The 114,771-nt window shown below is 34.6% G+C and overlaps 5 protein-coding genes and 1 long non-coding RNA gene across 11 annotated transcripts; 3 read left to right on the top strand and 3 right to left on the bottom strand.

Moving 5' to 3' along the window:
* Window positions 1-5,520: 5,520 nt before the first annotated feature.
* Window positions 5,521-29,829, bottom strand: LOC147071781 (uncharacterized). The gene is made up of 17 exons (XM_085947109.1): window positions 29,462-29,829; window positions 27,180-27,273; window positions 26,880-27,005; window positions 24,768-24,886; window positions 23,141-23,299; window positions 22,336-22,524; window positions 19,601-19,841; window positions 19,122-19,317; window positions 17,798-17,941; window positions 14,622-14,973; window positions 13,007-13,173; window positions 12,557-12,694; window positions 12,283-12,437; window positions 11,255-11,440; window positions 9,283-11,154; window positions 8,337-8,456; window positions 5,521-7,912 (listed from the first exon to the last, which is right to left on the bottom strand). Exons 1-17 carry the CDS (start codon window positions 29,491-29,493, stop codon window positions 7,829-7,831), a joined length of 4,374 nt encoding a protein of 1,457 aa, XP_085803235.1. The 5' UTR covers window positions 29,494-29,829; the 3' UTR covers window positions 5,521-7,828.
* A 6,029-nt stretch (window positions 29,830-35,858) lies between these two features.
* Window positions 35,859-37,646, top strand: LOC147071780 (uncharacterized). Its single transcript, XR_015070634.1, has 3 exons — window positions 35,859-36,029; window positions 36,267-36,492; window positions 36,797-37,646. It is a non-coding gene; the product is annotated as an uncharacterized LOC147071780 (long non-coding RNA).
* Window positions 37,647-37,947: 301 nt separating this feature from the next.
* Window positions 37,948-49,488, top strand: LOC147071779 (uncharacterized). Its single transcript, XM_085947117.1, has 8 exons — window positions 37,948-38,167; window positions 39,678-40,082; window positions 41,816-41,977; window positions 42,772-42,860; window positions 43,778-43,897; window positions 44,508-44,609; window positions 47,679-47,748; window positions 48,482-49,488. Exons 1-8 carry the CDS (start codon window positions 38,045-38,047, stop codon window positions 48,665-48,667), a joined length of 1,257 nt encoding a protein of 418 aa, XP_085803243.1. The 5' UTR covers window positions 37,948-38,044; the 3' UTR covers window positions 48,668-49,488.
* Window positions 49,489-49,851: 363 nt separating this feature from the next.
* On the bottom strand, window positions 49,852-60,268 carry LOC147071778 (uncharacterized). Its single transcript, XM_085947122.1, has 7 exons — window positions 60,198-60,268; window positions 56,880-57,226; window positions 55,704-55,791; window positions 54,097-54,280; window positions 53,354-53,469; window positions 51,959-52,225; window positions 49,852-50,741 (listed from the first exon to the last, which is right to left on the bottom strand). The coding sequence occupies exons 2-7, from the start codon at window positions 57,176-57,178 to the stop codon at window positions 50,652-50,654; spliced, it is 1,044 nt and encodes a 347-aa protein (XP_085803248.1). The 5' UTR covers window positions 57,179-57,226; window positions 60,198-60,268; the 3' UTR covers window positions 49,852-50,651.
* Window positions 60,269-67,041: 6,773 nt separating this feature from the next.
* On the bottom strand, window positions 67,042-99,738 carry alpha-Spec (alpha spectrin). Of its 6 annotated transcripts, none has more exons than XM_085947623.1 (47): window positions 99,621-99,738; window positions 92,984-93,149; window positions 92,509-92,682; window positions 91,842-91,977; window positions 90,932-91,062; window positions 90,592-90,780; window positions 90,093-90,281; window positions 89,802-89,972; window positions 89,455-89,622; window positions 88,310-88,549; window positions 87,979-88,167; window positions 87,445-87,553; window positions 87,074-87,253; window positions 86,092-86,276; window positions 85,847-85,999; window positions 85,510-85,669; window positions 85,216-85,421; window positions 84,991-85,095; window positions 84,769-84,891; window positions 84,204-84,338; window positions 81,347-81,481; window positions 80,504-80,629; window positions 80,223-80,414; window positions 79,711-79,947; window positions 79,254-79,417; window positions 78,883-79,000; window positions 78,559-78,603; window positions 76,562-76,710; window positions 76,226-76,424; window positions 75,988-76,133; window positions 75,706-75,808; window positions 75,435-75,584; window positions 75,189-75,326; window positions 74,944-75,061; window positions 74,435-74,639; window positions 72,914-73,043; window positions 72,557-72,744; window positions 72,089-72,293; window positions 71,641-71,966; window positions 71,287-71,506; window positions 70,864-71,011; window positions 70,618-70,732; window positions 70,321-70,344; window positions 68,990-69,252; window positions 68,527-68,697; window positions 68,160-68,326; window positions 67,042-67,685 (listed from the first exon to the last, which is right to left on the bottom strand). In XM_085947623.1, the coding sequence occupies exons 2-47, from the start codon at window positions 93,056-93,058 to the stop codon at window positions 67,557-67,559; spliced, it is 7,329 nt and encodes a 2,442-aa protein (XP_085803749.1). In that variant the 5' UTR covers window positions 93,059-93,149; window positions 99,621-99,738; the 3' UTR covers window positions 67,042-67,556. The 6 variants fall into 6 exon arrangements, with proteins under 6 accessions (XP_085803749.1, XP_085803750.1, XP_085803751.1 ...); XM_085947624.1 differs by having other exon boundaries at window positions 84,204-84,335; XM_085947625.1 differs by lacking the exon at window positions 70,321-70,344.
* Window positions 99,739-99,819: 81 nt separating this feature from the next.
* On the top strand, window positions 99,820-109,516 carry LOC147071776 (uncharacterized). The gene is made up of 6 exons (XM_085947114.1): window positions 99,820-100,397; window positions 101,200-101,365; window positions 103,620-103,794; window positions 105,637-105,879; window positions 107,899-108,001; window positions 108,242-109,516. Exons 1-6 carry the CDS (start codon window positions 100,030-100,032, stop codon window positions 109,143-109,145), a joined length of 1,959 nt encoding a protein of 652 aa, XP_085803240.1. The 5' UTR covers window positions 99,820-100,029; the 3' UTR covers window positions 109,146-109,516.
* Window positions 109,517-114,771: the final 5,255 nt, after the last annotated feature.

Raw genomic sequence — 114,771 nt, 5'->3', positions numbered from 1 at the left:
TCGAAATCATGTTATGGATTAATAATTGCAATTTGAAAGTTTGACGGCATAATTTTTTTGTGCTTTATAATGGTCATGTTCTACGTATCGAATGACCTTGAATTTTTTTTTCTAGCACACATTTATATATTGATACATAATCCGTTGTTAACTCTAAACACCTAAATTATCGTCTTACCAACTTTTGTTAGCAACCCCACGATTCCTTATAAACATTTATTTGATAACTAAATATTGCCATGATATCTAAACCTAAAGCAATCCAGTTGTACGCACTGTTCTGAGTTTACAATTTAACTTTGAAATTGAAGTAGTTATCCAGTTGTAGTGGTGAATGACGATTAGATTCTTGAATCTATGATTATCTCAAAAATTTGATCTGTACTGTATCTCATTTTTTTTTCATGATATAGACTGTGCTTTAGATCGATAAAATTGCATGAATGTCAATGATTAGTAGACTAGACTTGAACCTTAATGTGGAGTGGTGCTGGTGGTGTGGAAAAGCCACTCCAATATTTAATGACTCCTATATTATGAAAGTTGTTTTTTATACCATCTCTATATCCTAATATTGTCATTTACTGATTAAAAGAATTGTTTATTTTAGGAAATGCTACCATAGTATTATTTATGTCTGTGAATCTTTATATAAACACTCCTGATGATCTATAATCTCAATTATGATAAACTAAAACTTATCCAAAGTCACCCTCTCGCTTTCTTTTAACTATATTGAATTTGGTATATTACATTATTATTGAAGTGAGACTGTATTTCTTACTTCACCCAGGGCTCGAAATGGACCGGAGTGTACCGGAGCGCCGTTCCGGTTCGTGAAATCGGTAAAATTATCGCTGTCTTGTTGAAAATATAATTTGACTGTCTGACTTAGATATATCATATAACAAAAAAATCTAACTCACTATTTTTATAAAATACACATAAAATTTGATAACTAACTTAATACCTAAGAAAATTGTCGAGCGCTCCGGTTCGTTAATTTTTCCATTTCAAGCGCTGACTTCACCCCTTAAATTGCTAGCGATTAATAATATATTTAGGACTTATATGTCTTGCTAAATTATCTTCATTTCTTTTATGTAATTTAATTAAGTATTTAAAAAATATGTAATATGAACATTGTTTCGGAGCTGATCAATAACAATTGTTATTAATTTTAAACCTACACTGTGTACCTTTTTAAAACAATACATAATTGTACAAATTAATTTGAGAAATAATTTCCAAATGAGGCCATTTTGTGTTTATGCATTACTAGCTACTCCGTTTGTTTATTATTTCTCAAATGTTTGAAGAACAATAGTGCCAAGAATTTTTCGTGCCAAAGTCAGTGTTGCCACGCACTCGATTTTCCCTTCGTACAACTTTACCATTACAACCACAAATAATCTGTATTGATGTCTCAAAATAATAAATTTAATAATGTTTCACAATGTGTGCTGTAATGTTCACAATCGATTTGCAACTAATATGTAATATAATGCACATATCAACGCTAGAAAATCTTAAGACTTACCAGTACCTACAATAATGCATAATATCTTTCAGCGAACCAATCAAAACTTCCAATTGTGATAATGATGGTTGGCGAATATTTTTTTTAGTGAGTGCTACTAAAATTGAAAGTGAGCGTTTTTATTTCTTTTATAACCTGGTATGTATTTTGATTTATCGAATAGTTTACTTGGGGCGGGACTCTGAAATTATTTAATATTACGAATTTTGAATTAACCGTAAACGTATTTATGTATAATGTCATACACTAAGTATATTGGAAAATTGTAGCTGTATTTTAAATTTCTGTGGCAAGTAATTTGGAGCATACTGGTTGTTCAACTATTAAATAATATGTATCTATTGAATGTGTAATTAATTGTTTATGTATCTATATTACCACACTACAAAAATTATGTGCCCACAGTGGAGTACTAGCGGAATGACTGTGGGATGTTCAAGTTATCGGATCTCACTGGTGGTCAATTTGACATGCTGTTTATGGTTTTGGAAAACGGGTGATGCCTGTTCCTTATAGAAAGTAGGTTAAGATAACCACCCCCCACACACACACTTTCAAGCAAAAGCAATATTAGTCTTTTTGTATACGTTATTTAGTTTGTTGTATTTAAATGTAAATCAGAATTGCATTTAAAATTGAATCTATGACGATCTTGGTACTATTTTCTATATGAATATTTCAAAAGTCAATAGTATGATCAATCTGCATTTCATTGTTGGTTTCAGTACACAAGTCAAACTGATTACTGATTTAGTAGTAAAGTCATATACATATTATATATATAATAATATTTGATATTCGGTTGAATACCAAGAGAAGTCAAGTACATTTTTAGGTATATAATAATTACCAAGCAAAACTAGCGAAGATGAATTATATCTTAGTATGTATGACCTACTTGTATAAGTTGTCTTGAATGAGTTCTGTTTACATGTTTATGAATTTACTGCTGACAGTACGCATTATTGTGGCCATAACAAAAACATACATGTGTAATGTGTACAATCGTGCAAATTGCAAGATTGCATGCATGTATCAAAAAAGTTCAGAAACTTCTGAATTTTCACGCAACAATTAGACTGTGTGGTATCTGCGCCTACGCAGTAGAACGGTAGTGGCGAACGTACCGGTAAAAAAATTCATTTACATCAGACTCGTTTTGGGGTTAACCAATTTTCACGACCTGTCAAATAGTACCATATAGTGACAACATCACGTCTCGCTTACTCTTGAAGAATGAGATTGGCTAGACAGTCAGCACTTTTACGTGTAAACAGTTATTATCGAGATAGTTCTGTTTAAAATACACACTATTGATGCAAGTAAATCCATGTATGTGTACAGGCGCTGCTGCTATAATATGATGAAGTATTTTTTTGTACTTTGATGAGCTTATTTCCAAATTTGGAGAGCAGCATGTTGGTATACTGATTCATTTATTAATTCAATAGAATTTATCTATTATCACCAAGTAAATGCTGAATCTCTTTGAAGATTAATTTATTTCACCAGAATATGGTAAGATAGTGATTCCACTTTGACTAATCTTGATTTATAATAATTCTCCGACTATGTTGTAAGCATGTCAATATACATTTTTGTATTATATTTACCCAATGTTAATATATGTACCTATCACCTTTTAAATATTATATATTATTATAGATCTCCTTCTTCAGGGACACACAATGTATTATTAATGATCCTTATATTAATGAATATCAGTAGTCAATCGTATTTACAATGTATCATAGTTTTTTATGTGAGTTGATTGTTATGTGCCGTGATAACGTGTTGTTGATTAAAGGGGATGCTCAGTTCTCAGGTTGTCACATGATAAAATTTGGTCTTAAAACCTTATATAAATGACACAAATTCTATAACCTGAGCAGTCTAATTAAATGATTTAATAGTGTGTAGTGCTAGGAACATCTTTCCAATTTACAATACTAATTATATATCACTATTGTTGTGTAAGTGGAACACTTCAAAAAGTAATCTTTGTGTGGGGAATTGAACATTTTTCACATTATCGTATGCCATTCTCATTAATAGATAATAGTCCTTAATCTAAATGCCTTACCAAATAAAACATTTTGAGCAGTTTGTGAACTCTTGTCAAATCTCAAATGAAACAAGTTTCAGCATAGTGTTATCAACTATTGACCAAAAGAAGCTAGTCGATTGATAAAAATTGTTTTCACGAGAACGAAGATTGATGAAAATATTATTTTGCAACTAATAAATAAATCAAAATAAATGCAGGTACGAAATTTGGTCATCGCTTAAATATTGTATGTTACATTTATTTTTTTATTGCTTAAATGTAAGATACAAAAGTGCCAGCACGTGGACCTGTTCGCGGTATTCAAAAACACTAACCTCAGTGCTTGGCAAGGGTGTAAAAACATTCACCCCTTTGTATCACCCCATGGTGGGGTAGTGGTAGACGATCTGAAGTTTTATGGTTCAATTTGTATGTCATAGCATGGAGCCGATATTATGGGGTAATTGGCAAAGATCTATTAAGATAACGTTCACTCTGCGGTAGCTCATATATAATTACTTCTCTTAGAATAAAAAATGGTAATTCACCTATCAATTCATTTAATACTGTGCCACCTGCTGCAAATTACTACTTAACTTTGGTATGAAGCAATAATTGCAATATATAATATTATAATTGGGAAATATAACATTAGAAACGAATGAAACTCGGTGGTTGATGAGTTGATAAGTTAGGGTGTTCTTTTGTATTTACCATAGTACTTAAGCTATTCAACTAATTTGTTACTGACCAGTTATAAAATAGTATGCTTGACATGAAAAATGTGTTTCCCACAAAAGAAATCTGTCTGCCTTAGAGAAATGATTAGCCAAGTGCCTAAGAGTCGGTTTGTGTATGCGTCTTGAAAAGATTCCATCTTATACTGCCTCCAAAGAAACACAAAATGAATTTGATGATTCATTTTGTTCGACATAATTATGTTACTTCTTTACTTATAAAGTGTTGCCTGCCGCAATTACATCAATAATAATTATTAATTTGATTTAAAAAAAATCATTGAACGCGAAAGACATGATTGATTTATAAGAAAAGATGTAACATAGACAGTATAATAAGTATTTATAATAAATATGACGTATTTAAAATATAGGAATAAAAGTAGTGTAGGTATAATAATTATTAATATAATGTTCAGTCACCTACGTCCATTTATGATCGTAACTTTAACAGTATGTTATTTCGAAAATGTTTGTTTTCCGTATAGGATGATAATTTGTAGATGTGATGTTTATTTATTTAATATTTTAACTAATTTAATTGATGACCCTCGATGGTATGAATTGTAGACTATGTTTGATACACTTTTTACTTGTTCGAAGGAAAACATTTGACAATTTTCAGGTAGGTATTATAATTTATTAAGACTGATTACTTTGACATGGAAAACTTAATTTGCTTCATATTGAAGATTTGCAATATTGGGTGATAAGAAGTTTCCTTCTAAAATCTATCGATTGTTACATATTATGTTTTCTAAGCACTGAATTTATCATGACCCTCTTTTCGCTCATTAAAAATTTTACTTCTCATTAAATTCTATTTAATTAATGTTTATATTTATTATTGGAAATCAAATGCCATAATATGTAGGTATTGCATAAATTATTAGTGAGACAATTCCGTGTGAATGGATTCTGTGTATTCTAAGCAGGTTTAATATTATAAAATGTATCTATCTATTTTACATGTAAACGAGAATGGGAGCTCCATTCCAAGATTTCCTAATGTTATTTAGATATTTGCCGGTGTTAAATATAATAAATATATATGTCATACATCAAAGCTCCTCAGGAAGGAGTAACAATTATTCTGTTGTTTTAAAATTGCAAGATAATAAATACTTCTGAATATTGAATTTACCAGGATGTTGGATTGTGCATGGTATATTTTAAATCAAACTATTATAGTACGCCTTCATAATATAATGTTTATTATTTCTTAATTGTAGAGAATAATTCAGATGCAATAAAATTACATATTCAATTATTTGGAAACTGATACAATTACTTGAATTCAGCTTGTACACATAAAACAATATTAATGTTTAATAAAATATATCATTATTGTAGCCAGTTTCTTTAATGTTTCCCTGTTTTTTAACCTTATTATTTTTATTTTAGTACAACCGAAAGCAACAATCAATAATAATTATTAACAATACCAGCGATGTCATCTTAACACATATTTCTTTATGAGGAATGGTTGTTACCCATAAACTGGACCCATTGATGCTCTGAATCACAATACATTGAAAAAAACTCATTCCGGCCTTATCAGCAGATTTAGAGGCAGGACGTGTTCTGCGGGCACAAATAACAATGTAACAGTTTGGTATAAACCTATGTTAAAAAGTAAAACAAGACTAGACAGATACCAACATAATATTTTAAGTTGCTCAGTACTCTTTCAAAACGCCTTCAGTGGAAATAATATTATAATATTTACAAATCTGAATGAACATAATGAATATTTGGTTCACAGCCAAACAAGTAAAAAATATGGAAAAAAAAAATTACAATATATACTGACTGGCTGGTGATCGAGAATGACAGTTCGACTAAAACTTCTTGCCCGATGAAGTATGACAGTAGTATTCAGTGTCATTAAATTTTTTTTAAACGAAATACTTTTTAATTTAGGATTCCATGAAATAAAGTACCTAACATAAGTCTGACATTCACACATGAAGCAAAAATGTAATATGTACATACATTGCTTATGAAATCAATTAATTTCATTAGTGAAATTATTCATACTCTAAGACTATGGAAGTAGGATTAGACATTAATGTATATATCATTCACTTTAAATTGATTACATTTAAGATATAACAATAAAAGATACATCTTTAAATGCATTTAAAACACTGAAAGGGTATGAAAAACTATATAATTTTGAATGTTTATTACAAGACTACAACATCGGTGCCTACATAAGATTACTTTTTTTAATATGATTTGGTCAATCCACTCTAGTAATATCAATCTGAATCAACTAGTAAAAATAATTATAATCCTCTTAGCTTAAAGTCTGTACTATTATATAGTCCATTATCATACTACATACATTATGTTTCCTAACTACATACTGCAAAAAATTAAATGTTGCCTTAAAATTATTAACAGGTTTTTTTTTTTTAAATAAAAAGGCTTAACTTTAAAAAAAAAACTATAACACTAATCTAAAAAAAACAAGAGAGGAAAAAAAGGAATTATGGCCTGTTCAAACCATTATTGTCTTGGAATCCATCATAAGATACTTAAGCAATCGGTTTTCATATTATGTATATGTTGACCGTTTTAATTTTATCAAACATAAAATATTAATGTCAGAAATGTCATTTTCTCCGACCAGGAGGGTGGATGAAATTTCTTAAACCCTTAAAAATAATGTGGCACTGAGCGAAATAGAATCAAGCCATATAATTAACAACTAACTAAATGTTAATAAAAATATTTTTAACATAATATATTGTTAAATGCTTATCAAAATATTCCATTCTGGCTAAAAGTTTCATAACTGATACACATCAAATAAATGTGACTGAAAAGCCAAAAATAGTGGTTTGGTCATAAATCATAAAATTATTAGGCACTACGCTTGTTAAGAAAACTAAAAGAAAGACACATAAATATGTAATACATTAAATTTAGAGAAATGAATATATAACACTATTTTGATTTAAACATGGAATCATTATTTATAACTTGTGGATGTTTATAAATTAAAAAAAATAGTATTGACGACAAAAGAGCAACAAATATGCATTGGTAACAATGGTAACATCATAAAAGGTACTTGCAATAAGTCTTACTGGCTATGATGACAACATTACACTCCACTCACATTTAAACGGAGTTCTCCTTCACCGAAGCAAAGGGTCAGTCTATAGTAATTTTAGTATGTAGCTTGATTCAAATGTTTCATTGATTCCAAGTTACTTCGGTGGTAATTTGATTCAAAAATTACACCAGCCGTCAAGCTGAACCTTCCAAACATGGAAAAATGCTTTCCAGTCAAACATATGAAACATTTCTATGTCAATCGATAATTTTGTAAAGCCGCAATGGAATTACGATGATGCTTTGAAAACGAACTCTATAAGTTACAAGATATCTCCGCATCTGTTTCATTTATTTTTTCGCATTGTAAAACAATTCGCTGAGAACTGAATTGGGGTAGAACACAGAACCGTCGAGGGTTCGATTGGAGGGAGTCTGTCATTCATTTCCTGAAAATTTGAACTGCTTTTGCTGCTCAAGGAGTCTTTCCAATGGTGAAGGACCCGGGCCAGACCACAAACTCTGAAAATATATCAAGGAAATATAGATTATTATGTGATATTCAGTTGTCTTTGATTACAAAAATAAATAAAAATGTGTAAATAATAAATAAATATAAATCCCCATGTACATATTGAACAATATTTACATTAATACTGTGATGAGAGGCATGGTATGGTTAGGTTAGGTTAGGGCACTTTATGCGAGGGTCCTCTCCTGACTTAAAAAAATCTGTCCAAAATCAATGTCGAGGGCTTTTTTTAAGCTTTCCTTTCAATTTTTTATCTAGGATTTTGGGTCTCTTTTCCGGCTGGACTCCAATGCTATGGATACTCTTTCAATGCGGTAGCTATGTCACTGAATGTGAAATGTTGGTGTACTATTTTTAACATAAATTAAAATAAATTTCAATCATCTGTTGAAATACAATAACTGCACTGCGCACCTGTTGTGGAAGGTTTCCGGCTGAGGTGGTAGGAACGCCGGCTACCCAGCTTTGCGGAGTGCCGCTGAACAGAGAGTAGGTGTTGCCGATCGGATTACCGGATGCGACTGGTTCATTGAACTGTAAAAAAACAAAATAGCAGAAGATTAAATTAAATTAAATTTTGAGACAAAAGCGATAATGACTGGATAATAAAATAAGTGAAAACATTTAACATTTTTCGTCAAAAGCAATTTGTATTGTGAATAAAAACTAAAGAATGTGAGACAATCATTCATTTTGTTAATACACCTACTATACAGCTTTTTGCTACAATGGTCTTTTTTTAATCATGGTGTAATGATTTTGATTTACAACCCAATTTTTTCATTCACTGCTGACTAGATAATGACTTTTTAATTACCACCTTTAAAATGCACGTTAATTACATCGATCGGCCGCCTGGTTATTACGCGCCAGGTGCGTCTTCAGCGTCCAAAGTATTAAATACATCAAATAATAGTTCACAAAAATATACAGTGAGATAAAAATACATACCTATGTATTATGTTTGTAGAACCATAAAAAAATTCGAGCAAATCAACAATTTGACATGGAAATTTTTTGAACGGATGCAGAACAATAACAACCTGCATCATAAAATGAAACATTACAACATCTTATCGGCTGATGGCCGCAAAGATTTATCAAAAGCGTTATCTTATTTTTCACTATAAATAATTTATTTATTATTGTAAAGGAAGTAATATGACTTCGAAATAAATAAAATGCTAGGAGTGATGAGTCCTGGAGTGATGGAAATTGTATGGAAATAAGTGATTCGTTATATGGCATTTAGCTTCACAGTCAACATTCCAGGAACATATCTCGGCCGTAGAGCGAGGCATTAGTGTAAAATAAAACTTATGTAATTAACAGTTTTAGTGGCATGAATAAGTATACTTACCGAAAACGAATCTTTATCGACTATCTTTTTAGTATCAGTTTGAGTATTGGTTATAGGGGCTTCAAAACTGTTGGACGAGGCCCCGACAGCATCCAAACCGAGATGTTTAGGTACAAATTCCGGAATGCTGGCGGATAGGAGGTTGGCGGTGTCGGCGGGCAGAGCATGTTGCAAGTCTCTGGTTAATTGATGGCCGGTTTCGCTGAACATGTCGGAACTCGCTGATTCATTATTTGACATCGCTCCAAAGCGATCGATGTTTCTCGAAACGTACGGGTTGTTACCATAATCTGCATTGCCAATATGAGAGGGAGGCTGCTTAGAAATCCCCCCTTGCTGCTGCTGCGGAAAGCCGAATTTACTTGTAAACTGAGGATACATGATGGGACTGTAGGAATTCTGATTGCCGTAACCTCCCGACGACTGATTGTAAGCTCCCGAGAAATTATTTGCAGGAGAATTGTAATAGTTGGAGGGCTGCTGTGGATATTGAGCGTTCTGATGCAGCTGTTTATCGAAAGGAATATTGAATCTGGAATTCATCTGAGCGCTTCCTGTACTGATATTTGCATTCCTGTTCTGCTGCCCGTAGTTGGGTGAATTTGTTTGCTCTCGGTAATCTAAATGAGATCTCTGATCGATCAACCGCGAGGGCGAATGTTGGCCATAGTAGTTGGGCGGGTAGTGCTGTTCAGGATTAAAATTGTGTTGGTAGTTAGCATCGTAGCCGGGATCGGCGACTATTTCACCGGTGGCTGGTTTCCACCAAGAGTTGGGTGCGTGCGGGGCGGCGGATCCTGCCACCCATGACGCTTGAGTTTTGTTAGAATTCAAAGGGACATTTTGCAACGAGGGAGGTGCATTTCTGTTATCCTGCATTGAGCCGTATCGGAAGGAGGGTCCTGTTTGATCGTGCATCCTGACTCCATATTCTTGACTGCCATTCTTGTTCTTGTATAGATTGGCCAATCTTGGCGGTAGATTATTGGTTCTGAGTGAATTGGTCTGATTGTCTCTCTGCGGAGCAGCCTGCAGAGGATTATTGGCTCCGGATGGAGACATATTATTGTACCAATAGTTATGTCCGGCGGCGTTGGGATCTCGGTGATTCATGTAATGATCAGGCATTGGAGTCATCGTGTCGCCGGACATCCCGTGTTGTGCCGTCTTCTGCTTCTGCAATGCGACCGAACGAACGTCAATCTCTTTCGGATTTACCACAGGCAGAGTGATCCCACCGTGATGATTATCCGGTACGTTGAAAGGAGCATAATATGCAGGTTTGATTTGATTTCCTGGATTCTGTTGACTGAACACGCCTAGGCTGCGATTCATTTGAAAGTCATCAAGAGCCAAAGGTCCATCTCCTTGATAGGGGGGACGAACGATCGAGGAACCATCACTCCAAGGAATATAGAATGGGTGGTTTAACATCATCACACTATCGTTGAAATTTTTCTCAACATCATAGCCTTTCATAGTTTGATTCTTACTCGGACTGGATTGATACTTGGGAACTGGCTGACCGGACGAATTAACCTTTAAATCGTGCGATTTATCATGTGATTTAGCAGCCGGGGAAGTTTTAGCAGGCTCTTCCGAGCCGGCCTGCATTTGTTCAATTGATGTCACTTCGGTCTTGGACATTTCACTCGAGGCAGGAATTTCCGTATTGACGAGGTGAGGATAACCAGCAGATTTATCTTTAAGCGAGAGTATGCCGCCGGTCTTTCGGTCGGTTGGCAGAAAATTAAGTGACTTGATGGCTTTCGGTTGAATGATCTTCTTCTTATCACCGATATCTTTTACGCCGAGAGGAGAAATCTGGTTCGAATAGATTTCCGGTGTAGTAACAGGAGTAAGAAATTTGACCTGGAAATATATAGTTGGTATTAGATTAATGTTTTTAATATGGATAAAAATGTGAGTAAAATAAAATTCTGCACATCAATAAGTATAACACAGTCCACACCTGTTTCCCAGACTCCTCTTGCTTTTTCATGATGGCCTGCATTGCAACGTTAGTCCTGGATTTCCTTCCCTCTCTTTTTAAAGACAGTTCTTCTTTATCTTTTGGAGTAAGCGGGTCCAACAGAGAACTAATATCCGTGCATATGGCTCCGTCTTGAGATACCGTCGATGAACTGCTGCCCGTATCCTGGTAACAGTGAATTTTGAAAATAACCCATTAATCAATAGAGCATAACATAAGATATTATACAGCAGTAGTGTAGAGAAGCAGGAGCGCACCGAGTCTGCACTCCGGCAATATAGAAAATCATGTTGTTGTTATTTTTAACTTGGGAAACAAATCGAGAACATAAATATGTATATTCATACCACATAAATTGGGAGTTAAATTCGAAACAAACAATTAAGCAGTCCAAATTGTAGGAATAATTACAGTCTTTGCTCCTTCCAGCACTTTACCCAATTTGGTCATTCAAACTCAGCTTATGTTGATACACAGACTACATGGCTATATTCTTAAAACAAGATGAGAAGGGAGGTATGTAGCTGAAGTATTATAAATAATTAATACTCCAGGACTTGGTAATTGTGCCGCAGAGGTGGCCATGAGCTTTTATAATTTTTTTTTTCACGAAAACAGTTTATTCCACGTAGACAATTATAATAAATACCCTTTTCTGTCGGCGCATTGGCTTTTCGATCCAATAATCGTTAATTGAAAATTTGAGATTTTCATACATTTTGATGCACCATTATCACAAACTAAGATTATATGAGGTAATATTAGGTTGGGGTAGGTTAGAAGATTAGGTTAGGTTTGGTTTGGTCTAAAAAGAAAGTTGTAAAATCTCATGACCACCTCTGCGGCACATTTACCCAGGACTTTTTTTATTTAGCACTAAACAGCTGGATATCAGGGACCATGTTTGTTCCATATATCAATGTTGAGATCCATAAAATTATCGACATTGCAACTTTTTGTGGTGTTTATAAAACTAGCATCTTTTTCGTGGTAATTCAAAAATATACCTGATTATCGGCGGTGTCTATTGTATAATCGCCTGCTGAGGAATCACGTTCTGGAGAAGTAGTTTCGACGCGAATCCCTCGTGAGAGAGCCTTCTCTCCCCACGCTCGTTCCAAAGAACCTTGGGGTTTTAAAATACCTGCACGTTTCTCACGAACTGAAACAACAATGAAAATTGTTCTAATTTCACTAAGAATTAATTCCACCCAGGATTTTTTAAATCAAGGTAGATTGTTGTAGGTACATTGTCTAAATGTCATATATTTAGATAGTCACCTTTTTCTTTAAAGTCTGCTTCAGATATAACAATGGGCGGAGGGATACATGATTCTTTCAACTTAAGCTGTTCACCAAGCAATTTATCAGACCCTGATTGCTGTCCAATTTTCAATTCCGTATCACTCAAGTTATCATCTGTAAAAAAAAGTACTTTCATTACGTAAAGAAAAAGAATAATGAATATAGATTTAGGTACTCTATTTACAATCAACACTACTTACACAGTTTTTGCTACACAACACACAATAAGACAATAAGTAAGGCATTCCGAAAATGCAAATCATATTTCTTTCACTAATGAAAACAAAAGAAGCCCAATTTCATTCCATGGATATACATATTATTCCTAATTTGAATTTCTCAGACAGCCATCAGAATAATACTTATAGTGTATGTTGCAATCACAGAGAACGATACAGAAATAATAGACAAAATGATGCATTATACCGTCACGGTTGGATGATGAAGCTTCAGAAATTTTTAAGTCCTGTTCAATATTTTCATGAAGTCTTTTTTCGCGAAGCAATGACAACTCTTCAATTGCTTTGAGTAAATCAGGATTAGATTCAAGAGTGTTTTGAATCGGAGTGAACTTTTTAGCCCCATTGGTGTCACTGTAAATATATTCAATTTTACATGATTTATAATAATATTTATTTATTTATTTATTTAAGAATACAAAACATTGTGGACATAACAAATCTAAATTCAAGACGTACACAACATGAGATTTACATTATAAGTCAAACATTACCCTCACAAGAGAGAAGAGAATATAGAAAAAGAAATATATATATAATAACAATAATAACAAAAAAAAAAAAAAAATCAAAACATACTTAAGTATAATTTAATACAGAAAAATATAATTTTTGAGAACGGAAAATATACAATTTTATACAGAAAAATAGTTTCAAAAATAAAATGCAAAGTACATCATTGAAAATGTCTATGTCTTTAGGGAGCGCATTTACTAGTCTTGCACCCCTCGCTAATGGTGCCTGATAGGCTTGACGCGAGGAAACGGTTCCAATCCAGAATAAATCATGACTGCGACCACGTAGGTAATTGACAGGCGCATGGAAATTCAAATTCATTAGGACACCGGGATTGGAAACCATCCCTCGCGATAACAGGCAAAAGTGTTTCAACAGCAGAAGAGACCGACGAGATTCAAGAGAGTGAAAAGTAAGCATGCCTTGTAGAAAGGCAGTCGGAAAATAATCATCTGACGAATTATCGAAAGGAAAATAGTTAAATGTTTTAAAATAAAGACATCGAAGAAATTTCTTCTGGACGCGTTCTAAAATAAGCTTATAGGAAACCTCATAAGGACACCAGATAATCGACCCATATTCAAGAATGCTACGCACTAATGAGACGTAGAGTGTACGTAATACATTAGGATTCTTGAATGGTTTGGATTGTCGCATGATGAATCCTACAAGCTTACTCGCACGTAGAGCCGTGGAAGTTATATGCGAGTGAAAGGATAATGAAGAATCAAAAATTATCCCAAGATCTTTCGCCTCAGATTGACGTTTTAAAGAATTTTTTGACATAATATAATTGCATTTAATCGGAGTTCTTGACCTAGAAAAAGTAATACAAAAGCATTTGTCAGTATTAAATTCTAATTTATTCTTTTTTGACCAACTTTCAATTGAACAGAGATTTCTCTGTAACATGCAACAGTCCAACTCATTGCGAATTGGTGCATATAATTTCAAATCATCCGCAAAAAGTAAAAATTCTACTCCATCCATGGCTTTAACTATATCATTGACAAATATGAGGAACATAATTGGTCCAAGATTTGATCCTTGGGGAACACCTGAAAGAGTTTGAAAGACTTCAGATGCACACCCAGCGTACTCGACATATTGACAATGATGCGAAAAATAAGATTTGAAAAAATTTACAAAATTAATAGATCCGCCTACTGCACACAGTTTAGTTAAAAGAATATCATGATCAATATAAGTAGATATAGAAATATAAGTACTTCAACCGATAAATAAAATATTGTTACGAAGTAGATAAAATATTATGTATCACTAACCTAACACTGATATACTCGACTCCATTATCTTTCTGATGTAGAGCCAACCACTCTCCGAGCTCTATCAATCGGTGAGCTCTCAGGGAATCGATAAAACTTTTTTCCTTTTTTAATTTTTCAATCTCAGCTGTAAAAAACCTGCCATGTTTTTTTTTCAATGCATATTCCTTTTCCAAATTCACGACAATTTCCTCTTTCGACAGGCCTTCAGCCGATTTGAGAAGACTCACAGAATTATTAGTGGTAAACAACGGTGATGATGCACAGTTGGTATACTTGAGCTTAGAAAAAGCTAAATCTATGGGCAGATATCCTTGCAGCTCCTCGTCTTCCGGCAATGGGATGGTGTCATCTGAAAATGTATTAAAATATACCATCATAATATTATCATCACCCTAATTTGTCAATACTCATAATTCAGCATTAGACTGAAAATTAAATTTTGATGCCCATGTAGAAGTTTTCAAATTTGATACTAAACTATCATAAAAACAGGAAAAAAAACAGCAATTAAGGTATAACATGATAAGCTATAAATATAAACTACAGGAGGACCTCGACTTTTGCACATAATTGGTTCCTGAAAGTGTGTGCGAATGTTAAATGTTCGAAAGTAGAGGGAAGTAAAAAAAAAAAACTGTAAGTATTTTAAAATATTTATTTATCAAGTAAATATACGATGTTTAAGAAACATATTTAAGTGGGGTTTGCGGGTGTTTCCCTTAAAAAGTTATCAAGAGTTAACTGTTCTCCACTCTTCTTTTTCTTATTTTAAATGGTAAATTATTAACTTTACAATATTACTTAACTGCTGGCACGAAATGTAAAGTAAACCAATCTTTAAATATTAACGCAGTAACCCAGGCTTTTTTTATTTGATTACCAAATGACTGGAAGCAATTCTTTATCTTTCCCTTTCAATGCTCTGGGATTTTCTGGTTAATAAATTAACATTGGCATCAATTTTAAATCACCAGCTAAGTTTCCACCAAGAAGCAATGTCAATCGGTTTTTAGAAAGTAGAAGGTTTATGCCCAGGGGCAACTGATTCTTCCTTGGATAAGAATGTACGACTAGGCATTTTTTCTAAAATAAACCTGTTTCATCTACATTAAATATTTGGCTAGAGGATTCTCCATCTTCAATAATTTTGGATAATGAGGAAATAAATTCTTTTGCAGCATCTTTATCCGCATCAGCCGATTCTCAAGTGAATTTAATATTATGAAAAGAAAACCTCATTTTAAAATTGTTAAACCAACCGTTACTTGCTTGAAAAATCGTGTTCGAATCTTCTTTTAATCTAGCCTTCCAATCTTTGTGCAAACTAAGAGCCTTCGCTTGAATAATTGAAATACTCAGAGGGATATCTTTTTGATGTTGGTCATAGATCCATGATGACAAAGATTTTTCCATTTCATCCATATCTATGCCGTGCCGTGTCTTTTGGAAACAATCTTTAAAGATATATTTCCACAATTATCACAACATATCGTAGACCTGTTTGTATCATACGAACGTCTGATTGATGCAAAAGATTCACCGCTATCAGAACGTCTAATAATTTCCCTCGTTTGTCATTTGTCTCGATCGTGTGAAGTTTATGAGTCCTTGATTTCTTTTTATTCGTAGCAACACTGCAGTTTTTCCGTTTCTCACTCACTAAACATATCCTAGCTAGCTCACAAGCAAAGTGACAGGTGTGAGCAGGATGCAAGTGATGCAAGAAATACACTTGTTTGTGAGCAAGCGAGGGGGATATCTTTACCCCACACCGCGACGTTTTAAAAAAACGATTTTGCGAATTGTGCAAAAGTCAAACGTTCGAAAGTCGAGGTCCGCCTGTACTTAACTCCATCAGTGTTGAAAAATTGAAACGCACACTATCTACACCTTATGTTTTGAAATTATCATTCATCACTCTATGCTAGGCATGTCCAACATATGTACATATGTAGTCTGTGATCTACTACGCTTTCCATTATAAGTCTTGGTTTTCTTTTGGGCCCTAATTGCACCAACAATTAAATTGTTATTCTACTATGCCTATTGTGCGACAGTAAGAGGACTAAGCATGAAGAGTTACATATTCTCTTTCTCTCACTCGTGTAGCAGGTCTTGTGTGTACAAATATGACTCAAGTAATACGACGAGGTCACGTGGGCTTCCTCACTGTTAATGACATTCACATAAGCCGATTAAGGAAACAAAAATAGGAATAGTTATTGCTTTCTCTTGAAAATCTCAATAAAATCATATTACATATATTACTACCGAATGAATAAGTTTTTTAGTGCGATCAACCAAAATCCATCCCGCGACTGACATTAAACATGCCTGTTCTAGCCCGTAATAGTGCAATTTTGCTGAAAAAGACTAAGTGCATACAGATACTGTACCTAAATTATCAAATCTCCCAGGCCCGACCCTACCTTTTGAGTCTATTCATAATAGAAAGTTGCAATTCTTAAAACAATAAAGCCGTAAGTACATTAAGATTAAGAGCATGAAAGATCTTAAATTGCTAGTGTTATTTTTGGAGATCAATTTTGAGATGAAAAAAACTGATATTCTAATGAACTTTAAAATCCTCCTTTGAAAATGCACAATGAATTCCAGTTTTTAGTTAATTTACTATTAGTTACAGATTTCCCTAAGTCACTTGAATAAACAACCATCGAGTAAGAAGAAATAGGTAATACAGTAAAACCTCGTTAATACGAATTCCATGGGACCGCAAAAACGAAAAAAAATTCGAATTACGAAATGTATGGGGGAAAAACATAACAATTTTGAAAAAAAAAATTTTTGATTTTCAATTATTTCGTTTCTGATCATAACTGATGTGCCTACGGAATTGGGTCATAAAATGTCAGGATTATTTTAATTATCATCATAAAATAAGTAATTTTTGATGTTTTAAGAAAAGTCTGTCACAATTTTCAATGACTGGCTCATGAAATAGTGTACTTTATTACGATTTATTGAATATTTTTATATGCCAGGGACTCTGAAATCATTTCGAATTACGAAATTCGAATTAAAGGTATATATATGAGAATAATGTTCAACGGACTTTTTTTTCGGGAAAATTTCGAATTACAGCGAATTTCGAATTATCAGTGTTCTTACTAACGAGGTTTTACTGTAAGATACTCTGTGTAATGTGTGCTTACAGTCTTCTGCTGAAAAGTCCTTGATAGACTCTTGTAGACTATTGAGAAGAGTGCAGAGTCCAGGCCACAGTTGTAAGCGAGAAACAAATGACGGTTCCTTCAGGACATCTGAATGCAACCGAATCCACTCCATCAGAACTTTGACTGGAAATTAAAAATGTATTTAATACGTTTTATATTTCTTTTGAATCGAAGAGTTTGAACTAGAACTAAAGGGATACTTAAGATTTTTTATATTACAACAGTGATTTGTCGATAATATATGTTTTATATAATAAACAGTAGACGCTCGGTAATCCGGCATTCACCAATCCGGCACGTCCAATAGTCCGGCATTTTCCAACTCAGCTCTCCTGCTCTATAATCCGGTAGGTTTCACATTAAACTGCCGGATTACAGAGCGGAGAACGGTTCGCTCGGCAGTTCGGTGCCTGATAATTCGGCATTTCCGACAATCCGGCATAGGTGAAAAAATATGGGTGACAGAATACCGAGCGCCTACTGTACATATATATATATATATATATACATATATATTTAGAGTGTATGTATTATGAACTTTTAGTATTACAACACTTGATGGCGATTGTACAGCTTTTATAGCATGGTTGAATTGATAGCCGTAGAAATAGAAGTAGAAAAAATACACTGAAGTTAATGAGCCCACCAAACCACAAGCCCCGCAACACACCAGGTCTTAATCGGGCGTATCATGGAACGCTACGTTTGGAGGTGAAGTATTATTTTTTTATGACGGGGAATGTCTCAGGAGTAGTTACCCAAGACTAAGGTCGCCATGCACTCTCTCGTGTGCTTGTAAGCTGAATTTACATGACTTTAAAAGTGTCCACGGCAGAGAGGATCACATTGAGGCAAAATTAAAAATTGTAAAAGTAACAAAAATTTATACAAAACTGCCAATGTGAAGGATCTTCACATTTTATTTTCTAAATGCAACAAAATTGGCCTTTGTGGCAACCGGGTCGGACGGTCCGATAGGCCGTTGGCTAGTTGAACCGACTTGAAGAGCTTTTCCCTTTCTGAACACGTTTTAGGACAACACATTTTGTACAATTATATTGCAATTGAAAGATGGTAGCTATAAAATTGAAGTTATAGTACGCATCTCTACTGGACTGTTTTGCCTTTACATTATTATTGGCCGGAATACAATAGATGCAGGTTCGAATCCTGCCCAGTGTTTGATATAACCATTACATTCTTAATATCGCCTGCTGTTTATCTTACTCAACAGAGTAAGAACGTTGTATTTGGAGATTCAATAGAGGTAGGTAATGAGTAAATATATTTATAAAATGCTTACCAGCCGGCAGAGCAGGGTACGGCAACATCTCCTGTGAGTCTCTAGTGTGAGCAGGCAGTAACAAAGCGGCAAGAGTGCCGGCAACCAGTTCCATGGACAGGTTCAACACCTTTCGCTCGTCTTCTGTGAGAGCAGACACGTCTAGTTTGTGGCCATCGGTAATAGAGTAAACTGCATACAAATCGAGGCAACACATCTACAAGTAAAAAAATTGTATATTTAGAAAAGCCTCAAAAACTTTACTATCAGAACAATCTTGGACACAGTAGGATTCAAATGCATATCTTTCGCTTACTGGGTGAGTAGCTCATAACCAATAATTAAGCAAATTAACTAAGTTATCTCGTCTTGAATAAAATTATTTTAATTAGTAAAATTATATAATTATTATGAATTTCGTTTGAAAGGAATCAATTCAAAATTTCAAAGACAGTAACTGCCTACTTAATATCCACTATGATTAGAATCAAATATGTAACCTTTATAATGGTATCAGCATCAAACTCATCCGTAGCAACCAGTGCAGTGAGAGTTGAGCTCAGTCCAGATACCAGTTCCTCGGCTTCTTGAAGCTTTTCACCCGATTGCAAGCGATGGTGGATGGCAATGTAGCTGTTTATATACGTGTGAGTGCTCAATCGAGCTGTTGAAATAGAATTATCAAGTCCTGATAAAGATAGAATTCCCTTTATTGGAGATTTAACATCATTCTCTGCAGACCTGTTTAAAAAAATATACGTAACATGATTTTTTATGTTTCTTTAACGGTTTTCTAGTGATTTAAAAAAAAAATGAATTCTTGATCAACATAGACTAAATCCAAGTAGACAATAAGAGTATCATTTTAATTATTGATGTTATCTGTTTTATGACAAATTTTGGAATGTTAGATGGATGCCATTTTTGACAGGTGGTCAAAACGCTAATTTCTTGACATACAGATGATTCCTTGTCAGCAAAAAATGTTTACATTGTATTGACATTGTTTAATATTTGTCGCTGTTCATCTTTTTACTTAATAATATTGTGTCAATATTTATAACTAGGGCCCGGATTTATATGCTAGTGCATGTTTTGTTAGGGTGTATGCACAGCTATGAGAGTTGCACAGAAATCTGTTTTGAAAGACACAGAATCCAAAAATAAAATTTTATTGTGCATATAAATGCATATTTGAGACGTTAGAGCATATTTGAGACATAAGTGCATATTTCATAAATAAATGCATATTTTAGAGCTTTTGAATGTATAATTTTAGTTTTTTTTAATTATTTTATCGAAATATAACTAAGTTAGGAAGGAAGATAGTTTAGCTGCACTTGCATTTTTAATGCCATCTCCGAGCTGTGGATTTATCAGTAGAAAAAGTGAAGTCAACTCGGGTACTATTATTTAAAGTTTGCGTTGAGAGGTAGTTTTCCGCATATAAACAAAATACTGACAGACAGTGGCGGCCGGTGGTTTCCAAAATTGCTTTCATTGGGGGTGCACTCAAAATTTTCTTACCTTATTTAAAAAGCATATCAATTCAGCGTTGTTTCTGTTTAGCGAACACCTCAATCACTTCTCATTAAAGTCTTGAACTGTTTGTAAAAGTTTTTTCTCAATGCTTACCACAGGTAGACATGTTAAGTCAGTCCTGATTCATGGTAAGTATTTCTGAAAGACGATTTAATTCTTTTAATGGTTGAAAAACACTTTTCAATTTCCACAGATGTCATCGGACCATCCTTTTTTTATTCTGACTCTTATTATTATTATTGATAAAGTCTACGTTTACCGACATCATTTTAAAACACATACACTTCACTGATTGAACTATAATTATAAGTATTAAGTATTATAAATCTTTTATTCAAAATTTATCATTTTAAAACACATACACTTCCCTGATTAAACAATAAGTATATATATTGTTATGAATTTATTTTTATGAACAAAACTATCGAAATAACGTGACAAAACACCTAAAAAAGCCGACTATAACGACGACCGCAGAAATCATACTGAATTGTATGTAAGAAATAATATTTGAAGAAAATATTAAAAAAACAAAACTATCGATTGTTTTGAATAGGTAGGTACGTATTTTTCGACTCTCGACAAATCGTCAGTTTCTTCGTCTACAAAAAGCAATAAAACTCCAGCAAAATGCCTGCATTGTTAAAAATATGACATCATGTTATACATATTCACTCACTATGAGAAAGAACATGGTAACTAAGATTTAAATTTTTTATAAATTATATTCAATATTATATTGAATAAAGGATTGATCTAAAATATTTATGTTGATAATCAATTTGTATTCAATATCAGCCTATTTTCAATGAATTTATATGAGATTTAAATACTACATTTTTCCGCGTAACTTTTGAGCTGCGTCCCTAATGGTCATAAAATTTTGTGTATTCATGAGTTATTTATCGTTTTCACGTGTCGGCTTGAACTGTTATTACCCAATGTAATATGAACGGCAAACTAAAATCCATATTTGTGCGTTCCGACGAGCGCACGAATTCGGTGACTGTTTACTGAGTATATGCTTTTGGTATAAATTTACATGGATTAAATTGCGATAAACGAGTGATGACTTATGAATAGCATTGTTGCACATTGAGTGATGTTTAGGAAAAAGCAGTGCAGCGCACATGCATGGTGTTAGAGGAGCCGCCGCTGCTGACAGATGCATATGCAGAAAAATTTAATGCCAGAGCATAATATTGAAAAAAATAATGTATTTTTTTTTCGGGCAAAAAACAGAAAATAGTATTTAGGAATAGTAGTGTGTCGTTTTTGTTTTTAAGTTGTGTTTGGTTTACATTGCATTTATTATTCAATTATTTGTATGTACTTGTGAAAAAACTATTTTGAAAATTGTAATTGATTAACTTTATATTCTTTGTTTTTGTTTTTTGTTCTGATATCGTATTATGTTAAAAATTTATTAACTAGTTATTCGATTTTTTGTCGGTAATATTGGGTGAAGTGGATATTTATAATTATTTCTCACAAAAAATGTCAATTTTTAACTGCATATTTCTTCGGTTTTAGTGCATATTTTATTGATTTTAAGTGCATACGTGCATGCATATAACCATGTTTTTTGTTGCATACAAATCCGGCCCCTATTTATAACATACATCCCGGGTTGATAACCAGTTAATTAAATATTCGGTTTTTACCTAATTAAATACTTGAGACAGTGACTGACCTGTCAGTAATGGATGATGCTGCTGCCAATGTTCTAGCCAGGTTATTTGCGGCGGGTGGAAAAGGGCCACCGACGGCCAGACCCCTGGCATGGTAATACGCCGCCCCCAGTCGATCACCTCTCGCAGCACGCAGCAACCCCAGCTGGTTGTAAGGCTGGCCATTGCTGGGAGACACGCTCAGGGCTTGCCTTTAATACAACACGAATGACAATTCAACGCCTATTGCCTTTATGAAATTCGTCAAAAAGAGATGGGTAAGTGGAATTGACTGTACATTACATTAAATATATCACGTTCGCTAATAGAAGAATGTTTGCTTCTAAAATTGTGGATGTAAATCGATTCAATAGATCCAATGGACCCAAAGCATGCACCTAATACTTATAATACTTATAGAGGTACCCAGATTCATATTGGATTGTAAAGCCAATGGAAAAAAATGTAGAAGTGTCGATGAGAGGATATTTTTATGACAAAATAATAATTTGTTTTAGATTTATTTTGGTATGAGTATGTATCTAAAATTACCCTTACCCTCTCTCAATTTCAATATTCGAGTAGAGCTATATTTTATGTTCTACTGTCTAATTTGTGATAAACAGTATTGACAATGGGTTTATATATCTCAAAACCGTTAATATTGCCAATTGAAAATTATTGTAGATTAAAATAAGACTGTTTCAGATAAAGAGCTTGTACTATATACATGTAGAGGGAATCATATGAACTTTTTAAATTACAACATTTGATATCAATTCCAGAATGATTGGTTGAATTGAGACAAATTAATAAAAAAGAATTTACCTATAAAAGGAATCCGCATGCCTCGGCTGTCTGCTATAACGTGCCAGATCCCCCAAGTGTACGAGGCAGTGTTGGCAGATGTACCAACACGAAGCCGGCTGAGGTGGTCTGCATGCCACAAGAGACTCGATATCACCCACGGGATTCAGAATATTGCACCTGAAAATAAATCAGAATAGAATTGTAACGTTAACACTGTAACTAACATAATAATGCATCAGTGGGAGATGTGAACTAATACATTATTATACGCACACTGAAATTTTATTTTACTTGACACAACATGGTCATAAATCAGAACTGCCATTAACGTTGCATTTACTCACTCGCACATGACACGGAAAAAACTCTCATCAAAATGATTAACAATTATTGTGCATTAGACAAAGAAACAGTGATTCTGTCTCAGTGTTTAAGAAATAAGATAAAGAGCGGAAATATTGGGTACATTAATAAGCAATTAGAAATATACCAATGCACAACAAGCCAATTATTGCTGGAAAGATATTTCTTAATCGGAAATGATATTTCATTATGGTCGACATTGATCACTCTCTCGTGATCTAAAACTGACCATCAGACCAGGGAATCCAATCCTGAGCCAAAATTTTGATCCCAATTTGACGATCCCAGGATCACGAGACTGGTCACGGGATTGGCGTTTTTTTCGATAGTTAATATTTTTTTTTATTTATACAAATAGCATTGATAAAATCGGTCAAAAATGTCGACTATAATTTATACTATTTAAGACATTTAATGTTAACATTGTGTACGTTCAATCGTGGAAATACATGAGTTTAGTGGAGTAAATATTGTTGTAATATAGGTAATAATGTTAAAGTAAAACAGTTTTTTTTTGTTTATCTAAGAAAAGATAACATTCATAAAATTCGGCGTAGAAGTGCCTGCCTGCACGTCCGTGGCACTGGCGGTTAGACGCCGTTCGCGTACCAGAACGTCAGTGGCGTCTAGCTGGTTAAATTAATGAATTTATTATTTTTCTGATGTTCTTACGATTGCGTATGACAAAATCAAAAATTTGTTATTTATTATTCGTGAGCATCCGGCATTTCCCCCTGTGACATGTGCAGGTACATACACTTCACTAACATAAGTTTGTACACATACTAATTGATTGTGATTGATAAAAAAATCAATCCCAAAGGTTTCGGGATTATGTTTACTAATCCAGGGATTTATAGGTATCAAAAATTGTCCGGGATCCCCTACATCAGACTGTGTGGTGGTCGTGTGTACCTACTAGCATTAGAAGTGATTGGTGCACTGTAAAATAATATGGACTCTATGTCCCTATGTTACTTTTTGAACAGCACACATAAGTGAAATCCTGCCGTTCGCTTCCAAATTTGTTGCATGTGACAGCAGTTTTTGCTCGTTAACATGTATACATATCGTCACTCACAATCGATAAATAGAAATATAGGATCTTCACACCGATACAGTGATAAAATGGAAAGGTTACACGATTTAAATTTCGTACATTCATTCATCTGAAAGTACTGTATATGAATGTATCATAAATATACAAAATTCTTGGTTAGTACATGGACATTACATCATTAAATTATATTACGATCGGCATTAATAAATAGTTGAGTATTACCTGAACGGCAGGATCAGTTTAAATGCACTGCATATTTGATGTAAGAGGCAGACGTAGAAGCCGGTAGCAGATTGGAGTACCCATGACAGCATTGTTTGATTCTCTGCTCTTTTCGGATTCTGAAAACATATCACATATTATAACATTATAACTACGTCTTTAGATAATTAGTTTTAATCCTAAAATCAATTTGCATCAGGCAGTCAATAATATTAATGCTATAAAGTATTAACAACCTAACCTCGTGTAAACCCCAATGTTACAAAATCTCAAAACCACCCTCAGAAAGTATTGGATTGATTGATCCTTTTTCTAGGTAAATTTCTCATACCCAGACACGTCACACTTTGAGTCTAGCGATAAACACCTGGCCAACAGGTATTACTGAGTGTGCACATTTACGAAATATTGTGAGCTGTCACATTTAGAAGTGGTTATCGAATATGTGCGACCTAACAGTCATATTAGAATCGCTAGTGTCCATTTTTGTAGTCCGTGGTGTTTTGTCTTTCGACATGCTGCATCAGAATATTAAAGCAAACATTCGATGCCCCAAATAAATGCATCCATTATTCATGAATGCAACTTTGCATGAATGTCGGAGGAAGGGGTCCAATTCGTTGATAAGGCTGTTCGACAGCCAAAAAAACGGGTGACGATCTTCAGTCATGGGGTACTGACGAAGTGGAAGAAGACGTAATCTTCCATTCACCTAAATTTGGATTCGAAAACATCCCCCTCCAACATTTCTCTATTTATATAATGCATTGCTGACATGAGAGACAATATATTATAATGCATTGCATTATCAATTGTCATGTTATTTACACATGACACACTGTAATTCATATGGCAACAAAATGGCAAAGGACAACCTGAATACGCGTGCGCACCACGTTAGTTTCAAGGAGTTCGTAAACTATTTCTGGCGCTAAACAAGAAAGCGGCTTTTTAATATGAAGGCGGAGCGGGAGTCGGTCTCTCAGTTTTCATCGTTCAAACGAAGCAGACGTCTCTCTTAAGTTCCGAGCCAATGGAACCGGGGCCCATGGCTTCGATTTCCTGACGTTTTGGAGACGTTGATTATGGCCAACCGAAGGACGTCCCCCACAGGCCAGGAGATCGAAGGAACCCCATGGTCCCGACACGTTTGAAGACGCACTCCTCGATTCCGTCCTGGAAGGAATCGAGGACAGCGAAGAAGCTGAAGAGCATATGTGTATTTGGTATTTATTGTTACTTCCTTTACGTTACGGTCCACCGAACTAGCATTTGATTTTTATTCTAAAATTGTCTGAATATTATATTACGTTAGGCGCTCGTAATTGATTTGACTAATTTACACCTTTATACACTGTCGCCCGCAAGTAAATTTTATATATATATTAATTATACATCTGTTAAAGTTCTTTACACGCGTTTTATTTAAATGACCTTTTATCAATATTGTCTCTATGCATTTCATAGAGTGGCGCTCAAATCCGAGATATCAAATAATTCCATTTTTATGTCTTTTATTAATACAGGAACATACACGAATGAGTGAAGTAACCGGACAGGTAACTGAGGTTTTAGAGGTATTGTCAAACTACCCACGACCCTGCATTCCTCCAGTCTCATGCTCTCCGCACTCCTATCCTATCTCCACGCTCCATATATGACACAATATTCTAAGAATGATATCATAGTGTTGGTATAAATGAAAACGTGTCTTATCTTAATGTCCACACAACTGCATCTTCAGGAGTCATCAACATTTATTGTTATTTTTGAGTAATCTATTTCTACTCTATTTGATTTGTTGGATTAAAAACAATGATACATTTTACAAAAAAACAACATAAAGATTGTAAGCAATGAAAAAAAATTTACAAATCTTTTATAATTTACTTGTTTAGTTTATAAAGAAAAAGTTATTGATATTATTAAAAGTAAAAATAAGTATGTCATAAAAGTTGAAAATTATTCAGAATTTGTTGTAATAATTATTGTTAATACATATTTTCAAACATCGTCGGCGGTTATCATAAAAAAGGTAGAACTAAAATTAATAATCCTACTGTGGGTGATAGAAATTAATGTATTGATTGATTGAACCTATTATTTACATACCTTCTTATCTTTGGCATTATTTTGCAAAGTTTCGATTTGATTTTTAAATCCTAGATTCCAAAGATCTTGTTCAACTTTTTTATCAAGACCATAATCCAAATCCATCAGCAAAATACTCTTGTAAGCCTGAAATTGAAGAAAACAATATTATAATATTACAGAAACAAGAATAAATGTTGCAATATGGTATCAACTATTTATTTCATTACCATACTTGGTAAAACCGAAACCTATGCGAATTTATTTTAAAAGTGTCTCAATGAATAAAACAGTACAATACAATATAATAGGGGTGAATACCTTCTGCAGCTGTGCTAAAATGAGGGTCTGATCCGAAGGAGTAGGTATCGTTCCGATGCCTTGCACCACCTTCTGCTTCAACTCCTCCGCTTGCCTACAAAATTATTACATCCATCAATTTATAATATGAACTTTAAATCCCACAGCATTATCGAAATTCATAACTGGAGATAACGTGCGACTACATCTGCGTAAAAGAGTCAGATATATGTACAGAATGAATAAATTGACTCGATTCAATTAGATTTTAATAATAAAAACATCATGTGATTGTTTGAAAATATCTCGATTCATTCACGCCGTATTCTAATAATCATATTATGAAACTGATAATGATAATAAAACCCTGATAAATGGAGTTGGAATAACCAAAATTCTTTAAAAAATAAGATAAACCCACACATTGGTTAAATGTGCAACGCTTATAGTTCTCTTCTCAAAAACGCACTATGTTCTGTTTACAATGCATGAAATAATTGCGGATAGTTTTATATTTTACTACCCTATAGCGGTAGAAATTTTTATACAATTTAAAGCAAGGATTATAGTAAAATATCCAATAGAAAGGTCACCATTAAGAGTATATACACATCAATAATTTGGTAGTGCTGTACCTAATTCAAATATGAACGCACAAAGTTACGCTAGCCATGGCTGGTGACAGTCTCGTGTTGTCACTGTGTTTATTAAATTACACTTTGTGTTACTGTTGGCAGTGCGGACAATGAGAGATAATAATCTTCAGTCCCATTTTTAGAAGCATTTATTTTGAGTTCGCTGTGTGACGAATTTGGTAACTACTGTGCGACAAGATCTTCTTGGCTATGTGTTAAAATTGTGAACTAACATGCTCCTCCTATTTAGTCGACGACAGCGACTTCAGGCTATTGCCTAAATCTTCTTGTTGGACAGTACTATCATTCCTTCATTCATTGTCTGAAAATATTTAAATATTTCGCCGATTTGGAATAATAAATGTTCTTCCAAAGTTAACCTATCGGATAATACTATGACACAGCACTGTTGGCCTCAGCGGCTAGCTGTACACGATAAATTCTGATAATTGGGATTTTTGTTGCGAAAGTACATGTTGTGTTGAGAAGAATCAACAAGACGAATCACCCATGAAAAGCCTTAAATATATTAAGAATCATGGCAGGGCGCACTCAAGAGTCAACACAGTATGTTGAGAAGATGAGAAATGGGGGGTCTCTGGTAAGCAAGCCTGCAAGTGCGACCAAATACAAAGCAAGGAATTTCTATTTTCACACAAGGCATGACCACTAAAATACAATTTCAATGAGATTCTACAAGTTGAAGAAAATAGTATTGCCTTTGCTAACTTCTGGGGCGAAACCCTATGCACATTGAAGACCTGACACGACGAAGAAAAACAAATAAATCAAGTAAAGACACAGTACTCCATATTGTCAAAAAAAGCTTGAAAAACAACCCGTAATAACAAACACAATTCAATCCGAGCTACCGATGACAGAAACAAATGATATGAAAACAATACTTAGCGGTCGCCGAAATTTATTCATTACCATCTCTAATTGAGATATAAAACAATCTACTGTAACCCAGAAACAAATGAAAACTTATGGCACAAAACCCACTGCAAGGGGCAAGGTGGTGCGCCCGCACAGTTGTGTTAAGAAACTGTAGCAAGATTGTTCATGGAAAAATTCACCTATTGCCACAAGCAATTGTTACGCTTGCTTCTGTTATGATGTTTAGTTTTTATGACATACAATAGTTACTTTTAAATTGTCTAACATGGTATAACAAAGTGTAGCATACATTTATTCTGATTTTTTTCAATGATATGGAACACTGTATCTTCACTATAAATTAATTTACATGGTTAATAAATAGTCGCAATTAATTTCTTCACAAGTCAAGATGATCATTAAATAATCATAGTACCTATTGAGTATTTGCTAATGAATGCCCAACGCGTTCCCATAGTGCCTCAACTGGGTATGTAGTGGGTATACTCGGTGAGTATAGCATAAGTAAAGGGGATAAAATACGCCCCCTCGGTATGAATTGTATAACATTGAATAATTTTGATTTGTAGGTACATTTAAAAATGTGAATATCGGATTCATTTTGAAGTATTTGTTTGACAATTATAGAGTAAATAATGTATGTACATTTATTGAAAATCAAATACAGCTCATATGGTAGGATGAATTAACATGATGCAAGGTAATTCGGTAATCCCAGGATGATTCCAGGTGGTAAACATACATGGAAAAAAGTCTAAGGGCACTTACCTAAAAGCCTGAACTGCAGCGTTCAAAACCATCTTATTCTGTATATGTCTCAGTCGATACAAATTACAGAACAGTTGAAAATGTGTTGCTTTAGTGAGTTCTTTGTAATGGTGTTGTTTTCACATGTTGATGACATGCGTTATTAGGTGAAAATATTATTGAGTTTACATCGCACACGCTTGTTGACCGTATACGCGGGACCCATCATAGTTTGATAACATAACGCAAAAATAGATTACACCTGGATAAATAACCAGATTATTAATTGTTAATTGTATTATTAGAAAAGCACCGGTAACGCACAGAAAAGTTTTTCGATCGACGGGTTTGTCATAATTTCTGACAAATTGACATTTCAATTTTCAAGTGTTGCTATTACTATTAATGCTATTGTATTTTTTCCATATGAACTGACAACTTTACTCCCTACCTCGACACTATCAGCTGTAGACCAAAAACATCAGCTGTCTGTTTTATGAATTTTTAATGTAAATTATTGTAGAGATCAAGCATTATTAAAGATGTAAATAATATTCAATTTTTTCATGTTGTATTTTATAGGTACCCCACTAAACGTGTTAACCTGTGCACCTAAATAATAAATAAATTGTATTTATTCAGAAAAATGATACAATAAGTAATTATTCGAATTTGACTTTGAAGTCCTTGAGATAGGGTTTGCTCTTTCTTCTTCGCGTGAGGATATATTCTACTAATTTATTTTCCCTTTTCTTGTCGTTGGTCGTTCCTGTTTTTATTTACTGGTCATACCCGCGCGTAAATTTTTTATGTATGTAATTTGGGATTCTTTTGTCTTCATTATGGATTTGCCTTTTGACAGTTTCAGATGTAGCCTATGATTTGACGTTTCTAATTATCAAAAAAATTATCTTGGACGAACGTTAAGTGATAGTTAAGTGAACGTTAAGTGATCAGTGATTATGGCGCAACATCTGAATTACCGTGAGGAGGATATTCTAAAAGCAATGGACAACAGACGGCGAAGCAGAACTGCTACAGGAGGAAAAGTTCAACGTAGGTACGAGCGTCGATTAAGGTGCTAATGTTTGAGGTATCCTCGTTACGTACCTTATTTCAGCAGGGGGACCAGCAAGGAGTGCCACAATGCCCAAAAAACAATTCTTGCCCCTACGGTCGTAGAGTTAGATCTAAATGACAAGTTGCGTCGGTGCGACCACTCGTCATCAGCTAACCATCTGACGAAGAGGACCATCGCGGCCCTCCAGAATGCGATGTTTTCCCATCGGGACAGCTTCTGAAAGCGTATGCAAGGGTTAGTGGATTGGGCAACCAATCCTCAAAAAATCATAACAGCGATGAGCCTGTACCAAAAAATCGAAGGGGGTTTTGGGGACAACACATAATAAAATTTGCGAGAACATGACTCAGATCCTTACCGGAAGGATACCTTCACTCGGGAGGCACTATCAAGGATTCCTCCGAGCTTAAAGCCCGGAAGGCCCTCGAACTCAAATTATGGCCGGGGTACTCCCAAGGGGTGACGTCCTGTGGGAAGGGAGTTCTCCATCGGAGGTACGGGCTCCACCAGGGATCCGTACTCTAAGCGAAGGTGACCGCATCTGGACGACCAATAACATTGGGGACCGCCTAAGAGACTTTCGTGGAGTCTGGATGGCGTAGTGTACCCCCCCCCCCAACATTGGTAAAAAATAATAGCCGTAGCCCGCATACCTTTTGTGCGGATACCACTATTGGTAAGTCCTTCTTTACTTTTACGGAAAGATTTTAAAACGCAACAATCAGCAGAGGTCACTCTCGAGATCGAGGACTTAAAGAACTCAGGGGTTCTAGAAGAAGCGGGTCAAACCCCCAGTTTTTCTCTCAACCCTGTTTCTGATCAAGAAAAAAGACGGGGCTCTATGCCCTGTTTTCAACCGAAAGCGTTTGAATGCGTTCCTACAGCCAAAGCCATTCAAACTAATTCACCATTACGAGGTTGCAGCCGTCTTACAAACAGAAGACTGGCTAGTAATAATAGATCTAAGCCAGGCGTCCCTCCAGGTACCAATGGCTTCTCAACATCGTCGATTTGTTCGACTAGCCTATCAAGGGGAGCTCCTACAATTCACGTTTTATTCACGTACAATTCATGTTGGCATCCCTGACCAATTGGGTCGCCGAACGCCTACGAAAGAATGGCTGAGAATATTCACTAACCTAGACGACTTTTTAGTAGCCAACCAATACGAGAAACAGTCTCGGTTCAGGTGGAATACAGGATAACCTTCCTACAGTCTTTAGGGTGGTTAATAAATATTAAAAGATCCTGTCTGAACCCAAGCCAACAATGAGGGTCCCTGGACATCACGTAGGACACACACACCAAGCGGAGGTTCCTGTCGCCGGAGAATTGTGTAGCACTCCGTCACCATCTGCTAATGCAGGTACAAAAAGGCAGTTGGTCCCTCAGACAGGCACATATCCAATCCCTTCTGGGGCGACTCAACTTCACATCCTACCTCCACGAGGAAGGTTGCATTGCCGACGGCTACAACGCTCCAGTCATCAATATGGCCGAGGTCCCATCCTCGCCAATTGATGACAATCCCACCACAGGCCCAACGGGACATCACGTGGTGGCTCTAGGCGATAGGATCCTCAGAGTTGACATAACGCAGGTACAAAAAGGCAGTTGGTCCCTCAGACAGGCACATATCCAATCCCTTCTGGGGCGACTCAACTTCACATCCTACCTCCACGAGGAAGGTTGTATTGCCGACGGCTACAACGCTCCAGTCATCAATATGGCCGAGGTCCCATCCTCGCTAATTGATGACAATCCCACCACAGGCCCAACAGGACATCATGTGGTGGCCCTAGGCGAAAGGATCCTCAGATTTGACACAACGCGGGTACAAAAAGGCAGTTGGTCCCTCAGGCAGACACATGTTCAATCCCTTCTGGGGCGACTTAACTTCGCATCCTACCTCCACGAGGAAGGTTGCATTGCCGACGGCTACAAAGCTCCAGTCATTAATATTGTCGAGGTCCCATTCTCGCCAATAGACGACAATCCCACCACAGGCCTAACAGGACATCATGTGGTGGCTCCAGGTGATAGGCTCCTCAGAGTTGACACACATCAATCACTTCCTGATGACAGACGCAGCTGACACAGGCTAGGGAGCCCAACTGAATGAACACCACCTATCAGGTACGTGGGAACAAGACCAGTTACCATGGCATGGCATTCCAACAGGAAGGAAATGTTTGCAATTCAATCTCAGGTACAATCAATCATAGGATCAGATCTGCTTCTGCAGACAGACAACAAAACAGTGGTGCCATACATCAACAACGAGGGCGGCACAAAATCTGTCACCCTCCTAAACCTATGCCGACAGACACTAGTATTTACCAGTCTAGCCAACATCATGTTTACTACATTATACACAACTGCGTGGCAGATCATCTCTCCCGCAGACAACTCATTCCCGAATGGCACCTCATCAACACCGCAACCACCCCCCTGTTTCTGTTCCCGAGGTGGATTTATTCGCAAGCGAAACAGCACATGTCATTGCAACGTATGTGTCACGAGACGTTACAGACAGTGGCGCGCTGTTTCACGACGCCTTCAGCCGAGTGTATGACTTCAGATTGGCGTGAATATTTCCCCCACCAAACTTAATTTCACGAGTCCTAGCGCACCTGAACTCAGAAAAAGGGAAGTACTTACTAGTGGCACCGAGCTGGAAATAATGCTTTTGGGGAGTGGACTTACGAAAAAGGGCGATAGTACCTCCTTATACAATGCCGCACCTACATACGACACTAGTAGGTATGGAGACCAACCGTCCACCTCCAAGGACCCAGGACCTGTTCCTTCAACTATGGCTAATTTCGGGTGGGGTGGAAATAACATCAAATTGAATGGTGGAAGAAAGGGCACTCCTTACTTTCAGATGGCGGCCTTCGACTCTAAAAACTTACAAACCAGCTTGGAACAAATGGAAGACAATGACATGAGTAACAAGAACCTAATGGATCATAATAGCCCTCAACGAATGGAATTGGCCAGATACCTAGGCAACATGCACAACAAAGAGGGTTTGTCGTACAACACCATCCTGGTGCATAAGTCAGCCATAACCACTTTTTGCAAACCGATTATCATTGTAGATATTAGCATCAACGTGGTAGTACAACACAATATGTTACAGGCAATTTCGGTACATAAAACGAAACCCGTCAAACCACCGGTTTGGGATCCAGGACGAGTGGTAGATCATCTTAGGAAAACAACACCGGTGGAGTACAACCTATTCGAAACCTCTCGCAGGACAGCTACCTACGCCTACCTTCTCGCATCGGGACGAAGGGTTCATGGCCTCACTACTAATAGTAGACAATGGATTGGTGGAAAAACGTGACTACATAATTGTATGGCCAATGTTTGGCGCAAATACAAATACCGCCAAGCATCGTCAATCGGAATGGAAGCTAAGCGCTTCCACGTGTCAAAACATCGACCCAGTATTATTCTGGTTACGGAAACTCGTCTGCATGTCAAACCCTAGGAGAGGGGAAGGTAGGGATATTTCGGAATTATTTATATCTTCAAGAGGATCACCAAAACCAGCCACCAGGACAGTTATAGGGAATTGGATAAGGTCAGTACTGTTGGAAGCAGGGGTACAAGAACCACCAGGCAGTGTCCGCTCAGTGGTGACTTCCTTAAACTGTACATATACCCAATGATAATCTTAAAGAGAGGTATCTGGCGTAGTGAGTCAACATTTCACGACAACTACCAGAGAACGATTGATACACCACCATCAGAAGGGGAAAAGAACCCATTAACTTCTCTATTCAACCATATACATGGAAAGTCACGATGGTCTTTTACCTCGTCAATGAATCATTGTCACATACAGGAATTTGGCATACCCAACACCAGGTGATAACAAACAGATATCTCAAGGACTTCAAAGTCAAATTCGAATAATGAAAGGAGTTTTATCTACCAATAAAACTCTTATTATTCATGTTGACTTTGAAGTCCAGGTAACTTCTACCTGGTTCCTTGAGTCATATCATAATGAAGACAAAAGAATCCCAAATTACATACATAAAAAATTTACGCGCGGGTATGACCAGTAAATAAAAACAGGAACGACCAACGACAAGAAAAGGGAAAATAAATTAGTAGAATATATCCTCACGCGAAGAAGAAAGAGCAAACCCTATCTCAAGGACTTCAAAGTCAACATGAATAATAAGAGTTTTATTGGTAGGTAAAACTCCTTTCATAAATAATTTCTCACGGATTATTTTGGCATTGTTTTTCTTCTATTAGCAACTTTTTTTCCGATTTCTCAAAATTATAGTATTTTGGGCGTACTATACCTGTTTTATATCGTACATAGTACGCAGACGAAAATTATAGTACAAATACTATAATTATAGTACGGTTGGCAACACTGGGCCGCTATTATCTAGAAAATGCATAGGTTTGTCGAAAAAATTGTCACCTCTATACAATGACATTATTAATGGACGACGCACTCAATACAGTAGCTAGCAAGTAAATTCGCGCATTCGCATGTATAGGTAGACGTTACGCAATTTCCATTATGCGATATCACGCATCGGGAATTTATGGCAATATGACCTTTATTGTAATGGCGTTAAAGCAGTGTTTCTAATGTCAATGTTCATTTGAGCGAACCCGTTCGAACCGAGCCATTCGGCAGACCCAACAGGAATTTATAGCAATATCACCTTTATTGTGATGGCGTTAGAACAGATTATGCCATTCGGCAGACCCGACAATAAAGTGAGTGTCATTTTCTTTTCCAGATGATTCGTCCATATTAATGTCATTGCCTCTATATTGTCAATTATGGTCAATGTTCATCAGTGTTGCCAACCGTACTATAATTATAGTATTTGTACTATAATTTTGGTCCGCGTACTATGTACGATATAAAATAAGTATAGTACGCCCAAAATACTAGAATTTTGAATATCGTACTATAATTTAATATAAAAGTACTATAATTTCGCATTTGCCATTTTGCAATCGAGTCGTTTCTGAAAATTTGGAAATCTGCGGCCCGCGGCGAAATATTTTTCCTAAAAAAAACGAGCTGACTATGAAAAATTGGGAACCTGCGGCCCGCGAAATATTTTTCCTAAAAAAAACGAGCCCACTATGAAAAATTGGGAACCTGCCTATTAAATTCTCCGTTATTTTTTTTTCTGAGAAACAAAAAACCTATACATTTTCAACAGATGACAACGCGTATAAATATTTTATCCCCAAATACTATAGTTTTGGAGGCTCTTTAGAACCTCTTGCGTCCTGAGGTACACATATGTGGACGTTATTTAAATATTTTTTAGTAATGATTTGAATGGATACTTGAACCGCATTTGACTACAGTGGTATAGATAGTATATTTTTCTACCACTAGAGCAAAACACTAGCCTATGTAGTTTTAAAATAAATTGTTATTTTGACTTTGAAGTTATGGATATTTGCACAAGACAAAAATGGCGGCTAAAAAGTCAACTCTGACAAGTAAGTGCTTTTAATTAAATATTAATATTTATTTATATTAAAAACCAATGATGTATTTAGTTTCACAATGAATCATAGTAATATTCCGTATACTTTAAATTATCTTTACACTTTTGTAAAATATTATAATCATAGTTTCAAAATTCGGTACACACATGAGTAACTCAGGTCTAGAGTGATATATTTTGACATTAGTATATCTGATTTATTGAGGTTATGTTTTTTGTTTACATTTAGACGAATCCTTGAATAGCCAGCATATTGGTGATATTTTGAATGATAATGATGTCGAAGTTGGTGGAGGATATAACCCTGACGACAGTAATGATGTTCACATTCATCTCCTGGGCCCAGATGATGACTTTATTCTGGAGAACCAGTGAACTTTACTCACTGCTAGAGGCTGAGATACATCCTTCAAAATCACAATCCAGGATCCTATCCTGGCTTATGAAACCATAAGGTATCAATGCTCATATTATATTACTTTATCATTTAGTCATAAATATCAAACTTATCATTTTATTAGGCAAGTGCATGCACTGCTAAAAAATCAATTAAGTACCAATTAAATTGATACAGTTTGTGATGAAAGGGCTTTGTGATCTCCATATTGAGGATTCGATGGACAGAATAATTAATATACTTAATATACCTAGTGATTAATACTATTGGCCATTAGTATTTATATTCCTGGTGTTGAATACTTAATAAATAGGAATAAATGTATCGATTAATTCATAGTATTGTATTTTCTATTGTTTCAGTACGCTGAGCCTAATAAGACGAATGATGCTGAGCTGAAGAGTTCAGTTCATGGCCATATATGGTTTATTGGGTGCTGGACTCCAATTGCTCTATAAATTATTCTCCATGTGGGGAAGTGAATCCTACCTATCTGATGAAGATACGATACAATCTCAATGCAACGCTGTGATGTTACTTTGGCTTCACAACAACTGCCCTTGTACGTCTACACATATGACTTTTTTACCAGCTTCAACCTCACCGATTCGTTATTTCAGGCCAATACGTGTTATGATTCAAAGAAGACGAAGAACGATATGCATCACTCAGTCAGCTGTTGTAAAATACTGATTACAAGTCGATGAGCCGCATTAATCTTCACAGTGGTGTGTTTGCTTTCACAGGACATCAAGCATGTAAACTGTGAGGATCTTTGACCACTGTGGACATGGACTTGTTGGACATGGACATGAAATAGTTTGCTCATTGTACATGCAAACTTATAGGCAAGAAAATATTCACTGTGATTGGAATACTTCATAGTCATGGAAAATCAGACTTGCAAACCCTACGATTTGGTATGAAAGTCATTTAGCCATCATTATCATCATCGATACAAGGTCATCCAAGAAACTCTTCACCATTAGCTTCCATAACACACCGAGTAAACACAGATCTACTTCTAAAGCAAAGAATGGTTGTCCCTAAACCTATTCCCTGAAGTGCGCGTTAATTAATGTGTAGTATTTTAGGGTTTTGACCGTTATTGTACTATATTTTTAATCTAAATAAATATAATTATCCAATCACCATTATATTATTATGATTATTGTATTATTTTTCTAATAAAATTGTATCATTATATGGATATCACATTGTTTTTCTTTCATTTCATTGTTTGTACTGTATCCAATATTGTACTCTATTGTGACCTGAGATGCACTCACGTGCACGTAGTGGATTTTAGTTAATATATAGTAAAAAAAATATTTTAATTTTTTTTTGTGATCTTAATAATATTTATTGAACAGAAAAATGCACAAATATTTTTTCTCATGACTGGTTCTATCTCGGGTCTCAAGAGGATACTATAATTCCACTTTCAAAATATGGCAACACTGGTGTTCATATTAGCTATGCTCGTAATCATTTATTCTTTTTGTCTATGACTAGTTTGATAAAGGTCATGGCTCGGGTTGTAGAATATTTTTTTCGAAGTTAGAAATCGGTATATTTCCACGTTATTTATCACAATAAACGCTTTAAATATGGCTATTTGCTTGAGGGTGGTATCAAGTAAGTTGGTGCCATTTAATGCGATTGTGTCATCACGACAACCATCGTCAATGTTTGATGCAAAAATACAGAAACGATCCTTGTTTCTAGAAGAGGTAGTTTCTTATTTTATATAATGTCTGTTTCAAATTATATACACCATACCTTTCGGCAATAATTAAAGAACTTTATTGAAGTCTTCTTTATTATGTGCAGAAAATATCACTAGTTAGATGTAATATGTTTTACATTGCATTTTATAATAAGTGACAGAAAGGAATGGCGAAATTCCAAATCTAACTAATAATCTTTTATTGTGTGTATCTGGTATTTTTCTTACAAAGTATTTTCCTAGTTATTTTTAATCCATATTGGCATTTATTTTGTTTATCTTCACTTATATCTCCCCTACTGTCGTTACTATTATTTTTAATAATATTGAACTACATACATAATTACGATTCATAACCTTAAAAGTCGCCGAATTGATTGAAATTATAATAATATGGTGACAGACGTTCCACGCGAAACATTGGTTTTTATCAACGAGCGCATGAATTAACACGATAAAATTGAATGACAATATCTATAAAATTACTGTCATTACGACAACCATCTTTAAAGTTTTCCCAAAATAAATTCTTTTTACTCAAAATACCCAAACTCTTGTATATGTTAAAGAATTAAAGTAAGCTAATCGTGTTTTCAATGCGAGCTATCGATGACAGAACCAAATGAGACGCAATGAAGGTCGCTAGAATTTCTGCATTGCCATCTTCTAACTGAATTCTAAAACATAACACAATCTATTGTAACCCAGAAACAAACAACGTGGACTTCACGCCATATGTATTTGTGCCTGGGTTTCTTCAATAGGTTCTGTTAGGACACGGGAGCAAGATTGTTTATACCACTAGCACCGGTCATTATTGCGATTGCCTCCATCATGTTTAGTTTTCATGAAAAAGAATTATACAATAATTTTTAAATGTCTTACATACCTAGTATAAGTTGGTGTAGCGTACGTTTATTTTGATTGTTACATTAAATAATGTGAAATAAGTAAGGAGCCATTTTTCAAATATTTTTTTAATGAATTGGTTTTGTCTTGTGTGGCGAATTATTAAAAATTCCATTCTATACGAGCCTGATGCGAATATACAAACGCATAGGTTTTGCATGTCGTCAAGTAAAGTTTACAACAGCTTGCAAAACTTATTCATGTGTCGATTAAATCTGTATTGTGGTGGCGAATTGCGGGATATCAACTAGGTATATCCTCTGTGAAAATTCCTGTAAATCGGTCGAAAGCAAAGACATTGAAGAAAAGCTTCTCCAAAAGACAAATGCAGATTGTTTTATTTATTGCTATTGCCCATTTTGGTCAAATATAATTGATATGTATCAACACCAAAACATTCACATTATACTTCAAACATAGCTATAACTGCCACAGCCATTGCTTCAATAATTATTGTACATACAGAGCCAAATACGGCAAACATTATTATTTAAAATATTTAGATGAACAATCACAACAATTGCATCTGTCATACATAAAACTTGAAGCACCAAAATAATTATTTTATTTTTTATGTTAAATTATGTTTTTTTTTTCAATTTCAGTTTCTCGGCCTGAGGAGTGTTTCAAACTGCACATCATTGACAAAATGCCATCCCGATTCATTTGCTGAGGAGTCATCGCAGTGCACGACTTCACTGTTTGATGACTGGAGAGATGTCATAAATAAACGGTGCCTGTCTTATTCACGTCCATCACTCAAAGACAGAATTAACACTTTGTCTGTCGACAATGAACGCTTTTCACCGAGCAGATCCTTTGAAAAGATAATCAATGAGACTAAAGATTATCCTTCATATAAGAGAGATGTGGACCTCGTAGCAAAACCTCTGAGTTTCACCGCTGATGACATGATCATATGGCAAAAGTATCCAGGCGATATTAGCAGCTCAACAAATATATTCAATAATGATGCCTATATCAATTTTTCATCAGAAAAATGCCAAAAAGTATGCAAATTTGTATTTTTTTTTTTTACTGATTTTCGATTATTACTTTTAAAATAATTGTATTTTTATTAATCGATTGAGTCGCCCAGAGTTGTAACTCACATATTCTCTAAAAAATATGTTTTGAGGTGTGGCAACTAACGAGTTCTGTGGGAACCAAGCTTTGTCTGCACATAAATCTGCGACACAGGAACTGATCTCAAATTTATATTATTCAATTATTTTAATGTCACTCCTATACTTCTACCATTATGCTTGCGTAAACCAGCAAACAAATACACAATGTCAATCCACAATACAAATCTTCAAAGTGGTGACCCGAGTGTACATGAAATGAAATTTCAGCGGAGTGCAAAAAACCACTAGAGCACTATTTTTCATAATTACAAAAAAAATAACGTTCGCTGTGAATATGTATTAACGAGTGACACCGTCTATTTGCATTATTTTTAAATATATATATAAAATTCATTCAGTCTCTATCCTAAGATGTGAAATCTGCCATGACAGTGTGAAAAATACGGATTCCTGATTGGTTAGAAAGGTTTCACTGCCAGGACAGAAGCGATAGTGATCTTTTTAAATGATTTGTAGATGGTTTAAAGTGATACCCAATTATTTTTCTTTGCATAGATTGATGTATTTAAAAACACATGCCATTATTAACTAAAGAATGACAAAACTTTAAAATGTGAGTTATAACTAGGCAATTTTGCAGTCATGGTATGGTGACCTAGGTAGTTGATAGAGCACCCGTTGGCTTAAATCTCACATCTGCCAGTTTTCACACGTTTTTTAATCTGTTTTTAATCGAGTGATATATCCCAATAGATAAGGTGAATAGCTAACAATCATTCATCGTAAAAACATTGTTTACTGTTACTCAACTATATATCGTTCACACTTAGGCAAGTCGCACATACAAACTCATTTTGACTGTAACACGTAGAGTTTGTCGGATGTGTTTTAGTTGGCATTCACAAAACACATAATTGCCATGCGACTGCTGGGGCCTGCCAGTGTCAGATTACAAGAGATCAAAAATGTCAATTAATGGCAATGATCATAATGAAATGACATTTTTTTTAATCCCCCCATTAAAAAATATCCTTTCCAACAATTGGAACACTGCATTGGTATATTTTCAACTGATAATGTGCCCAATATTTCCACCTATCTTGTATTCTTAAACGCCAATACAAATCACTGTTTCTTTGTCAACTGATTTACAATGACGTTTATCTGTTTTGACACGAGGTCACATCACGGCTATGTGGGTTGGAGAGACTTACAAAAGTGCTGGCAGTTATGATTTATGGCTATGTCGATGTTGAGTCGAATTTTAGTGTGCATTGTGCCTTAGACTGCTCATAATATACTCCTAAGGAAAAAGTTAATTTACCGTACCTGGTCTTTTGTCAATTTAAGATAAGTAGTGCAAAAATTTATATTTTTCAATAGAAGAATTGAGCCTTTAGTTTCTACTTGTAAACCGAGATATAAAACTGCAATGGTAAATTATATACAAATAGTTTGGATTGACCAAGTGAAAGTTCACAAAACTTGGTAAAACCGTATACCTATCTCGAAATTACCAATTTTCCACAAAATTGGCCAAAGACCGCAGATGTTTATAATTGAAATACTGATATTTCATTATTTATAAAATATCGTATGTTACCCCATTATTTGACGCTTGCTCATTTTAATTCTTGCTTATTCTTTTACAATAGGACTCACATATATTAGCTCTGTCAGAGTATGAAAAAAAGGCTTTTGTGCTAAGTGATGGTCTATCGAGTTCTCCATCAAACATGAATGCAAGCGAAGATGACAATCGTGGAGGAGCCAGCATGGAGCAACTGGTGAAAATGCAGGAATTTCTTACTGCTGAGGTAATTATGTTACTCCTTGATAGAAAGACATGATATTGAGGGAAATAACAAACCCTAATTATTGTGTTGACGTCCACGATGGCCGAGCGTTTTAAGTGTCGGCTTATAATGTCTGGGTCTCAGGTTCGAATCCTGTGTCTGGCAAATACATACATTGTTTTTCAATTTGCGTTGGAGTCGGAGTATAGACCTAATAGGTAGAGCAAGTGGCCAACATCCATTTCTCGTAAAGAAACTAAAATCTGTTAATACAAACCTCTACTCTGTGGTGGCCCATATCGTCCTATTAGGATCAGACATGGTCAAAAGATAAAATTATTGTGTTAATTCATTTTAAGTACTTTTTCCATATTTATTTTCAACACTGGTTTCATTTTATGACATGCATGATCACGTTGGTCAAAATTGGACAAAACCGGTTTAGGGGTTTATTATTCAAGTGTGAAGGAAGTATTAAAAATAATTTGCTTTCTTCTTCCTTCGGCCCTTAGCTGGACAATATGGACACCACACGACGCCTCTAAGAAATGTGGAAAAATGCGGAAGTCTTTTTATGTGGTATCCTGTGGGACGCATCTACTGAGTAAAAAGAGACTCAAGCGTATTCAATTCATATTGTACCGTTTGCACAATTTCATAATTTTATTATATTGTTAATGACGCCTCGATAATAATTAGTATTTGAATATAACACAGTAATTTTGGTATCCTATCGCATTTTTGTGTTATTACATATTTTATTACTTTGGTCTGTCTCTTGGTATAATTTTAGTATTTGCTTATGTATATTGCAGTTGCCACGTCTTTTTATCAAACCACTCGACTATTCTATATACCACCCGGATCTGGTTTTTATAAACAATATTAGGGGAACAAAATCTGTGTAAGTATTTTTAATGTATTGTTTTTATTTCATTTGATATATGTTTAGCGACGAACACGTCAGCCTATAATGTTGAGTCTCAGGTTAGAATCCGGGGTCTGGCAAATACACATATTGTTTCTCAATATGTGTTTGGCAGTCACAGTATGGACCAAATAGGTTGAGCAAATGACTAACGTCCATTTCTCCAAAATCAAAAATCTGTCAATACAAACCTCCATTCTCCACAATATGTACCTACAAAATCTTGTCAAAATGGAATTGTACATTGTACAATGGCACATTTCTGAGAGTAGATCATACACTAATTAAACAACCATAGCGATACAATCAGAGACTTCTAAATTCATCGTTATCTATAATCTATATGTATTAACACTAAATCTAGCATTCATTAAAATTAATTCTCTCTACTGTAGGAATCTGTTAAAATCGAAATATGCAATGACATTTTCATTTATTATATTTCTAATTACACAATAGTTATGCTCTATAGTAGCGCCAGAATGCTTGTGTCCAAGGATGTGGACATTGGGTAAAATATTTTTTTTTATTTTAACGTGTCTTGATTCACCACCGAGGTAACCAATAAGTTGAGCGAATGCCCAACAACAGTTTCTCATAAAAAGTCTATTATTATAACCACCACTCTGTGGAGACCCTAATACTCTACTTGGGAACGAAAAAAGTAATTTTCTAAATCAACTAAAAAATAGTGTGAAGTATTTTTATCTCACGAAGCCGCATCGCCACTCCGCTGACTGCATGTTAAGAGCAATTAGAAAATATTTTTGCTTTGAGTTTTGTTAATACATCTGCCAGAGAGAGTGTAGGTGTGTCTTTGTAAAGTAAAAAATCTATTACACATTGAGTAGTGGTCATTTTGTATGGACATTTAATCATTTGAATGATTGCAGAGGAATTTACCATTACGTGAAGCAAATTGCGTTGCTGAGAACAATTGGTCATATAAAATTCGCCTATGTCAATTTTGAGATCCTAAGCATTGTAAAAAGGCCAGAGGACTCTTCCATTATGTGAGTTAACAATAAATATTACATTAATATATTATACAGTCCTCAATTTAGGGGATATGCGCCCCTAGATATAATCTCAAATTTGTACCCCACAATAAATTTACTTTTTTCTGTTTGCAATCAATTGTAAAATATTTTTTATTGATACGGAATTATAATTCATGGTCAGAGGCTTTCATAATAAAAAAAAGTATTTTATTGTTTAATATTGTCCCTAGGTGTCTAGTTTGCCTAAGCCGTTATCTGATCCTGAATGAATAATGAGGTTTATTTAATATTTCTGAGGAATATTAAGTCGTTTAATTATGTAGCACCTTCGATGGCCGCGCGGCTTAAGCGTTGGCCTATAACGTCGTGGGTCCCAGGTTCGAATCCTGGGTCTGGCAAGTACACAATATTGTTTTTAAATTTGTGTATGAGTCAGAGTATGGACCCAATAGGTTGACCAAGTGGCTGACATCCGTTTATCGTAAAAACAAAATCTGTCAATACAAACCTCTACTCTGTGGAGGCCCATATTAGGATCGGATATGGTTGAATAATAATAATTGTGTAAAACATTCATTTAATATCAAAACGTATGAATTAAAAAATGTTATGTTATTTGCAGTGTCAGATGGCGTATTCGTGGACTTTCTGGCCTTAAAGTTCTGTTTATGTTTTGGAAATATAAATTATGGAAACTTAAAGAAACCTTCGAGGAACAGGAATTGTAAGATGCCTTCATTATTTTAAAGCTATTATTATGAAAATTGTACTAACATTGATGGCAGTACACTTTATCAATGTTTAATATTAAGCGTGTATTTAATTCCAACAAATAGAATCTAAAATATTTATAGGGCTTACAGTAAAACCTCGTTAATACAAATTCCACGGGACTTAATTAAACAAAATTACGAAATATGAAATTTATGGGGGAAAAATATTAAAATTTTGAAATTTCATTTACGATCATAGATGTGCCTACGAAATTTCAGATTCCGTGTGTGTTAAGGGGACGCTCTACAGAATTGCCCTTGAGAATTGAAAATATGGTTTTTTTACATGTGGTCCGGAATTGTTGCTCTACTGGTAATATTCAAAGGTCGCCGACAATGCTTTGGTCTAAAGTAAATAATGATCTCTCATAACAGTCATAACATAACACTGTCAACGTGAATAAAATATGGGGTGACCAAAAAATGATATCTTCTAATATACGTAAATGTTACTAAATTCAATTTGTTAATCATCTGTTTGGTGGGAAATATTGTAACCAATATGATGGATAGCCACGATATAAACTTAATAATATATTAATAACGTTTTAACCAGAAATTGTCCGAGAGCTAAACATACGAAGGATGTAGAAATACATATCTACCTACATTTTTATTTCATGTGCTATCCAAAAAACATTATTATTGAATAGTATTTATTTTGAATGTGTAAGACCTATTACATAATTATTAAAAAAATAGGTACACATTGTTTAATTCTAATGCATATTTTAAAAAAAAAGTGTAATATAGTGATGTCTGTTTATTATAAAAAGAAAGTGACTTTTTATTAAAAGAAATGAAAATATAATTAATTATATTTTCATTTCTTTTAAAATGGAATTCTACCATTTACTTGGTTACTACTGCTAACTCAATTAATGACTTTTTATTACTTACCCGATTAGTTTAATTAATTTAGTCTGACACTTTTACAAACAAGTAACGCAATTTTACTTTTATAAAAATAGGTAGGTACAATAATTATTGTTGGTAAGTAAAGCCACTGCAAGAAATAATTTATATAAAAAATTATTATTAACGTAGAGACACCCACACATTTTTTTATTCAAAGCTAGCGTCGCTGAGAAGATAGCAAAGTTACCGACCAGGGCTGTCGAAGACTAATTACTTATTTTTATGATGTGTTTTTAATTGTGTGCAATTTGGCGGAAAAATATAATATATAGATACAGTTGCTTACCATTCGGGTATCCAATGAGATGGGTTTTGTTTAATCTTTTGCAGACATCCTACAGTTTTATTTTTTATCTTGCCCATCTCACGTAAGGATATCTGATATTATAAAAGTTACATAGTACAACAGTGTTTATATCTAATATGTAATTGTACAGGTTTAATTAAAAACTATAAAAAAATTAACATTTTAATGATTTACAGATTTTCTTATGCTATATCAACTTAATATCAATTTTAATGAGACAAGATACATATTACGAATATCCAAAATACACATTATCAGATAATATGTGAAATATTTTGATAAGCAAAAAAATAAGAACAATACAAAAATAACATAACATAATCTGCCAGTCTTTTCATAATTATTTTAGAAAAATGTTGTATGCCGTTTGACGCTTGGAATTATGTAATTATTCCATCTGTTCAGTAAGCTATTTTTAACTTTAAATTTGTAACTTTTTAAAACGTAAAATTAGATTGATATTATTTTGACAGCCCTGTATTCGTCGCATACATGTTATGTTTGAAGGGAATAATAATAATAATATTCATTCGCCCGAGAATTGTAATTAATAATTATTGCGTTTCTTAAAATAAATCCCCGATGGTTAGAGGTTTTTGAGGTTAGACTGAATTAAAATGACGTCCTTTCAACTCTGAGATCATTCTCTGAATGAACTATGAATGACCTTGTTCCTGTTCATCGGGCTCTTAATGGGTCATAAAATGTCAAGATTATTTATACTAACTTCTTAAAATAACTAATTTATGTTTTAAGAAAAATCTGTCACAATTTTCAATGACTTGCTCATGAAATAGTGAACTTAATTATGTTTTATTAATATTTTTGTATGCCAGGACTCTGAAATCATTTCGAATTACGAAATTCGAATTAAAGGTATGGTTTTATATGAAAATAATGTTCAAGGGACTTTTTTTTGCGAAAATTTCGAATTATCTATCTGTGTTCTTATTAATGAGGTTTTACTGTATTAACGGTTGATCTTGATTTGAAATTAAAATGTTTAATAAAGTCAATCGATTATCGTATAATAAATTTCAATGCTCTATTGTACAGTAAAACCTCGTTAATACGAATTCCATGGGACCGAAAATCGAAAAAAAATTCGAATTACGAATTATGAAATGTATGATGTAAATGTATTTTGATTTTCATTAATTTTGTTTCCGATCATAGATGTGCCTACCGAATTGGGTCATAAAATGTCAGGATTATTTTTATTACCTTAAAATAAGTAATTTTTGATTTTTTAAGAAGTCTCAAAATTTTTAATGACTGGCTCATGAAATAGTGTACTTTATTACGATTTATTGAATATTTTTGTATGCCAGGGACTCTGAAATCATTTCGAATTACGAATTAAAGGTATGGTTTTATATGAAAATAATGTTCAAGGGACTTTTTTTTCAGGAAAATTTCGAATTACGGCGAATTTCGAATTATCAGTGTTTTTACTAACGAGGTTTTACTGTAGTATTGTATAATTATGACAATTAATGCCTCTTTTTCACACTTATTAAATCAAAGATCAAATATAATGAACAAATTAGTGCAGAAATCATATTTGTATGCCTTATGGCCCAATCACATTACCATCACGTCATGCTGACAGAGAGAGAGAGAGAGAGATAGATGGTGAATCACTATTTCAGCGTGACATGATGATAATGTATTCAAGCCATTCCTCTCACTGTAATACCATTATAATAGTTTCTTATTAGATTAGTAGCCTATTCCCTTATAAGGTGGTTGAGTCAATGAGTGTTAATCATGATTATTGTTTTTATTATTGTAGGTGGTATGATGGCTTATCCACGTTTCGGGTGGATTCTGATGGACTCATAAATTTGCATGTGGCTGATAAGGTAAAATTATATGTACTTCTTTCATTTTGTTCTCTTTTGCACGTGTAAAAATTTTATTGCATAGTACCCAGCCACATACAAAAAACATGTAACTAAAAGTATGTGACATTCAAAGTGCCAAAATTTCAATTATATTTTGTAAGTCACTAGATTAATAATAATCCAATATATCAATATAAATGGAATATCACTGTAATTTTAAAAAAATCACTGCTTGATTTGACATTATTAATTTTTACCCTTAGTTCCATCATACCAATATTTTTTAAATGTAAAATCACATTAATGTGTGATCAAATCGGGCTGTTGTGTGACTAGTAAGTAGTGCAAGAGCATGCAGAGGCAAAATAATTTAACCTTATATATCAAATTAATCGGATGGCTGCCAATGACGTCTTCAGATGCGAACTTTCCGTGAACGGAACACCGCTCACACAAAAATGATGCCTTTGGACGTCCCGCTTTAAACGGGATTTTACTAAGACACTACTGTAAATCAATTATTTTAAATATACAAATATGTTGAACACACAACATATTTGGAATATCGTTACACTCAGAATTGAAACAGAATTAGTTTTTACCACTTGAAACGTAAATTGATTTTAATTTTTGCAATAAAATTCGCAGCGTGCAAGGTACAGACATACACACCTACCGGCAGTAAAAAGGTTAACAATATTTTACTTATATATGTTGCCATTTTTCAACTATCGATAAATTGTGTGTCCAGATGATGCCTGATGAAGACAAAAACATTATGGACACCAACAAGACTCCGGTCGCGGCCAAACTGGCCTTGCTGCTGGGCCTCGTACCTCGTGCATACCTCACAGACCTCTGTCCCATATTAAACGCCATAGCAGATTTAGATAATGACCTAAGTAGTTTACCTCTGCCTTTAGAGAAAATTAAATGAAGCAACACCTAATGATACCTTTGTCTAAGTAAAATATTGTCCTCGTTCTCATAGAATTATTACTTGGTAGATATTATGTTATATACATACATATCTACCTAAATTGTGCTGGATACTTACATTATAAAATGTAGTCTTAGTTGCTTTATCTATGCTTTCATATAATTCAGTGTCTTAAATTTTACTGAAATTGATACATTCTTTTTTACAAGTGGTGGAAACAAGTTTCCAATAATTTATAAATATTATATCACTTAAGAAACAAATAATATAAGTTTTAGCCGCATGTTTTTTTCCAAATACCTAATTCGTATTAGAACGGGAACAATATTGAGCAATGTGCATATTTCAAAGTTAAATCTATTTGTATCACTCGTTTGTCGGTGCATTTAGTGTTTTCCTTGGCATGGTCACTTAAACCTGATAGATTTAGTAAATTTATTACGTTTGTAAAGTCTATAAAATAATATGCACATCAAAAATATAATGAATTTATGTATATTATTAAGCAACCATCATTTAACCATGTAATTTACATATTTTGAAGGAAAAAAAAAGGATTTCAAAGGAATTCGGTCAGTAAATCTTTTCCCAATAATATTTAACACCTCGCCCGAGGATGCATTTTCAACATTCATTTGCCTTCTGATAATTTTTGACTTACCTCTTTTTTTGGGAAAGGATTGGCAGTGATGATAGTATTAAATATTGTAATTTATTTTTTTATTTGTCCATGTATCATTAATGTTTATCATTAGGTGTATTTTTAGCCTTGATAAAATCTGTGTCGATGAAATTTTGAATAAAAATGATAATATGAATACAGGTGTTACTTTTTCTCCATTCCCATCTCACATAAAAACATAAGTTTATATATTATTATACCAGTGGCGAAGAGTAGAGGCAGGCTGTGGAATCCGACATAAATAGTACACACTATATTACCCATATTATATCTGACATTTCTGTCGAAATTGATATTTTCCTTGGATAAGTAGTCAATCAATGTCAACCATTGCAAGCATAAAGGACCTTTTGTCACAGAACAGCTGATTCATTCTACAAACCAAGAATTTTGGGAGTACCAGATGTTGAGTGTAACATGTAGACAGGTTTCAGTTATAAAATATTGTGTATACCTAGGGCGTCAAACAAAAAAAAATTCCTAAAATAATAAGATGTAATTTTGATCATTTATTCTTTATTCAAAAAAAAAACTTATAGTGTAATAATACAACAGCACATATTGTATAAAGTGAAGTTTTCACAACGCTACTATTGTATGTATTTCAATTTCATGAAATCTTTTGTCGTTTTATTAAAAAAATGTTTCCGCAAGACAACTTAAACTGTACATTAATGTAATTTTTTAAAACTTCCATCCCGTAATTTCATCTACAAGAGGTGTAATCTTATATATGAAATATTTTTTTATGTCACCCATTATGGCCGGGCTTTTTCCGCGACGACTTATAATTCCATGGGTCATTTCAATTCATGTTGTTTTTCAATGTGTGTTTGGATCCAGAGTAGAGACATGGTATATAATAATAATATACATCTATTTCTACTCAAAAGTTAAATTAATTAATTCCACAGCAACAATTATGCAATAATTTGTCATAGCCTTATATTGGATATGGCGGTCAGTTCCATCTTACAAATCCTTTAAATGAAATAAGACGCACCCTCTCCTAGATCTAAGAATGATAATGGTAAACAATCAATTCATTTTATCTGTGGCCAAAATTATTTTTCATGCATCTTTGACAGTAAAATAAAAATATTTTAATTGGATAAAAGTGGAAATGGATGGAAGTTCCCTTATTACTATAATCACGAAATACGAACCCATTAGGTAGGTATGTAATACAATAATAATATTAATTATAATATATTGACAGCAGAAAACTTATTACTTAAAAAGTTCAATGTTCTAGGAATGCTGAATATAAATTAACTCCCGAGATCTGGAGATTTAAATTCAGTATTGCCATATCCAGTCATTTTGTTTCCTTCGTTTGTAAGCCCTCTCATTATCACTCATGCCGTCACGAGCAAAATTGCCGTTGCCCTGTAACAAGAATTGGTAGGAATATAAATTAAGATATAAAAGTTATGTTGGAAGCATTGATATACTACTAGATGAGGAGTTCCCATACAAGTGTCATTTTAAAAATGTACCACAAAAGGAGATATTACGAATATCGTCTTATATTTCCTTGTAGGTATAATGCGTTAAGACCGTTAACATGGATTCCCGAATTTCACCCGTATTGCCCTGGCTGTAAAACTAAGTTTGCGTTCTTGGAATAGTGACCCTAAGGGTGTCTGCAACCCGAAGCTTGCAAGCTACCAAAAATTCATGTCTGAGCGGACAGAGCAAGACGTCATGCGCTGACTATTAGTTAGAGTAAGATGCAAGCTAGATCGGGCTTACTCATAATTATTGCCAGGTCGTTTTCGAGACAATTATTAAGTGAGCTTATATCGAGTTAAGTCCGCTGATATTAAAACAGTAAGTTTTAACACTGGCCGAGTCGCTGAAAATCGGGCGTCATTTTAAGAAGCATATGATTCATAGTAGTATATCAATGGTTGTAAGAGATGTTAGATGATTGGCTAACTAACTCGACTGAATCTTTCCTATTTAAAATAGTCCGAGTGATGTCTGTTTTATACGCCCACAGTGGAGAAGAGGCTAAAATGGTTATGTGTTACATAGATAACAGATTCGAATCTGTAACTGGAACAAATTCACGTGTTGTTTTTTCAATCAATATTTGAATCCAGCATATGGATGCAATGGGTTGAGTCAGTAGTTAATAACCAATTATTGTAAAAAGCTCTACCTAGGAGTGGAAATAATTTACCCTTTGTTACTGTATCGTTATACAATGATTTTACATGGAAAATTTAATTGTTCATAAGTTATTATACACTAATTTCTTCTTCTTCCTGGCTCTACAACCCTATATGGGTCTTGACCTCCTCCAGCATCTGCCTCCGTTCAACTCCTCCTAAAGCTGCTTCCCTCCAGTTGAGGATGCCAAAGATATTTAAATCCAACTCGACACTATCCCTCCATCTTGTATGAGGTTTGCCAGGTCTTAATTTGTGTTCCAGCTTCCTAAATATCTGTTTCTTTGTCATGAGTACATGGCTAGCCATTTAAGGTGGCCCAATTTGATGGACTGTATGATATGCTGGCGCCCGTAGTGTACAGCTCGTAATTGTATCTTCGTCTCCATCCTAACTGTGTGTCAAACTCATGACATTTTTCCAACTTACCCAATTGTTATTTCCATACTGCATGCCCCCTCCACCGCCACCGTAGTGAGGATTCTGGAAAGCTGGTGGCATCGGAGAGTCCCATGAGCCACCGTATCCACCACTGACGCCCCCGCCTCCACCCTGTCCTCCTACCCCACCCCCATGGTTGCGGTTGCCTCCGCGGTTTCCCCATCCACCCCCACCACCCCGTGGCTTGTTCAGTAAACCCACAGGACGCTTATTACCGCGTGGCATGTTGTTACTGTTGCGTGGACCTTTCTCCTTCTGAAATATGAAACAAATACGTTTTAATAATGTCGATCACAACAAAAACACCTTGTGTACCTACTAATTAAAAAAACCATTGTTATGCCCACGATGGCTGAGCTGTACATGTTAGGATTATAATGTTGATGGTCCCGGGTCTGGCAAATTCACATTTTGTGTTTGAACGCAGAGAATGGACCTAATAGGTTGAGGAAGTGACTATCATCCATTTCCCGTAAAAACAAAAATCTGTTAATACAACATCCAATCTTTGGAGGCCCACATTATCATCCTACGATTGAACATGGCAAAAAAAAAATAACATTTCAGCATTTCATTATTTTTACCTAAAATTAATGGTAATACATTTATTAGAGCTTGTCCAGATAACGTGTCTCGCCGCAATACGACGCGAGTGCATGTGGACAGCTAAATGAGATCACCTGTACCTCGACTTCACGCGATAAGTTAGGCTTCGGCCACATAGGCAGGTGTTTCGCTAGTCCTGAGCTAGATGCTATGCTTGTCTACTAAAAACGCTACTGCCACATTGCAGGCTACGTGATTAGGTACAAATTCATTTGACATTTTGGATACGCTCAAGTCAACAACGATATGTCACTCTCAAAACTATCCAGGAAGCTACTTTTCAGAGAGAATTTAAGTTTAAAATTTCGAAAGTCTCAAATTTGAACTTGTTGGATGCATTCATCCCATTCGCCATTATTCATAACCTCAAAATATACGGTGTTTGACGTTTGTCATACTGAAGAAACATCCGCCATCTTGCAAAATCCATAGACAATGGCAAAATCACTAGGTGACACAATTAAAATAACCAATACGTTCGCCGTGAGACTCACGAGATGACTCATAATCACGTAGCGAGGCGCGAAGCGTGCAGTGTGGCCATTGCGATAGAATAGTGTGCGTTCGTTCACTAGGATATGTCACCTAGCACGTAGCCACCAAGCAAGGCACCTGCCTATGTGGCCGAAGCCTTACAGCGATTACATGTGGACAGCTCGATGTGTCACATGTGCTTGGAATGCGCACGAATCAAATCGCACCATCTGGACAAGGCCTTAATATTGTTTCCACAACACAAAGGAAAATAGGTACATAATTATTGTCAAGATAGTTTACTTTGATTTGATCAGCACCGCGCCTCTGAACCAGGATGTCCATGTTGTTAATCAAGATTGATTGATTCAGTGAAAGTGCCTTAACAAGCCCTTCTTCTTCTTCAAACTCCACGAAGGCTGCAAGAAAAAAAATCATCAATGTTGCATCACATGATAGTGGTGCGGCGCAGCAACAAAACATTGTGATACTATATGAAGAAAAACAGACAAATTATGTAATCGAGGCAACAATGTATTATAATATAATAATTAACGTATCAGGGCTGCAATTTCATAACGCTCTATGTCAGGGGTTCTTAACAGTTTTGTGGTCGCAGGCGAATTCGGGATTGGACAGAAAGTAACAGGCCGCCAGTATTTTTATAAAATGAAAAATGTTTTTTTTTTAACAAAAATCAACATATTAATTATCAAAATAGGATAAATGAGTCGTTTAGTCGCTAAACCCGTTCTGGAGGTTTTTTTGAGTTTCGAGTAAATCATGAAAAACGTGATGCTAGTGGTGACTTTAAATTTAAATGTATGCTAAAAACCATGGTTTGAATCGCGACATCTGATTGGTCGGCTATGTAGAGCAGATTTAGTAACCTATTAAATTTATCCTAGAGCGACTTTAGTGACTCAAGTCAATATTCATTTTGATTTTTTGACAAAACAGGGCAGAATTTAAAACTGTCACCTCGATATTTCTTTGTTTACAAATGAAGACATTTTCATATAATTCACATTTGAAATAATGGTTACCTGTTGGTCGAGCTGGTATTTTTACAATTTCCTTGATGGCGCCACACGATGAGAAGAGCTGATGAATGCACTCATTGCTGATAATGAAGGGCAGATTGGTGACCACAGCCGTGTGAACTCCAGCGTTCAAGACTTCAATGTCTATTGGATTACCCCCGACCGATGTACCTTTCTCTGCCAATGCCTATGGATTATAAACATGATAGAAGATGTATTTACCCTCACGAAATATCAGCCCACCCTACTTATGCGAAGACTTTCGTGTGAAGATTGTATATTTCATATTTAAACAATACATAATATGATTATAATTCATATTATAAACATGACCTACAAACAAACAATGCCAGCTATGCTTTTACGAGAATGTGAAACAGATATATTTTTTCATTTTAATATTATATTCATTACCTTATCAGTGATCCTTGACACTGCACTGTAATATTTGTAAAATTCTCATGATTTCGTGAATATACCATACAATTATATTTTTGCCTGTCGTCTTTAAAAAAAACTATTTCATATAAAAATTTTCTGTTACTAAGTAAGAAATGTGATTTATCAATTACAAATTTTAAAAAAAGCCCATGATGGTCAAGCGGCTAAAACATCAGTTTATAATGTCGTAGATCCCAGGTTCGAATCCTGGGCTGACGAATACACATTGTTTTTCAATGTGTGTTTGGAGTCAGAGTATGGTTAGGTTAGTATAGCAAGTGGCTATCATCAATATCTCGTAAAAACAAAAATTTGTTAATACAAACCTCCACTCTATGATGGATGCCCATATAGTGTGTTTTTACACTAGTAGTTCAAACCTAGTTTTATCCCTTTATTCGAAATAAATAATTATATATATTTTTTTTTTTGTTTACTTGATGTAAAATCTTGATATTATCATCTCTTATTACACACCACTGAGAACACAAAAAGAAAAATTCAATTTTTTAAAACATTTACAGAAAAATCGTCAATGCTTGCTTGGCAGTTTTCGCATATGCTATGCTAAATCAGGCGGGAGTATTCTTTAAAAACCACTAGAGCTTGTGATTTCTTGACTTTTTTTATTTCGAGAAATCTTGAATCTCGATATTTCTGATGAAAGTTGAGTTCTTTTTTTGGCTCTTTCAATTAAAATTTTTTTTTAACCAAGGAACTTTTTCTCTTCAGAATCAAAGCTGGAAGCTTTTATTTAGCTCTCTCGGCTAATATAATCGAGATATCAAATTTTCTTGGGCGGTTTAACCACCTAGAGAAAATTCCGAGTTTCCAAAAAATTTCAGAAAATTTATCTTGATTGGTATTTTCTGATTATTTCTCGAGAATTCTCGATCATAATCTCTAATAACCACCCAGTGTGAAGCAGGTTAATAAATCAATGAATCCAATTCATCCGCTGGCTGGGTAATATTTGCATACTGTTACGATTCGAAGATCACATGTCTTGATAAAATTTTACTGAGATATTAACCTTCTTAAATACTTGGTGAATTTTCTATCTGTTGATGCAGAATATGGCATTGGGAAGATCTATAATGACATTAGAGTATGGTATAATGTTGCAAGAAAGACCTTTTTAAGGACCTATTGCAGATTAAACAATTTACCTGCTCAGACGATTCGGCTTTTTCGAAGGTAACGTAAGCCGTGAGGGTCGGGTGTGTTGTGTTATAATCTACAGATATTCCTCCCCGCCTGAAATGCAATATATATTATTCAGAGACAATTGGAAAGTGATCAGTATTCCCTCTAACCTATGTGCGGTGTATATGATTTAAAAAAAACACAAGAAATTGATTAATGCCCATTAGCTCAATCGAGTTGACAATTGAAAAATTTAAGAATTAATTAGGTGATTGAATGACCACCTCTAGAAAGTTTTTGTATGGTTAGCAACTCTATGCCATCTCAACACAGATGAAACATAACACGCCATACTATTAGATTAGAAGGAACATCGAAAGTGATGGTTTTTTCTATTAAATATATTATATTAATATGTGTTCGAAATGCGAATTTGTAAAAGTGGCCATAATTATTTCACACTGTTTCAACTATTTTTTTCTATACCACTACACACACATTATAAATGGAATGGTCGAAAGATGGCGTAGTCCCTCTAGGCAAGAACTGTACAGCGCATCTTGTGTGGAAAATCCCATTACATGTCTAAGTGCAATAACTGTACAGTAAAACGACAGTTTTACATTTTAGAACAAAAAAACCCCAAATTCGGGGGGAACATCGGGGGGAAAATGAAAAATCATTCAAATTCATTTGGTGACATTATTGGATTGTTTATAATTAATATAAAACCCTTTCAAAATTATAAACTGATTTGAAGGTTTCGTTTTGTATGTCATCAATGCTAGTAAAATACCTTTGTATGCCCTCGATGCACCTTACAGCATCATTCTTCTTTTGTTGTGTTTAACGGAAAACAACTTTAAAATAATGTAAAATGCTACCAACCGTAACATTCAAACCAAAATAGAGAATGACAAAAAATACCGTATTTGAATAATTACTGTGCATTTATATATACATAATTCAATGTTATAATAAATTTTAACTGAATTTTAAATATTATGTATTTCAGACATAAATTACAGGAAATTAAAACGTACATCTTGGAATTAAATGTACTAAAATAAAATGGGACTAGGGAAACTATATGGATATAGCGGGAAAACGTGAATTTTGGGCATGTAAAATCTAGGTTCCACTGTAATCAAATTAATGCATACATTTAATCAAGTGTTAACAAAATTTCCAATACTCACTTGACATAACTGATTTCTCCGTACTTTCCAAGCAGTTCTTTCAGCTCCTCAGCAAAGGTAAAGAGAGAACTCGCCGGCAGATTCTTTACTATGATCGTCTTTCCACTGGGGTGGATTTTCTTTCCCCTCTTCAGCATTGCCATCATTTCAACGTTGGCCGCCTGTCTTGCCTTTTCAACGTCGGCATCATTATTTTGGGACTGATCGTTCCCAGTTTTGGGAGTGTCGTTTTCAGATTTGATGGCCTCATTTCCAACTTGCTGATCGCCCGTATCTTCAGTAGCGGTTTCCGCCGACATCGTGGATGCTACTTATAGTTTTCTTACAAGATGAATTTAAACAGAAGCCTGTAGAAAAAGAAACCAAAATTATTCCAACTAAATTAAAATCGGTTTGTTCCCGCAAGTGTCACCCGATGTTATGTGCATTTCTGGTTTTTGAACTCTGTTCCTGCCAGTGAAACCTTGACTAAACGATTCAAGATGGTCTGGCTCATGCTGGTGGGCTCTGCTTTCAAATGGCTTGGACTATTGCTAATTCATACGCTAAATAACATAATTAAAAGTTATCTATATGGTGATACCCACAATGGCCGAGCGGTATTGTCTTAAATCAATTCAAGACATCACTCCCTCTCCAATCAGTGATCTTTTAAATTGCAATTTTTGAGGGTGCGCTGGAAACTTACCTTATTGAAAAATGAGATCAATTCAGCATTGTTTTTGATTGGATACAACTTTTTTTTACAACTGTCTTATTGACATTTGGAATTGTCTGTATATTTATTTATTAATAAAAGGCACATTTTATAAACAATAATAATTATACAATAAACATGTACTTAGCGAAATAAGTCTTTTTTTCATTTATTATGTTTTAAACGATTCTGTTCATTGTTTACTTGAAAAACACCTCACATTTTTTATGGAAACCATCTTAATCGTATAATACACCTTATCTTTATCAATTTAGTACACCCTATGTATGAATAATGATCACTATTATTAAAATTGCATTTCATTGCACAATAACATTATTAGCCCATCAATATCAATTATGAATTAAATATTCTCTATTATAAATAACTGACAGTTTGCTTTTGGAGAATACACACGATAATTAGATAATGATTTTCCAGAAATGCAGCAGCAAAATAATTATTCATACTGCCATACTGACTTCCTTTCACCAGATTGAAGAGTGTACTGATTTAAATTTGACTACACATGACTCAAAATATTTCAACATATCGTACATACATACCTACCTACAGACTTTTTTTTTATTTCTTACCCATTTTAGCCATTAAGTAACAAAATAATCAACATGAACAAAATTACAGTGGAACCCCGATCTACCGTTCTCGCATAAATCATTTTCCCGCACGGATCGTTCATTTTTGAAAGTCCCGCCAAAAACCCATAAGAACAATGTGAAATACTCCCGTATTAACCGTCCCATCAAAAATATTATCCCGATTGACTGTTTTTGTTGAATATTTATCATTTCGCTTTCGTGGAATTGTTTATGATGCATAAAGATCTTTCAGCTGGGTCGCTTTGTTTGCACAGGTCGGTTGGCGCTCAGGCTTGCCTCGCATCTCGTATCAAAATTTTTTATAAGTCGCAACTAAAATGCCCCCCATGAAGAAAACTAGAACTCTAGCTGTTGAAAAAAAATCCAGAAGAGTTTTTAAAAAAAAATATATATATATATATATCCCACATTTATCGTTTTTTAGGGTCCCTTGAAAACCGTAGAATCGGGGTTTCACTGTACATGCATTTTATATATGAAATTGCTATATCTGATGGTCAACATCATTTCCCTGCTTGAAAAGAAAGTAATAATTCATATTGTAATTCCTCAGTCCTTGGACCAATATGATATCATGTTTGGTCAGCGACTGATATGCGGCAGTATGCTCATGACAAAAACGATTAACACGGTTTCCGATATTTTATAATGGCTTAAAATTAATTTTTCGTAAACTTAATATATTGTGAACGGCAACGATGGCCAAGCGGTAAACGCGTCAGCTTATAATGACGTGGGTTTGAATCCTGGGCCTGGCAAATACACATATTGTTTTTCAATGTGTGTTTGGAGTCACAATTACGTCATGTCGTCTGGTGCCACACGAGACGATAGTTAGGAAATCGGGCTGCAGAGTATAGACCTTGTAGGTTGAGCAGGTGGCCAACATCCATTTCTCGTAAAAACAAAAATCTGTTAATACAAACTTCCACTCTGTGTTGGCCCATTATTACGATCTTCTTAAGATGTATATATTGTAGACGCAGTCGATTTCCGCTCAGATGACATATACGGCGAATAGTGACTGTAAATTTAATATTGGCGTGAATTTATGGTTCACACTACTATTTCTGCGTTAGCGGGTCCGCAAAATGTTTCTCCAATTTTCAGCGGTCCGCAGGTGTAAAAAGGTCGAGAAACTTTGCTCTAGGTAAATAATAAAATAAACATAATTTTGCCAGATTCGGGATATTAGCTCGTACACGTGGTCTCAGAAATGGATCTTCTACCAACTATTCCAACTAATCTTATTAAGCAGTTTATAAAACCATGTAGGTATAAAAACCTGGAAATGTTGAATAACATAAGGTCGACCAGGTTTTCGATGAGTTTAACAGAGTAATAAAAAAACAATTAGAAAAATTCAAAAAGGAGAATTGAGGTGAGTATATATTTAATAAAAAACATACACCATGAGAATAATCATATCTACCCAAGTTCAAAAACTACATCCAACCAATAAAGCAGGTTGCGAAATGCAAGTTATTTCATTTGCAAATTATTGTATCTACCATTTTTACCTGATTAATGTATGTGTTGATACAAATTAACCATTATTAAATGAACATTAATATTGTCAACATTAATGTTATATACGTTTATAAGGTTCAAAACGAAATTATATAGAATTGCCAATCAAAATAACATTCTGACGCGTGTAACCGGAAGGTACAAACTAGGCATCTTTTCATCTCGTAAATGGAGACACCCCTAAGTGCTTCATTATATACGAATAGAAGCTACTACAATATTATACTAACATACATCACATTTACAAGACTATAATAAAACAACACAACATAAACGCCGAATTTGTATACAAACAACGCTGACTCGAAAAATTATGATGGGCTTCCTATGTTGTTTGACAGATAATACATGGTGAGTCCATTCATAGCCCAAATGGTATAGTAAAAACAGAGGTCCAAATAATCACCTAATATAAAAACTATTTCGTTTCTACAAATATATAGATAGCTTAAAGATAACTTAGTTATTTACCGGGATTTTCTGCAAATATCGGCTTCTTAAAAATGCAGGTGAGGTTAGATCTATGGCAACTGTGTTACCATAATATAAATAAATAAATATGTTGCTGATTAATTATTGTAACACCGGTAAACGGGGTGACTTTTTGACGGAGATCATCATTTCCAAGACTTTTATATTAATGCATAAATTATTTATATCTATAAACTGTTCAGCGAAAGAATTTAATTATTTCTTAGAGGTTGGTAAACTATAACTTTTTTTGCAATATTTAATATTATCATAACTTATCAAATAATAAAGAAGAAAGTAGGTACATGTTCGCCAATCTCTTTAAGAATATCTAACTTTCAAATCCCACCTTTAAGTAGTTCTTCAAATTAAAAAAAAAACCATTAATAATTTATCATTGCAAACGATTGTGGATCGTCAAAGAGATTAGGCTAGGCACCGTGCAATGTCTTTGTGGATCGTTTAGTATAGAAAAAATAATCGGTTCTTATCAAAGAGGCTTAAATTTAAAAGGTCTTTGGTTTATATAGTTTTTAATAGGGCCAACATTGAAAACACGGGTAGTTTTTGCCGCGTTTATAATTAAACTATTGTAGGTACCTAATTATCATAAAGCGAATTACGGTTTTTGGCTAAAATAAAGTCATGTTATTTAAAAATAAATGATTAACCCACAGTAGCGTGCGATTACCCAAGTAACAAGATGTATTTTGACAGAATAACATGATCAAAACTGTCATCAAATAATAATTATAGTATTTACGCATCATAGTGAAAAATAAGTTTTTTTTATTTTTATAGCCTCTGAAGAAAGCATTTCGGTAGGTGGGTATGTAGATACCAAACAAGGACCAAATGAAAACCTTCTTATTAGTTGTTCCAATACTCCGGTAGGTATAATTCAAAATAAGAACACTTTTCATTTTTATGATTGTTCTCTGAATGAGTTCTTTTGAATTAATTATCAATTAAAATGTCTACTGAAAGCAGTCCTTCACAACAAATACATGAAATCGTGTCATGGGACACAGATTTATTTGATTTTCTTATGCCGCAATGGGGCAAGTACCTTTTCGTCGAAAATACTAGTGAAGAAAAACCAATTAACTATTCTCCTCCATTTTTGACAGTCAAAACTGCTACTGTTGAATTAATTTTCCACTTGTGTAAAAAAATGGACCAGCCTTTACCAGTATACTTCTTGAGCGTTGATATTTTCGATATTTTCATGGCCAACCATGTTTATCAACTATTTGAATGGACATCACAAGCCTACAAAGATGAAAAAGGTAAATGAAGGTCATTAACAATAAATTATTGTTTATTCAGTATTTTATTTTGTAAACTAATTTTGTTTGTTTCAATTTCTTCTACATATAAAAACCTAGACGCGGTCTTCAATCTCTTTGGTACATACACAATGTATTTATAAAATCTGAGAGAATTAGAATTTGTGGTAATTTTATAGTAGATACGTACCTACTCCATATCGTCATTGTGGTTAAGGTGTTTTGAGAACATAAACATAACATAACACAACCTACTTATTTTTTATGTTACAGTAGGTTGTGTTAGGTTTCGGTTTGGTTTTTGGTCTCAAAAGACCTCGATCACAAAAACTATATGGAGTAATATTATAGCTTTACCAAATTTGGAGTTAAGTATACCCTTTGTTAGATGGCACTAACAACATAAAAATAAAACATATTATTTTTTGAGTGAATATTGTACTAATTCCTGCATTATATTACCTACTGAAGATATACTAAGTCAAATGTAAAGATCATATTATTATCTTTGAATATATTATATCTCTCTGTTTTTACAGGATTCTTTAAATGTTGGCAGAAAGTTGAAGAAAAAATTGAGAGCCAAGTGTATCTACGAATACTGTCTTGTATTCAACTAGCATCAAAGATGATTTTTAGCGGGCAATCTGTGACCACCTCACAAATACAATCAATATTGGAAAGTGTCAACCAGAGATACAACATTATCAACATAATTAAGTCAGAATTTAGGGTATTTAAAACTATAGGTAATAAATTTTACTTTATAAGTAGATTTTTAGATCACTCCATTAATTTTCATGCAGAAAAATCTGTTTACTTAATACCATTTTAGATTAAAACCAGAAATGGTACATCCAAAAACATGGGAAGAAAATTTTACCATAGAGTCGACTTTATACTGTTTGACCAGAGGCATAGCTAGAAATATTGGGCCTCTATGTAAAAATCATCCAAGACCCATCTTATTTACTTAAGGCCATGCATTAGTTGAGGCACGGTCTAAAAAGATCGTTGCTAGGCGATGTGCGGATTGCGGGTCGCGGGTGAAAATGACGCCTGTCAAACGAAATATTATTTCTCATATAAATCCAACATACGTCCATTTTATGTTCTGTTTATTATTCTATTAGTATCAATAATAATATATTCATTGACATGTTTGCTTTTTAAAGTAAATGGGTAAAGTTTTTAGTCATCTTTACACGATTTTAGAATTAATTGGCCCGTCGCCATCACGCAGCAAAGTGACGTGCGTCCGACTCCACGTTTTCTTAATGAATGCGAAGCAAGTACAAATTTTCGTCGCGCGTACAGTTGAACATTATTTGGCGTTTCACTGATGCGTCACCTTAACATTATAATATAATTTCTATGTATAATAATAATATGTCATACAGTGAAACCCCATTTTTACGATTTTGAAGGATACATACCTATTGGGTATTGAAAATTTTAAAACATAAATCTATTTTTTATTAAAAAATCATACAAATTGTATCAGACCAATTAGGTCAATGTGTTTTTTTACCTTTTCAAAAATATTTTGTTTTCTCTTGAATTGACAATGTTTTCTTTGCTGAAACCAGGGAACACAAAATTAATGGGAACTGGCTTACCCTATTTGATGTGGTATAACAGACTAGAGAGTGGAAAAATATGGGATAAACTTAAACGCGTGTTAAAGAATATGCTATTTTCAATATTTACGTTCGTATCATAATATGAATTTTAGTTTGTCACGTTAATGTAACATGCTTTCAATTTTTGGGAACAGTCGACGCGTTTTTTTTACTTGGGTTTTATGGCGGTCATGCCATAAACTACCCTGCTTCAGAACTGTGGTCCATGGCGATGGCTTTTACATAATACCTATTTATTAATCCGTCCTGTGGCTCAAACATAACTTGAATGGGTGTAAATAAAAAAAACAATAAAAAACTTATACAATTGCATTGTGTAACCTCGGTCTTGCACACTGCAGCATGTCTACAAATAGAGATGCGCATATGTGAAAATCATCTCAATAATTGCCATATTATATTGAATTGAATGTTCCAATAAATTAAATTTAAAATTTTAGTACTTATGAATTAATTAAATTTTGAATATTTCAGACCTAAATTGCTGAAAGAAATCTAAAACCGAGAATTAAATGTACGAAAATGTTCTAAAATGAAACGGTACTGCATAAAGTACATGAAAATAGTTGGAATACATGAACTACAGATTCTACTGTATATATTTTTAATTCACTTTGGCCCTATAATCGGGCATCAATCTTGGCTGCATCTTGTGGAGGTTTCTCAATAGATTTTTTTAGTTGCCAACCATTCATTTTCCCCGTTGGGTCTATTGTTCTGGAGGCAGACAAATAAAATAGAGACTGTAAATTTCTAAAACCCACAATTTACAGATTTGTTATGTCTACTATTCCGCTGCAAGTCCTGTTAATATTGTAAATAAAAACAATATTGAAGCAGCATCGAGTGAAATTGGTGAATTGTTTGTTTCAGGATTTCGTATACCGCTCTCCACAGCACTGGACATGATGGAGCAACTTATAGAGGCGTGCGCAGTGCCAATGGGGATGGATCCTGCACACATTCATCACGTCTGTGTTGCGACATTGTCACTGGGCTACCTGCAGCATACTTATATACGATCCACGTAATTTTTTTATCTCATTTTATTGAGTGAGGAGTGACTGGGCGTAAGGAATGTATACATGGCAACTATGGGATACAATAGTTATTGGTCTTTAGATAAATGATACTGATAATTAAAGTGCTACTGATATTGCCATCTTAGCTGTACGACCCACTCCACTATTATATTAAAAAAAAAAAAATGGTTTTATTTAACCTAATAACTCTAATAATACCAAATTATATGGCGGTGAAGTTATCTAATGCTGCGTGCTCATGTAGCGATTTTTGTTGTAATCAATTTGTTAGTTCCTGCGTGTCAAGTCATTTCTCAGCTGAACTGAAACTGAACTGACAAACTGAAAATATAACTATGTATTATAATAGTATAGTTGACTGTTCTAAAGATGGATTCATAGCCCTAAACAGCTGTCAAAGTAAATGGCAACGCTTATTTTTTAAACGGGATTCTTAATGGTGAATTAAGCTCACAATCAAGGCTAAATGATTCTGGTCTGAATATTTTTTCTATTAGAACTGTCATTTTTGTGCAATTAAAGATTAATACTTTGGACACGGAAGACGCACACGGCGCGTAATGACCAGGCGGCCGATCGATGTAATTAATGTGCATTTTAAAGGGGGCAATTAAAATCTCATTATGTACTCAGCAGCGAATGCGTTAATCAAAATCAAGATGAGGTAGTTGAAAGCCATCATTAAAAACTTTGTGTGTGTGTCATTTGCAGATTCTGGCAGGCTTCTAATTCAGACAAAAAGAAAGAGTTCGGAAAAGACTTTCAACGTTTACTCGCTGGGGCTTGTCTGCTGGCGGCCTGTAGAATTCAGAGTGGCGAACGAACATCGCGTATGCTATCGAGACATCTGTCTTCACACATGAGGTGCGCTTCGCCAGATATCACAGGGCTCGCCGACATTATTGTCATGCTGGCTCTTCAGTGAGACATTAGCGGTGGCACCTTGGGTATTGTTTACTACAATGATAGCAAACAATATTAATACAACTGTGAATCGCTTTTGCCTTGTACTGTAGAATAATTCCAGTAAACCAACATAAAAATTAGCACATTATTCAATTTAATGTAAATGTGCACAGCTAATATGAGTGCCTATGTGTTATGATTTGTGTCTGAAAGGGGGTACTCCCACTTCTGCAATGTGTTCGGCCGCCTCTTGAATTTGTCCCTCTGCAACAGCCACCCCTTGATTCGGTGTGTCCATGAGTCATTAATTTGTAATCCGTAAAAAATTACTTAAATAACGCCTAAAATGATGTGATATTCTTAAATAATATGCATGTGTATGAAAATAATTCATCATTTAAATTTTTTAATTTAGCAATAATTTTACTGGCAAATGTTACTTTCAAAATAAAAAATAATAAAAACTACTACCCACGTACGTACAATAATGTCTGATTTGAAGAGAGCATTAGTGTTTAATAATAAATAGCTTGATTAAGAAGAGTGATATTTTAATTATATTTAAAATCATTTATTTTGTCTCCTGCCTGTTTTGTGTTCAATTTCTAAAAAATGTCTGATTTGTGACAAGTTAGCTTTTCTTTTCGGGATATTTTGTCACAGACAGATGTATTCTTCATGGCAGCTTTTCCCACACTTTTTAGGAAACACTGACTTATTTAGGATTTACTATGAATGATTGAACTTGTACATAATTATAATATTGTATTGTAGGCATGTAGATTTTCAGCAATGATTTCAGTATAAACTGAAATTTTGGATAATAAGGATAACAACATAATATTTTAATGTATGGTAAATAAAAGATATATTTTATTGAAATTAAATGGTTTTTATTAAGCCAAATAAAAGCATATTTTCGTACAATAACATGACAATATAATATACTATATCTTAATAGTAGCTGGTTGTGTAATAAAGTTTTCATTATTTGAAGTAAACTCAAATTTGACAATTTCAAATTGGAACTAATAAATTCAAATTTGCAAATGCCTTCCAATTTATTGGTGAGTGAGAAAGCTGTGATGTCGATTGGAAAGCAAATGAAAATTTCAATTCATTAGTTAAACAGTTTGAAAAATATATAAATATAAAATAACCGGTATAATATAATCGAGATGCACTGGTGGAGTGCAAGTAAATATAGTTTCCCTTCAATAAAATATGCCTAAGCAAAGTATGCGATAATAAAAATTGTTTGAATGAATTAGGTACACATTTTTAAGGCAAGAGAAATACAAAAAAAATAGCCAAAGATTTGAAAAACAATAATATTATTGCTGCCATGGATCTCTTTAATCAAAATAATACAGACATATCGATCATAACAATATTATTTAGGAAAGTTCGTATTGAAATGTAACTTATAACTAGACAATATAAATGCGTGATAAAAAATATTTTATAAAATCTATAGTGCAAGCCTACACTTCTAAGTAATGAATGCTGTTTGTCAATGAATAAAAAAATAGATATAGTTAATAACTGCAGACAATATAGTGATTCTCGCAGATAAAAGCGACAAAATAACCTATAACCGGGGGTTTACCTTCTCCGTGGTGTATTTAAAGAATTCGTTCCGGTGCAGAAATAAAGTGCATGCAATAAATTTGCTGCTAATTAAATTAAATTAAATACATAAAAGTAATTTTTTTTCTCGAATAATATCTAAAATTGATACATCTTTTATAATATAACTAACATTCTCAAAACCACATAAATAGTCCAATAAATAATTATCTCTGATTTAGTTTAAAAAATTAATAATTACTATTTTTTCTTTTTAATTAAATAAGTAATATTACAAAGAATGTTTTTCAATAACAAGGCATACTTTATACTATTTTTTGTGTGTTGATTATTACTAGCGATATCAAAATGACCATAAGCATAGCTTAAGGCAATTTAAAATACCCCAAGTGCGTCTAAACGTTCATTGTCATTTAAAGTCTCGTCTATTCATAGGGCTTAAAGTTATAAGCCATGACAGACATCCAACATTTTTATGCAAGAACATTGATACGCAGCTGAAAAACATAAATAAAAAAGCAAAAGTAGGCACCTTAAAATATTTAAAGACACACATCTGAAGGATGTTAATATTTTATACTTATTGTACTTTGTGATATATTAAGAAGTCCAATATCGCACACTATCAATTACTCAAGGATGTAGTTCAAGATCAAGACTATGGTAGAGCCAAAAAGAATTCAATTGTTCTTATAAATACATTCAATAGCTATCATAATATGAAATAAGTATATGTAGAAGCTAAATGTTTGTAAGTGATCTGTCAATAGGAGATAAATGCGAAATCATTGTTGACATTCGGACATGTAAAAAGAATGTGTGAAAGGGAGAATAAAATGTGTAACGTTAGCACAGAACGAATGTGAAATGTCATCTTTGAAAAAAGAGTTAATTCTGGAAGAGAGTTCTGGTGAACTCGATATAGTCGAGGGCCCCCGGAACTGCACGCTCCGATTTGGTGTCTGAGAACGGTTTCATACGTGCCACGCAGTAATCCGCCATTTCCTTCGTAAGATTCTGAAATGATTACAAAACAAAAATGTCAGTGAAGCCTTAAGTGAAAACATATGATGAGATGTAATGATTAATACAAATCAGGATCGTGACTAGGCTTTCCTGCCAGGAATATGTCAGGAGTCATTGAAGATTAGTCAATTTTGAAATGGGAGAATTTGGTACCGCTGACTAGGCAACAGACATCCGACCGCTGCACAATAATTAATATAATGAGCGATGAAATACAAACAATATGTCTTGAACCAGCATGTAAACGAGCAAGTCTAATATAAAATATCTACCTATAATAAAGCGAAGTTTATGGTCATTGCAAAGACTCATTAAAATGGGGTGCTTTCACTTTCCAATATTGCTTTGGATCGCAGCAATATTATGTCGCAACAATATTATGTCGCAACAATCGTTAGAAACAAATCGATATCCCATAAATTACGCAATGTGTTTTAATAATGGGCAAGGATAATAAATACTAACAGCATAAAGCTCTTCTTTGGTGACATAAGGGCGATCTGCGGCGGTGATGGCTCGGAAGGCATTCTCGATTTCCTCCGAGGATTGGACATTCTCTGTTTCTTTCGAAATCATGAAAGCCATGTACTCTTGCAATGACACTTGCCCATCGCGGTTCGGGTCCACAATATCTGGAGATAAAATACACAACACATTAGTATCATAAATAATTTCAATAACCAAATGCTTCTTGTGCATTCATTAACTATAAGTATTATCATCTTTTTTGACCACTCGGATTATGTAATATTTTGTTCTCTTACAAATGCCGAAATATCACATCAGAATTATTATTATGATAGAAATCTATAGAACAAGACAATTAACTTACTCAGGATTGCATCGAATTCGGGGTCAGGTTGTCCTTCTTCCACCATCGGAAGGTCGTAACCGAGGGCTCGGAGACAAGACTTGAACTCTTGCTGGTTCAGACGGCCTGATTTGTCCTTGTCAAAGTGCTTGAACATCATGGAGAATTCTTTGAGGGCGTCTTCACTCACACCTGTGGAAATTAAAAAATAATATATACAAATTCCACTTGTTCGGTAATGATATCTTTTATAAACAGCAAAAATTATAAATCTGCAATCTGGTCGAAAATATCAAAGTGCAAATAATAATTGCTCTACCTGTTAATTATTTTCCTCTCGCTTTTAGTACTACGGATAAAGAATTTAATGGATAGACAGTGACAGAAGGATATTTTGAATTACACCAAGTAAGGTATATGGCTGGCTTTGCATATTAGAACCAGAGAAGAATTATTTAGTATCAATAGCAAAAATAATGTATACCGCTCTGGTTCCTGGCCTGGATCTGCTGCTCGAGATTATGCTGCATCCTCATTCCTAGCTGGTCTAGTTGATCCCATTGCTGGGCCAGTCCCACAGTGCTGTGCTCGGTGTAACGGTTATCCAAGATGAGATGGCCCTCCAAGGCCGCTCCCAGCTCCTCCAAACGGCGGAGATCACCTCGGCGAGCGCGAACTTCACCGGCCGCTTTGCGGAGCGCCTCCAACTGCTGCTCTAGAGAGCCGCTGCCTTCCATCATGGATGTGCTGTAAATTTAGAACATCGGGACAGTTCAAAACCATTTCAATTTACAGTGCAAAGCTACTAGTGCTGATCACAATTTAATAAAGAAGCCATCACACAAAAAAATTAGAAATTTGAGCTTTCACTGGCATGTACAGTGCTTTATGTTACAATATAGCCAAGCAAATTACAATCATGGTTATTGTTTCTTTAAATTCGCAACTGTAAATCATTGCTGATTAAATAATATATTTTTGGCAGTAATATATTAAATTTGTTAAATACCAAATTATCATGGCAAAACCAGACATTTTTCACTCGAAAACTAAAAGAAATTTTGCCATTTCACTATGTTTACATAGTTGTTAGACTGCGAAATCTTTAACGTGAGACCTGGTGGCGGCGCTCGTATTGTATCTTGTCTATGGTTTTCGATTTCGAAGTATTGAAAGTACTGAAACACGAGGAGGGGATGTAGTTCTCGAAGCCGCCGCCGCCTATCACCGTAAAGATTTCGCACTGTAGTAAGTACATATAATTTTTGTCACTGTTAATTATTGATAAAACAACTTGTTATCAGAAATAACAAGCACTTCAAACTGTTTAGTTATAATTTTGAAGTGTTTGTATTTCTCATAGTAAGTACGTAGTTTATGTTAGTTTATAAAACTTTCCCATCATATTGTGATATCGCCTAAAACAGTACACGGAATAACACACATGGACGATCTTCACTGAAGCCATCAATCAGTTTTCATGGTATTATGTACAATGGTTTAAAAATAAAGTTTTTGTCAGTTCTACGATATTCAAGTTATTTATATTAACAGCTGTTTCGGTCTATAAACCCATCATCAGAAAATGAAATTAGGTTAGGTGAACATAAATAACTTAAATATTGTAGTGAACAAAAATAAATGTTTTAGAAGTCGATTTTACATAAATGTAGTCCTACTTTGTGAACGCCTGTTCAATGAATACAATGTGTTAACAGTGTAATAGTGTACTTTTTAATAACAATATTGCAAAAATGTTAAATAAAGCCAAACATGGTCAATCAACACCCAATGCTAAATATAAAAACTATTCACCCATCCCAGCCGAGAATGCGGTATCTGCATCAAGACAAAATAAATTTACTTTCCATCGAGGAACCAACCATCCATTTTGGTGATAGATGGTATTGCAAGTGCATACAATTATTAATAATAATTATGTTTTTTCATTGCGATATTCAGTTTCATATTATATTCCACTGATTTGAAACATAATCAAATAATCAGTATACCGGAATAAAAGAAAAATCACATACATAAAATAAAGTATCATAAATGATGATTATATTTTTATTAGAATGCTGAAAGATTGGAAGAGAAAATTATACTGACCGTGTCTCGGTGAGCCACAGATGGAAGAAGTTGGCGTGCTTGGCAAACTCCTTACGAAGCTTGTCATTCTCCTCTTGACGATGGGCTTCCTTTGTCAACTCAACATCACGTTCGCCTAAAAATAATACACACATTACGTAATTACTATGTTGACATCATGCCTTAAATGGCATAGATAACTGTCATTGCAATGTAGCATTAATTAAATCAATATGTAAAATAATAATGACAGATATAGTAAATTACCGATGATCTTCTTGAGATTGCGCCAGGTGTCTTCGAGAGCTTCCATTGTGAACCAGGTGTAGGGATTGGGACCGACATTGAACGACTTGATCTGCTTGTCCAGAGCGGCTAAGGCTTCAAAGTCAGCTTGGGCCGACGATAGCGATGCCTGCAATTATTAAAAAATAATACATATACATTAAAACATTTAACAAATAAAACATTTAACAAATCTGTTTGAAAACTTATTTTACATTGAACCACGTTATAATTGCAAGAATATGCATAATAAACATAATTAGAGGTGTTCATTCATTATTATCACGGATTATGTTGTAATAATTAATACTGATGATTAATGTTTAAATGTTAATTTCATTTGCATAGTATATAATGTGAAGATGTACCCAGTAAGATTATATGTATAGAAAATAGATTACATACCTGGAATTGTGCATGTGCTTCTCGCAAGGCCCTGATCTCTTCGATAGAATTGCATCTGACGGGATCGGTCAAATCCTCTTCGGCATTCTCAAACCAAGAGTTGAAAGCGGAAGCCTTCTTGGCAAAGGTCAAATAAAGATCTTCAATTTGACGGAACTGTTCTTGCAATTGCAATAGACGTTGCTTGCGTTCATCCGAATCACCCAAAAGTTTCTGCCATCTGAAGAGAGACATTGTTACGATTTACTATACATTACCACAGTCAAAGTTTCAGGCAGTTCATTACGCTTGACAATGTAAAAACACAGTAGTAGCATATTTCAATATACATATATAATGAAGTGATTAGCATACCTGGCGATGACATCTTGGTGCCTCTTCTTGATTGCGGGAGTCTGATCGTGATTGGCAGCGACCAGTTGATCTTTTAGGGAGGTGATGTTCTGGATACCTTCATGCTCAAATGCGGTCAGACCGGCATCGAAAGTGTCTTGTTTGGTGAGCAAGGTTTGCACGGTGGAGAGATCTCTACCGAACTCTTCGCTCCTGACGTGAGTCTCTTTGTCGGCAATCCAAGATTCGACAACGTCAGCTTTCCACATGAACTGCAAGTATGCCGAGTTGTCCACCAATGCAGTCTTACGAGCTGCTCCCAGGCTGGAGAGTTGCTCAAGCTTTGCCTACAAAATGAAAACAGAATTAAAAAAAGAAACAAAATTACAATTGCCGGAACCGAATCAGACAATGAATTGTATCATACATATAATCATAAAGAATTAACTACAAATGATTTCATCATTACCTGCAATTGCTGACATCTTTGCATGATACTATCAGCATGATGGTTCTTGTCGGTGACCAGCTGAGAACCGGCCGTGCAGATATCGCCGCAACGATCCTTGTGAGCGGCCAAGTCGGTTTCAAAGGCATCGTGCTTCTTCAGTAGACCTTGGACAGCAGCCATTGTATCTCCATAGTCTTCAACCGAGAGGAGCTGTTGCTTCTCACTAGTAGCAAAATTAAAACGAAATCAATTAGATATTTGTTTACTGAAGACAAATAATTTAAGTTATTTGATTTTAGGTAAGTTTACTATAAAAACAAATGTGCCAGGGCGTTCATTAAAAAAAATACTGGCACTAGTACATCAGATTGATAATGATTTATGCTTCGAAATAAAGTCATGGATTTCATTCCCCAACAGATGATAAAAGCTTTGCAGTTTCTGAGGGTACAGGTGGAACGATCCTATGTAACGTATTCGGCTGACCTTATCCATGCTTCTTCTTCTTCAACCTTAGCGAGGAATTGTTGATAAGTGTTGCTCTCATCCAGCTTTTGTCCCCTGGTGTGAGCGAGTCCCTTCAGTTCGGCCCACGCTTGGTTTAGGGCCTTGAGACGCTGCTCAATCTCCGGTACGCCGAGATTCGACACATCCATCAACTTTTCACCGGCTTCCTAGAGATGGAAAAATAAAACAATACAATTAATCGACAGAAATACCTTGTCCCACCGACAGGCAATCTGACATGGTCATGAAAGTGAGCAAAAATTTGTTTTTTACAGTCACTTTTATAAATAGTTATAGACCACAAATTACTCATATAATTAATTAAATAAATCTAACCTGAACAGCTTGAATAGCAGGCTCGTGCGATGCAAGTTCAGCTTCCAACCTCTTATGTTTTTTCTTGAGGTTCTGTACTCCGGTCAAATCACGGCCGTAATCGTCAGATCCCACTAGGAGTTTTTTTTCCCTAAAATAGACAAATAGTTAATAACACACATGAGCCGATTATAAAATAAGAATAAAACAATATTTCCATATAATGTACGAGGGTGGGTCAATAAGTCCTTAGAAAAGCCGACAGGTGGCGCGACTAGTAGTGTAAGCGGTTTGTTTTCATGCAGCGGCACTACCGATTCAGTATGCTGCGAAGCTTCAATTAGATTGGTCGGGTTGTTGTGTGTTTCTCGTACATTTGTTTACAAAAATGGAGGAAATTGAGTTTAGAGCTGTTATTAAACATTTTAATATAAAAGGGTTAACAGCAAAGGAAATAAAAAATGAGTTGGATTTAGTTCACGGCATATCTGCTCCTTCACTTGCAACTATTTATAACTGGTTAAATGAATTTAAATGTGGTCGTACATCAACAAAGGATGAACCACGCTCAGGACGTCCTGTAGAGGTGACTACACCAGAAATGATCAATAAAATCCACGATATGGTGTTAAGTGACCGAAGATTAAAGTTGAATGAGATAATTGAGGTTACAGGGATCTCAAAAGGTAGCGTCATATCTATTTTACATGACAAATTGGGCATGAAAAAAATTTCTGCAAGATGGGTGCCGCGTTTGCTCACAGTCGACAATAAACGCAATAGGGTGGTGGCCTCTAAAGCCCTGTTGTCGCTCATGCAACGCAATCCGGATGAATTTTTTCGTCGCTTTGTGACTGTAGATGAAACATGGATACACCACTATACTCCCGAGACGAAAGAACAGTCAAAGCAGTGGATTGCGAAAGGCGAACCATGTCCAAAGAAGGCGAAAACCGTAAAATCAGCTGGTAAGGTTATGGTTACTGTATTTTGGGATGCACGTGGAATTATTTTCGTTGACTATTTGGAAAAAGGAAAAACAATAACAGGGGATTATTATGCATCTTTATTGGACCAGCTAAAAAACAAAATTGAAGAAAAGCGGCCTCATTTAAACAGGAAAAAAATCCTCTTTCATCAGGACAATGCCCGTGTTCACACATGTTTACGATCAATGGCTAAAATTGAAGAATTGAAGTTCGAATTGGTCGACCACCCACCGTATTCGCCAGATTTAGCCCCCAGTGACTTTTTCCTTTTCCCAAACTTAAAAAAATGGCTGAGTGGACAACGTTTTTTTTCAAATGAAGAAGTCATCGATCGGACAAATGCTTATTTTGAGGACCTTCCGCAAACTTATTTTTCTGACGGTTTAAAAAAAATTGAGAAACGTCTAACCACGTGTATTGAGCTCCAAGGAGATTATGTTGAGAAATAAAAAAAAAATACAAAAATAAAAACTGTTTTAATGCTTTTTTCTAAGGAATTATTGACCCACCCTCGTATTTAACACCGCAACAAATATATATGTCTCCAACTCACTTGATCCAGCTTTCTTCGTCAGCGATATCCCTGAAGAACTGATGCAGGGTGTTGGCATCGTGCAATCGCGCGCGTCTATGAGCTGCCAGATTTCTGACTCTCTCGCAGCGCTCGTTGATTCCCTGCTGCTTCTCCTGGATTCCGTGACGGGCCGCACCGTCAAACTGGCCACTCTCCACCAATGAATCGGCCTGCTCGTTCATGTCTACAATGTTATAAAAGAATTTTAAAAAGACATTTCACCATTTTATTATACAAGCATCTCAGGCACTATGGATACTGACAACAAATACAGTAATTCTCGGATATATAATAAATTTATTCAACAAAAGAAGGTAAAAATCTTATTACCTAATACCTAAGTAAAGGTTCAAGAAAAACAATTTTTGAATATTCGAAGTATTTGTAAATCAATCATCACAAAAAATAAGCTTAAACTAATAAGATTTTAATAATTTTATTATTTAATTTGTGAAATGTAATTTAATTAAAGCGATTCATTCACTCACCCTTGATCCTGTCTTCGTGAGCTTGGATGTCGGCCTCAACCAGCTGATGTTTCTTCATGAGATTTTGAACGGAGCCAAGATCTTTGCCCGAGTCTTCGGATGTCAGCAGACTTTCCACCTATTTATATTACAATAAAAATATTATACACATGTTGATTACAGACTTCACAATATGCTTCAACAAAACTGAAGATGTCATACTTGAAATATACATAAACATTTATCCGGTGGATTTGGTTACTTACTTCTCCGAGCCAGAAATCAAGGTCTTTTACGGCAGCGATATAAGTCCTCTGTTTGTTAGCTTCCTTCAGCTTGAGGGATTTCTCTGTTGTCTTCTGCGTCAGGTATTCCCATTGATCAGCAATAGAAGCTAGACGAGCCTAAAAAAAACAATTACTTATTACAATAGCATATTACTTTCATATTATATACAAAAACAATACATCCATTATATGGCCCACGTGTTCGGATTTAATGAATATACATACCTGAACAGCATCTTCAGATCCACTGCATTGGTTCTTATCGATGAGGTTTCCTCCCATTGCAAGGACAGACTGAATACGATCAGCGTTGGCGGCTAGTTCTGCTTCGAAGGCTTGGTGTTTTTGATGCTTTGACTGAATGTTGGCGGGGTCCTTATAAAAAATACATTAAAATATTTATTACACAATATAAACGTCATAGTATCTATAAATAAAATTTAGAATAGAATTTAATGGTAAACTCGAGAGATAACTTTGGTTGTTCCTCAATTACCTTGTAGCTCTCCTCAGTGGCGAGCTGGAGTTTTTCGGCAATCCAGTTTTCCATTTCATCAGCATCACGAGAGAATTGTTGCAGAGTCTGTTCATCACCCAACCTGAATAAAACACAAATTATAATAAATAATATTATACTACAGTATTCTACCAAACCATATTTCCTGTAAGATGTAGGTATTTCTTGCTTCTTCTACATTAATTTTATGGTCAAGAGCAAGTATGATGTCCAAACAAATTGAAAATGTTTTAACACTATATATTTAATTAATCTGCTTACTTTGATCTCTTCTCAATGAGAGCTTCCTTGAGGTGACGCCATCTGTCCAGAACCTGTGTCCTCTTGTCATCAATCGGTTTAGCGGCATAGTGATCTGCAGCCATCAACTGATCGGCCAAAGTTTGCAGGGCAGCAATTTTCTCTTCCTAAAACCATTATATTGATATAATGAGTCTCCAATTGAATAAAATACAACACTGAATGGAAGTGAATTGAATATTAAAAAATCAATGCTCACATGTGCATTGATAGCTTTGTCAAAGTCCTCGTGTTTCTTAATAAGAGCCTCCACATTGTCTCCTTTGGAGTCTACTTCATCAGCGGAGTTGAGGAAAGCCTCGCGGGCGGCCATCCAGTTCTCTGCTTGCTCACCATCGCGGTAGAAAAGCTGCAACTCCAAGTTCTGGTCCAAACGAACGCGCCTCGCAACCCATGCGCTGGAAATACATACTTAGTTATTAATCACTTCACTTAGCGTGAGACGATACTTATTTTATTGCCTTGAACTTCATAACATTTCCAACCAAGTAAATATATGTAATGCATGTCAAGAATTGAACATAAATGTGTATACCTCTCCAAATCCTGTCTTGCATCAGTCACAGCGTTAATTTTCTCCTGGATATCGGGGCTGGCATAATGTCCCGACTGCAACAGTTGCTGGCCAAACAGTTCAAAGGCCTGGAAGGTTCCAGCCCTGGCATCTATCTCAGTGCGGTGTTCCTAAAAAATACACATTCTCGGTTAGTTTTTTACTCATTCTGATATTTTAATATAAGAAAACAGTGGGATTTGAAAACAGTTTAAAATTTAAATAACGGAAATAAAATTAAATGAGGAATGAATAGATGTAGTCATTCTCAATATGGGAATACATATTTGTTATAAATCCTTCCTTGAACATACATACATACATCTGAAAGAAATTACAATTTCCTGTTTATTAATTGTATTTCATCATAATTAACTCGTTTATGACCAACCTGGCCATGAATCGATTTCCTAAGGGAAAAAATAGAATTCCTACCGTTAGTATTCACAAAATAAATTAATTAAAACCAAACACCGGTATGTATTTATTTACTTGAGAAGGCAGTTTATAATTGTGCAAAATAAGACATTCTTTGTTAATCAACAAAATCAATGGCAGATGTTATAATAAATATGTAATATTGTGGAAATAATAGAATATGTAGATACTAAAACAGGGATTACTCAATCTCACAAAAATTTTGACTCCATTAGGTTGTAGTTCATGCTCTTGATATAATAATCAGTGGCGGCAGCTCTAATAAGATTCAAGTGCACTGCACTCCTCGCAATTTTATAAAATAAAAGATCACTTATTGCAGTGTAAACTATAAATATTATGCATGTTATCCATAGTATCAATCTAAATTTTTGTAGGTATGCAAGAGATCTTGTGAGCTGTATTATATTAAATTTTTTAATGTTAAACATTGATTAACTTAATGAGTCATTGAGGTGGTGGATGTGAACCCCATTAAATAGCATAAACGAATATTAAAGTCATTGCTCATAATGATGTGTTATGCTTATTTAGATGGGTACCAAGATTATTATAATAACTTATACATTTCGTCCAATTGGTTTAATTTTTAAAAAAATGCAGCGGAAGAATGTCAAATTGTATGGTTTGGAAGTATTTTATGATTATATTTTTTTATAATTAACCATATGAATGAAAAATATGTAGGTACCTATAATCTATAAAATAAGCAGTCATATTTTTTGGGCTAAATTATTATTTTAGATTTAGACCAGTCAGTACCGTGTCGAGTACTGTGGTACTTTTATGAGTTATTTTATCCCGCTTGCATATTCTTTGACAGTTTTATAGGGAAATGCAATGACAATCTACAGAACTTTGGAAACCACCGACCGACACTGATAATAGTAGATTTGGTAATTAGAGGGGAACAATAAAAGGAGATTTAGTTAGACATTGTAAATATAAAATCAAAATTATAAACGAATATTAATTTATGGTGGATAAGAGTATATTAAAACAGATAAATAGATTTTATCACAGATTCGCGATATTATCATGAAGAATACAATTTGAACGAAATCCGGCATGATAAAAGGAAATGAGCAATATAACAAAGCGACATTTGCTTTTGATATTTATTAACAGGTGGGCAGCAAGGTATATCCGCCTAACTGGCTAATGAACGATTATGTCCAACAGTAGGCATCTATGAAAAATGTTTATTAACAATGCAGGGTAGAAGTAATGTGAATTGGAATTTGTTGCCTAAACAACTGAGCTCTCCTTTGAGATGAAGACGTCAATTAGGTAACATAAAAAAGAGCATTCAGCGAAGTTGGTAGGTAGGTTACTAGGTAATCGCAATAATATGAAGCTCAAGAAAAATAAATAATTTTCATGCAGTATCACAAAACACGTTTCGATCTAGGGGGAGAAGAATTTTAGCATTTATGTTAATAAAAAAAAACACACGATTACAGTTAGCAACACTGACAATAGTACAACATCGCAGTTCACTGGAAACACTTTTTTTGGTTTTTTTTTATGACAACTCTGACCTGTGGCATAATACCGTATCTGGCATCTATTTCCAGCCTCTGGCCCTAAAGAAGGATAAAAATCATACACTTTTTAAAACCTTTCAACCAATGACAAACACAAAATAATCTTTATAGGATCCCAAATGTATATTTTGAATGATAGTATTGATTGACAGACACACAAACTTGGAGATTATCGGTTTGAAACAATAAGGCAAGATGAATTTGGAGTGAAATCAAAGAAAACTTTCACGAAGATGTTATAGAAAATGGTTATTTTGTTTAAAGTGTCATATTCATTTTCCTAATCAATCGTTGTTTATGAATTAAATAATTAATTACCTGGTGACGTTCAAGCAAGGCTTCCGCTCCCGTGACATCATTTGCGAGTTCTTCGGAGCTAACGAGTCCCTTCATGGAATTGATCCAAGCCATTAGGTCACGGTAATCTGACAGGAACCTAATAAAACAATAGAAGAGTAAGAATTATCCAGTGTCTGGTAAAACCTGTAACAATTTGTGCAAATTAGGATGGGACGGCACGCTACATAGTTTGCATCTAAAAATGAAACCCCCCCATTCCTCTAATTTTTTCATGCTCTCTGGTAGTGTGCGATATCTAGTAATTTACAATTACTATTTAAAGTAATACACAATTGGACTGCAAGTTATGATGATTTTTCAATTATAAAACTGATATTGTAATATCTAACCTTTGCAGGTCATAACTATCGAGGAGCTTTTCCTTCCTGGAGTTGGCTTTGGCTGTGAGCTGAGTCCATTCGTCTGTAATCTCTCGCTGCTTGGCGTAAGTCTGTTCTGCGGTCTCTGGGTGAGACTGCATCAACCTTGTCGCTGTGTCATCCAACTGATGGATCTACATATACAACAAATATTATGTTATTCACCGCCGTGTCAATGATAATAAAATATAATAAAAATAATAATAAAAAATGTTGACTTTTAAGTTACATTCTATGAATGCGATGAAGGTTTTGATTGCTGTTAGGAACGTTGAACTACCACCTAATCAAAACCTTTCCATTTTTAATTATAAATTACAATTTATATGCAGTTACTTTTTTAGATGACTAGTTATTAAAGATATGGATGTTTAAATAAAAATAACATTAGTTAACGGAAAAGTGAAATGAATATGACAAATCCTACCTTGTCTCCAAGAGCAGCGAGGTCCCTTTCAAGACCTTCGTGTTTCCTCTGCAGGGCTTGGACGCTTCGTAGGTCCCTTCCCAGGTCTTCGTTGTTAAGCGCTTCGTCTTTCTCCTGAATCCAGTCCTTGGTTTCATCCACGTCGCGGTGGAATCTTTGCACCTCATGAGCGGAACCCAATTGAGCAGCACGCTCAGCCGTCAGTTGTTGGAGGGATGACCATTTTGAATTTAACTCCTGAAAAATTAAACCGCAATGTTATCATTCTGTGATACAAACAGGAGATATTAAAATATTTCTCAGCTACTTACTGTCTTTCCTAGAATATAGGAGTGAATATAATAGTTTGAATGATTTCAGAATGGCATCCATCATAGGTAATGATTTTTATAAATTCTTTACTTATTGATTGACTTGAATACTACCATTCGTAGCCAAACATGCACTCATTAAAGCAAACACATTGTAAAAAAAGAAACGGAAGGAAAGGAAGCCTAAATTTAATTTGTCACCTGTATCTGAGTCTGGATCTTAAGTGCGGCCTCTGTCTGTCCAATAGTCATGAGCTGCACGGCGATTTCGTTCATCTCGGCTAGTCGCACTTCGTTTGCCTTCAAATCTGCCTGGAAGTCATCGAACTTCTTCTGCATCACTTCCACCTGCTCCAAGTCTTCTCCGACATCTTGCACTTGGGCGTGATTCTCCTGTAAAGACAGTCATATAATGAATACATCATAATCGACTGTATAGATAATTATGATCGTGATATCGTATTGATATGATGTCAAGTTACCTTGTCCTTGATCCATGTCGCCAGCTCAGCGGCTTCCCTCACCAGTACATAAGCCTTCACAGTCTCGCTCAGTTTATTCTGCCTCTCCTTTGCCAGGCTGAGCAGGTTGTCATATTGTGCGTTGATCTGTATTAAAATTGTCATAAAATAAAATGATTGAATTATGTACTACAATAAAACACCCCGTTAATTCGAAATCAACAGAACAGAAATATTTTTTTTTTACATAATTATGAAATTCAAAATGTATTCATCAAAATGATTTTATAAATTTTCACAAAAAAATTCACAGCGAATTTCGAATTAACTGTGTTCGTATTAAGAAGGTTTTACTCTAGGTTTTACGCGTGGCTTAAATGCCGGCCTATAGAGTCGAGGGTCCCAGGTTCGAATCCTGGGTCTGGCAAGTACACATATTGTTTTTCAATTTGTGTATGAGTCAGAGAATGGACCTAATAGGTTGAGCAAGTGGCTGACATCCATTTCTCGTAAAAATAAAAAAAATTGTTAATACAAACTTCCACTCTGTGGAGGCCCATATGATCCTATTAGGATCGGATATGGTCGAAAGAAAGAAAGACCTAGATAGACTTGAGTAATAAATATTATACAATTATAATATAGGCAGTGAATTCTTCATTAAAAAAAGTATTTTCCTTATTTCTATAAAATTTTCATCAATCATTATATAAAATATTATAATAATAATATTATAGAGTATAAATTTATTTAAATAAATTATCAGTAGCAAACTGATCGCAAAATCTTGTAATTTCTAGATTTTTTGTAAATGGAATTCTGCATTGGCAATGTTACTAAGTACTATATTTTATTCGTATATACCTGAGTCTGTCTTGCAGCGATGGAGCTGTTATCGGCAAGGTTCTGCTGTGACGCTGTGAGTCCTGCGTCGATCTTCTTGACGTAAGCGGCGGGAACAAAACCTTGACGATCGTTCACCTCCACCTTCCACCAATCCTGGAATGAACATTTACATCAACATAATATTAACAAATGAATATTTGGAGTTTAAAAACAACAATGATTGTTTTAGGACAAGTGTCGCAAAGTTATTATTCAAACAATTTGAATAGATCCTATGAAAGTGAACATTTGAATAAATTACTAGAACCTACACACGCAACTCCTCAATGTAAATAAACGTACAGTTTTAACAGATTCCCTAGTTTGTATTTGCGTGATTGTTCATATTGCATTGCAGATAAAATGACTTTTTATAAGGTTTTTTTAAAGGATATTTCCATGCAATCATTCAGTCAAGATGGATTGTATAATTTATTTATCCTATGGGCACACAAATAATATTATGACATAGATTTATTATCCCTAGTATTCTGCCGTACTAAGCACAGAGGCCGTAACTGACGTATTTAGGTATTTTCATGTTTTTAGATATTTGGATTCTGCAGATTTTTTGTATAAGATCGGTGAATAAATCCAAGCCGTAACTGCTATAGTTACGGAGAAATCAAGGGTTTTAATAGCCGTATCTACGGAGTTTGAGAAATAAACTCGATAAATACTAAGCGATTTGGTTGTAACTCTCATTTACTAAGGCAAATTAGCCGTATCTGACATATATATGGCTAATATCAATACATAATAATAATGATAATAATAAAATCAATCAAATTTTCAAGGTATGTAAACAAATCTTAAACCAAAATTAACTATTATAGGCAAATAAAATAAATAAAAAGTTCCCCAGTATTAGCAGGAAAAGTAAAATAATATGAAAGCTCAGATCTCCCACTTGCCTAAAATGCAGATACGGCCTCTGTGCTTAGTACGGCAGTATAACTTACATCATCATCTAATAATTGACATCGGTAAACACTCCTTCCCTCATCGGAGACCACAACCATATATACTTGTGGTTTTCTATCTGAATCCAGACTAACATTCTCTGTTCTAAAATTATCCACCGCATCTTTTATCGCATTGATATCATTCTCGTAAACACTTTTAGATTTTTCTTGTCGTTTTTTATCACTCAAAAACTTGTCAATAAGAGAGTTCAGATAGAATTGAATCACCCAAAATGTTACAATCATTTTATATATTTTAAACTATTAAATATTTGAATACTGCGAGTATTAATTTCTTTATTATCACACTGATAGATCACAGAATTTATCACTATACATCACTACCTACTGTAAAAAATATTGGTCAAAATTGGTACATAAAATAAATATTGACACTGGGAAAATTTTGTTTACCAATACTGCAAAAGGTTTCACACTTTTCAAGTGATGGTAACACAATGAGCTTTATAAGTAGTAGTAATTGTTATGTATGTAATCAAGAGTGAAAAGAATAATATTAATGTTCATTCAATCTTTGTCTAAGACAAGGAAGGCATGATTAATTGAAAAAAATCATTATAGCCGAATTATAATACTCTTCAAGATTAAATAATAAGGGTTACCCCAAATATTGAAACACACACAAGTGACTTTAATGTTTCTTGAACTCCATAATATTATGTACAAGTTTTTCTAATTCTAAAGGATGAATGATTTCTCTAATACTTTTATTGGATATATTATATTACATTATATTACACGGTAGTTGTTTGCAATACTACAAACTAAACATGCCGTTTGGTATTATCTTGAATCAATTGACTTTAATTAGCACTGAATTGGAACACTTGGCACATACACGGAAGTATCTTTTGGCAGACCTCTTCTCACTTTCCTTACAGACTTGTTTAGACTGCAGTATATTATCTCAAACCATGCCGGCAACATATAGATGCAATTTTGAAAAGGGTGTCAACATACGATACACTATAATGTATAGAAAATAATTATGTAGTCCTGATCTATATAATTCTATAAGACTCACGATTCTACTAATCTTAGGCTCTACATATTATATGTAACTGTTTGTTGTTTTTAAATGATTTCAAATACTTTTGGCTAATAGATAACCACAAACTACGACCATATAAAATACACAAACCACACGTTATCAGTCAATAATATGACATTTGACCACTGTCAATCGGATCTTTATCTAATATCACATCAGCACATGTGAAATTATTCATTTTTTCATTATGGCAATGAGGAAGAGATTAAAAAATCATGATGTTTAATCCATTTTTATAAATGTTTTAAAATGAACCAACAGTTGGCACATAACATTTCTTTATTCAGCAATTATTCTTGATTGACACGCCAAGACTACATGTAAAACTGAGTTTCTAAACTATTTGTCTCATTTATCAGAAATATCGCTAGATAAATTCAATTCCAACATTCCTGTATTCCTATCCAGTATTTACATTATGTTTCCAGCCCAGTATTTCAGAAAAATTACAATGTGACCCAGGATTTAGATTGTAATGACACAGTGGTGAGGAAAGACTATCAACAAACACTTTATGTAATAAAATTTACCCGGCACAACAAAAACACGGAAGACAAGGGAGAGGTTTCGTTTTATTTGGTACAGTCTCACATTCTAATTCTGTTATCATAAAAAAAAAGATAACATAAAATTCTTGCGCCACAGAACACCTTACTGATAAGGATAATTAAAGATTTTTTTAGATGCCTTATCTTACCGCATTGGACTCTACTTTACCTTGTATGAATGCTTTTCAATATTTCATAACCACTCATACTGAGAGTTGTCGGTAAATGTAATAATGAAATTGCAATATTACCTTGTTGTTGGAGTTGAGCAAAGTCAGGACATCTCCCTTCTTCATGGAGACTTCCCTCGGGGACTTTTCGGTGTAATCGTAGAGGGCCATCACGCACTCTTTGCCTGTCACATCCACAACGGGGGTTTCTTGCTGCTAATGGAAAAAAATGTAACACTCAAATCCACGAACATGTCGAATCTTACGCATTAAATTTTAATATTTAGTTCGTACTTCACATAACATTTCAAGAGCTGAGGATTGATGGAATGCAAGTGCACCAGTAATTTGTTGAATAAATTGATTTTCATTTTTTATTGTTTGAAAACAAAGTTGTGATTGTAAATTCTACGGAACAATGTTTTTTAATGTTTTTAGCTTGTCTTTTTTTATGCAAGCAGAAGCATCTTTTTGACACCTAAATAGGTCGGAGATGACATGAAAACTGCTCCCAACACATAATTTTTTCTTACATGACACTTGCACTCTTTTAATCTTCAGCACCTCAATTATTATGCATGACAATGTCCTTACAAATAAGGTGTAGTATAAAATCTTAAATAAATGCATAATATAAGACCCTCACCCTGCAGCTTTGAGCCTGGTCTTTGAGACTTTGGATAGTGTTTCCGAAGGCATCCAGGTCAGACATCAACGCCTCGTGCTTCTTTAACAAAGCTTCTGAAGAATCCTCATCTTTTCCATAGTCCTGTAACAAATATATCATTCAAGCCAAACATATAAAAATATACAAATAGATATCATTTTTGTAAAACTGTGTTTATGTTGAATATGATTATTTAATTACCTGATTGCAGACGATTGGCTCCTTTTCCCTCATCCATGACTCGGCTTCATTGGCATCAGCAAAGTACTGATGAACCTGGAGAGAGTCCTCAAGATCTTGCTTGCGCTGTAAACACACACACACACATTAATTAATCTATCAGTTAAATTATATTCTGAGAAGTAAATTTTTTAATTAGTATCGAAGAAGGCATAATGCTGCACGTGAGTATTGACCAACACAAACCTGTAGAGCTTTGTCTTTGAGCTGTGCCCACTGATCAGCGAGTGCCTGTACACGGCGCCCAATCTCTTCAGCGGCAAAATGTCCCGCGTCACGCATGCTCCTTCCAGACCCGCAAACGGCTGTTACACGCGACTCGTGGTTGTTAATTTCAGACACTACAGCCTGGTGCTTCTTCATCAAGTTCTGGACTCCGATTAGATCGCGTCCTGTATAAGAAATCATCGAATTACAAATCTGTACATATTTATGATAATATAACAAATAGATTGAGAATAATATGATCATATAGAATACCTCGGTTGGTTGACGCGGCTACTGGTTCCTTTTCTCTGATCCAAGCTGCTTCGTCCTCCAAATCCCTGAAGAGCTGTTGTGCTTGTAGGGAATCCAAGAGACGCTGCTTACGAACTGACATAGGCTTCTCCAAGCCTGAATATCTACCCACAAGAGTGTCCTGGAAAATTATATATTTTTAGAGTCTAAAGCAACACTAATTCATACCAATACTCTCTTTTTGACCAAGCTTGTATATAATTGATTCTACTGAATTTTCAAAGTTCAAATCGATTAGCTTTAAATAGTAAATTTAAGTAATATAAAATAGGTGTTATCAGACAAGCCATCAACATACTCTCTTAGTTTGAATGGTGTCAGCATCGAAATGTCCTCCTTCGACGAACTGTTCCGCAGCCAATTGGACTCCTTCGATTCTCTCTTGATGAGATCCAACATCAGCTTCAAGCAAAGCATGTTTCTTTTGTTGATTTTGAACACTGGTCAGGTCCTGGAATGAAACAGATCATGAATAATTTGTTACACTAGTACTTACTTACAATTTGTTATAAATACTATGTGTAAATTGATGCAATTATTTACCTTTCCATAGTCTTCGCTCATAAGTTGACCCTCGATTTCAGAGAGCCACAGCTCAACGTCTTCAACGGTTCTGTTGTACTGCTGTTGCTGCGAAGCTTCTTGCAGTTTGGAGCCTTTCTTTTCGGTAGCAGCTACCAGAGTCTCCCACAGTCCTCCTATTTCATCGGTGCGAGCCTGCACTTGAGCTGTTTTGAAAGGACAGATTCATTATAATACTTGGCATGTGACACAAATGTAATGAATTGAAGAATGAACACAATTTTACAAAGTAAGCATAAGCCACATGTAACATATTGGCACTTGAATTCTCGTTGAAACTTGAGAAATCATTGAAAAGAGAGCACAGAAAAACCATAGATAATTAGAGAACCTTATGAACTTTTAGCCCAGTCGCACATTGAAAATCGTTTTAACTGGGATACAGATATAAATCAAAACTGGGCGCAACATGTAACTTTCTTCCGTGTGCCGGGACGGTAACGTCACATAGCAAACCAAAAAGGAATGACAAAGTGTGACATTTTCGGATTATAATAAAATTGTTAGGTGAAATTTGTTGCGTGTGACACCAGCTGTTTTTTTGGTTGCGAGTATGCAGTGTGCAGCGGTACATTTAGATGAAACATTGTTTAAAGCCATCAATTGATGTTTCGAAAATATACGTGAGTTTATTTGAATATTCTAAATAATGATGGTTCGATGTATTTTGCAGCCTATCTATTTACAAGAATTAACACGGTCAGTCCCTTCACAGGGAATTATAAGCTATGAACGTATTATAATGTGAATGCTTTAGTTCTGTTACAAGTCAGTTTTTGAAAGTATTTGAAATGGTCCAATATAATATTATATAGTTATCAATTAAAAAAGCATTATTTGTAACAATCCATATTTTAGGGTTTATCTTGGCAAATAGCTGCACATATAGTAATCAAAAACATATTAACACAATAAGATATTTAATAAAAAAAATAATTCATACGAGATGCGTAGTGTTTCTGTTTGATGAGTTCCATTCCGGTAGAAATAATTTCGTTGACACGATTCTTGTTGGTCTGCAGTTCTTGCTCAAAGTTCTGATGTTTCTGGACTTTTCCATTAAGGTTTGTGGGGTCCAGGTAAGAGTCGTCCGTTGCAAACTTCAGCTTCTCATTCACCCAGCCTAGTAAACAATAGAAATCATTAGAAAACTAAAACACAAATAAATATACAGAAAAAATATGTTTTAATAATTATTGGCAATGCCCTGCCCTAACACGTGAAGGTACAACTGGATCTGTAAAATTGACATTATGAATAAGGACTGGAATACATAGTAAATCAAGAGAAAACATTGTATTTCGAAAGTTATACCTTTCGTTTCATCGCAATCCCTTTCAAATTGCTGGAGTTTGTATGCATCATCAAGCAAAGCACGTCTCTGTGAAGATCTTTCCAGCAGGGCGGAGCGCCTTTCCAGCAACTGAAAAACAATAACAAATAATTATTCATCAGATCAATAAGGCTAGACCACGAACCTAAATCAATCATAGCATAAAATATTCATGTTTCATGGTACAATCTGGAAAAAAAAAGGTATATATAAAAAACCTCGTTCTTTGCCTCTTCAGACAAATTTCTTAAGCTTCAGACTTTTTTCATTATTAGCTATTTTTCATGTTTTCCGAGTCTTTACTACAACATACATTGATCTTGTTTAATGTTATTTTTTGAAACATTTTCTGACAACCATAGAACATGTTGCGTTAGTAGATAAGTTGTTTACCGATTTAGTCAGTGATTCCTAGCCGGGTCCGGGGAATTCTCGGGCTTCGTGAGCTGTGCCAAGGGTTCTTAGAGAATTCGCAAAAACTTACCTATCATAAAAATGTGAGAATAATTATTTACCATTTCCCTCCTTTGGGCGACGTCATCAGCCGCATAATGTTGTCCTTCGATGAGCTTCGTTGCAAACTCATCCAGAGCCTTGATCTTCTCCTCTTGGGCAGCCAGAGACTTCTCAAAGTCTTCATGCTTTTTGATTAGGGCTTCCACCGAATCTAGAGAATCTCCCAGATCTTCGTTAGCAAGGAAAGCCTGTCAATTTTAAAACAAAGTATTATAATCTACTGCTAAGATAAATATTACAATATATTTTAATAACCGATTTGTCTATATTTTTGTATAAATATCTTTTTATATTATTTTATATATATTTTGGAGTGCGAATGACCCCTACCTCCTGTTTGGCCATCCATGTATCAGCTTGTTCGGTATCTCTGTAGAAGAGTTGTAAGTCCATGCACTGTTCGTAGCGTACTCTGCGTTCCTCCCAGAGGGCGGCGAGGTCTGACCTCGTGGCTCCCAGCTGTTCCATCCTCTTGGCGACATCTTCAGCAGCCGGGTGATCGGCTTCCACTAAGGCGCGGCCAGCTGCCAAACAGGCACCCAAAGAGTCACCCCGAGCATCAATCTCACCCTGCAAATACCATTCAATTATAATTTCACAGTAATATTGTACAGAAGTAAATTTGAGTTAATCCATCACGGTTCGAGACATCTCTCAGAAGAATGTTGAACTAGGACACACTGTTAAATAGTGATGTTTAGCATCTATGAACATGTGAAAATGTTGACTAAAACAGGCAGGCTATGGTCAACGAACAAGAAACAGTGCAACTTTGATGTAGTGGCTGACACGGCTACAGACGTATGTGGGAGAATGAGGAAGAATTTTGGTTCCCTAGAATTTACATGGCTGTTATGAGATGTCGGCCACCAGTGCTGCCAACTGCCATTGACAAAAATAAGTCAGAAAGGGTAAGAAAATGAGCTAGTTGACAGGAAAAATGCAAGATTTTCTTATAATTAAAATAATATCTAGAAACTAGATGAAGAGAATAAAAAATATTGAAGAATTAATTGTTTCGCAACTGATAAATTAATACGTAAGTCATACAATCAAGAATTATTCAGGTATGGAATTTGGTCATCACTTAACTTTTGTATCTCGTAAGGTACAAAAAAGAGACCAGCATGTTTTTTGAGAAAATTGGTGTAATATTCTGCTTTGTTACTAGACATTTTAAACTGTTCGCGTTGTCGAAAAACGCTAGATATGTATTTTACAAGTTAGAAGTCTATTAAAAAGCGCTAATTGGAAACGCTGTCAGTCACAATATCGAAGTTCTACTATAGAGCATGTGTTTTTATAAAACACTTCCTGAAATAACAATATACTTACAAGTACTAGAAGTAGTTCACTGAAATAAGGAGTGCAATAAATTCATGATGACCAAAGATTATTATTATGTGTTAAAAGTGATAACATAAATTGGAAATCTTATCATTGTCATATTATTGTGTTTAGCTGATTAACCATACCTTGTGCTCTTGGTGTCTCTCAAGGAGTGCTTCGGCGCCAGCCACGTCTTTGGCGAGTTCATCAGCAGAGATGATCGCTCTCATGTCGGACATCCACGACACTAGATCCCTGAAGTCAGCAAGGAATCGATGGAGAGAATAGGAAGAATCGAGTTTTTCACGGCGTTCCTAGAAAATTAAATTTATTAATCAACAGTCCTCAATTTTAGTTGTAAATACAAAAAAAAAATGCTTATAATAATTGTTATATAAAAAGTGAAATATGAATGATTAAATATACAACATAACATATGAGCTATTAATTTGTAAGAGATGATGTATGACAAGGTAGATCAAATAAAAAGTACCTTGGCTTTCAGTATGAGCCTCTCCCAGGCAGCTTGGATTTCTTGTTTCTTGTTGTCAGTGTGGTTAGCGTGAGCCGCATGAAGAGTTCTCAAGCGGGAAGCCTCCGCTCCCAGAGTGCCGACACGATCTTCCAAGGCGGCCAGATCACGTTCTACGCCTTCGTGTTTGCGCTGTTACAGAATGATATAAAAATATCAAATAAGATATAGAATTTGAGGAAAAATTATCTATCATTTCCTGTAAATACATTTTAAATTATATTATCATTTAAAGAAATAGAAAATGCAAACCTGAAGGGTCTGTACGCTGGCCAAGTCGCGGCCGTAATCGTCAGAGCTGAGGACCACATCCTTCTCGGATACCCACGCCACGGTCTCATCGGCATCGCGGTTGAAGCGCTGAATCTCTTGTGCTCCAAACAGACGTTCCTGACGCATCAAAGCCAGTTGTCGCAGGCGTTGCCAAGCTTCATTCAGTTCCTGCCGACATATATTATAATGAATATTATACTGTTTTTTACTCACGTGCTAATGTAAATAGAAACTTTTAACATTTTTGGCAGTATGTTTTAACAATTCCAACCAATTTAAATCCCTTGTTAATCATAGGGAAACATTGCTATACATAATTCATTTTTACTCATTTAGGCTGACTTTAAGGATTTAATCACTGTGAGGATTTTCTTTCCCATACTCAATATGACATAATATAAGTAAATCAGTAAGCATTAAAAGTCCTTAAGATATTAAATACAACACAAGGTATTATAAATAATTTGTAAAAACTTACATCTTTTCGTTTAACGATGGTCTCGCGTTCGGGATGGCCTTCGAGCACCAGCCTCTCGGCGAGTTCATTGACCTCGGTCACACGGTACTCCTGAGCAGCCATGTCCTTTTGGAACTCATCGAACTTCCTCTGAAGGACCTCCACATGCTCCAGATCCTGACCAAACTCATCCACAGAGACGAAGGCTTCCTATAAAAAACACAATATTTCACTTTCAATCATGATACGAACATAACTTTAATCATAAAATTTAGTTAGCAAAATTTATGTTATGTTGCTTGCCACGAAACGACACCAGCGATTGTCGACATATGAATGATTAATTTGCAGGATATAGTACCTTATCGGTGATCCAGAACATGACTTCATCGCAGTGCCGCAAGAACTGGACTAAGACCAGAGCCTGCTGCAGCTTCATTCCCTTCTCGGCTAGCTTGGACAGCAACAGCTCCCACAATCGGTGCAATTCCTCTGCAATGCAAATATTTACAATCAAAACACCATTCCTTCAATGGTTAAACAAATTGTCAGTAGAGATAAATGCCGTAGGGCCAGAAACTTGGTGATACTTATCTGCCATTTAATGTTAGAATATCGGCAGCCCCCATAGTCTAGTGCGTAAAACGCTGGCCTTTCATCTAGGGGCCCTGAGTTCGATACTCGGTGAGGTCATTATATATTTATGTGATTTTGTCAATGATTGTTTCACTTCTAATACTAAATACACTACTGATTCACTACACTACTGTCATTGGACCTCATATAATATATATAAATAAAAAGCTATATTTATGCATGACTGTTTTGATAGTTGCCACATGCGTTTCTAAAGTCTGTTACTATTTGGTCACGGTCAACTATAGGCAAACCAGGGCACTGAATTGTAAGTTACAATGGTAGTGCTAGGTTTTGCATTGTTTATTTTAGAATGCAATGCGGTAACCTGTTTGCAGTAAATGAAGATTTTTGATTGTATGTTTCATTCAAATCAATTAACGTATTATCAATATGAAATAATCATCATTTTCTACAAACAGTTTACCATATTGCACTCGAAGGATGAGCAATAACTAGCTCTACCATCGAAATTTACAGTTTCGTGTCATGGCCTGATTATAATAGTGGACCATGCTATTTGGTAATGGCATCACTTAGGTTAATTTAACGTCGACATCACTGCTGCAACAGTTTCAAGAATCGTATCAAAAGAAAATGGTGCTCAATTTGAAAAGAGTAGGTTAGTAACATACCGAGTCGCTTTCTGATAGTGTCGGATGCGAAATGGCTCTGATTGATCATTTCCATTCCAGTGTTGTCGAGAGCCACGATGGCGTTGCTGTGGGCGGCCACCTCAGCTTCGAAAGCTTGATGCTTTTGGATTTTAGCCTGCAATAAATAAATAGTCCAAATTATATTTCTTCCATTATATCAGATCATGTTATTTATTACATCTTCGATACTATTTGCTATACAGTATTTTTCAAACTCTTCTGGTTCATGGTGGTGTCCTTATAAGATTTTTTCACGGCACCCTAAAACTATACCAATTCGTGGAATGGGTGAGTTTGTTGTTTGCTAGTTTGTTTAAACCTCATGTTTAAAACAATCACTATTTTGGTGTGACGAAACGTGTCGATCGTCGATTGCCAGTTCGGCATATATATGGAGGAGAGAGAAGTGAAATTATATCTGATTTCAACTGATGTCAATTTCCTTATTGCCTGAAAAATCCGCCACTGAAGCGTGCGAATCCATCACTGTGAGAATTCATCTGCTGATTAACTTGAAAATCCTTTAACTTAGATAATGATTGGGTCGTGACAGTGGCTGAAATAACAGCTGCACTATTACTATTGAGTGATCCTTAGGTATTATAAATTTGAACCAGTTGTATGTGGGTGAGTCAATTGAACGCACCTGAAGGTTGGTGGGATCTTTGTAACTTTCATCGGATGCAGCCTGCAACTTCTCATGGACCCATGATTCCAGCTCGTCAGCGTCTCGCTTGAAGTATTGGAACCTGCGAGAGTCCTCCAGCTTCTCCCTCTTGGCGCGGGCTTCCAGTTTAAAGTCATCGTAGCGAGCTAATACCTGGAATAAATAATTATGAAAGTCAATATAAACAAAAAAGATTATGCTGTTTCTAATCCCTTCAAGATTAAAATCTAATCTATAATATTAATTAGGTATGATGACTGCATAATGTCTTAAAAACGGATTGCGCTGTAGTTCACTTTCTGATAGCATCAAAAAGCATACATCGATTTTACATATTTTCGAAAGGTGTATTGTGAAATAATGTTATTCACCGACAATACGATTGGACTGCTTTGAGAATAATTATTATTCACGAGCCATTCTCAGTAACAGTAAACTATTTATTTGAACGTACCTGCTCACGCCTCTCCTGGATATCTTCAGCTGTCTCGAGGATCTTCACCTCTTTAGGAGGAGGAATCTGCTCCATGATTGCCGACGCAAGTCGCACGTTCCGAAAAGAAAAAAATAATTAGCGTCTACCGCTTCTCACACGGGTCGACTGCAGTCAATTGAGGATTCTGAAAAAGTAAAAGATTGACAATAAGATTCATGAGTAGAATCCACAAATTAATCACTACCTGCAATATTTTTTTTTAATATATATTACCATTGTATTGCAAATGGGCTTAAAATTAACTAAGTTTTTTAATGGAACAATTATGAAGGTACAAGTCGGTTATGTGGAATATAGCGGCAAAATCATTTTGAAAATAGCCGATATACTGGATTATTTGTTAGGTTAACCCAGGGGTCGGCAAACTTTTGGTCCAAAGGAGCGAAATATGAGTGGCACAACGGTTAAAAAAAATTCGAGAGCCATACTTACATTTTATAATTTTTATTTATTAAGCGAAGAACATTTCCCGAATAAAACTAACGTAAATATGTTTTTATTGATGAAATATCAAATGGAGAAAATTTTAATTTGTCGACTTTTGCAATGGGCGGATTTAAAACAACAACAATCATACCCTTTTGCATCAACCATCACAGAAGAAAAATTATTTTCACGATAATGTCATTATATATAATATAATAAGTGTACAAATCAATGATAAAAAATAAAAATAGAAATTGTGAATCGCGGTTTGCCGACCCCTGGGTTAACCTAACCCAAACTAACAAATAATCCAGTATATAGGGTATTTTCAAAATGTGTTTGCCGCTGTATTTCACATAATCGACTAGAACCATTATGAATTTTGGTTCCTAGCTATTGGATGGAAGATGGAAATCGTGAATGCCAATCTCATGTGTAAGATTCAAATATAATAATTATTGTGAAATTGAAAATAAAAATTGAATATTTCACTCAGTTGAGCCCAGAACTAAAACCGTTTAACTTACCAAAAATATATTACATTTTTTGTGTAGAATCTAATAATTTTTATTTCATGCAAAATTTCGGTAGGGATTAATGGTTAGGGAAATATTACCCAAAAGCAATTTTTGGCCACCATTTCACCAAGATGGCGTGGAGTCATTCTCCCAACAGTGCCAAAGTGGCTCCCGGAAAATTCGTAATCAGCAGGAAAAAAACTAAATTTGTATAATGTGGCTAAAACTAATTAAATTAGTTAGTAGAAAAAGCAATATTTAATGTTTAGCTACTGTCATTAACAAAATTCACTACCAATCCATTGATAGTTGAAAGAGAGTGTCAGTCTATAAATTAGAGTTGAAATAAAGATAAAAGGTATCTATCTTGCATACTTATATCCAAGTGACACGTAAGTGGTTAATTGAAATGAAAAATGTTGGTCAGGAATGCTCTCGTGTAAATTGATATAATCAAGATGGATTCTGTGTGAGATTCAAAACCTTGATGTGAGACAATTTAGCAATTAAAAGGTGACACCAGTCTAGAGAAAGTGGTTAGTGTTTCGTTCAGTTCAGATCAAATTACTCATATTATATTACGACACATACACAGCATTCCTACAAAACCGAAAAGTCCACGTTTGGTTAAAATCTGACAAAAAAATATGTACATAATAATATATCATCTATGTAAGTTCAATACCGCAGAAGAACCATTTGTCAAAATGTTCAGGAGGGACAAAAAACTTTGCAATTTCATCGATAAAAAATAAATTTAAATGCAGTTTATTGTGTCTTCTTGTATTATATTAGAAAATAATATATTTTTATTATCGTATGCGTCCGTGGCCATATTTTGCCATAGGATTATTTTGTAAATCAGTTGGCCCTACTAATACCAGTTCATATTGTTTTATTTTCATAACTTATTTAACAATCTTAAAGATAGGTAGGTGTATTGCATTCTTAAATAGGTATCCATAATATACCTACATGCAGTAAAGAATAATAATTTTGATGTTAATTAAATATGCAGCTAATGTAATGTAAACAAGTGTGTTCACAGAAAAATTAATAAGCAGGAATATCTGATCAATATTTTTAATTGCGCACTAAACGAACTTAATTATTGATTTAACATATTATGCAATATTCTTTTTCAAAATAAATTACACAGGTAAAATTAAATTAATTATACAATTTGAAAGAACGGCGAAAACTAAATTTATATTTATGTAAAATAAATTACCATATAAGTGTGAGACTGCTACAGAGTGAAGGTAGTATTAACAGATTTAGACACTACGAAATGTTGATGGTTATATTACGAGTAATGGTTGTTTGCCATTCACCCATCCTATTGGGTCCGACTAACGGTCAAAGCCAAGTTGTGCAGGCAACACTGTCATTGTCATAGAATAGTAAGCTTATAAAAATTAGTGTTGTCATTTCTGTATTTTTTCATGATAAAAAATGAGATTGCAAGTTACTGCAATCCAACTAATTATAGGTGTCTACAGGTAGCACAAAATGAAAAAAGAAGTTATAGATCCAATAGAAAAATAAATTACAAAATGATTGTCTCATACTCTTGTGTGATAACCCTGAGTGACTCTTTTTTTTTTCAAACAAAATGTTTTATTTGATGACAGCATGTTGGAAATACTCTCTTCTATATTTGGCGATGTATCATATTGTCCATACGCACCTCAACACCCTAGGTCTTTGCATTCTTTTCGGTCCCTAGTTTTTTTGCCAAATGAGTTTATTAACCGACAAGGTTTTAGGGCATCCCTGGTGGCCGTTTAGTGCCCCCAGTATGAAGGCATGGAGTAGATTTGAGCACCTGACTAGCATCTTCAAAAGTAGTCTTTCATTGTAGGCAAAGGGCTGGACGCTGTCACGGACGCTGACACGGAAGCTGTCGCTTGGTGAGTCATCAGCCGCTGGATAAATATACACTTTCTTGACTATATGAGCATATTGTTCTAATTTAAAAATACAATATGGTAGGAGAAAGAAACTAATATAAAAACCAGACACTTAAGCTTGAACACAAGAACGTTGTGGACCGTAAATAATGAATCGTGAACTTATTGGTTTTTATAAATAGACACCTCATATATTGGGCTTTCTAATAACAATTTGTTTATAATAATATTAAACACAAACAAAAAATTAGTTATTGAAAAGCTAGACCAAATAATATGAATTTAAGAAAATGATCACTTATAAACTTCGCAATTCTTAAAAAATATATTCGCTTCAGTTACTAAATGTAATAAAAAAAATATATGGAGTGAAGTTAAGTTATACAAAAGTACGATCAATAAATTTAATACATTTTTGAGATAATTATTAAATAATAATTTGTGCAAATATTCAAGTGCACATAGACATAGCGAGGACAAAGTTAAAGTTGGCCTGATAAGATAACGTAAAAACATGGGCTTGGTTTAGATAATTAATGTGAATATTTATCTTATGAGAAGGCTAATATATCCTGCATTCCAGTGGCAGAGAGTGCCTGCTGGATGGAGGTAAACGATGAGTACCTAAATGAAGATGTGTAATTTGACAACTATTTTACATGATACAGATTTAATTTAAGTCAGCATTGGAGCGAAGATGGGAGCTGGAGCCCAGAACAGTGAGAGCAATGGGGAATTGCAGGAGCATGGAATTTTTTTAAATCTCTAGTTTTTTTTTATAAAAACACCTACTAAAAACTCGTAAATGTAATTTTCTTTAAAAGTTAATTCTCATTTATCAATAAAAAAAAAATTATACCTATTTGATACCATTTTCTGCTGTAAATTAATTTAAAATGATAAAAGATAACACTTATTGTCAGTTTATTATATAGAATCAATTATGACACTGAAGATTGAAGTAATTCGAATTAAATTGTTCAATTGAGCATAAAGTAAGTATTTTGATATCGAAGGGGTTAATTAAAAAAATGGTCTGCTCCAATCCCCTTAATACGAACGGCATGCGAGTTTTTTAATTTCTAAATAATTTGTGTTAAGTGTATTCGCCAGTCCTTTAAATATGTAGAATGTGTGTATCGTGTTTGAAATGGTCAATATATTATTGACTCAATCTTACATTTAATTTATGGAATTAACTGAATGAGTGAATTTGCCAGATGCGGGGCATCATAGTGCGATGTTTGCTATGAATAAATCTGCAATGCAAAATGATTTGCAGCAAATTTAATAATTATAGTTTTGGTAGTCATTCTCATTTAATCTTTACTATTTCACATATACTTAGCAAAGTAGGGGAGCGCCTTCATGAGGTAAGATAGTAAGTAAACTATACATTTTACATGACAAATAGTAAATGATGTAAACAACACCAATCCAAATGTTCGAACTAATTTTCTGATGGGCTCATTGTTCGAAAAATCAGTAAGATACTTAATTATAACATTGTTCCACAAATTAAATAAGAAAATAGTATGTAACGAAAGTGTTATTTATGTAGTATTTATTCCATATTGTGAATCAATTAAAGTGTTGAGGGTCGAAAGAATACAAGTGTACCAGTAACTAAATTATGTAAATTATCTTGAAAGTCAATTGAGCCCATATCCGGAAAACGAACGTTAACGCGATAACGCTGTTTTTTGATAAATCGGTTTAAATTACGCGGCATACACCTATGCATGCACTCACCAAATATCACTTTGATATTCTAACAATAGATGGCAGTAGACAGTTCAAACTGACCACGCGTTGCACGCTGTTTATCCGTATACCATAATATCTATGCCGTACACGACATACAGTCCAACCAACTTATCTGAATAATGGCCAAAAATGGAACTGCTAGAACCCATATGGACGGCATACTGAATACGCCATTCCAATGTCAGATTCTATCCAGTTGCGAGTCTTGATTGGGTAGCTTACGACTGTGATTCCCCCATCAATTCTTCAGATAAGTTTGCGGCACTGTACACACAATTCGTGCTTACGGAGATTCGCGGCATTTCCATTTGTTATTGCGATACATATTTTCTCATTCATTTCATAGTCTTCAGAGTATACAATCTGAATCTATTTGTTCTAAAAAAGGCGTGTCATTGATGAAACTAATTACGTCAAAAACGAATAGGGGTCAAAATTATAAAACTTTTAAAGGAAAGATAATCAACAAAATATACTTTGATGTATGTGGGGTAAGGGCTGTCAGAAGTTGTGCAATACATTTTTTTCAGCCGTTGGAATAGAATAATTTATTTTCCAAGTTTTGAAATAAACTCCAACGGGATGCAAAAAAATGGAAGATATTTTGTCTTGTTTGCCTTTTGTGAAGCCAACAAAGTGCTGATTGGTTAAAAAATATATTGGAATTTATCCCAATGTTGGAAATGGACTTCCTGATGAAGACATCACTTCAAGTGACTCTCTTAAAAACTTAGGGTAAAGGAGGTTACCACCAAAATCAGCATTAAATTTGTTACCGTATAGGTATATTATTTATTATAAACATGGTGGTTTATTCAATACAGTTTTTTTGTTTAATAAACCGTGTTCTCAATTACTCAAACTACTTATATTCATCAGAATTAATTATTTTCGATAACGGATATCTCCACAACAACCAACTAAAATGTTTAAGTGCCAATATCTCTGAAGTTTTCAGGATAACGCTCGTTTTCCGGATATGGGCTCAATTATGCAATTGCAAATTCTACAGAACAGTTTTCAACATTTTGTAAATTAGGTAGGTATTATTCTCAGGGTCCATTATTGATATTCCAAGAAAATTGCTTGATTTTAATGACACCATATCCATTGGATATTAGTGCAACGTAACAAATAAAATGCTTAAAAATTTTCACACAAAACACTTAGATATACCTATGCAAAAACTTGTACTTAGATGAAATATCATTTTACAATTTGTCATACGTATATGTTGTTACACACTTATTTAATCCTCAGCACCTAAATTGTACTCATAGTTTCAATGAAGATATCTCTTAAAAAATATATATCATGGAAATTATTACAATCTTAAAAAGTCCATGTTAATCGTCATTAAATGCATAATACGTCTTAGTTTACCGATGTCTTAATTAATTATAAAAGTTAAGTGTTTTATAACCGCCCATAGATACACGTAGTATATTATTACCGATAAGCAAGATAACCGATAGGGACCATATAAACATCTATTAAATTAATTTTCAGTTGCACGTAGTAGTTAGTCCATCAAATGAAATGGTATTTCGCGAGACGGGCCCTCATTTTAAAACAGTTAATTAAAAAAACATAGGCAGCAACAATTGCACCAAACTGACATTTAAGTAGCGACTTCCTTCATGTCAGATCCGAGCGATGATGTAATGCTCCTAATATTCATGGCGGCGACTTCTGTCATGAGTATGATGCGTGTTCTATTTTGGTACAGCGTTAATTCAAATTTCAATCAAAAACATACGCCGGTTTAATTGTTGCATTATATCACTGCTTATCGGCACATAAAATCACTTGATTCGTGTCAAAAACCACAAAAAGCAGTGGGGTGTGGCATGGTAATTCAACCGAAATGAGATCGGCTTTCAAAATCCTACAACATTGCCGTCAAATTATTGCACAAATGTGCATTAGATTGATAACACAAATAGCATTACAAATGTTTAATGAACTTACATTAGCACGATTGGAGTATTTAATTGTCCAGTCGCACTATAATTCGATTTCAATTACAATATTTAGCACAGATTACATTGGCAACCGCAACCATCACATACGCTTTCTCACTCACACTGAGTTACCAGTTTGGAAAATGGAAATTAACCAAAAAACAAAACAAGAATGTGGAAGAAATAAGGAATTCAATTTGTCAACTGGCAATTTTTTGTTGTTTTCTAATCTTCACGGTTGGTGTTAATGATATTTTTCATCTGTCACGGATTATTGTTATTTTTGGTTATGTACTTACATTTTACATCGGTGTGTCACTGATTTTCAATAGAACACAGTTCAGATAAACATGCTGGGCTCTGACCCGAATTCCCGGTGTAAATAATATTTCATGATAACATAGTAAAGCTTCGAAATGGATATGAAAACTTTTGACATATATAGGTTACCCAAACACGAAGGATTATCTCAGTCTTGTGATGATGCTATGGAGACTGATAGCCAGGAGCGAATTGAAAACACCATCGTCAATCTAACCGACAATTCCATTTTCCGAATGGGCGAGTGTTTTAGTAGTTATGAAGAGCTATTAAAACGTTTGGTGTGTCATTCTAAACAGAGTCTAGTGCATTATTGGCGGAGGGACAGCAGGACTGTACAAGGAGCATACATGAAGACATCTCGTCCGATAGAACCCAAATTAAAGTATTACTCTGTAAAATATGCTTGCGTTTATGGGGGCCAGAAATTCTTCCCCAGAGGAAAAGGCCAAAGACATTCTATGTGAGTACTTACACCTTGATTCATATTATTTATGTTGTGTCATTTATAAAATATATCTTGTCAATGGCGAAGACCAGCCTGTTAGAGGAAGGTTAACGATGGATAACCGAAAAAAATATGCACACTACAACGGTTTTCTTATCAAGTCACACTTCCGTATGACAAAGGACTATTATTGTATATTTTGAATTATTCACTTTCCTGAAAACTAAATACTGCTTGAATTTCGCTTCCATTTTCTGAAGATGTCTGGATCAACTTTGATAATGCTCAAATTACATTGGCAGATTGCGTCTGGCCCGATCGTCTGCCACGATTGCCAAAATCTATTGTCTATAGTTTTCCGGGATCGTGAACGATCATGAGCAAATTGAAACCAATCTTATTTCTGTCTGCCATGATTCACAAAGATTGCCGAGAACGTACGAAAATATCCGAAGCTACCGCCCACTTGCAAGGTTAGGTTTGACAGCTGAGTTTTGACGTAAAATTGCTAGAGAAAACTGTTCAGTGTAGCCACCAATCTTATAGTTTTCGGTCAACCTATATTTTTAATAACAGCAACACTATGTTTATTTTAAACCAATCAAAAGCAAGGACCAACGCGATCGAATCGTTGCGTGTAATTGCTTATAGTGTAAAGACATTGGTCACGACAGTCGGCGTGGATCGTTGATCTGGTTGTATCTGCGCGTTTGCCAATGTAGTTAAGCATTAAGACTTAAGTACCGAGTCTTCACCAGTGGTATACATCTGTGATTCTCATGGTGTCTTTGATTTATAACCAATTGTCTTCTTTCAGTACCATGAGAACTAATTGCCCATCTCACATAATGGTCCGTGCCAACAAATCAGGTCAACAATTAGAAGTAATCTCCGTGTGCAACTCTCACAATCATCCAGTATCCAAAGAGCTATACCGCAGATTGCCCCAGGATAGGAGACTGACACCTACTGTCAAGCAAGAGGTAAAAATTCTCCCCCTGAACATTAATTTACAGAGACTTTTCCGGCACCTTAGGGTCAAAGACACTGTCTAAATGTTAACCACTTCCCAGTTATATTTTGGTGAGAAAGAGTGTCTAAAAATTGTCAGATATTTTTTTAAACATTTTTTCAAGAATTTATTAAAAATTTTATTTTTACGTTTGTTTTACTTTTTTTCACATTAAATTAACACTTTTTTACGATATTTAAAATTTTATGAAAAATGTCGAATTTTTTGAATGTTTTTCTACATTTTATCACAACAGATACCTATGTAGGTTTATGTTTTAAATTTTACGGAAATAATTTTAATAAGTCTTTTTGGTATGGTAAATTTTAAAAAATTCAATACACAACCTTACATCACAATCTCGTCTCCTTCCGTATTCGTTTGTCGTTTTCATTCATATGTGAGCAGCATACTTTGCACGTCTAGTAGGCCTTTCTTTATTCGCCGTAGATGGTATTGGTTGGTAACTAAAATGAAGCTAATAAGTATAAATAATATATACTTATTTTTTACGAACTTACTTCTAAAATGTGCTCAAAAATAACAAAAGTAACTAAATTCAAATTACAATAACATGCGACATACCTAACACAAAAATAACTATGAATAAACAATGAAGTCATTGACTAATCAGGCCCGCTCTGCTGGGCAGTAAATAAAGCTTTTATTATGTCATATGGCTCATATATCACTCAAATACCAGTCAAAACAAATAATAAACTGTGTGACAAGTTGAAATACAATCTTCCCGAATGTAGCTAATGATAAACATTCCTGTCAAGTTGATAAAAAAACGCCCGACTGAGACTCGGGCTAGTCAGTGTGCGAAGTAAACGCGTGCCCGAGTCACACTCGGGATAAACAGTCAAGTGGTTAATGGTTTCGAATAACATAATTGTAATAGACATAAAATAACATATTACTTTAAATGACAAAGAGACTTAATCACAAATGCAACGATACATTTCTTTGACACTAAGTGGCCATTTTAAAAACATCTATGTAACACTGTACCTCCATAATATTGCAACTAACATAATATTATTGTCATTGCACTCTGCGTAGTGTTACACGGCAGAAGTTGTGATGTAGAGATGTTCGCAAAATAAAAAGGGACAGTGCTTAGTTTTATTTATTTTATTAGAAAAAACCAAACATTGAGGACATAACGAATCAAAATCAAAATTCATGACGTTCATGAAATTTAAATTGAAAAAAAGCTAGTTCTAATCAAATAAAGTTGAATAAAAATACATATTCGTATAGCAAATCCCTCACAAGAGAGAAGAAAAATAAATAAAAAAAGCTGAAACAACATAAACATTACAATAAAATAAAATTTCGAAAACAAAATACACAGCACATCACTAAGAATGTCTGTCTTTGGGGAACGCATTGACTAGTCTTGCACCCCTCGCTAATGGTGTCTGATAAGCTTGACACGAGGAAACGGTTCTGATCCAGAATAGGTCATGGCTACATAATTATATGCATCACCATGTTCGATCTTAAGAGGATCATATGGGGCATGGATCTCCATAGAGTGGAGGATGTATTAACTGATTTTTGTTTTTATGAGAAATGGATGTTATGAAAATAAATTATTATGCTAATTATAGCGTCCTTAAAAAATTTTTTTTTCAAGAAATGGTGTTTTTACCACGATTTGCAGCAGATACTAAGCTTACTAGGATTAATATTTTATCTAATAAAATATATTTGGGGGACTTTAAAAACAACTAATTTTGTATTGCAAATTGGTGTCGTCGGAAGAAATAAGTAATAAACTAAGATAAATATTTTTCAAAAATATTGCCTATTTAATTAAACAGGTAAAGTACCATGTCCACTACAATAGTGATTTGTTGTTAATCTATTTCATTTGCTCAAACAATAGGTCCATATTCTGAATTCAAAGGCTATGTGCATTTGATATGTTAATGAGATTCAATACATGCAACAGAAGATGAGCATTATAACCTTTACTAACTAGAGATGTTGAATAAAAAAATCTGATTTATACTTTTGTTCCTATTATTTATTATACATAATAAATTTCTACCATCTAAGCCTGACTTCAATGAATGTATTATTCTTTTGTTGTCTTAGGATTCAAGTAACCCAGATGATTATAGGTTTTCTTAGCTTAGGTTTCCAATTGACGTCCTAGCAACAAATGGAATTCATCACCGTGTATTTACACTTTTGGTTTTCTTGATTCCCAGGTATTGGACCTTCTTCGATTGGGTGTTGAAAGAAAGCGAGTTAGAGAATATATTCGGATGGTGACAGGCAAACTGCTCACCAATAAGGATTTGCTTAACCTCGGAGCTTCGGATCGGAGGCCCAGGGATGCTCCACGACCAGCTAGAGCACAGGCTCTGCTTAAAGCCTTACATGGTTAGAAAACAAGCTCATTTCATTAGTCGTTGGTTCACTTTTTATTTGTAGCTGATAATAATGCTCTCCTGTTATGATCTCTAATAATTTCAACTAAACTAAACTTCTTCGTAAATCTTGAGCAACTGAACAGCATAAAAAAAAGAATGGTTCTATAAATGCTGGTGGCTATTTTCCCTTTTCTTTATTGCACATAGTTGGTGTCAGATGCGAATGGTGGAGGTAGGCTATGGATTTTTGACATAAATAGAGCACACTACACTTGTCAGTCATACTTATTTATTTTCATTGAACTAACAATACAAATTGCAGATAATTTCTAAAATTCAATTAAACACTGCCTAAGCCAAACCATAATAGATTAAAAATATTCTTCTGTCTATAAAATATATAAAGTTATGAATGATTTAATGGCACACTTTTAGATATTTTATAGATAGAAGAATATTGTTTAACTTAATATCTGCGTGCTGGAGCGACCAAGTGAAAGAGCTGACTGGTACCATTCATTCTGCCCTGCGAGAAGCAGAAGATCCAGAAGGATGGAAAGTCTTGATTGCTCAAGGGATGACAAAATTTAATAGTGGTCACGATCCTCAGCCGTGAGTGTACGACCAAGAAGAAGAATATCTACTATGGTTTGTAGGCAGGGTTTAAATTTAAAAAAACTAACTAACCATCTGCAATTTGTATTCTTAGGTCAATGAAAACAATTAAATATGACTGAGTAAGTTTAGTGTGAACTATTTACGTCGGATCTCCAGAGCCTACCTCCACCCTTCGCCACCGGTTGGTAGATTACATGCATCTTTTATGATATACTAATTTAAAATTCTGGCATATTTTTTTATGAAATTAGGCGTTGAACTTATTCTTTAAATTAAACAATGATGAAATGAAAATGTAAAATGACATAATAGGATATGTATCCCTCCATAAAGAAACAAACTTTTTGAATCTCACTTAAATATATCCTAGTAAACCCATCCAATGTGGAACCACCTTATTATTTTGGATGTTGTATTCTGACGTCCAGCTTATGTTTAAACTTCACATGCCTTATGAATCACTACATTTTTTGCACAATGTTTAATACATATGTGTCGCTAAATTTCAAAACCCGCTATAACACTTATTCATTATGTTGAGAAAATCAATATAAACTTTTAGAACTAAAAAGGTTTTTGAATGTTTCAATAGTGTTATAGTGGGAATTGATAGACGCATTGATTTTGTTTCATAAATGACAGTCAAACGTAGCGTATTTTGAAAGAGGCGATAAAATTTTCATATAGAGATTTTAATAACGAATCCATTGATATATCGTCGTTGAAACTAGAAAATTGTGTATAACTCAAAAAATGCTACTTTACAAATATATGGTTATGGAGTTAAAACATCCATAATTTAATAATGTTACAATTTTTTTGAAATTACATCATTTGCAAAACGGGTAGATATTAACAACGGCCACTAGATGGCATTCAAAGTCAATTTTCAATTAAAAGGGAGTTACACATTTTTCTAGTTTCAACAACGATTATATATCTTAATTATTTCAAAAAACTGTTATAGCGGGTTTTGAAATTTAGCGACACATATTATAAATTACAGTGTAAGTCTGTTTCTATATGATAAAGAACAGGTTTAATTAATATTCCATATAATTATATGATGCATAATGTGGACCTACGCAGTGTGGTAGTGTCTTAAATAAAAAAATTATTTCCAGGTCAACCTAGTGGGATGAAAACAATATTGTCTTTTTTCGAATTGTTATTATGATGGTTAATAGTAAACATTTGGTTTAAATTAATAACACTATCCGCTCTTTTATTTCAGAACTCGATTCAAAAGGTGATACATACAACAAAGAAGTTTTGTCAAGCTTATATTTAGGCAATAGTGAATCAATGGACAGTGAAGATTCATTATGTGATGAGGAAAAAGCGGACCAGGTGGACAGCACTACAGATGACAATACCATTGGCACGAATAATTGGAAAATGCCTGTTGCTGATGATGGCAACACTCTCGATGAACAGAATAATATGCAACATGAAAACCAAGATCTACTATCGCAAGGTAAGTACCGCATACTCAAATTATAGATTGACTATAGATTAACTGATTCTGCTTTCTTATTATTATTATTATTATTAAACTGGCGCTAGGGGCCGTTCAGGTCCATGGCCGACTGCACAACGTTTCTCCAGGTATCTCTGTCCAGCGCTCTCTCTTCCCAGTTGACTATCCCCAGCCTTTCCGCATCCCTTTGAATGTTGTCCGCCCATCTCCGTCGAGGGCGGCCAAGAGGTCGAGTGCCAGCTGGTGTGCCTTTGTAAATCCTATAGAGTTCTAGATCTTTCAGATCGTACAACGTGGCCCGCCCATCTGAGCCTTCTTGACCTCAGAATATTAGTGATTCTAGGTTGGTATCGGTCGAAGAGCTCAGCGTTTGTGCGGATGCGCCACCGGTGGTTCTCATTGACGGGTCCAAGTATTCTCCGGAGGATTCTGTTTTCAAACACTTGGAGCGCCTTTTCTTGTTTTTCTGTTAAACCCCACGTTTCACATCCATACATGACGATTGGCTTGATGATCACGTTATACACCCGGAATTTCGTTTTGATGGACAGCATTTTGGACCTGAACAGACGACTCAGCGCGAAGTACGCTGCATTTCCACTTCTCAGTCGGTCAGAGAGCTCTAGGGACATTTCATTTTTAGAGGTAATGTTGGAGCCCAAGATTCTGCTTTCTTGGTATAAATAAATTGTGATGAAATACATTTATTACTTACTTATCTGGCACTAAAGACCGCTTAGGTCCAAGATCGAATACACAATTGTCCTCCAGTGCATAGTTTCTTAACCGGTGGTCCGCGAAGATTTTTGGGTAGGCCGCAAAAATTTTCTGCAGTTCAAAAATAGTTGACTAGAAACCCAACATTTGAAGTGTTGATGGTCCGGTCCACAATACATTTTTTGATATTTTTGTAGTCTGCGGATGTAAAAAGGTTAAGAAACATTGCTCCAGTCGGTCTATTCTATACACAAGGCGGCTATCGAGGATAGTTTGTCATATTTACGTATTCGGTTAATTGTTACTATAACAAGTTAACCATCTAAACCAATGATACTCAACCTTTTTTTTTCTTCGGGCCAAATACATATATTTGTAAAGTAACGCGGGCTGCATCACTACTGGTGTGACGAAAAAAATCATGAAACCCCTCCTTTTTTACAAAACATTTTTTTTTTTTTTTTAAATTATGCGTGTTTTTTTAAATTAATCGTGTGCAATAGCAACACTCTCATACCAGATCTGATGTGGACCATAATGACAATCCTCTTCGGGTGTCACTATCTGTGCGTCAAAGTCGAAACGAATCTCAAGATATACGAAATTCTTGATAATAAATGTGTTTCGGGCCGCATATAAAAGCTTAAAAGGCCACAGGTTGAGTATTGCTGGTCTAAACTATCAAAAAGTGTTATGTAACAGCCCCTCTCTTGGCTGTGTTAACTTTTAGAGCAAGATAGACACGACTTTTGATGGCAAACTTATTGTAACAATTATAACACTCAATACATAAATATGATAAACTACCGTCGGTAGCCACCTTGTGTATAGAATAGACCCACATATGAATCTATCCTGAGCCTTCTCTCTCCAACTCCTTGTACACGCTGTCTGCCCATCGCTTGCATGGGCGGCCCAGAAACCGAATGCCTACTGGAGTTCTCTATTGTGAAGAGTTGAGTGAAGAAATTTTTTTTTTTTTTTGAATACTTGGTGAACATTTCGTGTTTCTACCTGACTCCATGTCTCGCATTCGTACAGCACGATGGATTTTTAAACCACATTGACATGTAGGTGCGAATTTTCATTCCTCTGAACCTGAACAGATTTTTCAGCGCGTAAAAAACATTTTCACTTTGTAGTCTCTCAGTCATTAGTTGTCTCAATACTCACCCGAATTTAAATTCTAATAGATTTAAATTACATCAAGTACCCTCAGTGGATAGTATTAACACACCCGTATGTATTGTGTATTGAATTATTAATAAAATAATCATTTTTCGATATTATCTTTCCCAGGTGTAATAGATGACAATCTAAGTTGTCCTTTGTATGATTCAGCCTGCGATCCTATTGGACAAGAAGTTGAAATTTTCTATGAAGAGGAGCCAAATGATACAAAGTAATTGTTTATTTTTATTTATAAAAGAGCTTATTTTTGTGATAAATAGATCTAGGTGATATTTTAAAAGCCTTGTTTCTGTGTTGATTTGCTTTTAATTCATATTATTTTTTTAATCAATAATAAATATGCGTCATTATTATGATATGAATTCAAAACTGCATAAATCATTATGTATAAACATTATTTCAAGAATTATCTTTTAATAATAATATAATAACAATGTGCTACATTTTACAGAAACATTATCGAGTATTTCTATCCTGGATCTGTGGCTGTGATGAATGAAGATAGTGTCCAAGAAAGCGACATTGTAATTGAGAATGTCGATTTGATGACATCTCAACTCAAACAAACGATTGAAAATAACGACGCCCGTCATTCTGAAAATAATGACATAGCTAATAGACTGTTGACCCAAAGCAGCGGAGGAAAAGTGAAATTGAAATTGGTCAATTTGAAATCCTTATTTTCATCCGAGAGCGAAGCGAGAATTCTAATCCAGCAAAACCCTGATGGAAACGAAAACACTCTCTTTAGTAACTTCGAAGACACAAGCAGAGACGAGGTGACAGATTCAGAAATGAATTTAAAAGATGTTTTAGTCATTCAAACCCCGACATCCGATGGAGGCATATGCAAAGTGCCGATACAGATGCTTACATTAAGCCCCGGAGGCAGCATCAGTATAAAAGACGATTCCATCGATAATCACGGCATTATAACCTTTGCTTCAGACGGCCAAGACCAATTTGATAGTGTCAATGACAGCAGCGACGGCGGAGCTTGCACGCAGGATGTCGACGACAGGATGTGCGCATCCGTTGACGCTTTCGATGAAGTGTTAACTTGTGAGGCTTGCGGTAGAACTGGAAAAGAGTCGGAGGAGTATATTAATAAGTTGAAGGAAGAAAGAATCCAACTTTTACAGGAGGTCATTGTACTCAGGATGAAAAGAGACCAATTGAGCAACGATATCAATGATAAAAAAAACGGAACAGTCGGTAACATGTGGGAAGAAGTGAGAAATGACGACGGCAAAAGTGAAAGGTTATCGGGGACTTGGGAATCGCTCAGTGATGTTGACAACGATGACAACGATGATAATGATACGGAAAAGATTGAATATACTTTTGAGACATAATTCAATTAAGTTCAAAATTTTTATTGATTGAACTGGCATTTACATGGTAGAAAATTGAAGTTTGTGTACAAATTTTCAGTGTAAAAGCTAAGTAAGACTGGATTAAGAAATTTTTGAATCATTTTATAAGCGTAGTCAGCTCAGTGGGCTATAACACTTAATTGTTTAACGTTACCATTTATATTTACAGTGAGACCCCGATTTTACATTCTCCATGGGACTGGCAAAAAACGTAAATAAAGGGGAAACATGCGTGTATGTATTGGGGTTATTGAAAATTTTTAAACCAACATGTTCTTTCGCCTTTTCGAGTTTATTCCTTTTCTCTTAAATTAACAATGTTTATTCTTTGCTGAACTATTTGAACGGGTGTAAACAAAAACAAAAAAATGATAAAACTCATACAATCGCGTTGTGTAACCTCGGTCTTGGGCACTGCAGTTATGTTTGTAAATAGAAACGCATACATGCATCTGGAATTTATTTCAGTGATTGCCTTACACTGAATTGAATGCGTTAATTTTAATACATACCTAATTTTAATTGAATTTTGAATATTTCAGACGTAAATTGCGGGAAATAAAATCTAAAACCGGGAATCGAATGTACCAAAAATAAACGGGACTGCAGAAACTTCTCTCAAATAGGAGTATCATGTGAATTCTGGGCAAGCGAAATCAGGGTTCCACTGTATATTAATTTTAGTCATTCTGACTGAAAATAAAAAGTAGTAGCGATACAATAATTTCTACTGAGAAAGCTTGATATCGAAATACAAGGTAAAATATGTACCTTTGTATTATATGTAGCTAATTGATCAAGACTGATACTGTGAAGTGATGGTTTTGTATAATTTTATTTCCTTGCCTAATTTAAAATTATTTCTGTAATAATTGAGCCGTTGCCCGGAATAACGTTGTATCCAACAATATTCTTGTTTTGAGAAAAATGGAAAAAACTAAATCAGTTATGTTTTTTTACATTTTATATTTGAAATACAATAAACAAACAATTATTAAGAGTTTTAAAATATAAAGTGTGAAGAAAGACAATTAAATTTGAATTTATTACAAAAAAATATAGTGAATTAATGGAATAATGTTGTATATGAAAATTTCACATACAACATTATTCCACAAAATGCTTTTTATTTATTCTACTTCACTCAATAGTGCCTTATAGAAAGCAGCGTGCTCATCTAGCATGAATTCACACATATCATTGAGGTCTTTGAGCTTAGCAGCCTTGATTGGCAGCGGATTGGAGTACATTGGAGTGAGTTCCAAGCTCCCTAACTGCATGAAATTTCTCCGTACGTTAGCCAATCTTCCCCGTCCTCCACGAAGAGGTGGTAGAAGACTGTATGATGTCCATGATTCCAGTTCATTGTGGGAGGTTCGAGCTCTGATTGTCGTGGGATCATCAGCAGAGAGCTGAAGCCAAATGGCACCAGTGATCTTCATTTTTGTTGGTCTCTGCATTGCATTTTCAACATCTGTGAAATTTTTAAAGTCAATGCGATCCATATTCTGTATATGAAATGGGTTGTTTGGACGGCTTTCTTTAATAACCTGATTCCACTGATCCGGCACCATTACCTTCGAAACCCGTTTCCTTTGCTCTATTAAAGCAAATTCACGGTCACAAAGCATAAGTCAATCGGTGAGTGATTATCATAATTAGCACTATCTTCGTCTGCTCTTTGAATACGGCGTCCGACATTCAATTTCTCGATACATGAGACGAGATAATGACTCTGTCCATTATGATTTAGCAACCTGAATGCTGATTGTATTTCTGTCTTAATGTTAAAATCGAGAACACATCCGCGATTCAAACATTTTTCGGCACAAACGCGACCCTGCGAAAAATAGAAAGAAACGATTAAAAAATTTGAAAAGGTATTATATTAAGTAACAATATAAAGAGTAATATAATGCAAGCATTATTATCAAATAACAATATGGATAAATCATTTGAATACAATCGATTAACGTTCGACGAGGAATAATATGTCGAACATAGTAATTTTATTCGTGACATCAATAGAACTGTCAAATCGTATACAACATTATTCCACAAACCTGTTTCGGTGGCTCAATTGCAGGTTTAATAATATTTTTTCTGGATAAATATTCTTTTCCTGCATCCTTCAACTTCTTGGCTTTATTATCTCTCCAGTTTAAAACATTGGATGTCCGTTTTCTTCCTTTATTTACATGAATTAAGCCACGCTCCGTGATATTGACGGACGGCGACGCCATTTTGACAACTGCATAGACAACGTTCTTCCATAAACCAATAACTTTAAAATGCTGCCACAAGCTTAAATATTGTTTCCCGACCATAATACTTACCTTAAAAGATGCATAATAACATACCCAACATTATTCCATCAATAACTCAACATTGACAGTTTTGTTGGATACAACATTATTCCGGGCAACGGCTCAATTATTAATGCAATGTGGTGATTCAGAAAGGTTTTATATCACTAAAATATCATATTTATTATCTATAAATAAATAATTACAAGATAAAAAGAACTTTTTATATACCACGTTTTTAAATTTTCTGTTGAAACATATAAACTTGACAATTCTATGTATTAATAATTTAGGACAATAAGGCAATTGTCAACAAACCATTTTTTTGTTATTTTGCAACAAACAAATATAGAATACTGAAATGTCATTTTGATTTCCATAGTAACACACGTATATATTAATAATTTAGTTGCTAGGGCCATCCCCTTAGCAACCGATAATAGTGGATTGGATTACGGATTTCTTCCGAAATAACTTTTCATACAATGCAGAATTAACTGAAAATGAATTCAATTCTACTTAAAGATGGCTAAAAGTATTAAAAGAATGCATTGGCATCGTGTTCTGATATATTCTAAAAGTTTCAAATGTCTAGCTAGTCGGGAAGTTAGTTAAAAATCGATTGCAAGATTTGTACTGGATAAACAACCACCGGACAAACAAGAATACGAGCTAAGAAAAATGTGGTAAAATATCTATAATGTATTGAGATAGTTTTATGTATATAATATTAACAAAGCTTTTTATATCGACGGTCCCTACGTAAACTGGGACATCTACCAAAAAAGCATTTTCTGCCAAAACATTTAAAATTCTGTTCATCGCGGGGGATACGTTCTGGACATGGTCGCGATAAGCGAAATTTTGTGATCAACGGGGGGATTCCCTTGTTTGGCCTCTCTACGTTTATTGTGCAAAATTTGCGATTACATACTGTGAAGTAATGCATTGCTGCCACATTTTACAGCACTCACTAGCTCGTTATCTTTGTCGTTCTCTTCTAACAACTCCATGCATTGATTGTGAAGAGAAAGGGCCTTTCCAATGGTTTTGACACTTAACTTTAGTATGGGAACAGGTTCAGAGATGTCATTTTCTAGGGATGTATGGCAGTCCATTTCCTGCAGCTCTTCATTAGTTAAGGGTTCGCCGTCTGATTTTAACAAAGTCTGAATATCATCTACATTAACACCTTCGATGCCTCCGGATATGGCTATATGACTAATCTCTTCGATGATATTTTGAATATCATTTTCATAATTGCAGTGAACTTCAACAATTTCACTGAACAACCTTTTCCAAACACCCTTCTTACACGACTGGGTGACTTCATTCCACTCTTCGTCGATGTTTCTATAGCTTTTATTATATTAAATTGTTTCCACCAAACCCGCATGGCATCTCTATCACCTTCATCAGTTTCTTCAATGAGTTGAGAGAAGAAGAGTTAGACAATCCTTGGATGCTTTAAATCCAGAAACAATCTTCTCCTCTATGGAATGGCATTTGTTGTCAATAGAATCCTGTGTCATCCACATTCAAAATTAAATTTGTTGGATATTATGTTAATATGTCCGACTTTACATTGGGCACCAGACAGTCACTTCCAGTCACATAAACAGATAAATGCCAGTTGTCTTTATGTACTCCGCACAACAGTTTGAATTATGATGATTTTAGTAGTGATAATTTTATTTATAATATTCACTGGATTCTAGGTAGCTAGTAATAAAAACATAGAAGTTCTAAAATTTTTTACTTCAAATCGTAATCTCTCTTGTAAAATTGCTATTTTGTAGATATCCGAGTTTATATAGGGATCGTTGATATTATATAATAAAAAAAACAGTTTACACAGTGGGAAACCAATATATTTTTTCTATATATTAAGGTTAAGTACTATCAGTGGAGGCTGCTCTAACATCATATAAGTGCACAGCACTCCTTCCAAATTTATAAGATAGAACTTCACTCAATATATGAAATTGGTATTATTAATAAACATTATTTGTAACTCATTAGTGGTACCATTATATATCGCAGTGTTAATTCTAATTATTCATCTTAATGTTATGAAAATAAGAATAAAATAAATGTAGGCATCGCTGTGTCTGACTGTGTTTGAAATAAACTGGTGTACGTTGCACGTGAAACATGAAATTTTAATTACTCATTCGCCTAAGCCCTAAGCTAATAATGTATCTAAAATGTGAAAGAAATAATATGTTATGTACCATATACATAATAATATCTAAATGTTTCTGATCGGACCACTAGAGTTTATTATATTTTTACTACTTATTTATTTGGACGGGTGATGACTCCGCAATACATTATAATGATTATCCATTGCTTTATCGTTTTAAATAAAGCATAATTTCTAAAGGACATCTTATTATATTTTTAATTTATTATAGATAAGTATACTTATTTCACCCTAAAAATACCAGAGCATTAAAAACATAGTTTTTGCGTGATCATTAATTTCTATTGAGAAAATTGTCATATTGATAACAATAAGCATTTAGTATGTTTTATGCCAATTTTTTTTATTTGTCATATTTTTAAGCGTAAAAATACATACATAATACAGTTAGCTTTAAGCCCCATGAGGTCTAGTGCAATGATAGGTTTATCAGTGGTTTTATCTTACAATGCTTGGCTATTTGTTTATTTAAATTAGAAGTCTTTAATGATATTACATTTTTTACGCTAGTGATAAAGCAAAGCAAATTGACTTATTCGAAAAACAACTTCGAATGGATTTTTCTTTCAAATGCGGTAGGTTTTTTAGTGCCCCGTCACTGAGTACCATTATACATTTTGAAATGTTAATCATCAAAAAGAACAGCAAGAAAATCTCTGCCGCTTTATTCCACTTATTACGCTTCCTTATTGTCACTTTAATACTAGACTTTTGAACTCAGCGACCGCAACATATAACTGTGACACATAGCACTACTGATATTGAGGTGTATTGTTTTTTTCGACCGAGTGACCCCTGTATGACATGAGACCTCTCATAGTAGTAGTGTCATTTGTCGCGGTCAACGAGTTCGGAATTCTAACTTATATGTAAAATTACAGTGAACTGTGAGTATGCTTGCATTTTTTTTTTTAAATTAGTAATGATTTATATATGACAAAATCTTAAGTTGTTACTTTTCTATCACAGACAATGTTAAAATTTTAGTAAATCTGTTTACAACTAATTTATCTATGTGATTAGTGAAATCGCAGAAACGGAAAATGTTGCGTGTCTGCCGGACTACTCTTCGGCTAAGACGTTCTATTTAGCT

Source organism: Rhyacophila brunnea, unplaced genomic scaffold (assembly GCF_057557595.1).
Source record: "Rhyacophila brunnea isolate RB1 unplaced genomic scaffold, BYU_Rbru_1.0 scaffold_2, whole genome shotgun sequence".
NCBI classification, from domain to species: domain Eukaryota; kingdom Metazoa; phylum Arthropoda; class Insecta; order Trichoptera; family Rhyacophilidae; genus Rhyacophila; species Rhyacophila brunnea.
Note: the sequence above shows the minus strand (reverse complement) of the source record. Positions and strands in the feature narration are given on the sequence as shown.

Excerpts from the sequence above, each read along its gene's own strand:
- LOC147071781 (XM_085947109.1), bottom strand. The coding sequence starts at position 29,493 with ATGGTTTTGAACGCTGCAGTTCAGGCTTTTAG. Across the intron at positions 27,274-29,461 it reads GCTGCAGTTCAGGCTTTTAG|GCAAGCGGAGGAGTTGAAGC; the intron begins GTAAGTGCCCTT and ends ATAATTTTGTAG. Across the intron at positions 13,174-14,621 it reads GTCGAGTATATCAGTGTTAG|TGACACCAATGGGGCTAAAA; the intron begins GTTAGTGATACA and ends ATATATTTACAG.
- LOC147071779 (XM_085947117.1), top strand. The coding sequence starts at position 38,045 with ATGGCTATTTGCTTGAGGGTGGTATCAAGTAAGTTGGTGCCATTTAAT. Across the intron at positions 41,978-42,771 it reads AGGAATTTCTTACTGCTGAG|TTGCCACGTCTTTTTATCAA; the intron begins GTAATTATGTTA and ends TGTATATTGCAG. Across the intron at positions 44,610-47,678 it reads ACCTTCGAGGAACAGGAATT|GTGGTATGATGGCTTATCCA; the intron begins GTAAGATGCCTT and ends TTATTATTGTAG.
- LOC147071778 (XM_085947122.1), bottom strand. The coding sequence starts at position 57,178 with ATGTCGGCGGAAACCGCTACTGAAGATACGGGCGATCAGCAAGTTGGA. Across the intron at positions 52,226-53,353 it reads GCGGTGCTGATCAAATCAAA|AAGGAGAAAGGTCCACGCAA; the intron begins GTAAACTATCTT and ends TTCATATTTCAG. Across the intron at positions 50,742-51,958 it reads AGTATGGAAATAACAATTGG|GGCAACGGCAATTTTGCTCG; the intron begins GTAAGTTGGAAA and ends TTCTTGTTACAG.
- alpha-Spec (XM_085947623.1), bottom strand. The coding sequence starts at position 93,058 with ATGGAGCAGATTCCTCCTCCTAAAGAGGTGAAGATCCTCGAGACAGCT. Across the intron at positions 73,044-74,434 it reads GACGAAGAAAGCTGGATCAA|GGAAAAAAAACTCCTAGTGG; the intron begins GTGAGTTGGAGA and ends TGTCTATTTTAG. Across the intron at positions 68,698-68,989 it reads CCAGGCCAGGAACCAGAGCG|GTGTGAGTGAAGACGCCCTC; the intron begins GTATACATTATT and ends TAATTTCCACAG.
- LOC147071776 (XM_085947114.1), top strand. The coding sequence starts at position 100,030 with ATGGATATGAAAACTTTTGACATATATAGGTTACCCAAACACGAAGGA. Across the intron at positions 103,795-105,636 it reads TCTGCTTAAAGCCTTACATG|AACTCGATTCAAAAGGTGAT; the intron begins GTTAGAAAACAA and ends CTTTTATTTCAG. Across the intron at positions 108,002-108,241 it reads GAGGAGCCAAATGATACAAA|AAACATTATCGAGTATTTCT; the intron begins GTAATTGTTTAT and ends TACATTTTACAG.